The sequence below is a fragment of the Crotalus tigris genome, unplaced genomic scaffold, assembly GCF_016545835.1.
Source record: "Crotalus tigris isolate CLP2741 ecotype Arizona unplaced genomic scaffold, ASM1654583v1 scf7180000017731.4096049, whole genome shotgun sequence".
Lineage (NCBI taxonomy): Eukaryota > Metazoa > Chordata > Lepidosauria > Squamata > Viperidae > Crotalus > Crotalus tigris.
In genome coordinates, this window is record NW_024096599.1 from 2,722,296 (window position 1) to 2,853,077 (window position 130,782).

Genomic DNA, 130,782 nt, shown 5'->3' on the forward strand with positions numbered 1-130,782 from the left:
GGTCAGCAAGTTTCCCTCAATCTATTTTAATGAGGGGTTTATTTTATTTTATGTTATTATTTAAGACTGCCCAAATCCAAATGCTTGGGATCCGTGAAACACAGTGGAAATAAAAGGAGTTCATTCATTGTGAGCCATTTGTGTAGATATGAAAAATAGCTGTAAACCTGAAACAATACCTCAAATGTAGTGACAGGAATGCTTCTGGGGCTTCGTGTTTCTGCCATATATAACCCTGTTGCTTCAAGTGTTTCATTGGTTGCTATTTTATTTTCAAGGACAATTCAGGGTGCTGGCTGTCACCAGTAAAGCCCATAGAGCTTGCAGCTTGAATATCTGCAAAAATGCCTTTCCCAGATAGGCCAAATGAACAGAAAACCATCCTAAGGGAGAGAGAAGTGGACATCCTCTGTGGATGCTCCTCTCCTCTGTGGAAGCTTCTCTCCTCCCACTCAGCAAAACTAATCCCCCCTTCTCTGACCTTCCAGTGACCTTCTAAAGACCTATTTCAGAAGGTTTCTGAAGACAGTTTGATGTCAGTGCCACATGTTATCTTTAGTGAATTGTTCCTAACTGGTATTTGATTGATTGCATATTGTTGCTATATAACAATATTGTATTCTTATCAAAATACAAATTAACACTCTTGTAAATAAACAAAAATCAGGATTAGAGATGGCTTGAAATGACAATGGTGTTTTGAAAGCCATTTCAGTCATATTTAAATGAACTGTTATTATTTTCTGCTGCTATCTGACAAAACCTGTACATCAGACATGTCGAACACAAGGCCCGTGGGCCAGATGCGGCCCGGGGAGGGCCCAGATTTGGCCCCCCCGGGGCTGTCCCGGAAATGTCAAGGGACAGGCCCCTGCTGCCCAGCCCTGGCCCACCACAACCCAACAGGGTGCCTTGGAGCATGTGCAGGAAACAGCGAGCCAAAACAGCGAGAGAGCGCTCCGGGCTGGTGACCTGTAGCAGCAGCAGTTCATTTGCTTTAGTCCGCTCCTCCCCTCCCAGCTTAACCCCATCAGGCCTGGTCAGGAGTGGAAAAGGAGGAGGCGGAGGAAGCCAAGGTGTTACAAAAAAGGAGAGCTTTCCCCATTCTTCCACCCCTTCTCTTTTTTTTTTTAACTTCCTCCCACTTCCTTCAAGTGCAGCTGAGGAAAAGGACGAGGAGGAGAAAACAGGATGTGTGTGTGTGTGTGTGTGTGTGTGTGTGTGTGTGTGTGTAAGAGAGACAGAGACACAGAGAGACCCAGGAGGGGAGGAGGAAGCCGAGGTTTTACAAAAAAGGAGAGCTTCCACCTTTCTCCCCCCTCCTCTTTTTTATTAACCTGTGTGTGTGTGGTGTTTGTGTGTGTGTGTGTGAGAGAGAGAGAGATTGAGCCAGCAGGGAGTTGCAGAGTAAGCAAACTTACAAAAAGGGGATCTCTCTCTCTGTCTCTCATACACATACACAGGAAGGTGGTGTGCAGGCGGCTAGAGAGCAAACTTGCAGATTAGCTTTGTGGTCTATTCTTGCCTCCTCCCCTCCCTAAAATCCAGGCAATAATAAAACTCTTTGGATTGAATGGGAAGTTAGGAATTGGTGTGAGTTGAAATTACAAGGCCGAGTCAACTCTCCCCGTCCCCCAAATTATTTTGTCAGAGACAAAAATACTTCCCTTCATCTGCTCTTTTATAATTTAATCCAGCCTTACCCAAACTAATATATTTTGGGTGTCATGAACCACAGTTCCCATCATCCTGTGGCTATGCTGGCTAGAAATGCAATGCCTTATTTTCTCTGCAGTATGCTCCTAGGAAGCAATAAGTCTGTGGGATTTAGATGTATTTAAACATTTGTTTCTTCTGCCTAATTTATTAAATCAACATCTAATTTGAAATTAAAAGTTTCTGAGAAATCCAGGGTGGTTTACAAGAAAACTCTCAAAGACAGCTATTGTAAAGCATCACTAGCACTGCTTAAAACAATATTAAAAGTATGTATTTTAAGAAAGAAAAATAGTACTAGTAATTTACTTAGTGCTGTTTGACCATAAATGTGTTGTTATTTTACATATGCCTAGCTGAACAGTGTGTTTGAAGTTGCCTCTAAATGGGTGAGGGTTGCACTGTTCATATTTTCCTTGGGAGAAAGTTCTATAATGGGGGTGCTGTCTCTGAGAAGGCTCTGCTTGTGGCCACTGTTCTATAAACCAAACCAGGGGGATCATCTGGTCTAACTGGATGGTAAACATAGATGATTAGGGGGCTGGAGGCTGAAACATATGACAAATGTTTGTGGGAATTGGGTATGTCTAGATTAGTGAAAAGGACTTGGGGTGGTGACATGATAGCAGTGTTCCAATATTTGATGGGCTGCCACAGAGAAGAAGGGGTCAACCTATTTTCCAAAGCATCAGAAGGCAAATAATAGATGGAAACTAATCAAGAAGAAAACCAACCTAGAACTAAGGACTTGTGAAAACAACTAACCAGTGAAAAGGCTTGCCTTCAGAAGTTGTGGATGCTCCATCACTGGAGGCTTTTAGTAGAGATTGGATATTCCGTTGTCTGGAATGGTATACCTCCCCTGCTTGAGCAGGAGCTTGGACTAAAGACCTCAAAGGTCTCTTCCAACTCTTATTCTTTGAGAGAAGTGCTGCCAACCTCTCCCCTCTCCTCGCCCCTTCCTGGGTACAGAGAGAAGGAGGGAAGGAAGGAGGGGAGGGAAACAGGAAAAAAGTAAGGGAAGGAAGGAGATGGGAATGAAAAGGATGGAGGCAGGGAAGAAGGGGAGGGAGGAAGGAAGAAAGAAGGAAAGAGAAGGAAAGAAAGAAGGGAGGGAGGGAGGAAGGAGATTGGAATAAGGGAGGGAGGGAGGGTCTGAAGGAGGTCCTGCTTTAGCACTTGGCCATCAGCAGCCCTGTTGCCCTTTTGCCTTCCTCTGGTGGTCTCCCATCCTATTGCTGAGGATGCTTTGGTTACAAAACCAGGTTTCCTTGCATGGAGAGGGAGTGGGCCTCCCTCTGACCCGTGCACTTTGTCCTCCTGCACCCACCATGAGCAACCTGGCCAAGGAGAGTGAGCACAGCAGCAGCAGCATTGAGGAGGAGATAAGTGCAACTGAGCACCCCCTCGGGGAAGTGCAGCTAGGCTAGGAAGAGCTGTGGAGTCCTGGGCCAGGCTTGACACTTGACCTCTGCTGCCCAGGGCTCTGGGCAGTCAATGCCACTGTCCAGGGGCCCCGTGCACAGCCTGAGGCTCAGTGAGGCTCCTCCAGTGGACCATGCCCTGGCACTCGCCCCCTGTCCCACCCACCCTTCCCCACCCTCGGATGTGCCTCATTCCTGCCCAGGCCCGCACAGTTGCCCGACATGAGTGACATGGAGCTGGCCACACCCACCCAGTAGGCCATGCCCATGCCAGCCACACCCGCCCGGCCCCCCAATGGCAACCACGATGCTGATGCAGCCCTCAATGAAATTGAGTTTGACACCCCTGCTGTAGATCTTTAAAAGCAGCTCTAATGGCTTTAAAATTGTTCAAGTTGCAATAATGATTCAATGTTATGTGTTTCTAATCAGAAATTGAGACATGGTTAGAAAGTCAAAGGCATATGGAGACCTTGCCTTAATATACTCACTTATAAACAAGAACCAGGATACAGATACTCGTGTGTATGTGTGTGTGTGTGTGTGTGTGTGTGTGTGTGTGTTCTAATGAGTTCAGTTTCCAAGATTCTGTAACATAACCTAGTTCTGATTTTAAAAAATCTGACTACTCTGAATTTGTGATAAACTTGCTTTCTTGGTGGGAGCTATTGTAAGAGCTTGACAGATTGGTTTGTGACAGTTGGACTGCCTGGTGTAAAGATTACAGATATCATGTGTCATTTAAATCTGGATAATGCTAGAGAGGAAGCAATAGCAATAAAACTTAAACTTATATATAATCTCATATTGGTTTACAGCACTCTCTGAGCAGTTTACAATGTCAGCATATTGCCCCCAACGATCTGGGTCCTCATTTACCAACCTCAGAAGGATGGAAGACTGAGTCAACCTTAAGACGGTAAGAATCGAATTGCTAACTGCTAGCAGTTGGCAGTCAGCAGAATCAGCCTGCAATACTGCATTCTAACCACTGTGCCACCACAGCTCTAAGCAGCAATCCCAATGAGGGCATTTAGCACCAATGAGATGGGGAATGCAAGAACTCAGAATTAAGCTGGACAGCCATTTATCTAAATTGGTATAGTGGTATCTTCTGCTTGAGCAGGGGGTTGAACTAGAAGACCTCCACGGTCCCTTTCAACTCTATTATTCTATGTTCTATGTTTTAAACTGCTAAATAACAGACTGAAACCCAGGCTGCCAGTGTTTTCAGAAATGCTATTTGTTCCACACAGAGAGACAATCTCAAGGCACCAATGACATGATTATGCCAAAAAGAGGAGTATAGATTTGTTAGGTGCTGGGGGACAAGAGTTGACCTGTCACATATTCTTGACCCCCATCCCATCCAGTTGACTTTATGGTAACTATGAAAAAGGCAAATTCTGGTATCTTTAGGAAAGGTGCTTAACAATAAATTGCAACCACAATAATGCCCTTATAAAAAAATATCTGATATGTCTTTGTCCTTTGTATAATTCTAGTCATCATATTTGAAAAAAAAAGAGCTGGAAGAATTGCAAAAAAGGTGATAATTTTAACAAAACATCCAAACATCTCTCTTATAAGAAAGACCTAAAATATTTGGGAACCTTTAACTTAGAAAAACCATGACCAAGGGGAAACATAACTGAGATAAAATAATGTACAGCACTGATAGAACGAATATTTCTTAAAACATTAGGTTTTTGATTGAGGGGGCATTGCAGTATTTCTAAAACATACTGCAGTACCAAGGCTACAGTACAAAATTTGTTGTTCCAGAAAAATTATATAGTCAGTGAAATCTCCGTAAGCAAGTATTGTTATTATTCCCAGTTAACAATTTTTCTAATAACCATTTCCAACATGAATTAATAAACCACAAAACAAATGTGTATGTGCATTTGAGGGAAAGATTTAAAGGCCAACAGCTCCACCTTAAGGCCCAAACAATTATAGCTTGCCTTTTAATAATATTCAGGGATGTCTATGGAAGTTCTCAGTCATCCAGGTCATGGTTGTCCCAAAGGTACTTTTTCAGGCGGCAACCGGACTTTCTTGTTTTTCTTTCAAGATGCTTTGCTTCTCATCCAAGAAACTTCTTCAGCTCTGACTGGATGGTGGGGAATGGAAAGATTTATATTTCTTGCAGACAGTTGGTCATTTGCATTGAAAGTCGTTGAGGCCCCTTAGAGCAGTGTTTCTCAACCTTGACAATTTTAAGGCATGTGGACTTCAACTCCCAGAATTCCACAGCCAGCAATGCTGGCTGTGGAATTCTGGGAGTTGAAGTCCACATGCCTTAAAATTGTCAAGGTTGAGAAACACTGCCTTAGAGGTTTATCTGTATCCTTAGGATTACCTGGGTAAATGGTGTGGAGTCTTCTTGGGACTGCTGAAAGGACTGTGTTGTAGACTGGAGATAGATGACGTTGTACCCCTCCCCCTCTGTTGAGAGAGGGTTGTTCAATTTTAATATAGATTGCCTCTTTGATCCCTCTTTCAAACCAGAGGTCCTCTCTGTCCAAAATGTGGACTTTGCTGTGTTCAAAAGAGTGACCTTTGTCTTTTAAATGCAGATGGACTGCTGAATCTTGTCCTGATGGGTCTGTTCTCCTATATTGTGCCATGCATTTGCCAATTTAGAGATCTGCATGTCTCACTGCACTGTGCTGCATATACCACGTTGCTCAGTTTGTGTCTGGGTGTTTTATTCTTGGGGTGGACAAGCTTCTGCCTTAGCGTATTCTTGGGTTTAAAGTGTGCACATATGTTGTGTTGGCTGAAGATCTTTCTGAGTTTTTCATGTTCAGGGATCTTAAAACTATTTTAATCTTTGTCTGATGTTACTCTACTTCCTTTTCTCTCAAATTATTTGTTGCTTATGTATATGTGCCTACAAACTGGGATGTTTTTTTAAAAAACAAACAAACAAATAAATAGCAAAACCATGATATGGATAATGCTGTGATAGCTGATTATTTGATGGATACAGATATTACAGTTATAGAGATCCAGATATAAAAGCAATGCACAAACCATGTGAAACATATATCAGAGATGACTCAAAGCAGATAATGTCTTTTCCTGTACTGATGCATGTACCCTTTTGGATCCCAAGAAAATAGGTGTTTGATTTAGGTGTTCCTGACAGGTGCTACATGTACACTCACATATACTGTACTATGAATCACATTTTGCCCTATGAATCTAAATTGTGCAACCAGAAGAGATATAACTTTGCTTTTCCAACAGCACAGAACAGTCAAAACCATTAAGACAGCCCTCCCTTCAACCAAAAACAACCTACCTCTCTGGCTACCTTTGCAAGCATTTTCATTCCAGCCAATTTCAGAAATTGTTATTTAACATATTTGATTGAGTTCTGGAAAAGGCAATGGATCTACATGTCAGATCCTGTAACACATAACTTACAGATGTCCCAGTGAACATTAGGCCATAATTAGCAGAGGTTATGGTTTGAATGATAATAATGGAAAGGTCTAATCAAATAAAGGTGCTGAAGGATTTCCTCACCAATATTTATCTGCTTTTGTTACTTCCACAAAATCTTTCACTGATGGTATTTTCCAAGCAGTTTTAGACATTTTTATCCAGGTCAAAAGATCAGTTAAGTCTTGATAGTACAGAATTACACTTCTCTAGGCTCTTTGTAGATAAAAATTACCACTAACTCATAAGTCACATTTATTGTAATATCAGATTAAAAGTTTCAAGGCCATTATTGTTCCATTTTGCTTAGATAAGCTTCAGTTGTGATGATAGTTCCTTTAAATAATTTGCATCCTTTTTTGAGTCAAGAAATTGTACAGTAGTTCCCATTTACTGACTATTTGTTCAGCTACCATTCGAATTTATGATGTTGCTGAAAATAGAGACTTATAGCCAGTCCTCAAAACTGCAGCCGTTGTAGCACATGTTCACATGATCATGATTTGGCAACTGGCATGCATTTTACAAAGGTTACCTGATTGACATTTGCAACCTTCACAGCTGACTTCCAACAAGCAAAATCAGCAGGGAAGCTGGCAGGAAGTCACATGCTTAATTACCATAGCACTTAGCAACAGATTTGCTGGTCCCTAATGCAGTTGTTAAGTGAGGACTACCTATTCCCAAGAAATCTTTCTTATAATCATGATTTACTTTCAAAAAGCACAAGGCTTAGATCATGCTCTTACAATTTCCATTTTGCTATCCCTGCAGATCCCATTGTTTAGGATTTTCATTTCCAAAACAGCCAAAATATTTCTGTGTCATCGTTCTCTTTGTTTTTGATGTTAAAACATGAGTATTGATACACAACAGCAAAATACCAACAAATTCAAAGAAGTCTTGAGGCTTGTAGATGAACAAAAAGAATCCCAACCATCATAGTTGCCCTAGAAATGCTCATTAACTATAGCTGGGAATGAAATCAGAGTGAATTATTTTGATAGATATCATGATTTATTGAAACATTATTTAAGTGTATATAGTACTGCCTAGCGGTACCATGTGGCAGATCCAATTGCTTCACCCTCATTCTCATAGGAGCCAAGGTGGCGCAGTGGTTAGATTGCAGTATTGCAGGCTAAGTCGTTGCTCGCTGCCAGGAGTTCAGTTCTGACCGGCTCAAAGTTGACTCAGCCTTCCATCCTTCTGAGGTTGGTAAAATAAGGACCCAGATTATTGAGGGTAACAATTTGACTGTAAACCACTTAGAAAGGGCTGTAAAGCACTATGAAGTGGTATATAAGTCTGCTTTTACTATTCTGCAGCTGAAAATTGGGTCCATTCATTCTATTTCAACAGCATGTGAGGAAAGCAGTGGCTGAAACCAAGCCCCCCCCCCCAAAAAATCTCAACAAGTTCCACAACCAACTCTGGAGAAAGACAAATGGAAAAGCAGGGGCTTCCTCAATATTTTATTGCAAGTCTCATTGCAGTGATATATCTATTATGCAAGTTTGATGGTATATACCTGTCACTAAATATTTGAATGGAAAATATGAGAAAATATGCTTCTGACAGACAAGCTATAAATATTAAAAGCACTATTGTCAAGATCATCTCAGTTATTAGGCAACATATTGTGCCTGTCTCCAGTAACTAGATATGAGTATGAATATCCTGGAACAGCAGCAGAGGATTAATCATGTTGCATTAATTATTGCATTTTCATTATCAGGGAAAAGGGGACCTCTTGTAAGATTTCCTGACTGAAGTCAGATGGGCAACAGTGGGGTGGAATCTGAATCTCTGGTATTTATTCACTTTTAATTTTAAAGCAACTTTGCCAACTTGGAAACAGTCTATTTCCCCATTTTCTGGTTATACTGGGAATACCTGATCTGTTTATAGGTTTTGCATGAGGACAATGAGATTTTCTGGGATTCGCATTTTTCTAAGCACATTCCATTGCTTGACATAATCCACATCACTGAAGTTCTTTCTATTATCAACAAAGGACATATGGATTTCAGTTTCTATATTCTTTGGCCAATACCCAGTGTACTTCAGCAATAATGTCTTGTGCTCCTTGGCCTTTTTGAAAGCCAGGTTGAATATTTGTCATCTCCTTTGCCATATACAGCTCCAATTTGCATCAGAGGATCCTAAACATTATTTTGCTAGCTTGTGAAATTAAGGATATTGTATAACACTTTGCACATTCCTTTAAGTATCCTTGTTTGTTAATAAAGTGTAGATTGATCTCTTCCAGTTGATTGGGCATTGGCTTGTGATCCAGGTTTGGAGAAAGTTATTGTATTGTAGCTAAGTACTGTTGTTGCTATACTGCTACTTACTACAAAAACAATGCCATTCTTTGTTTTTCCGTGTCCTGAATAAGAAACAGTGTGATCTTATGACTGAAAGCTATTACATTGTGGCAACTTCATGTATAACTTTCAGCAGAAGTACCCACAAACAATAGCTGTAGAAACCTAAGTCAATGTAGTGACACTGACATACATATTATATAAAAGGCTACAGGAAGATAAATGAACTTGTTAACTCTTTTACTGAACAAATAAGCATACTAATATCAACTTATATAACCAATCAAATAGAATGGTGCAAGGACTAACATTTGGTCAGATAATTTTTGACTAACCACATTAATGTATATGGTTTATTATGTCCAGTTGCTTTCTATCTTAGAATGAATAGAATAGAGCTGGAAGGGACCTTGGAAGTCTTCTAGTCCAGGCCCCTGCTCAAGCAGGAGAACCTATACCATCTCAGACAGGTGAATGTGTAGTCTCTTCTTAAAAATCTCCAGTGAACAACCTAGCCCCCTCTGCCTTGTGGCAGCCCCTCAGATACTGGAATACTGCTATCATGTCTCCCCTATTTCTTCTTTTCTTTAGACTAGCCAAACCCAAGTCCCATAGCCGTTCTTTGTATGTTTTAGTCTCCAGGCCTTTGATCATCTTACTTGCTCTTCTCTGAATTTTCTCCAAACTCTCAACATCTTTTTTGTGATATGGTGACCAAAATTGGCTGTAGTATTCCAGGTGTGGTCTCACTAGGGTTTTATAAAGCAGTACTAATACTTTGCGTGATCTTGATTCTATGCCTCTGATTATACAACCCAGGATTTTTTGGTTACTGCTGCACACTGCTGGCTCATAGTCAAGAGATTGTCCACTAGGACTCCAAGGTCTCTCTCACAGTTGCTGTTTTTAAGCCAGGTCTTGCCCAATCTGTATTTGTACCTTTGGTTTTTCCTGCCTAGATGTAAGACTTTGCTTTTCTCCGCATTGAAACTCATTTTATTGGATAGGGTCCATTGTTCAAGTTTGTCAAGATCTTTTTGGATCCTGAGTTTGTCATCTGGGGTGTTGGCTACTCCTATCAGTTTGGTGTCATCTGCAAATTTAATGAGTTCCCCTTCAATTCTCTCATCTAAGTCATTTATGAAGACATTGAAGAGTACTGGGCCTAAGACAGAACCTTGTGATACCCCACTGCTTACTTCTCTCCAAGTGGATGTAGTGCCATTGAGGACTACTCATTGAGTATGGTTTGTCAGCCAGCTACAGATCCATCTGATGGTGATATTGTCTATTCCACCTTTTTCTAGCTTACCAAGGAGTAGACTATGGTCTACTTTATCAAATGGCTTACTGAAATCTAAGTATACTATGTCCATTGTGTTTCGCTGATCTATTAGTTTAGCCTCTTTATCGAAGAATGAGATAAGATTGGTTTGGCATGATCTGTTTTTAACAAACCCATGTGGGCTACTAGTTATGACTTTGTTTGCTTCTAGTTGTTCGTAGATCTGTTTTTTAATTGTCTTTTCTAGGATCTTCCCAGGTATTGATATTAAACTGATTGGTCTGTAGTTTCCTGGGTCCTTTTATTTCTTTTCTTAAAGATGGGGACCACATCAGCCCTTTTCCAATCCTTGGGTACTTCCCCAGTGCTCCAGGATTTATGAAAGATGTGGTACAACAATTCTGAGATAACATCTGCCAGCTCTTTTAGAACTCTGGGATGTAGTCTGTTGGGTCAGGTGATTTATATTTGTCAAGGTTGGATAGGTGTTCTCTTACCATTTTCTTGCTCATTTTAATTTGTTTTTCTAGTATATCTTTTGCAGTGGTTTTTTGGGTGTATTGGGCTATGCAAAATATGTTAAGCAGCTCTGCTTTCTTCCTGTTGCCTGTAATTTCCTTGCCATCTTCTCTCTTTAGGGGCCTACAGTTTCCTTGACTTTTTTCTTGTTGTTAATATGTTGGGAGAAATTTTTTTTATTGTCCTTGATTTCTGTTGCAAGTCTTTGTTCATTCTGAGCCTTTGCTTTCCTGACTTCATCTTTGCATGTTCTGGCTGTCTGCAGATAATCGGCTTTAGTTATGTGCCCCTCTTTTCATTTTTTGTATTTGTCCTTTTTGTCTTTTAGTTTGTTAAAGAGATTTTTGTGTAGCCATGCTGGTTTCTTCTTGGATTTCTTGTTTTTCTTTCTCAGTGGTATTATGCTGGTCTGGGCTTTTGTAATTGCATTTTTCAGGGTTTCCCATGCTTCTTGGGCTGTTTTCCCCTTTAGGATTTTCATCCATGGGTTCTTTCCTAGGTTCTCTCTGAGTTTGTTAAAGTCATCTCTTTTGAAGTTTAGGACATTGTTTTCTATTACTAGTGTTTGCATTATATTAAATTCCATCCAAGGTTCTGGTAATTTCAATTTCCTCTATCATTTCTTCTCTATTTGTAAGGATTATGTCCAGTGTAGCTTTATGTCTAGTTCCCTCCTGCACCTTTTGGGTGACAAAGTTGTCGGCTAGGTTAGTTAGGAATCTGTTTGATCTCCTGCTTACTGCACAGTTTGTCTCCCAGTTGATATCTGGATAGTTGAAGTCTCCATTACTACTGTGGTATGCTTCCTGCATATATTTGTTAACTGGTTGGCAAAGAGTTCATCTATTTCTTCTGATTGGTTGGGTGGTCTATAATAAACACCTATGGCAATGTCACTTTTTTTTTCTTTTATATTGATCCATATACATTCTGGAGATATTTTATCTTTGATCATGTGCATTTATGTAGATATGTAGTGTTCCCTTATATTTAGTGCAACTCCCCCTCCTCTTTTTGTAGACCTGTTTCTTTTGAACAAATTGTATCCATCCATCAGTCCATTCCATTCATGGATTTCGTCCCACCAGGTTTGTGTTATGTCAACTATGTCATGCCCTCCCTTATGTTCTATTGCTTCTAGTTTGCCCTGTTTGTTCCCCAAGCTTTGAGCATTTGTATATAAGCATTTAAGACTTTTATACCTGTCCATGGGTGTGTTTCCGGTATCTCCTGATTGTTTGAGTTTTTCTTTTTTCATCACTGCCTACCTCATTGTTTGATTTGTTTACTTGTGATTTTTGATTGGTATGGGGTTCTATAGATTCTAGAGATTGGTCACCCTCTCCCCTCAGTTTTAGTTTAGTTTCTATCCAATCATACTTTCCATACATTTTCATGCCTGTAATTCCCCCTCGTAAATCTAAGTATCAATCTTTCATCCCTTGTAAACCAACACCAAAATAAGCATAAGCTCATTGGGGTCTTTGCAATTTGATTATGCTTGCTCATGCTTCCCAACATCAAGGCTTTGCAGAGGATACAGATACAGCCTTACGAGACCTGATGGAGTACTTTACTGGAAAGATACTCTTTCAGTCCAAATACCTGAGCCGCATAGTAGTTTGATGTTGGCTACGTCAAACGTTACCGAGATTAAATAGCAAAAATGTCCGTTATCCAAGATCAAGGATTTTTTCCAGACAAAATAAGTTTAGCAATCTTTTTGTATTTGAGACATCTAAATGACAAAGCATCAAGATAACAAATGCACATTTCTTTCTGATTGCAATGCTATGTTACTGTCTTCTTGAACTGGGGTGATACAGAGACCCAGGTGGCTTCATGCTCATCCCTATTGTAATTGCTGGTGTTTTATAAAGTATAATGGTAAGGAATAGACTGATCTCTGTATGTTGGAGGATTGCCACATTGTAGAAAGATATAAAAGTAATGGGAAGTGTAATAAGCACAGAACTAAATGCTGTTTAATTTTATATATCAACTCCCCTATCTATATTTGGAACTCATTAAGGAGAGTTGTAGTAGAATAATGTTCACTAATCCATAACGGAATTCCCGTGGAATGCTTCCTGTTTTTGTTGGCTCTAGTCCCTGGGTCCTGGTTCTGATCTCACAAAGAATGAGCCATGTGACAAATATAACTAAACTTTTACCAGTAAATAACGGAAGCCAGCCTTCATCTGAGAAAGATGGCCTTCCTGAAACACAAATAATTTACTTCCACCTCCTATACAGTAACAGATACAATAAATCCTCTAAATTGCATTCCCCAATTACAGGAATTGAAACAGAAAAGATAACTGCTAAACAAAGTTATGGAGATATCATTCCTTCCTTAGCTTTGCACAATGCCTTGGTTTTGCAGGCAGCGAGGCTGACATTCACATAGATCTGGATTCCTGAGACAATTACACAGATGCTAGCAGTTTGTTCCAATTATTAATATGAATGGGAATTTTGCATAAGTGCCCTTTTCCCAATTACCCATCATCAAATTCTTATTGCTTTGCTCTAGATGCTATAGAGGATTCTCACATTTTTGGGCTGATGGCCATTCATTGTAAGCCCTCTCGCAAAAAGTCTTCACATGCAAAGACTTCCTTAAGAGTTGGAACCACCGTGTTGTGACAGCGCCGACTCTCATAAAAGCCTTGATGTATATGCAAAGGCTCCCTGCCATGTTTATATTGTATCCATGGAAACTAGCTCTTTGGTGATATGCATGATTTGGAGAAGAGAATGTCTGCTCGTTGTTCTTTCCAATACTTCTCCACCATAACATTACCCCTCTGAGAAGATATGAAAAAGACCTGACTGTGCATAGGTATTTTCTACTTTCTGTCACTTCTACTTTCTACTTCACCACTGCCGAAAGACAAATTTCAATATACTATCATTCCTAATCACTTTTTCAAATATCTCCAATCACTTTTCCTAAAGTCTGCATTGTACCTATGCATGGAAAATCAGTTTTCAGAAGAATGGAACCATTTAAGACAAAAAGAACATGGCCTTGAAATGACTAGCTCACACAACAGAAGGGCAGGAAGTAAGCTGAGATTTACTGTACAGTATTATGAATATGAATATGTATGCATGCTTCATTTTCCCCTCCTTTCTGAAATGTATAAATGACCATATTTGAGCCCAAACTTTCTATTGCTAATCAAGGTAGTTGTTAAGAGAGTTATGCCTCATTTTATAACCTTTTTTGCCATGGTTGTTACATGAATCACTGCAGTTGTTAAATGAATCGTGCAGTTGTTAAGCAAATCTGACTTCTCCCCTTGACCTTGCTTGTTGGAGGCCAGGTGGGAAGGATACAAGGGGTGATCACATGAGCCCAGGACAGTGCAATACATGCCAGTTGCCAAGCACCCCAGTTTTGATCATGTGACCATGGGGAAGCTGCAACACTCCAAACAATTCTTATGGCAGCCATGCCAAGTAATTATCGCTGCCTTCTTCCAGGTTGTTTTTCAATATTTCAGCCTGAGCCTAGAACCAATTACTAACCAGACTCAATTAAGTACTGACATGACTGCAAATAGCTTAATATGCTTTATCTCAAAACCCATTTTTAATATCTGACCTACGTGTAAACTTTATAAGAACAAGCCTGTAAAAGATTTTTAAAAATAATATTTCTGGTCAAGGATAATTCAAAGAAAATGAAGAACCTGTAAAAGCCATGCACTTTAACCATAAAATGATTTATATCGTACTGATTTTGTTTTTGTTTTTGTAATATATTTTATTGATTTTTTAAAAAACATAAATCACTTAATAATTGGTGAACAGTGTGTTGTCTGGGTTACATTTGTAAAACGATCACTAACAATTGATTTCTATAATCCACATAATGGTTTTAGTTGATTTCCTCTTTTCCCAAAATATCCTCTTTTGCAAACATTGAGTTAATACAATTCTTATTGTTTTGATAGATAACAATTAAATTTATACTTTCCCAATATTCCTAAAAATAATAATCACATCAATATAATATTTCTTTTCTATCCAATCATTCTGGTTGCCTTATCATATTACAGTCCTTATTTTAATTTGTTTCTCACATCAAATTCTAGGTATTCTTACTCGTTAAGATTTTCTCAAAAATTAATTACATTTAAAAATTTAATTCTATTTTTCCATATGAACCATCTCACACTTTTACATTTCTTAAGGAATAGATAAAAGAGTGAAAAAAAAAGAAAGGAGAGCAAGAGTAAAGAAACATAAAAAATAATATATTACTTAAAGAATATATCCCTCCTAAGCTAATATATTTATTTCCTAAATTTCTTATTATTTTAATCATAATTAAAAATATGTTTAATCTTTAAACATTCCATTTAATACATCTAGTCATCTAGCCCTTTAACTCTTAGTCAAAACATTTTTATCCATCATAATTTTCTTAAATTCAATCACATTTAAATATCTAAAACATTTACTTTAAGTCATTTCAACTTTTTTATATTACTCATATCAAGAAAGAAAACAAAAAAAGGGAAAAAAGCATACTATATTATTTAGGGAATTTATCCCTCTTAGAATGACATATATTCCAAAAGTTTTCTATTTCTTTAACCATATTCAAACAAATGTTTCTTTTTTAAGTATTCTCTCTGGTAAGTCCGATCATCTATTTTCTTAATTTCCACTTTAGTCTTTTTCTTTTGCCCAGTATCTTTCTTAATCAATGTACTTTGTTGAATCAAAAAGGTTTTCCGTATGTTCGTAAATGTTGCTGTAGATATAAAAAGTAAATCAGGAGAAGTGTCTTTGTACGGGGCTTCTGCCTTTCCATGTTTGTTGAAAATCTTTTTCTTTCTCTCCGCTTCTCTTATCATTTCCTTTCTCCCCGATGTTCCTGACATCTCTACAATCCATTTTATTCAATCTGTTTTCTTATCCTCAGATTTATTTTGTAGTCTTAAGGGATAAGTTGTTTTTTCCAATTCTTGTGAATTTTTTTCCACTAGGATTAAATCATGTTTCCTTGTTTTGTTAAGTTCCATCTTTAAGTCTCTATTCTCAATTCTACATCCATTTATCTGTTTTATTTGCTCCTTCTCTTCTGTTGTTTTCTGGGAATTTTTTTGTTGTAGAGTTAACTTGGAAATAGATTGATTTATATTTTCAAAGTTGTTTTGGATTTCTTTATGGTTTAAAATCATTGTTGTTTGAATTAGTTGCAGTATACTATATATCTTCTCCTGTGAAGTATTTATGTTTTCTTGATATGTTCTTTCTACATATCTCTGATCCATGATGGCCAAGAATTTGAGGTTTTCTCTTCCTTTCTTTTCTCTGCAAATAGCTTTAGAGTCCCAATTAAATAGATATTTGTAATCCAAATAGTTCAAAAAAAATTTTTTTTCCCTGAAATTTATAATTCTTTCTTTGTCTACAGCCCAGATTATTGTCTTTTTTTGTCACAGCTGTTCTTTGTTGTTAAAGCTTTGAAGGTCACAAACACAGATTAGCTTTCCCAGGTTTTGCCAAGTATTATATTAAAGTTATAGCTGTCATTGTCTTCATCAGCCAGTAGGTGTCAGCAACTATTTGTTTTTCAATTTCCAAAATGAACAATTATCTTTAGAATGAGAGTCTTAACCATTCAAACAATTTTAGATTTATCCAGATTTAAGTTTTAAGTTTCAGGTTTTATATTTATTTCACTTCCATATTTTTGATCATAAAAAGATTAATTTGCTGCTTCCATTAATATAAGGGTAGGGCGGAAATCCCCCTTCTTCCCTTTCGGAGGAATTTTGCTTCTTGGTGATCTTTTCTAGGAAATTAAATGTAAAATAGAAAAGAGAAGATTGAATTCCTCACCCAGTTTCAAGCACGCTGTTCACAGTTGTGCTGGTTAGTGCTTTTGGACTTTGGTTGCTAGTAGCTTGGACTGGTCGATGCAATACAGCCAGCCTTTCTCCTGTCGGGTTAGAAGGCTTTCCCCAAGTCGAACGGAATGGCTGCTGCTGGTCCATAATCGCTGGAGCACCCTTCTTTCTTTGTTGCCCGTCCGGAGCAACTTAGACCCATTTAGGATACCCTGGCAGGGCAAAATTATCCACGGGGGTGTGGAGAATCCGCAAGCCCGCAACCGATCGCTACTGCACAAAATCGGAAGTCCCTATATTTTGATAGCTAAGATAGATTTCAAATTTTGGAAGTTCACTAGGTGACAATGGTCTCATCATACTCCCTTTATCAATCCAACGTAATTAATATATAGGAATAAATTGTGAAGAGAAACTGTTTTCTATGCAACATGGAGTTCAATGAAGACATAAATCAAATGAATAAATTAAATATATGATGTTCAATCTGCTAATTTCTTCTGGATTATATTTCTGATTTCTTCGAACAGATCACGTGCATCATAATTTTAAAAAGATCTGTCCAAAATACCTTTATTTGGAATTAAACCTCATATATTTATATATATTTTACAGGGAGTATGTTTCAAATGGAAGTCTAAACAATTAGGAATGTTACTGTACATTGTTAACATTAGTCATTAGTAACTTGTTATAAAAAACTGGGTTATTTTGTAAAAAATATATTCTGATTTTAGGAAGACTAGACAAAAATTCCCAGGAAGTCAAACAAAGATAGTGGGGAACATGCACTTTTTAGCTATAAAATTAGTTGGGCAGTGGAGGGAATCTTGAAAAAACACACCACCCTAAATATGGTGTTAAAGTATTTTATGATTTGTTTAATTATTGTAACCAAATTTGTATATGGTTTATTTGTGTTTAAAAATTTTTCTTTTAAATTTTAATCAAGCCTGTATTCAGCTCTGGGAAGGTTGGGGGAGGGTTGGGGTGGGGTGGGTTGGGAGGGTTCGGGGAAGGGAACTTTTTTGTAAAATTTTAAAAATTTTCAATAAAAAAAAAAAGAAAAAACACGCCACCCTCCATTCAAGTAACTGCAAAAGCATGTAGGTTTTGCAGGTAGTCCTTGACGTACAACCATTCATTTATTGGGAGTGACCATTCAAAGTTACAGTGGCACTGAAAAAAAGTGACTTATGACCTGTTTTCATACTTATGACCATTGCAGCATCCCCATGGTCACATGATCAAAATTTGCTTGGCAATTGGCATATATATTTATGACAAATGCACATTGTCCTGGGATCATGTGATCATCATCTGTAACCTTCCCAGGCAGCTTCCAACAAGCAGAGTCCTTGAGGGAAACCATATTCGCATAACGACTGCAAGATTCACTTAAAAATTGTAGCTGAAAGTCGTAAAATGGGGCAAAACTCACTTAACAATTGCCTTGCTTAGCAATGGAAATTTGGGGTCAATTGTGGCTGTAAGTTGAGGACTACCTGTATTTCTTTACACCTGTTATTAACAACATTGATTTGGCAGCTCCTGCTTAGTTTAATGCTGAATCGCGTCTTAAAAATACTTTTAATATTATTTATTATTTGTGAAACATCACCTGTTAAATGCCCTTTCTCAAATATTTATGTCAGTTACTAATTTCTTATGTTTTCCCTCACTTTTTGTCATTGTTTCCTCAAATGAGCTGCAATTTCTGAAATCTTAACCTTCAAAAGGTTGAATTGGCTCTACTGATTCAGTGAGCAATTGAAAAAGTTGTGGGTATTTTTGTAAAGGTAATAAATGACAAAAATTGACAGAAGAAGTATTTTTATTCACTTGCCTTAACCAATGAACAAGCACAACTTTTAATTAAATCTTTTACAGCTGGATTGTAAAGAATTCATGGAAAACACAGTGTTATAAAATAATAATTAAAACAAGTCAACAACCAAATAATCACTGTTATCATCTGTTAAAGTAATTCCTCTGGGGAAAAAAATCTAGAATTAAATCTTTGAGGGAAATTTTACACCCATCTTTTTTTTTACTGGAGCACACAACAATAATTCCCATGTAAAGAAGAAGCATCTCTATCTGCTTAGAAATATATTTGCTTTACTGGATCAGAATAAATAAATCTGATTCTTCCAGAGAAAAAATATGAGAGGAAATATGTCTTCTCCAAGAAAAATAAATCAAATATAGAATCTGTGTGGGCTTAATGCCAAATTGATACATTCATATGTGTATGCATACCTACAATTCACACAATAGCAAATGAGTGCATTTCATGTATTGTATATAAGAAAAACTTCCATAAATATTCCTTAAATTTGAGATGCCCAAATGTGCCCAGAGATATATGCCTGGATCCCTGCCCCACCTCTTTAAGAAAAGTAGTTTAGAAAAATTGGAAGTTGGTCTGCTACATAGCAAAGTAATAGTGCCAATATGATTTCTTTATTTCTGAGATCATCCAAATGGCCCAGGTGAATTTTGTTAAATAATAGAAATACCAGTGTTTGGAAGTGTGCACATTTGTCCAAAGGGCAAAAATAAACAAAAGAACATTTTAAAGGATGAGTTGGCCTGCAGACTGACATTTTAGTGCAGTGTTTCTCAACCGTGGCAATTTTAAGATGAGTGGACTCCAATTCAAGAACCCCACTCCTCAGCCAATTTAAAATTGCTAAGGTTGAGAAACACTATTCTAGTACATCAGTGCTTCATAACTGGTTATGTCTCAGAGAAGCTTCTAATGAGAAATGTCCTGTGGTTTGGAGGAAACATTTTGGATGAAAAGGAAATTAAATGGTGGATCTGGACCACTGAAAATCTTTCTGGAGAAAGAGAGACCTTGAGATGACTCACACATACACCTGATAGCTATTTTTTTGTCTGAGTATATGGCAGAAACTGATGTTTTTGTAGTCTTTTGCAAATAGCTGGGAATCACAGGATTCCATCAAGTTGATAGCAGTTAATAGAGCCTTTTATGAACTTAAGTTTCAACTAAACCTTGTGTTTTAATCACCATGGAGCTTACTTGCATTTTTTTTCTTTTTTTACTGCTTGTTAAAATTTTCAGTCTGTTCTAGTCATATTTACAGGGTTAGTTTTCCTTCAACTCTTTAAGAAAGAAAATTATGATTTTAAAATTTTTAATAATTTTTCGATATAAAGCAAAAGGAAGATTACAGTGTTGATTTTAGAAAGTTTTAAACAGTGAAAGGGTTTAGATGGACTTCAAATATTTAAATAAGGTCTTTGGAGTTAATTAAAAGAATTAATTCTTAATTTAAATTAAGAATCAAATGATAGCCAATAAGAAATAATAAGAAAGAGATGGAAGTTCCAATAGATTTACAAATGAAACTGGATGATGATTTAATAATTACAAAAGACATACAAATATTAAACCAGAAGAGTGATGTAGATAATTTCTCCACATGAGATTAGGAAAGGATTTGCTGAAGCTTCAAATATTTCAGGAGAAGAAAGAGTGAGAATATGAACAGTGATGTGGATAACTTTTTTTATTGGAATTACAAACGTCCTTATGAAAGATTTCAATGATTCTGAGAGAAAAGACAAACACAGATTGTGAAAGCAAAGTCTTTTGGGGAACTAAATATTATTGGGAGAAAGAATACAAAACCCTATTTTGATAATCTTTAATGGATTTTTGTTGATTAGGATTGCATGATGAAGTGTTAAAGATTTTGCTTATTTGAAGAGAGGAAATAGGGGAGATATGTTTGGACAAAAAGGAAGATATAAATATAAAAGGAAAGATTCAAATTGGGTTTTAGTAGATATAATTTGTAAAACATATGCTGTTATTTCTGATAACTCTTAATGGACATTTGTTAATTAAGATGAAGAGATGGTTTTAATTTTAGAGATAATAATATTTTTTTCATGTTGATTATCCATGATGAGATGGAGAGGTTTCTTTTCTTTTTTTCCCTCCGTTTTCTGCATGTTTTCATTTGTAAGGTTTTCTTTTTTCTTTTTTAATATATTTTTATTTTATGTAGATTGTATTAATTTTATTTGTATAATGTATTCTTTAATAAAAGTATTATTAAAAATAATTGGTTATGTCTCCTTTATTAGACAATTGGTGAATCAGCGAAACCCATAAACTTCCTAAGTGCCCAACCAAACCCAAAATAACAGAGACTATTGTCTTAAGATCTGTCAGGTCTGGCTTTGATTAACACTTGATTATTTGATATTACTTGGATAAGCACTATTAAAAAAGAAGACATAGACGGGAAAGGATGTTATTTGTTTATACACAGTACTGTTGATCAAAACTAGCACAGTTCCTGGGGTTCAGCAGTAAAGGACCTTTACTGAAACATTTAAAAGCTGGCAGCACATGCAAAAATTCACACAAAGTATCTTCATTTTTTACGCTCCTGGAATCTGTGAAAGAAGTATAGTATTGGTAGCTCTAAATCAGTATTAGAATATCCATAAAATGACTGAGAATTCTAGGTGTGCTAATCGTACATACATGGAAGGCAACGGGTGAGGAAATCGCGCGCGCGCATACGTGTGTGTGTGCGCGCGCGTGTGAGAAATACTGACTTTGGGGGGGGGGGATAAGATTGAGCAATTCGCATGTGTCATTTGATAGTAGGAAGCGAAGGGAGAACATTGTAAATCTGTTTATTCTTCCTAAGATTTGTTGGCTGGGAAGGGCCACAAGGATGTGAAGCCTTTTGCACGGCAATGATTGCTTGGGAAAGGAGCCGCACTTAAGCATGGAAGAAAGACAAGGTTGTCCGCCTCTGCGACTAATCTCAAGGAACCAGCTGCTTTCGATAGATAACAGCTCCGTCTCTGTGGGATAACACGATTTGGCCTACTAGTTCTGCGGGCGCGCGCGTGTATGTGAAGGACGACCCCTCCTTGAACGAGAGCTCTGCGCGCGAGTTAACTACTCACACGTGTACACATCAGGTCTCCCCCTCCAATTCTTCTGTAGCTTTTAGTTACGCGGTGGGCTCGCACCGGCGTATTTACGGTAAGGTGGAGTGGACCCGACGGCCAGTCCGTGTCAGGTGATCTGAGGCAAGGAACTATCGCCGCCGCCGCCCAACACCGCCGCAGCTGCTCCAGCTCTTGTCCGGAGGGGAGGAAAATGCAAAATGGCCCAGCAGAAGCTGCAGCGGGCTTATGAGGAGGGGCTGCCAGGCGCCCCCCCCCCCGGCCCTGACGCGCGGGGACAACGCTAAGCGTTGAGTCCCTCCTTTCCCGCCGCCAGCCCAGACGTGCGCCCGCTTCCTTCGCTCTCCGAAGGGCCATCCAGACATGGGGCTCTGCTACAGCCTACGCCCGCGGCTCTTTGGCGAATCCGGCACAACAGCAGGCGGCGGCGGCTCCATCTCCAGCGCTGCAGCCACGACCACCTCGGAGACCGAACAACAGCCATCGCCACCGCCCACGGCAGAACCCTTGGCCCGGGCGCCGCCTCTCCTGCCCGGAGCTCAGGCCGGGAAATCGAGAGGCAGAAGCGCAGGGAAAGGAAGCGGCAGCAACAGCATCAGCGGCGAGAGCGAAGGAGCCGGTGGAAAGCCGCGCGTGGGGGAGGCGGACGGGACCCTGCTGTTCCTGCAGAACGGAGAGGGGAACGGGGCGGCTCCCCGGGAGAAAGAACGGGAATCGCCGCAGGGGCCGCCGGCATCCCAGGCCAAGCCCGCCGCTGGCAAACAGTCTCTGGCGCTGCAGAGACCCTGGGAGAAGGGGCGCTTGGAGGAGCGGGAGGCGGAGAAGGAAGCCAGGCGAGTCAGCAAGAGCATTGACCGGGCGCTAAAGGAGCAGAAGCGGGAATACAAGCAAACGCACCGCCTGCTGCTGTTGGGTACGTACTATCCCGCTTGCCTCGCCTTAGCGCACAGGTGGCGCTGGCTGCTTCCAAAGATGACACACGACAGTGTAAATATATATATATCAGCGGGTGCTTGAGTTGGGGGTGTTGCTTTGTGATAGAATGGTATTTAATCCCCAATTGCCTGCCCTCGTGCGGTTCACGCTTTGAACAAAGCACCTTTCTGTCATGCCTTGTCCAGTCGAAACTGCATTCTCGGTATTCATGCAGTTCTTCAATCATGTCATTCTGCCAGCCTTGTCCCCCCACTTCTGTGTATTATTTCCGGGTCTCCAGTTTCTTTTCTCCTCCAAATGACCTGATGCTTTTATTTCTGTCCAGCTGGAAAAATGGTATTATATGATGAAACTGTAGGTGTCCTAACCCAACAGCACAAGAGAAAAGATGCTCCAGTTTATTATTGTTAGTATAAAAGTATATGATCTATGGCAACCTTATTGATCAGACATGTAAAGAATCCCTGTACTGTCACTTTGAGAATATAAACACACATGAGTGTTGATAAGAATGGGATTTTTTTAGTGTAAATTCTTAAATATGTTTTTCATCACAATTGGTTATGCCCTTTTGAGAAAATATGCATTTATAATGGATAAATGAAGTATGGAAATGTTAGAATATAAATGGAATAAATAAGTGAAATAATAGTCATATTTATTGTGGAAATATGAGGAATTGATGAGCATAAAAAAATTCAAACTAAGATTTAAACCAAATCTGTTCAGCGTTTTGGACCTCATTCCAAAAAAGGACTTTGTACTAGAGGGGATGAAAATGTAACCCCTGTGTGCAACTCATTAAGTCAGCCATATTTTTCTTTCAGGTTGACTTGGCAGCTGTCACATCCTAAAAAGAGAGATACAGTGGTACCTCAGTACTCACTGTTAATTGGTTTTGGGAGGCATGATGAAATACCAAAAGTGATGAGTATGATGAGTACTAAACAGATTTTTCCCATACGGAATAATGTAGTGAGTCACAAGATAGCCAATACTGACAAGTTCTAGCTTGTGCATCAAGTACCAAACAAACGATAAGTACTGGGACAAAATTTTCTCATCAAATTGCACTGAGTACCAAATTTGATGAATTTCAAAGCAGTACCACTGTAGTTGCTTTAAAAAGCTCCATTCTAGAGGTGTTATGCTTGCAATTTTGTGCACTCCAAAGCATCTTTTCCAAATTATTTCCAAAGCACTAAGCAGCCCTAACTTATTGCAGGTTTTTTACATAAAAGTATTTAAAGTATTTTATATAAAGCATTTAAAAGCCTTATTGAGGACTGGAGAATCCATGTACAGCATGTCCAATTGGTTTAATAATATTCAGGTTAAACTATGTAATCAATTCAAATTATTTGGATACTTAGTAGTAGAAAATAGTTTTATAGTACTGTTTTTGAGAGGAATCTTTCAGATAAGTATCAAATACCTATCACTGATTTGCTTCCTATAAGGCAATTTGCAACTCCCAGAAAATTGACAAGAAACATGACCTACTTTGAGATGCTTCCTCTCAACATGTGTTGTAATGGTATCTTTAATAGGCAATGACTTTTTTTAAAAAAACAAGGGCTTTCACCAAAGAAGTAAGGGTAAAAGAGAATTTTTTGAGTATAGAAATCATCCAGTATTTTAAAGTTATAAAAGGTAAACTATTTTTCTATAATTAGCTTGTTGATACATTTTAATTAATAATTAAACTCTCTAGGAAGCTCATTATGCATGCTGCTTTTACAGCATGAATGCTACAGGGACAGTTAAATGAAGCATCTGATTTCCCTGAAGAAATAAATTGCAATCACATGTGTTTGATTTGTTCATTTTAAGTAGTGAATCAGTGGCTGTGTGTTCCAAAGTAAGATCAGATCAGACATTTTTCACACGCATTACTTTATTGAAAAATTGTTAAAATATCATTTTTGTTCTCCAAAATTCCCTCATATGTCTAAAAAAAAGAAAGTTAAAATAATTTGTTATGGTGCCTAGCCATAATTGTTTCTCAGTTATAGTCTCTGTAACTGGCTGGACATAATCGTACATTATTAGGTGGCAGTAAGGGAGCAAATGGAAGCCTTATAGCAGGTCTTGGAGTGATAGTGACAATTTCAAATGCAATTTTCAAGGCAAATGAAATATATTAAAAATGGAGACAATAGCTGCTTTGGATAAATAGGGCAGTATGTGATAGAACTAGCAAGAAGGACTTGAGCTAAAGTAAATAATTGCAGAAGTAGAGAGCTGTTCACTTGTGTAATTAAGAGTTGCCCCAAGGTTACTAACCAAATCTAATTTTAAAAAGCTAATAACTCCTTAAGATTAAGTGGGGGAAGAAGACATCTAAAGTGTGTATTGAAACAAGACTGCAGTCTGTCATCAGTAAAATCCATCTCATAATATGGGGGAAAGGTACATTTTAAACTGTCTCTTTAGAACTCATCTTGTTTATCTGAAGGATGGGTCCAGGGCCATTAGAGACTACTTATTTCTTTTAGAGTGCATTCCTCTTCAACACAGAGATTATGCTATGAAGGCCATCTAAGACCATTAATAGATGTTATTATACTATGCTGGCACCTGCTGCTCTTCATTCCTTGTACCTTGTCATGAGATTTGTGTGGCTGTGGTCAGAAGGACCAGTCATTTTAAAAATGGATGATTTAGAGACAAGAATTGGAAATAATGAGGAGGTTCACTGGGGAATGGATTCAGTTGAATATGGTAATTCTGAGGGGTATGCAGTATTGTAAAATAGATATGAACATATACCATGTTTCCCCGAAAATAAGACTCAATCTTATTTTTTATTACTTTTTTGCCTCCAAAAGAGGCACCAGGTATTATTTTCAGGGGGTGTCTTTTCCACTCATCTAGCGATGGCGGAACCAACAGCCCCGCCCAGCCAGCCCACTTCTTCTGCGGCTGAAGAAGCAGCTTCATTCTGCAGCTGAAAATGGAGCTCCGGCCTGCATTTTGCCATCAGAAGCCTTCTGGAAAGGCCCCTGACTGCGAAATGCAGGCTGGGGGGACGCAGCAGAAGAAGTGGGCCAGTGAGGAGAGGCAGGTGTCAATTCATGGGAGGCCTGGTAAATGGGTGCGGGGTATCTGTGGTGGCTCCACCCCCCCATCCCTGTCCTGGCTTGATTTTTAGGTGTGCACCCCACCCAAAATAGGGCTTATTTGGGGGGGAAGGGCTTATATTAGGCCCACCCCCAAAAATCAAGCTAGGGCTTATTTTCAGGGTAGGTCTTACTTTCAGGGAAACACAGTATTCATGCTTCAAGACTACTACTAACTCTCCTCTCTGGATTCAAATCCTCCAAATCTGGGTCAAAGGATTGAGGGGGCCTCTGGAGGAAGCGTTCAGGGTATGGAAACTTACATGGAGAAAGCTAGATGGTTTCTTGCTCTAGAATGTGAAAATTGCCCTATAATGTGATTGTGTTCCTTTGCTTTATTATTATGAATTGTGTGTATGGGTGGAGCCATTTTAATTTCTTAAGGCAGGTATTTGGAGAACTGAATTCACTATTAGTATAGTTCAGTGGTTCTCAACCTTTTTAATGCCATGACCCCCAACCGGTCGTAAGTCGAGGACTACCCAACTGGTCATAAGTCGAGGACTACCCAACCGGTCATAAGTCAAGGACTTTCCCTGCCCGGGAGCGCTGCACATGCATGGTGCCGCCCCCTGCGCTGGCCGAGGTGTAGCCGGCAAGCGGCGGAGACAGAGCAGCCCGACCACCGTCTGGGCCACCAGCTGGCCCAGCCCAAGGGAGGTAAGGCACCCGCCGGGCCCCACACGTGCCAGCAACCCTCCCTGCGCCCGCCGGCCTCCCACCCCTGGCCTTACATTTTTAGTAGTTGCTCAGCAGGGAGGGGTGGAAACTTCCAGATAGCTCGCCTTCGCTGCAGACAACTTGCAGCACCGTTTGCAGAATGGGATTTTTGGTGGGCTCAGCAGGACAGAGACAGCCTGGACAATTCCTATTGGCTTTTGAAAGCCAATAGAATTAGACTGTATTCAAGAGAGTCTATTCTATTGGCTTTCAAAAGCCAATAGAATAAAAGGGAGTAGCACAGCTAAGGAAAAGGGGGGGAAAATGGCAGACTGCGTTGTTTGGCGACCCCAAATGAGGTCCCGACCCACAGGTTGAGAATCGCTGGTATAGCTGATGACCAGAAGGCATAGTGGTGCATATAGTGTAAAGAATATTTTACATTTTAAATAGCAGAATAAGGATTATTTTATACTTCATCTGAAAAGAGACTGAGGGAGAACGGTATGAGGTATTTAAATCCTCACATCATAAAGTACATTGCCTTGTGATCATGTTTATAGTTAGCAATTCATTTATTGTGTGAATAATATTCTCTCCCTTCACTGGGTGCCTCTGTAAACATTTCTGCCAAAATTGAATCTTGTAAATTTTAATTAAACTTTTCCATGGAGGGAGCTACCTTCTAAAGCCTACCTACAGTTTACTTACATTATTTCATGAATTTTATTTCCATGAATAGATACACATATCTATTTATCTAACAATTTAAATATAAAATAAATGTATTGTATTTTGTCTGTTCACTTGTTGCCTTAAACATATTATTTTGTACAAAATATGTACAGATTCAAAATAATTTCTAAAAATCAGTTCTGAAAAAATGGTTAAACTACAGGCTAATATAAATACTATATTGGACTGGGGCGACAGTGCACGTGCCCACAGAGAGGGCTCTGAGTGCCGCCTCTGGCACCCATGCCATAGGTTCGCCACCACTGAGATAGACCATATGTTTGCATTTTGGCAATGACCCACTGCAGAAAGCTGGGCTTGGAAGTGCATTTTGAATGTTTTGATGCCTTGGTCGAGAGATTGAAATTTTGATGTAGTGTTTAGAGGTATAATTTTCAATTTCACGTTTGTAAGATGATTCATTTGGGGATGGCTAGGATAATTGGCCACTACAAGGAGAATGGACTGTTTCTTCTTCTTCATTTCTCAGTCATTATCTCTTATCCACTCCTCAAATAGCGTACCAGTCATCCATGCAAATTTGTTAGATTTCCAGGTGATGGGAAGGTCTTTGGACTGCAGGTTCTTGAATGAGTGTGACTTTGCTGATTTACCAATCACCAAAAGTTTTAGCTTCTCTCCAGTTAAGCTATCACACAGCAGAAATATGAAACGTTCTATAGAAAGTTTTCCATTCTTATATTTGTCACCCCTCATACCGAGGCTTCTGTCAGACATCATCTTGAAAAAGAGTCCACACTTGTCAGTTAAAGATATTGTCAGTTTTACTGCCCAATCAAAGTAAAAAATATTGTATTATTTGATATTCTTCTTGAAAGAAATTCATTGCTACCAATTCTGGAGTTCACTTTTTTGGCCCTTGGTGCAGACTGGACTCAACTGGTCAAGTTATATACAGTAGACAGTAAATTAATACTGTCTGTCAAGATCCAGCTGGTCAAGATGCAACTTACAGGGATGGTCAATATAAAGAGGTTGGCTTTCTGTTGTGTACATAGTGTATATCCAGTCTACGAAAACTGTCAACTTAGGGAGGTGGTCAATGTAGGGAGGTGGTCAACTATGGAAGTTTTACTGTATACTTTAGGACATAACTAATAAAATAGTATCATTTTAGCTGAATTCTACCTGCCATCACTTATAGTACCGATCCTGAAAGATTATTTCAATTACTCCTTTTTTAGCATTTTATTCCACTTTTTTCTAGGCAAGTGCGTAGACATTAACAGTAAGTTATATTAGCCTTTTTTTTTTCTTTTTTGCATTTTTAAGAATTCTTATGGGGCCATTTAAGAGAAAGATGATGCTGAAAGTTGGCCAAATTTCCCTTTTTAAATTTTGTTTTAATGTAGAAGGTTGTATGGTGTCAAAACCCTGACAAACATTAAGGAAAATGTTTGGGCACCCATCAATCCATTTTCCATATTGTAATGGTAGGTAGAATAATATTTTGACAGAACAATATTTTTTAAAGGAACTTGCCAGTCATGTGATAAATTCATCCATAAGTATGCAATATAGGCAGTCCTCAACGTATGACCACAATTGAGTCCAAAAATTATGTTGTTAAATGATAAATTTGTTAAATGAGTTTTGCCCCATTTTACAACTTTTCAGGTCACATTTGTTAAACAAATCACTGAAATTGTTAAATTAGTAACACAATTGTATTGTGAATCTGGCTTCCCCATTGTCTTTGCTTGTAGGAGGTCACCAAAGGTGATCACATGACTCCGACACACTGCAACCATCATAAAAATGAACTAGTTGTCATGCGTCTGAATGTAAATCATGTGACCACAGGGATGCTGCAACGGTCATAAGTATGAAAAATGGTCATAAGTCACTTTTTTCAGCACTGTTGTAACTTCGAATAGTCACTGAATGAACTGTTGTAACTTGAGGACTACTTTTAACTACTAATCCAAATGCCAAATAATGTTTATTTAAAGAACCTGAAGGTACCAGATAAATTGACATAGCCTTCTTGTTCTAGAATGAAGATAGCCTACTAAGCTTTTTCAGATGACACGTGTAGGTGCCACTGCCTGTATTTCATCATCTCTTGGCAACTCAGCTAGTCTGTGGTTGGCTTTAGGTGCCTGTTTTCGTGTTTTTGGTCTTATCCTGCCTTCAGGTATTATATGTGAACAGTGTAAGATACACTGTTGCATACAATATGATTTGAAATGATGTTATGCAGGCCTGTGGCTCCAGTTGGTTCCAGTGGAACCATTCTTATCTGGTCCCTGAACTGTTCTCTCACCCCTAGTCTTCTGTGAGGGCTACAGTCACTTATGAATTGGTTTATTGGTATCTGATTAACATAAAGCACAATGGTGAACCTATAACATATGTCAAAGTGACACCATGATCCAATCCAAATGCAGCAAGCTATAAGGCTGCATGATTTCCTGCAGGCTTTGGAATAGGAGGGAGCTTAGCAAAGAAACAGCAGCTGTGCCCAGGAAGGTCTTTGCATGGTTTCATCTGGTGTGTCAGTTGCTTTATTTTCTGAATCAGGGGACCCTTCAATATCACGGTCCTCACAATTGCAGTGGAACTGCCCTTGAAAGACTACCCAGAACAGAGGTCCCCAACCTTTGGGGCATCAGGGATCAGTTATGTGGAAAGAGGTTTTTCTTTGGATTGGAGGGGATACGGTTTTGTGTGCTGCCTGCATCCTGCAGATGGGGCTTTGCTTATTTATGCAGACCAATTGCTGGCATGTTGCGGCCCAGTACTGGTCCATGAACTGGGGGTTGGGGACCTCTGACCCAGAAGATTCATACAGAATGCAGCAGTGAGGGCCGAGATGACCATGCCTTAATATGTCCATGCAGTACCTCTGCTTTGCAAACTGTTTGCTAGTTAGCTTCCAGATGTGATTCAAGATCCTGGTCACTACTTATAAAGTTCTACATGGCAATAGAGGTCCACTTACAAGAGTGTCTGACTCCATAGTATTTTCTCCCTATTCAATCTTATAGGGTCAGCATGCTTTTAATTAAATAATTCCATTTATCAGGACCTCAAAATCCAGAGCTCTTCTAGATGGCAGCAGGCTGAGACTGCTGGTATCCAAGAAGGTGACAGCAGCAAGCATGCATGCATGACCTGCATCTAGCAGTAGTCTGAAACTGCTTGAGCTGGCAGCCAGGTAGGCAGTGGGGATATGCATGCATGCATCACTCCTGTCTAGCACCAGGCTAAGACTCTGAAACAGGGTAGGCCAGCCAGGAGCCCAGTGATCAGGATAGTGAAAACTAGGTAGCAGTAGAGAGCCCAGCACCAACCTTGGTGTGGGGTTTGAACCCGTCTGGTGGAAGCCCAGGAGAGGGGAGGCGAGGTGAAAAAGATGAAGGTTACCTGGAATCAGCTGCAGCAGGTATGCAACAGCAGAATAGAGTAGCCTCTTCATCTTGACCATGCTGTCTAGGGTAGCAAAAGGTCACAGTGGTGGGGGAGATGGGTGTGGGTACAGTAGAGACAGTTCATGTAGGTTCGGAAATATGACTGTGAGATGCTGCAATGGTTGTAAAAGTGAGAACTGGTCATAAGTGCATTTTTTGAGTAGTGTCCTAACTTCAAATGGTCACTGAAGAAGCGCTCATAATTTGAGGACTACCTGGATATTAAAAGGTGCTACATAATACTAATATCTGGAGTTAGGCTTTTGGGTGGGGGGTATGAAATAGAATGCATGCTGGATTAATTTAGTGAAAGAGAATGTGAGTGTGGAAAGATGCATATTAGGGAATTCAATGTTGCACAACTGAAGATGAAAGATATTGCACAATGTCTATAATGAGAAAAATATAGCTTCCAAGAGGTAATTTCATCAAGAAAATTATGAAAGAATTTGGGAGGAAACTGAAGTGAAGCAACACTGAATAGAGAGTTTTAAAAATGTGTATGGGAAATATAGTAATATGTCAAAGAACTGAATTAAATAGAACACAAAATCATAGGGCTGGACGGGACTTCAGAGGTCTTCCAATCCAACCCTCTGCTCAAGCAGGAGACCTTCTACCATCCGGTCAAATGGCTGTTTAGTCTATTTTTGAAAACCTCCAGGGATGGAGCAGCAACAACTCCATGAGGCTAGCTATTCCATTGATTAATTGTTCTCAGTGTCAGAAGTTTTCTCCTTAGTTCTAGGCTGGATCTCTTTTTAATAAACCTCCACCTAATACTTCTTGACCTACCTTCTGGTGCTTTGAAGAATAAGTCAATCCCCTCTTCTCTGTGACAGCCCCTCAACTACTGGAAGACAGTTATCATGTTCTCCCTAATCCTTTTCTTTGATAGGCTAGACCAGGGGTCTGCAACTTTGACAACTTTAAGAATTGTGGACTTCAGAGACTTCCAGTTTCGGAACGCGGCGATGCCGATTGTGCCTGGAGACTTGTCTCTGGCCGTCTGGAGTTTCCTTCACCAGTAGACCCCCTAGGGGGTCAAAAGTCACCCTGGAGGGGTGACCACCGAGGAGGAGGCTTGCTGGTAGATAGGGGAGGGCGGCAGCTTCCCCCATGTCTCCAGCTATCTCCTTAGGGCCGACGGAGCAAAGATCGGCCTGGCCGATCACCCTGCTGCACCAGCCAAAAGTCACATCGTCATCTAAGCATTATAGACCCACCGCGGATGATCCGGGTGAGACCCCTTTTGTTCCTCTCCACACCTCATGCTGTTTTTACCTGTAAAAGCTTGTCCTCGGAATTATTTTCCCCGTCTGGAGAAAGCGGCTTTTGTAATTGTGGGAAGAAATGCGTCTTACAAAAGGACAGGAAAAAAATTCATTTAAAGACTATATTTTATCTCTACTTACACTGAGCTATAGAAAAAAATGTTTTTTGTGTTTTTTTGGAGAGGTGTTATTGGCAGAGTATTTCTTTTTCCATTCTTCCTTTAAAAAATAGAAAAAAGGAAAAAATGGTGTTTGAAGAAGTCTTTTTAGCTTACTGAGGACACCTACTGGTCAAAAGTTAATACTGGATTGTTGATTATCTGGAGATGAGACGGTTTTGGCCTTCAGACTGTTTTTCAAGAGAAAAGATAATTTGAGCCAGCTGTGTGATCTGTGGGGGTGGATAATGTTCAATTGTAACCTTCATTAAAAAGGGGGGGAAAAAGAAAAAGGATTTTTCTTTAACTATTGCTAAAATGGAGAAGACTCAATCACATTTAAACTGTAAACTTATACTGGAAAAGATCTATGAGGCTAAAGAAGAAATATATACTACAATAAAAGAGTTTACTACAGAACTAAGAGCCAGAATTTCTACTTTAAACCTTAAAACTGACTCTCAGATTACACTTGACTACTCTACAAAACAGATTATACGAGAAGAGGACTCAACTGACAACAAAGAGAGTTTTACTTTGCCCTACAAGCAAGACCAGGAAAAGCAAAGACTGAATTTTGAATTTCTGAAGCAACAAAGCTTTATGGACAAGAGAAATAGAGGATCAAATCAGAGACCAAGATGGTTTACATCGAATCAAGTGACACTACAAGTAACAAAAAGAGATTCATCGTCTGGAAGGGAAGCCCTGCTATGGAAACCTACCTGGCAAAAGAAGAAAGCTAGAATAAGATTAAAAAATTAAATTTAAAATTTCATAAACTAGATTAAAGGCAACCTTGAATTATAGACTGATGTAAGGACTGAGATTACGAGTTTGAAGTAAAGAGATGCCTCAGATTTGGATTGAATTAATAATTAATTGAATGTTAATTAAATAAGATGACGTTTGTTTTATAACTTGGATGTTTAGCTATGATAATTAACTGGTTGAAATTTAAACTCAACTTAATGGATTGAAAAGATTTAGGTCTGATATTAGTCTGTCAGCCCAAAGAGATTAATTAATTGAAGGATTAGACACATATAGAATAGATTGATAAATACATACATTTAGATGTGTCTAGGATAGATCAATATTTTTGCTTAAAAATGAGATTTTTTTATATAATGGATTAAAGACAATCTAGAATATTAAGAATGTTCCTTTTAGAATGTTAGGTTTATTTCTATGAAAATTATGATGTAATGGAGTGACGAAAACTGAAGAGATGTTTTAGATTTGAATTGAATTATTAATTAATTGAAATTTAATAAGATGATATGATTCTTTGATGATATGGACGTTATCAGTCATGATAATTAACTGGATGAGACTTGAATTCTATTTAATGGATTGACATGATTTAACGTCTGATATTATGACATGATTTAACGTCTGATATTATCTTCTTAGCTTAAAGAGATTGATTAATCGATGGATTTGATAGGTATAGGATAGATTAATATTTTACTCTAAATGGGGGAGATTAGTGGAAGAAGAAATAAATAAGATTATGATAAAATTAAGAAAGTAGAACATACGTGGAAGGAATATCTGAATTGAAAATGTTTTTATTTAAAGTTAATTTGATTATGGTATTGTAAATTAATGAAGCTAAAAAACAGATTCAGATTGAATAAATTTAAGCTAGAATTGGATATTTTAAATATACTATGCTATTTGAGGGGAAAAGAGAGGGAATACTTGATGTATTGACTGTACTATGTATGTTTTGTTCTAGGATATTTGATTGTTAATGTTTTTTAATTTATTAGGAAGCAATAAAATGGGCTGAACAACATTTTGAAATGATCAAAATCAGTTTCTGTACCCATGGTGATAAAGCTTGAATAGTTATCCCCAGTTACTTCTTTTCATTTTTAACAACAACCTCCTGCCATTTCATTATAAAAATGGAAAGAACAAAATTAGAGTACAGTGCAATCATCTGCACACCAAAACAGAATAAGCCTCGCCAAACTCTTGTGTTTTTTACTCCCATGAAAATAAAAATAGAGTTAAAAGAAAATAAATTAATTTAAGTCTCCCCTTGCTGGAACAGCATCTTAATTTTAGGATTATTAAAAGGAGGTACTCATCTGAAATTAATGTTTATTTTCATTGTGTGGCTTCACACTTTGCTTTTCAGAAACAACAAAATGAAGTAAGGACCCTGTCATTAACACTTCTGACAACTTTTGCTAAACATGATGTACTTAATAATGAAAGCTATCCAGAGATAGGGATGGAGAGGATTATTTATTTATTTAACAATTTTCTGTCCTACTGCAATCAAAACCTTCTCGGTGGCTTATATAGAATACAAAATCAATTAAGCTATCCATGGTGCAAACTTCCATCAAAGCCATGAAGTAATAACACCAAAAATGAAAAAAAAATGTAGAGGTGACATGATAAAATCCGCGGAAATGATGTTCACATGTCCAGCTTCCACTTTAGTCCTGCTTGTAGGTAATTGTGAACTCCAGCAGCACTAAAAGTCATCTCTTTTCTGTTATATATATTATACAGGCATTTTTTCTCTTATATTTATTCTATCTTCTTAAATTTGAAACAATAGAAAATACTTGTAGCTCAGGTTTTAGATTTTGGTAGTGGTTTGTTCTCCAGGCTTGTTTCAATATAGTTTCTGAACGTTTTGTTACCAAACTAGGTAACATCATCAACAGGATTTTCTTGTCCTATTCCTCTTTAACTTATAAATGTCTTGTGTGCCAGTATGGTCAGTTGGTGGTGTGATTGGTTGTTCATTTGGAGCTATATTTAAATTCTGAGCAGCTAATTATTTTTTCTTAAGTCTAGAACAGGGGTCTTCAAACTTGGCCCTTTTATGACTTGTTGACTTCAACTCCCAGAATTTCTCAGCCAGGCATGCTGGCTGAGGAATTCTGGGAGTTGAAATCCACAAGTCATAAAAGGGCCAAGTGTGAAGACCCCTGGTCTAGAATAATAATGATTATGCTGTTTTATAATTCTCTTACTTTTCCTTAGTTTTTTCCATTATTAAAATAAAGTATATTAATTTTGTATTGCTGCTATTTGCAAAAAAGCTTTTCTCATTTCAGTATATTAAAAATGTAAGTGCATTCATGTTTTCAATACTACAATATGCGTTAATATATCTGTAAGATGCAGAGACAGCTTACCATTTGTATGTATTACAGGCAAAGCCTTTTTGAAAGCTACCAAATAAAATAGTTTAATCTATGAAATTAAGCTAGTTTGCTTATAGTTTATGCTTTTAGTTTGCCTTATTAATTAGCTCCTGATGGTGGCAGCACTTGTTAAGATATAAAGATCATATAGTCCCACTTGGAGAAATGCTAATGTAATGTTCTATTACTCAGAAATGTAGATAAACTAAAAATTCTTTCTTTTTCTTTCAACAATTACTGTCACCCTGAAGATTTAATTAGAAATTCTAGCTAAGTAGGTATAATGTGAACATTAAAATATGTCATGCAATATTAGCATAACCTTTGAATTTTCATCCATAAAACCATATTCATTTTTGTGTTGTTTTTAAGAATTGTAGATGCAAAGTTAAGCAACCATATTTTCAAATATGAACTAAATAAACATAAGATTAGCTCTGAAAACAGCTAAGAGTCCTATTTTTTTTACCAAGTGTTTGTCAAGAAAAGCTTAAGATACCTCGATAGAGAAGGTCCAGGACAGATACACGTATCCTTTGTGCCAAACAAGCCTTTTGGGCCTCTTCAGAATGGTCTTTCCTTTAATATTCTTTCAGCTTAATAATAATAATGAGTCCCTCATAGAATTAGATCCCGTTAGGAATTTTAAATTTAATTATATTGTATTCAGATAATAGAATTTATTGCCAAGTAATACAGATCTTTTATTACATTGTAGATATCAAATGCCGTTCTTGGGTTTTGTACTATTTAATAGCTTAGCTGCAGTTTTGTGTTAACTACACTTTTCAAAGGGAACCCCCATAAAACATGAAGCAGTGAAGCACTAATTCTTGGAATTAGTTATAGCAAAAGCAATAACACTTAGACTTATATACTGCTTCATAGTGCTTTTACAGTCCTCTGAGTCTAAGCGGTTTACAGAATCAGCATATTGCCCCCAACAATCTGGGTCCTCATTTTACTGACCTCGGAAGGATGGAAGGCTCAGTCAACCTTGACCCTGTCAAGATCGAACTCTTGGCCGTGGGCTGAGCCAGGCTGCGTACTGCAATCTAACCACTATGCCACCACCGCTCTTACAGTTTTATCCTTGTTCAGTTCTTTAATTTGATCTCTTATATTTCAAAATAATTTTTGTTCTGCTTCATATGTCCTATTTCCCTGAAGCTACATGTAGCAAAGCAATTTTTTCCCTTATTATATCATGTAATACTGTTGCTGTAAAAGTTCAGGTAATTCAGGTATTATTTTACCAGTTGCTCCAGTGATTGTCTCAGGATCAGTTCATCTCATCTGGGGCTAGAGATGATTGACTTGGAAATAATTTGGAGTTTCACTTCTCTTTTTCACAAGCTATAAATAAGATTAACTACCTTTGTTTTAATAATTTCCCTTTGCATACATTATTAAAATTGTTTCTTTTTTCAGTTGTACTGTGCAAACATAAGACCAGTGCTTAATGTTCTGCTGTTCCACATTTATGTGGTTCTTTAAAATTGCAACTGCTATTTAAACTTAGATGTTGTATTATAAATAGTTGCATTTTATTAAAACAATACTTGTACTGATGTGGTCTTGTATAGTCTTTAGTATAAACTGATTATGTTTATTAGAAATGTTTCTTATAGATAGGTATTATTATGACTTATCTCCAAGGGGGATGAGTCTGCCTACTGGGATGAGGTGGAGCGGTTGTTCTTGTGGTGCAGAGACAATAATTTGGTTCTCAACACAGCTAAGACCAAGGAGCTTACAGTAGATTACAGGAGGAATAGATCAGACATCCAGCCCCTGATCATCAGTGGAGACTGTGTGGAGCGGGTGGCAAGCTTTAGGTTTCTGGGTAGAACCTTAAAGGAGGACCTGACCTGGAGTGCTCATGTTATAGCATTGGTTTAAAAGGCCCAGCAGAGATTATATTTCTTGAGACTTCTCAGGAAACAACAATTGAATGAAAAACTGCTAGCAACCTTCTACAGTTGCTGTGGTTTGCTTGCTGCACAGTAGCAGATAGGCAAGCGCTCCAGAGGGTCATTACCATCGCCCAGAGGATTATTGGCTGCCCTCCCCCCCCCCGGACGTACTGTACAGTTCCCGTTGTCTTAGGAAAGCTCAAAATATTCTTAGACTCATCTCATCCTGGACATTCTTTTTTTGAACTATTACCATCTGGCAGACAATACAGGATAATAAAAACAAAGACAAATAGGCTGAAAAATAGTTTTTATCCCATATTAAATTCCACAGTATAGTGCAACATTGAAGTGCAATATTAAGGGCAGCGCAATGGTGAATAGAGTGTGCAGGATGTGTATATATAATGTATGTTCTTATTTGTGGTTTTTACTTATGTGTAGTGTACACTGTGAACAGCATTTAATTTGGTTGTGAGTTACACAATGATGATAAAGATATTCTATTCTATTCTATTCTTAATAAAAAGTGGCAAGAATTGGGCTGGATAAAAAGAACACCTGGAGTTTTTCAGTATATTTTAAGTCTCTGTAAACAAATTTCTGATGGTTGATTTCTAAAAAGCATTAATAGTTTAACACGGCTTTTTGATCTAACTTTCCTTATCAACACCATTTTCTCTCATCTAAGTTTGTCTATCCACATGTAAAATTTCAGAATCCAGTCCAAGATCTACATTTGAAATCTACTCAGCTATGGATAAACATATCTTCCTAGCATCACAATATTGTCATAAGACCAAAATTATACAAACACCAGTGTTGTATTATAAGAATTATTATAGGAAAACTATCAATTCTCTCAGAAGGTACAGTTATGATTCACAAAACATTTATTTATTTTGAAATTCTGCTTTTTCCTTCTAGAGGAGATTAAACTATTTAGAATACAATAATTAAAACAATTCTAACAAACATAAAAAGATAAATATCAAAATTAAAAGAAAAATTCATTTTAACAAACCAGAAATGCAAAATAAAACCAATCTAAAACACAGCTAGGATCTGGTATGCTTATTAGCTACAAGTGATCGTGTGAACAAGCAAGTATTTAGTTGTTTTCTGAAGGAAGAGCCAAGCTTCCTTAGAAAGAGAAAGATTCATGTTTGATGTGCTGTCAGAAAAAAAGTCTACTCACCACTGCACCATGATCTCCAACAATAGAAACATAAACTGTGCTTCCCTAGATCAGGGCTTTTCAACCAGTGGTACGGGTACCACCTGTGGTACATTGGCACCTTGCAGGTGGTATATGACCATCCTAGAAAAGTGGTAGCGGGGGATGGAAATGAGCTGAACTGGTGGCAGCACCGCACAAGCCTGAGCAAGAGATGGCTGGAGCTGCAGGGCTGTCAGGGCTCAGCGGAAGCGCCAGGATCAGCGCCAGGCTCCAGCTGGAGTTTGGCGCTGATCCTGCTGCTTCTGCTGAACCCTGAAGAAGCCCTGGTCAGCTGGAATGTTGCAGCATCTCCAGGGTCTTGTGATTTATAGTCAGATGCTTGGCAACTGATTCATATTTATGATGGTCAGTGTCCCAGAGTCATGTGAATTGACCAAAACCTGCTGCAACCACCCATCAGACGGGGGGAATAAAAACCAAACACACCCCACCCCACCCCCGCGGGCAATCCTCAACAGAAATGCTCACAACAATGAAAACCTCAGACAGGAGGAAGAGCGCTGCCGGGTGGGCAGGCAGATGTCTTGCTCGGCTGTGGCTTGGGGGGCACTTTTTTCAGTGCCATTGTAACTTCTAAGAGTCACTAAGCGAACTGTTGTAAGTCAAGGACTATCTGTACTTTATCACTTTTTTCTTTTCTTTTTTTTTTTTTTTTTTTTGGTCATCATTTTGACACCTTGCTAGGCGATTGGTGATACTCGGATGTTGCCATATCCTAAAAGTGGTACAGTGGGTGAAAAGATTGAAAAGCCCTGCCCTAGATAATCTGAGTGCATGAGTTGGATGGTGTCAGGCAAAAGTAATGTTTAAATATAGTAGTTGAGTCCTATATTATATACTAATAAATAGATGTGAATCTTACATTGGGTTTAGTATCTTATAAGCATCTAATACAAAACTTTCAAGATTATTATTAAATTATACCACTTATACTTTCCAAACCATCATCAAAATAGTTCCATATAAGATGCATTGCTGTAATGCAATTGTGAAAGTATTACTAAAATTAGATGGAATCATAGTTTGCACACCAGTTGAACAGTATAATGGCCTAGAGGTGAAGACGCTTGTCTCCCACTTGAAAGGTTGAGGGTTCAATCCTAGGCAGCGGTAGATGTTTTGCTATCAGGACACAAAGAGAAACTATCTACTGCAAACTCTGCGTAGACATCAGGAAGGGCTTCTGGTTAGTAAATGCTCAGGTCCACTTAGTCGCCCTGAAACTACCCTGAAGCAAGGGATTAAAAGGTCGTAAAAAAAGGTTTTTGCACCAATTGAAAATGGTCCTGACATGCTAGTCTACCTATGCATCTAGTGAGAAATGAAAAACAATAAGATACTCCAAGCTCTGGAACTGATACTTCAGGCAGAATGCTACATTTTTAGAACAAATCATCAGGGAGGGAGGGAGGGAGGGAAGGAAGGAAGGAAGGAAGGAAGGAAGGAAGGAAGGAAGGAAGGAAGGAAGGAAACTAACTCATGGGCTTCTGCAACTCGTATCATATGACTGAACAAAAATATCCCACTAAAAGTCTCTGGTGGTGACCCTCTATATGGGAGTAAAAATGCCATAATGCTCATTTCAGTTCAAAATCCACTGAGTCACTTTGGCAATATCCCATCTGTGGTGTCAAAGGATGCTCAGAAATCCAGGAATATCAGCACAGTAGAACTGTCCATTTCTTGTCTTATAGTAGAGGTCAGGGCAACCAAGGCTGATTCTGTGTTAAATCTGGCCTTGGAAATGGTTCAAAATAATAGGTTTATTCTAGTCAGGATTGTAGCTGTATGATTGCCACTCCCTTCTAGCACCTGGTCTATTTTTTTAAAGCACTGCACACCTACCCATAAATAAATATTTCATTCAAAAGGTAAGATCATCAGCATGTGTGAAATCTTTTAAGATTGCTATACATTATTCTCATGAAAAGCCTATGACAGAATGCCAAGATACCTGTGAATCTCATTTATTGGAAGGCGTCTCAACTTTTTAAAAAATGTTTTGGAAATTCCAAAGCTATTGTGCATGTCCTGGCTCTCTCCTTAATCCCTAGACTAGATTAAAGGCATGCTAAATGATAACATTAGCTAATGCAATGTTTTATTTAGAAACACAGATATGTATTGTGCAGTATATTGACTTTTTGTGATCTTTGTCATGTTAATTTCCAGTGCTCTCTGTTGATATTCTTATGATCAATTAAGGTATTTTTAGGTTCATTTTTTGTCCACATTCTCTTTTGTGTATTTGTTTCTGGAATTATTTTCCCAATACTGAATCAGGTATTTTGTAGTAAGCGCAGTATAATACCATCTTTTCTTTATAGAACATTTTAGTTTCAGATTAAACAATGTACTCCATTGTAAAGCTAAGACCTCAAAGTAATGGAACTGCATTGTTGTGCAAGACAGATGCTGCTGCTATTCCGTTGCTGGGTAACAGGTGCTTGGTTACATAGTTGATGATTGTCATACATTCTCTCTCCCCCCCTCCCTCCCTCCCTCTCACCATTTTATTTCTAGTATGTAAGATTTATGAATATAATTGACATGATCTCAGTGGCAATTTGCAGGCCTATAATCATTTTAAAACTCAGACTTTGCTCAGGTTAAATGTAGCTGTAAGTGATAATGGTCTGGGAGCTGTTACAAGAAAGAGAACAATCCTTTTCCCCCTCTTATACCCTGTGTTTCAAATTACAATAAACAGAAAAATAAGATAGTTGAAATACATTTTCATTCATTTTTATTATAGAATATATAGACATTTGTTCTTTAATAACGTTAAAATAAGAATCCCGGGTATACACATAACGTGGCAGTAATAAAAGTATCCGAACACCAGGATAAAAATCTTAAACCAAAGCTGTTTAATCTACAAAAGTACTAAGCTTTCGTCGGCCAAACTACCGACATCGTCAGAGTGTAAAAACGCCGGATCCAGGAGTTCGTTTATATAACTGGCTGCCTCTGCACTCTAACCCTTGAACGGGTCATTGGTCCACTCATTAGTACCGGCCGTGCTGTACTACAAATGCAGACATTTGTTCAAATAAAAAATGCATGCTTTCATTAATTTAACTTTTATTTTCACTCAGTTGCTTTTTAAGGCTTTTCAGAGTAAAGTTAGATGTATTCAGAATTAGAGATGATAGTTTGATAGTTAGGAAGCACATGCCAAGTAGAGTTCCCAAAATAGACCTAGTGTGATTGTTTTCGTTTACTTCAGTTACACTAATACATATCCTAAATATTGATATATCAAATATTTACTGTTATAACAATACTTCCATGTTTCACTGCTTGATCAGCTGGCCAAGAATGTGGCACATTCCTTCGCATGGATGTTTGTTTTTTGTGATATGGAATCAGAATGAGCATGCATTTGTTTTTAATTTTGATGGTTAGTTTGACTATTTTTAATGAGTTTTATAGCTACATCTAGTGTCTGTGCAGTTTTCTGCTTGTGCAGTGACATTTTCCTATCAGTCCTCACCTCCCCCATATTCTCCTGCAGTACTTCACCAATTGGTACTCTTCAGTTAATGGGAAGTTACAATTTGATGTCAGCACACACACACACACACACACAAATTTTTGCATTCTTAACCACACTTTTTACTCTTTCCTCATTGTATCAGTTGATAAACTGACATTCCTTGATAAATTTATTTCCATTTTTAAGTGCATTTAGAATATCTTTTCTTCCAATTTTGCATTTATTTGTTAGAGATTCCTAAGAGAATAAAGGACCCACAGTTTAGAGCAGACATGTCAAACTTGCGACATCACGTGACGTGCAACATATCGGGACGGTTTTGCCATTGCCGGCAATGGGGTGGGCGCGGCTTCCGGATGACGCGTCTGGCCCCTGGGCTGGCAATTTGACACCCCTGATTTAGGGGGTTCTAATTAAAACATCTAATTAAAAGGATAAAAAGGCTTTTCTGATGTCCAGAAATATAACCTATGAGTCTGCCTTTCTGTATGTTGCTCTAGCTTAACTAATCACTAGACCAGGGGTAGGCAACGAGTTGAAGTCACGAGTCACAAAAGAGCCAAGGTTGCCTACCCCTGCACTAGACAAAGCATGGGGTCATTTTTCTTTTCACACATAATATAGGCTTGTGCCATTTCGTCTCTCCTCACAACTCTTGGAGAGCCCCAGTGAAGCTGTCACCTCTTCCTGAACTCAAAACTGCCTGCTACGTTGCTGGAAGAGGGACAACTGAGCAGCAGACCACAAGGAAAACTGTATCCCTGTTCCAGGATGTCCCAAGGGCCCCCTCTCTCCATAGAGGAAAAGGGCTCACCAATTGACTGCTGGAAGCCCCAGCCCAGCCCAGCCCTACCTTGCCAGCAGGCATCTGAGTCACTCCCTTGTTCTGCCCAGGCCAGCCAGCCACCATTAAAAGATTTCAGATTTTGGCCTCTGTTCCAAAGCAACCAATGGCTGGTCACCCACTGAGCCTTGCTGCCAGCCAATTGGGCACAGGAGCCGGAGAGAGGCAGGAAAGAGGATGGGGATATTTCCCCTCTTTCCTTGCACCACATAATCTATAGATTTCTGGGAAGTCTAGCCCGGAAGACGTGGTGCAACAATTTTGCCAAATTTCAATTCCACAGAAATTATGGGTCTTTCATTTGGGATTCATTCAATAAGTTAGGCTATTTGAGGGCAAGTTGATTCAAAAATTGTTGCTCTGTGAAAATCATTTCACCCACTCAAAGGTTACAAAGTATCAAACAGGCACAAATGCTTTAGTGCAGTAGTATATTGATAACAACTGCTTAGCTAAATATTTTACTGTTTTTTTCTTCCATTTGAGGAAAAGCTCTTGCTTTAAGGGTTTGTTCCCAAGGAAAAATAACATTTGAAGGAGATTTGTGTAGTCCACGAGGAGGCGGAAAAGTGTCTGTATCTGTCTTTCATCACACACGACACTGCTCATCTGCGGCCTCTGATTTCCCATGCACTAATTAAATCCCAAAGAAAGATTTTGTGAGGGAAGTCTTCCCACAGAAGTTGCTTCATATAAAGAGCAAGAGCAATCAGGGAAGCCTAGAGAGATGTATAACAAAAAAAGAATATTTCAAGAATTGGAGGACAAATTTAAGATAACATTAATAAGTTCAAAGTTAATCTCAAAGCTTAATTCTCTGAGCACTCCTGTTCTATAAAGAACCTATCTAGACATGCAGGAAAAGTTATAATGAAGATGTCCCATCTTTGTAGACCAGTATTACTTATCTTTTTATTCTTTTTTTAAATAAAAAAAATATTAAAATTTTACAGAACACACATAAAAACTAACACAAACTAATAAAGTGCAGAAGCAGTCATGAAAGAAATAAGAAAAGCAAAAGTGCAAAAAAAAGAATCAAAAAGAAAAATAGAAAGAAGCTTCCAATTGCAGCAAGTATAAATATATTTACAAAATTCTCTCTTATACTGTTCATTAATCAGATTTGTATAGCTGCCCATCCTATAAAAAGTGACTCTGTGTGGTACACGATAATCAAATAAAATGACAGATATAAAAACTACAAATATAAAGATATAAAAATCCATATTTGAAAAATAAATATTATAAAATATTTATCTTTTATACAGACCCTAGACCAGAGCTAGGCAACCTTGGCTCTTTCATAAAAGAGCCAAGGTTGCCTACCCCTGCCCTAGATAAAGAGAGGATAAAATTGGCCACCAATAAAGACATTGAAGCATGTTGGTGATTCCCTGGGAGCCCCAAGCTGGATAATAATAGAACCAGGTCTTGAGGGACTTCTGGAATATCAAAAGGGAGGGGGCGAATCTAATCTTTGGGGGAGGGGAGAAAGAACATTCCAAAAGGTGAGAACCACACAGCAGAGAAGGCACATCTTCTGGGACCTGCCAAATGTAGCTTCCAATCTGATGGTACCTACAGCAGGCCTTCTCTGCCAGATCTAATGGAGTGGACTGGGGAGAGGCAATCCTTCATCCTCTGAAAGGCTTTAAAAGTTCAAAGCAGCACCTTGGTTCGTTTCCAAAAGCAAACCGGCAACCAATGCAGCTTGTATAACGTATTGTTCTGGGAGCGCACATAACTGATTGCGCTACTCCATCCTGTGCCAGCTGAAGATTCCAGATACTCTTCAAGGGCAGCCCCACGTAGAACACATTGCAGTAGTCTAATCTGAAAGTGATTAGGGCCTGAGTGACTGTAAGCACACCCTTGGCCACATGCAGGTGCTAAAGAAGAGAGGAGAAAGCACCTAACCCAGTTGCATATCACATTGTAAAGGTCAAAGGCAGGTATTTTAATACATGTAGGATAAGCTTTTTCTGGGTCACCCTTAAGCTGTTGTGCTCTGTTTGAGGAATCATCCTCAAATAAGTTAAGATTACCATGACAAGGAAGTTAGGGAGCTAGGTAAAGAAAGCTCAAGCTGAGACAACAGTGGGCATGGTAATAGATATGCTCAAACCAAACAGTGGACCCTGATTCAATTGACTCAGACGTCACCAAATATTCAGTTGGATGCAGGCTGGGTATTTCATTTATTCTTTATTTAAGAAAATGCCTGATTGCTGTACAGTGCTGGGACAGTTCTATGTGATGGGCCAATCTTCTGTCCTTGCACCATTTTTTGAATATGAAAACGTCTTTAGACATTTCAACCTTGCCTGACGGTGCTGTTTGCTTGCCTCTTGGACCTTGATTTTCAGTGACAGTTCTGATTTCTTGTAAATGTAGACTTTTTGTAATGGTATGTGGAAATAGGAGTCAGGAGGAAGAGCCACAGACTGGACAATCATCATGTAACAGCCTGATTGTTTTATTATTTGAATTGCTTGATATGCTTCTAGCCTCCAGCTAGAAGGCCAGGTCACAGGATGTGAAGTACATTTCCTTGGTCTGCATTCTGTTTTAAATCTGACTGACAAGATGTTAGGTATTAAATGTTTAATTTCATTGAAATTGTTTTCTGATTTTCATTTTACAGTGTATATTTTAATTATTGTTAGCTATTTTGAAACTTGATTGAGTAGAGAAATAATGAAAATCAAATCTAATAATTTAAAAATAGATTATTATGTGCTCCATGTGAACAGATGTTACATCTTCTCTGTATTACCTAAATATTTGTTTTTCTGTCTTGTTGTGAAAGCTCTGATAGGTCTTCTTATTTTTCAATCAGGTGGGCACATTTGGAATTTTGAGACAGCTACAGTGGATATAGTCAGTCACAAGACTTTCATTTCTCCAAAAAGCGGATCTAATGAGGCTAAGTGACAAGCAGCTTATCTAATTACTTGAATATAAAGCACCATTGGAATCTAAATTCACTCCGTATATCCCAATACGCTCCCAAACACATACTGGAGCAAGCAATATTTCCACTGCACAATGTCCACTTCTCTTATTTCTTCATCTTTTCTAGGTTGATTTTTTTTCCAATGGTTATCTCATTTTCTCTGTCATTTCTCCTTTCCTAGCCATAACCCTTTCTACCACTTCTGTCTTTAACTTTCTCTATGTCATCTTGCTCTCCTCATCCTAGTCTTGGTCTCCCTACTTCCTGTTCCCATTTCTTCAAGTCTGTCCAGGCCCTCAAAATTGGCAGCAGTAATCAATTCTAGGTATCCATTTGTTCTTCCTGTTGATTGAGCCATCCTTTTTTTCAAGCAACTGGGAACAATTCAAAGCAAAATAATGTCAGCAATTATTTTGCATTATCTAAATGTCTGTTGATCCATCTGGAGACCAAAGACAATCCCAAGAATGGAAAGGATGTTTGAGACACGGACTTTACTTTGAAAAGCTCGTTTTAGAATACTTTTTTTAAAAATAAAACCTACAGAGATTAGCAGGGTGCCTCTCAGAAGCAAGGGGGAAATATTTTTGCACCTGCAGCACCATATAGCTCTTAACTATTTAAAGTTGTTATTGTTACATTCTTTTATATTTGTACATCATGCTGGAATCACAAGATGAACAAATAATTATATAGTTTTTTAAAAAAATATTTATTGCATTACTATTAGCAGCAGTAGAATACAAGGAACATTTATATGGTGCAAGTTTACTAATCATTGGATTAGTAGTTGTTTTTCCTGCTACCAAACCTTGTAGTACCAATTAGTGGGAAGGTTGCTAAACATTTCATAAAGAGGTATTGTGCATCCATTTCTTAATCTGCCTCAGAAATCTTTCAATTAGCGAAAGAAAAGCAGCACATTTTAATAAAATCATAATATCTGGGAGGGAGGAAGAGCTTTATGTGCAATGCTGAGTATGTTATAAGAAAAGTGAAGTCCTGGTACTAAAAGCCAAAAAAAACAAACAACAAAAAAAACCCCATGCTTTCACTACTTACATTTTGCTGAGCATGTTGACTCAGAGAGAAAGTCCTCAGACAATTTGTTTGTTGTGCTTCCATCATCACGGGTCTATTAGATCATTTTAATTGAAAAAACCTACTTTGTTATGCTGGCATCTTTCCAGTAATTGTTCATGCTAGTGCCAAAAACCCCTCTTTTCCTGTAACACAAAGGTCTACTGAATTCTATTGTTGGAATGGGTCAAATATAACAGGTTATATCTGTTAACCTTAACCTGTATACTTCCAGGGTTTGATTCTGGAACTGGATCTTTTGCAAGTCAGGAGTAAAGCATACTTTCATATTAAATGAAATCACTATCGTAGTTTTTTAGAACATATACAGGAAGTTTAAATAGTTTCTTCTGAATTGGAGGTAGTTGTTAAAGTCTTCCAATTTAGTTCCTTTCCACTTACTATAGCCAAAGAATTAGGAAATGCTGTTTTGTTAGGATTTTTTTTTAAATTAAGTCAGTATTTTTCTCTTGCATTCATATTAACTAGTTATCGTTTGTTGAAGACTTCTCTAACAGAAACAAATCTCTAAATGATTGGGTTTCTCTCAAGATTAATTTTCCCATTTTGACTACTATTAAAATAGAGCACTAATGTTTTGCAAAGACTTTTATATCATTCTGAAAAATTACATCCTTGTTAGTTATTTTTTAATTCACATTTTATTTAATCACAAGTGGTTTTTTTATTTTAATGGGTAAAAATATATCAGAAATATCATTTATGTATAAATTTCATTTAGTTCCACCCTGACATGATGGAAAATTATTTTTAATTTAACATTTGCAAATATACCAGAAACATAATCATGTGGTACAATCTGGAAATCAAATCATTGAATTACCTATGAGTAATTGCACAGTTTATTCCCTTACTTTCTTTCCCTTCTCTTTATTCCCTATAATACAGTTAAAAAGTTCATGTGGGCCAACTACTTGCTCTGTGCAGGAGTCCAAATTATAACATTCCCAACAAATGCTTGTGTACTCAACATCTTTGTGGATAATTGGCCTGCCAAAATTCCCCCCCCCCAAGATTTTATCAATTAGGTTTGCCCTTTGCTTTCATTTGAGAATCTCATAGACAGAAAGTGCTGTTTGCAGGCTTACAGCTGGCCTCGATTTAACAACCATTAAGTTACTGACCCTTCAAAGTTGCAATGGCATTGAAAGATGTAATTTATGATTGGTTTTCACACTTGCATCCCCATGGTTCATGATCAAAATTTGGGTGCTTGGCAATTGGCATGTATTTATGAGAGTGGCAGTGTCCTGGGGTTATGTGATCGTTATTTGTAATCTTCCCAGCTGGCTTCTGACAAGCAAAATCCATGGAGGAAGCCAGATTCACTTAACAAACATATGATTCACGTAACAACCGCAGTGATTTGCTTAACAACGGTGGCAAAAAAGTCATAAAATTGGGCACAGCTCACTTAACAACTGTCTTGCTTAACAGTGTAAATTTTGGGCTCAATTGTAGTCGAGGACTACTTGTACCATAACAATCATCTGCCCAAGAGGGATTCCACACAAAATTGTTCTTTTCTGTGGTAAAAGACGTATTGGATGGACGGTATGGGGTAAACATAGTGGCCTGTTTCTTTACATTACTGGTGTGCCACACGGATAATGCTGATCTTCGATCAGTTGCACATATGATAAAAGAGCTTATCTAATAATTCCTAAATTAAACATAGTAAATAGCAGACACTCCTCTAAAGTGGCTAAAACCTGTACAAAATGAGGAAGTGGTGACTAATCATTCTTCCGTGAGAACATGGAGAAGGGAAATGAATTGGGAGTAAAGTTGATAATTGTTCCTACTTCCTTTCTTTCCTTTCAAAAGCCTTCATTTCTATAAACAGGGACCTCTGTTCCAAGCAATGAGAATTAAAGAATAAACCTAGCTAAATGTGTTTAAAAAATTCTGCTGGATTTAAAAAAATTAGTTACAAAAGTTAAAATGCTGTAACTTGACATAATGTATACACAATGTATGCAAGTATAGAATGTTAGCATATTTACATAGTTCACAGCCAGCTGCGATACAGTGTAATATATTCCTTTATGCAACTCTATTGTTTGGTATTCAAATAGGAAAATAAGCATATTGTATTTAAGCTATTTGTAATGTATTTACATTTTTTTCATCGCATATACAGTAATTCCTAGGGCCTAGGATATAGAAATACACATGAAGTAGTGGTGGGGAATCATTGCAGCATAATGAAAATGCATATAGACAATGAATCATTTGAACACTATTATCAAAAAAATTCTTTAAAAAATTAAAAATTTTAGGCACTAGCTTAAAAATAAAATAATGCTTCAAAATTAGGTACTCTACTCTGTAGAAGGATGATACGGTATCCTTTTTTGTTTTGAATGCTAGAGATTAGAATATAAAATAGTTGCTTTTAAATACGAACATTTTATGCATACGTTTAGTGATATATTCCAGAAAGAAAAAAATGGTAAGATGGGCGACCAATACATTTTATAAATAAATAAATAAATTTGGGATTTTAAAGGACATTTTAAGTGGTGCTTGGTAAGCAGTTATCAAACTCAGGGCTACTTTTTCAGTAGAGGCATCGTTGTACTTTGAAAGTACTAACTGGCCCATTTTTCACCATTTACAGTTCCAGGCTACTTTTCAAGAATAGTCCCACATAAGAGTGTACTGTTGGGAAATATGGACAGTTCTAATCCATCTCTGGTTAGTCATAGCTGGTGAACTAACAATTTTTCAGATGTGCTCCTTGCCATAACTGCCATCTACAGAACCAGTAACAAGTGAGGATCCAGACTATACAGAGAGACTGCAACCTCATTCAAAGTAGGTTGAAACGCAAGCTGCAAGTCCAGTTGTTTCCCGCCTTTAATTTTCTTGGGTTACATATTCTATATCCTTTTGTGTGTTGTGTAATGTTGCCTATCCAAAAGGCATTGAATGATAGTTTTGTGTGTGAGAGTGAGTAAGTGTGTGTGTGTGTGTAAAATGTCTGCTGAAAGGGATTCTGAAGCTGCTGACCCTTATCTACATGTCAGAAATATGTTTTAACAAGATACCACTATTCTTCACTTTGAGGAAAATTATATTTATATACAGTAGCAGTTACTTAAATAACAAAATTAAATGTTCCTATTATGATTAACAAAAGGATTACCTTGTAATATTCACATTTAGAGTCGTCATATAAAAACATTGCAGGTTGAGGCCAAAAAAAAAATAAATAAAGATAGTGTGCCTTTGGTCCATTTCTTTTTTAGATACATACGATGCATGTATTTGGGTGATGCTGGCCTTTAAATGGGCAAACCTATTCTTCAGAACTCTCCCCTCCCAACCCCCCCTTCACGTTTTAGAAGGATTGAAGTGAAGTGGACATATTATTATATCCAACAGCTAATAGGAAGGGAAATGTTATCCTTTCCAAGGCAGATGGATTCTAACACCCTGTAATTTGTAAAGTGTTCCTGTGTGCTAATTCCAAAATGGTCCTTGAGGACAGTAAATAAGATTTGCCGCTCATTAACAGGACAACCTAGATCTGCCTTATGATGTAAACATAAATCATTGGACTTCATAATAATAGCTGCCTGTGGGTGGGGGAATCTTTAGCTCTGACACACTCCACTTACCAAGGTTAACCATTGGTTTTGTTCTAGACAGTAATGAGTGTAAATCATGCTTTGCTTACTCAGCAGGTCAATCTGAATGCTAGCTTGTTTGGTCTTGCTTTTGCTTTGCCTCTTTATTTGTCCTTTGACATCAGTTCCTCTTTTGTTTTGATCTCTGGTTCTCCTATCTTCCAATTTGTCTTCTGAACCTAACTTTTTTCCAATTCTTGTGAGGGTTAATTCCCACTTCTAGTTTTGACACCATCTTACGTCTTATTTACTGCTCTGAATGCCAAATCCGTAAGAGAAATATGTTTGAAAAAATATTTTTTAAAAAATTATCAGCGGCAAGGGGAACAACTACTTCTCCCAACTATCCTAGGTCAGGAAACAATTGGTTGTTTGTTAGTTTGCTTATCTTAGATGGAGTTTGTTCATTTATTTTAATTTCCTTATCAGACTGATTGGACTTTCACTGTGATGATTGATTGAAAGGAAACAAGTCCAGAATAATCAATAGTATAATTTTCATCATATCTTCCTGGCTCTGTCTTAGCAGAGATCCTCCCTGAGAATGTATCAAGCAAATTCCAAGCCAAATGTATAAGTGAATTGAATCCAGTTAAATCCAGGATAATCAGGTTCAGTGAGAAGGTCTTGGAGTTGTCTGGCAACCACCTGTTCAAGTCTCTTGCCCCCAAAGGGAATATTATCAATCTGGTAATAGTTAGATCTTCTGGGTCGATAAAATGATTCTTCAAAATTATAGATGAAAAGAAAAAGAATTATGCATTCATACAATGCAGGTAACTAATATGCATTTTGTATTACATATATTAGTTATCTAATTTAATAAATTTAAATTTTTAAATTAATTACATGTCCTCATCATTTCTTGATTAGATTCCTAGAGCGTGCTCTACATTGAGTTGATTTTGAACATCTGGAAATTTTGAACATACAAATACAGCAGCCTTGTTACTGATGGGCATTATCAGAAAAGAGCACCCATTTGTGCTTCTGACCTTGCATTGGTTATCAGTAGATTAATAAACATAATTCAGAGTCCTGGTTTTGACATATAAAGTCCAATATAACTTGGTGTTTAAGAACCTTCAGGATTGCCTTCTTCTGTTTGAATCAGCCCATTCAGTAAATTGGCAGAAGGTTTTGAGCTGAACCTAACTTTTGTGAAGTAATAAATTAGAAGCCAGGAGGTGATAAGTTTAGTTGCTGCCTCAGTCCCGTGGAAAACCTCCTTTTAGAATTTTGACTTCCTCCATCATTTCTAATGTTCAGGGTCTTACTGATGTTGGAATATTTCTGAAGAGGGCTTGATTGAATAGTTTGGTCTCATCTTTATTTTACTTCAAGAGTTTTTTTTATTGATTTGTTTGTTTGATATTAGTTTATTTGGTTGTGCTATGATGCTATAATTATTTTTCATTTTCATGAGAAATGATAATGTCCAATTCCAGGCTGAGCAAACATACCAGCTCAATTTTTAAGTGGTTTACTGATGAATAATACTGCAGTCAATTACAAAGGAAGGTAGAGAGCCTTCTGTTGAAATGCATACATGTGTACTTCAGAAAATACAGAGAAATGAAGTCTTGTCTGATAAATGGGCACAACATTGGTAATTTAGACGTTCAGTCCAGAAGCATGTTATAGGAGGCAAATGGAGTATAGGTTCAAAGAAATGGTCACTGCAGCCACAGAGAAGCATAGTCCACAAAAATCCAGGAGTCAAACACCAGAGAGGTTAATCAGCCTGTTGGAATTGAAGGGACAAGAATAAAGGAATACAGTATTACATACTTTCCATGTACACATAGTTCCATTGAGGACTACCTGCTGAGTGCAGTTGGTCAGCCAATTGAGAATCCATCAAATGGTAGTATTAACTATACCATATTGTTCTATCTTACCAAGAAGGAGGTTGCAGTTGACTTTGTCAAATGCCTGCTAAGTCTAATTGTATTATTGTATGTCCACAGCATTCTGATCCACAAATTTATTTACTTTATCAAAACAGGCAATAAGGCTTGTCTGGAATGACTTGTTTCGAACAAAGCCATGCTGGTATCTAGTAATTACCTTGTTTGTTTCTAGGTGCTTATGAATCCTTTGCTTATTTTTTCCATGATTTTCCCAGATATTGATATTATATCAAGCTGATTGGCCTATAATTTCCTCAAAGTTCGGTCTTGGTGCCAGTAATCTTCAACATATTCATAAATGATCTAGACAAGAGGATAGAAAGGGAACTCATCAAATTTGCAGTCAACACCAAGCTGGGGGGAATAGCTAATACTTGGGAAGATAAGCTCAAGATCCATAACGATCTTGACAGGAGCATTGGGCCCTATCCAATAAGATGCAAATCCTGCAGTGAGAAAAATAAGGTCCTGCATTTAAGCAAGAAATGCCAAATGCACAGGTACAGAATAGGTGATCCCTGGCTCTTCAGTAGTTACTGTGAGAGGGATCTAGGTATCCTAGTGGGCCACCATTTAAGTATGACGCAGCAGTGTGCTGCAGCTGCCAAAAAAGCCAATGCAGCCCTAAACTGCATCAACAGAGGGGTAGCATCAAGACAGCTAGAAGTGATTTGAAGTTGCCAGAACCTTGGGCGAGAGTGACCACATCATATTGGAATTCAATATAATGCAAACACAACCACTGTCTTAAACTTTAAAAGAGCTGTTTTTAACAAACTCAGAACTAAGAAAAAATCCCACGGATAAAAATCCTAAAGGGGAAAACAACTCAAGAAGCATGGGAAACACTGAAAAATATGATCAGAAAAGCCCAGTCCAACACAATACCACTGAAAAAGAAAAACAAGAAATCCAAGAAGAAACCAGCATGGTTGCACAAAGATGTCTCTGAAAAACTGAAAGACAAAAAGGATAAATACAAAAAATAGAAAGAGAGACACATAACTAAGGCAGAATATCAACAGATAGCTCAAATCTACAATGATGAAAGCAAAGTTTCAGTATGAACAAAGACCTGCAACAAAAGTCAGAGATAATTAAAAATATATATTTTTTCAAAAGCACGGACATGGAAGACAATTTGGCAAAGAAAAAGCTAGAATAAGACTGAAGAAAATTGGGGTTTTGACTTACTAGTGAGAATTAAAATAGAATATATTTAAATAGATAAGATGTGTATTTGGAATACTAGATATTATGAGTGGAGATAAAGAAAACTTTGGTTATTTAAAACTTGGAAGTAGAAATATTAACAGTTGAATTTGAACCTTGATTTGCTTATAAAAGTTAATTGTAAAGGTAATTAAGATATATATAAGTTAAAAAATTATTGAATGTAATAAATATATTCTTATTTAGCGGCAATAAAAAAATTACTAGCTTAAATATGAGATAGTAAATATTAAGAGAAGAAGAGAGGAAGTATTAAATGTTGAAATAAGAGAAATTTTGGTTACTAAATTTAAGATATTTGGAAATTAAAAGAAAATAAGAATATTATATTGTATTATTAATTGGTTGGTGTAAGATGGTGAGAATTCAAATACATAAGATGTGTATTCTGAACATTAGATCTTGAGATGAATTGTGATAAAAGGAATTGGGATTATTTAAAACTTGGAAATTATAAATACTAAACATTAAATTTAAATATTAATGGGAAACTTAAAATTAGAAAAAACTAACCAGGACATTGAATGTCTAGAAAGATTGAATGTTAAAACAACTAGGATATGTATAAACAAAATTATTGATAAATGTAAGAAAATTATTTTTATTTAATCGATATAATAAGAATTGTATTAATTTAAATATGAGACAGTAAATACCAAGGGGAAAAGAGAGGAAATATTTAATGTAATAGTTTGAGATCTGTACTAAAGATATTTGTATATTATTGACCAACTCAGCTGCCACGTTGCTTTTCAAATATTTAAATGTGAAATTAAAAAATCAATAAAAAAAATTCAAAAAAAAATTTCAGTATATAAGTAAGAAGAAAAAAGTCAAAAAAACTGTTGGTCCACTAAAGAGAGAAGATGGCAAGGAAGTAATAGGCAGTAGAGAGAAAGTAGAGCTGCTTAACTCATTCTTTGCATCAGTCTTTATGCAAAAAGAAACTGTAGCCCAACCTACCAAAAACATAACTGTAAAAGACAGACTAGAAATAAAAATTAAAACAAACAAAATGGTAAGAGAACTCCTTTCTGATCTTGATGAATATAAATCACCGGGACCTGATGGAATACATCTCAGAGTTCTGAAGGAACTGGTAGATGCTATCTCAGAACCATTGTACCTTATCTTTAAAAAATCCTGGAACATGGGGGAACTACCAGAGGATTGAAAAAGAGCTGATGTGGTTCCCATCTTCAAAAAAAGGAGGGAGGGAAACAGACCCAGGAAACTACAGACCAATCAGCCTAACATCAATACCTGGGAAGATACTAGAAAAAAAAATAATTAAAAAAACAGATCTATGAACAGCTAGAAACAAAGTTATAACTAGTAGCCAGCACGGGTTTGTTAAAAACAGATTATGCCAAACCAATCTTATTTCATTCTTTGACAAAGTGACTAAATTAGTAGACCAGTGAAATGCTGTGGACATAATATGATTAGACTTCAGCAAGGCATTCAACAAAATAGACCCCAACCTATTTTTTGGTAAACTAGAAAAATGTGAGATAGACAGCATCACCACCAGATGGATTTGTAACTTGCTGACAAACCGTACTCCTTAATGGTACTATATCTACCTGGAGGGACGTAAACAGTGGGGTACCACAAGGTTCCATCTTAGGCCCAGTACTCTTCAATATCTTCATAAATGAGTTAGATGAGGGAAAAGAAGGGGAACTCATAACATTTGCAGATGACACTAAGCTGGCAGGAATAGCCAACAGAAGACAAGTTCACAATCCAAAAAGATCACGACAGACTTGAACAATGGACCCTATCCAACAACATGAAATTTAATGTGGAGAAAAGCAAGGTTTTACACCTACACAGGAAAAATCCAAGGTACAAGTACAGATTAGATGAAACCTGGCTCAAAAACAATAACTATGAAAAGGACCTTGGAGTCCTAGTGGACAATCACTTAAACATGAGCCAGTAGTGTGCGGCGGCAGCCAAAAAAGCTAACACAATCCCTGGTTGTATAACTAGGCATAGAATCAAAATCACATAAAGTATTAGTACTATTCTATAAATCTTTAGTAAGACCACATCTGGAATACTGCATCTAGTTTTGGTCACCACATTATAAAAAAAGATATTGAGACTTTGGAAAAAGTGCAAAGAAGAGCAACTAAGATGATTAAGTACTGAAGACAAAAACATATGAAGTTGCAGGAATTGGGTATGGCCAGTTTAGAGAAAAGAAGGACTAGGGGTGACATGATAGCAGTATTCCAGTATTTGAGGACCTGCCACAAAGAAGAGGGGGTCAACTTATTTTCCAAAGTACCAGAAAGCGAGGCAAAAAACAATGGATGTAAACTAATTACAGAGACAAGTAACCTGGATTTAAGGAGAAACTTCCTAACAGTGAGTACAATTAACTACTGGAACAGCTTGCCTTCAGAAGTTGTAGGTGCTTCATCACTGGAGGTTTTAAAGAAAAGACTGGACAGCCACCTATCTGAAACGGTATAGGGTCTCCTGCTTGAGCAGGGGATTGGACTTGAAGACCTCCAAGGTGTCCCTTCCAGCTCTATTCTGATTGATTAATAGCACCCTGGTGAGACCACACTTGGAATACTGCATCGGGTTCTAGTCACCACAATCCAGAAAGTGTGCAGAGGAGAGCAAAAAAACAACAACAAAGATAAGGGGTCTGGAGGCTAATTCATATGATGAATGGTTGAGGGACCTTAGTATATCCAGCCTATCGAAAAAAAGAATCAGAGGAGACCTGATAACTGTCTTCCAGTTTTTGAGGGGCTGTTGCAAAAAGAGGGGATTGACTTATTATCTAGGGCAGCGGTCCCCAACCCCTGGTCCGTGGACCAATACCAGGCCGCAGCATGCCAGCAACCAGTCCGCACAAACAAGCAAAGCCCCATCCACTAGATACAGGCAGCACACAAAACCACGGCCCCTCCGGTCCACGGAAAAAACTCTCTCCAGGGAACCAGTCCCTGATGCCAAAAGGTTGGGGACCTTTGATCTACGACACCAGAAGTCAGGACAAAAGGCAACAGGTGAAAGCTTGTTGAGGAGAGATCCAACTAAGAAGTAAGGAGAAATTTTTTGATAGTGAGAGCAATTTATCAATGGAATAGCTTTCCTCCTGGGGTTGTGGGTGCTCCATCACTGGAGGTTTTCAAAAAATAGGCTGCATATCTATTTGGCCAGGATGGTATAGGGCTCCTGCCTTCAGCAGGGTGTTGGACTAGAAGTTCTCCAAGGTCCCTTCCAGCCATATGATTTCTGTGAACATGTACACAAAAATACAAGGTAATTTCCAATTGAGAGGCAATTACTGACAGATGTTCTTGAATAGGCCAGATGCAAGTATGGCTCAGTTATGGGCATTGCATCTTTGCTTCTTGAGGAGCCAAATAGTTTATCTTTGTATGGTTCTCCAAAGGTGCCAATGCATCTTGTATTGGGCACCCTCTTCACTTGACCCTTTCTGCTGCTGATGATGATGATGATCTGCCGAGTCAACTTCCTTTGGTGCATTGACAACCAGTTCCTAAGACTAGCAACTCCTTTGAGATCCAGAGACTGAAGGGCCTGATCCAGCAAATTGCCAGTCTTAGACTCCTTATGAGGGAGAGGAGTTCATAATTTATTAGTATAAATTATAATAAATAATAGTGTTACGGAGTCCATAAAAGTCACTTTTGTTATATATTTATAATATAACCTAAGGTTGTAAAGTGTAAGAGCAGTTAAGATCTATAGCATTGTCTTTATGTGAATTTGTTGTCATATTCTGCAAGATCTTACTACTTGATATTATCACAATCGATGCCTGTATTCTCATTCCCTCCCTCCAAATGGTAAAGAAACAATTACAGTTTTCATTCTGACATTACTAGTAATGAGCTTAAAAATGAAATTATCTTTTTTATTTGGGAATTTACATCCATTGCAGCACATTTACATTTGCCAGTAATCTGTTTAACTTGGGTGTTTAGAAATCTCATGCAGTCACATATCAGCTATTAACACCATCTATCATCTCCTAAAACATGAGAAGACACAGAAAGCAACTATAAAAGTGTCACTGTTTCTACAAAGGCCAACATCTAAAGATTGTAAATCTATAATCTGTGGTTATAGCTGGGTTCATCTTTTGCACCATGGGGAGGATGAATCTAACTAGAACCACATGCCAGAAGCACGTTTTTAAAATAACTATATGCATGATGCAGTATGGATTTTTTAAACAGTAATTCAGCTACAGTCAGTTTTTCTAATTCCCGTTATCCCTTTTAAGGATTTGTTGTAAAGCCCAACCAAAAATCATCAGGAGTTAGAACAGATCACGCAGCTCTCTTCCCTCCTCCTTCCCTTCTTTCTGTCTTCATTTTGCTGTATTGTATTTCCACTATTTCCTGGTCTCACAGAAAGAGGCAGTGCTGAGTTAGAAAGACAAAAATAGACCTTTACAGAGAAATATAGGGATCGTATGTGTGTGTGTGTGCGTGCGTGTGTGCGCGTCGCCGTGTCTTTATGTGTGTGCATGTTTGTGTGTGTGTATGTGTGTGTGTATGTATGTGTGCACGCGCATGCTGGTGAGAGGAAGACAGCATTAGGCTGATTTCCAGGAGGAGCCTTCTCTCTTTTCAGTGTGTGTTAGGCATTTTGTACAGATTTTCGTTCTGTTAAAAAACACTTACCTCTTCCGGAAGTTCTTTATATCTCTTTGGGGGAGGAAAAAGAAACCAACTGTGATCAGAAAACGGCCAGAAACCATTTTATTTGAACAACTGGTGGGAAGAAAAAGGAGAGATACCATCACAGGGATATAAATATCTTTGTGATAAAAATATTTGTTTGAATAGAATTATATATCAGTAGTGCATCCTGACGTCCACCCTGAGGGAGAGCAATGGGGTGTTTGGGCAACAGCAAAACAGAAGATCAGCGTATTGATGAGAAAGCGCAGCGAGAAGCCAACAAAAAAATAGAGAAGCAGTTGCAGAAAGAGCGACTGGCTTATAAAGCCACACACCGTTTGCTTCTGCTGGGTAAGAAGAATGGTTTCTGCAGGGTGGAGGGAGGAAGAACAGGGTGCAGTAGTGCAGTTAGTTTTTCCTGGGAGGCAGCAGATATTATAGACAAACTGCTATTTATGTGTAAGAGAAAATGAGATGGAAATAATAAAGAGTCATGTTTTATTAACCAGAGTGGATTTAAAATGGAGAGATTGACTAAAGTATATGTAACAATATTTTGGGAGAAGAGAGATGCTTTCAACCTGTGTTTCCCATTTTCTCCTCTCCCCAATATATTTACAGCATGCATTTTTCTCTTCTTTTTCAGGGGCTGGTGAATCAGGAAAAAGCACTATTGTCAAGCAGATGAGGATCTTGCATGTAAATGGATTTAATTCAGAGTAAGAATTATTAATACGTACTGGGGTGGGGGGAGATTTAAAGAATCCAAATAGGCCATTTAGAACTCATTATCCCAAAGAGAAGAACTGATATTTGTACACATTTTGTCAGTGTTTCCATTACTCGATAAACATGGACTTTACAATGACGCATATATATTCCAAGAATCATGAATTTGTATTCTCCCCCCCCACACACACACACATACACACACACAAAATCTGATCTTCCTACTGTATTTTATACTGTTGTTACTGCAGTGCTTAATAGGCCCTTGTGTAGCAACAACATGGCGACTACTTACAACAAATACTAAATATTGACTGTATAGATGATTAAAGATATATCATCCATTTGTTTGAAATAACTATTACCGAAAAAATGTAATAATTTTCATATTAAAATAACCATGGTTCATTCTTACTTGTGAGTAATATTTTACAGAGTATTTTAGAATTTAATAATAAGATAATTTAAATACGATTGAACCTCTGGAACGGAAGTCATAGAACAAGCAATCAGATGAACTGTTTCTGTCCTACAAAAATTCTTTCATAATTAATTATTTGGCTTACAATATATCATGTGACATTAATCATTTATTTTAGCTAACTTGTATGCCAATTTTTTTATCAAGAAATGAGTATAGTGATTAGGGAAAATAGTTTTTGGCATGGCAAATTATTACTTGGTGAACATGTCAGAAATAACTGGAGTAACCAATTGATTTTTGCTATTGTATACAGAGAAAAGAAACAAAAAATTCTGGATATTCGGAAAAATGTAAAAGATGCAATTGTGGTAAGAATATATTATTTGTTTTTTTATTATTTTTTATATGCATATTCAGCAATTGGATGGGGAAAAAATTGCCAGATAAGGCTAAATGAACTTCTATCAGTATTTAATATGTCCTGTTCTGATGTTATTTTTTTTCTAGACTATAGTTTCAGCAATGAGCACTTTAATACCTCCAGTTCCATTAGCTAACCAAGAAAACCAATTTCGAGCGGATTACATCAAAAGCATAGCTCCACTTTCTGATTTTGACTACACCCAGGTAACATTTCTTTTTCTTTCTCCTTCCCAATTCTCAAAAAGAGTAGGAGGGCTTATTTTCTATTTGTGAGGCCTGGACTTTGTGATAAAATTATAATTAAATTATTTGGTATTGTAATTAGGAAAAAGAAGTTATTCTGATATAATGCTGCATTTTACTTTCCTAAAATATTTAAAATCAGTATAATGTTAATAACAGGTATGCAAAACTATCAGTTTTCAGTTTTATGGTTTGTAAAATTTGGAATTAGTTCTAACCTAGTGTAGAATTTTGGTGAAAATCAGTACTGTTTTATTATCAGAAAGACTGTATTGCTTGTAGAAACTCCATTTTCATCCTTATGAAAATGTTGATGCAATATATGCAACTTAGTTTGTGCTAGCCATTCTATAAGCCATTGTATAGCTTGTATATAATTCATTTAGAGCAGAGGTTACTTGCATACTGATACACACAAATGTTAAGGTTAAAATTTCTCACTCTACTCCTTTCTTTTAGCCACCTACATCTATCAGTTTCCATCAGGGAGGTCTGCTAATAATTATATATAATGCATGAGCAAGATAAATTGATGATAAAAAGAGCAACATGTAGAATTCAGAGTACCAGATGTCATTTTCGGAAATCAGAGGGAGATCATAGATTTTTAGTAGGGAATGTATCTTCAAAGATTGTTGTTGTTTTTAAGAGTATAGGAAAAGGCAGTATGGTGTAATGGGCATAAGACTGAAGTTTTTCTGGTTCCTATGCCCTGTTCTTCCTCCTGTTGTGTTCTGTAATACCATATACATGATTGTTTCCTTTTCATTTTGCATAATGAAAGGGAATAGAAAGGGACAGCTATTTCCTATTTCCTCATTGATGTCCTGCAGCCAATAAAAGTATTGAATGATTGACAGAAGTTTAAAATTGTTTGATTGTGCTCACAACTGGCAAATAGCAGTAAAATGTCCTTTTCTTTGTTGCACTCATTCTAATAATCCAAATATAACCTGAAAAAAAATACATGCAGGATTACTTCTAGTATTGGCAAAAATGAATTATGAGGATACCTCGGTAATAATGGAGATTTTTATGTGATTGTTTCTTTTCTTCTATATAAGTAACTGATGTTGTCACTAACTATGAATCCTGAACTTTTAGTCTATTTTTTCTGTTTTACTTTTGGGGTAGCGTGGGGTTTATTACTAGTTTTGTTAAGAATCAGAAGTGGAATATGCGTGTATGATTTTTGAAAGACACAAATTTGGTAGAGGATTATCTCTGGTTTAGGTTTGTGATATGGTACAGCTAGTATATTTCCAGATTCAGTATATTTTTTGAAGAAATACAGCTTAGATGTTGTTATTTATTTGCATTAAATACAACTGTTCAGAAAACTGTCCTCATATACCTTGATTATCTGTTACTTGAAATAATTTATTAAGAAAGATAAACTTTAGTTTGTTAGCTAATGTTTAACTACATAACTTTCAAAGCTTCAGTGTTGTGCCAACTTTGAAAAAGCTATCACTGAATTCAATGTGATACTATTTCTGTGGTACCAGTAATGTAAATTGTCTTTTGTGTAATGCAGAACTCTCTTACAAATGTAAATGCCAGAGATACTAATTTGACTTTTAGTTGCAACAATGTTCTTCTCCTGTCCTTTTATTTATTAAAGTTTGGTAAATACTATATGAACTTGATCATGTAATTCTTGTAAAGAGGCAGATTGGGAATGTCCCAATGTCAAACATACGGAGCATTCAAATACTGCTACATCAGAAAATGAGAGATTTGGTTTAGACCTAATAATAGGAATGTTGCCATAAAGTGAACTTGTTGGTTTTCTAACTTGGAAAAATCAAGTGTGCAGATTTAATAGACCTCTTTGAAGAAACATAGAAGACCTTCTCAAGGATATGGCAAAGCATTTCTAAAAACATTCAGGCATAATAATATAGTACCCTGCTATTAAAAGCAGAGGCATCCGCAGGTGATGGCTCAAAAAAGTCAAGATGTGACTGCATCATTAAAGCCCCACCTCTTTTTCCTGTGTGTTATATTCATTGTATACCTAAGAAAAGAGCCAGAGCTTTGATTGCACAGTTATATCTGTTGTCTTGACTTTTTTGACCCATACTGTGGATGGCCTGATTAAAAGTGGGGAAAGACATACTTGTAAGCCCCTTGACTCAACTAACACTCTTAGGTTCTTAACCAGTATATATTACATATAAACACTGGCTGATATTTTTGGGAAGGAATTCCAGAATATCTTAACTTCAGCTTCTAATGCTGAATAACTGTTATGTGATGCTAACCTAGAATGTAGATAGTTGTAATTTAAATGGGATAAATACATTTGTTCTGTTCAACAACATCCTTAGGTTTAAAGCGGGGGTATCATTGATACAATGAACTTCCACCTTGACTCGGTTCCCTTCATTTTAGATCTTCAGTAGTGGAGGTGGTGGTGATACTACATTAATATCCTGCCTCTCCTTAGGGACCAAACAACTTTGATGATGGAGTTACTTCATTTTATTCTTACAACAACAGGCTTACAAAGTAGACTACCTCAAAGCCAGTGCAGCTACACCAAAGTCAAGTGCACGCTGAAACCTGTCCCATTACCTTAATATTATTCAATCCTGGTATTGTGCATAGAAACAGCCTTTTTGTATTTTAAGTGAAATGCTTAACTTAGCTTAACCACATATTTGTATAGGCACCAATATCTGTAAACTATGGGGAGTCAGATCTGAATTTCTATACCAGGAATGCTAATATATATATTTCCTTCTGTTATATAATTGTGCTGTCTGAATGCATGTCCAGGGGAAAAGAGAAAATCTCTGTTTATGGAACCTTCTGAATGCAATTGGATTTTTCCCCTACTAACATTATATAAGTCTACCTCTACATAAATACAGATAGGATTTCAACCCTAATTGAAATTATATCTCATTTAAATCGGTTAAATTTAATTTAGAGTAAAATATAGTAAGGATCCGGCTGTAGGAATAATTATTTGAAAATGAAGCTGTCCTAAATCATCAAAATATATTGGATATAGATTCAGGTTGTGTTACTAAAGAAACATTCATGTTAATATAGAGAGAATTTCTATTCTATATAAACAGTAGTTTATATTAGTAAACTGCAGTAATTCTGACATCAACTGCGGAATTAGCATTTCTTCATTGCTGCTGTGTGTTTACTTTATCAGATTATTATTCTGTTCTTAGATGATGTTCATTGCTTCTTACTTTGGAGTGATTAGTGAAGATATCTGAATATATTGAAAAGATGTTCTAATATGTTTTAATACAGTAATTATAACTTCCAATTACATCTGTATGTGTGTGGCTGTATTTTCTATGTTATAAATCTTTAATTTTGCAAGTAACCATAGTTTTTTATGCTATACACAGCCCAGAGTCACATTGCTTGAATTGGGATGCCTTATCAATCTTATCAATAATTCAGTGTGTTATGATATGAAAAAAATTAACAAAGAAAATTGTATGAGCTATGGATTATAATAGATGAGTCATGATGGACTTGGATGGAGGCTACCATTATTAAAGTCCTAGATTTTTTTGAAGCTTTTGATAGTATTAGCAGCATAGCCTCTGGCCTGCTTGCAAGTGTCGGAAACTGGAGACGTAGTGTTGTGGTGGTTCTACTTCCACCTGAGTGGGCAGGTCCAGATGGTGGTATGGGATAACGAGGTTGAGCCAAAGGTACTTTATTATGGAGTGCCTGAAGATTCTTAATCTTATTCAATAGCCCTTGAAACCACTGAGAAAAGTTCTGTTGGTTTTAGATGGGTGTGATAATTATACTGTATGCAACATTTCATTCATATATCTCCACGCTTAGCCTATTGGGAGATGTGATGGAAGTCATGACCCAATGTTTGAAGGCTATCAAGATCTGAATGGAGGAAAACAGACTCAAATTCAGCTTAAAAGAGCAAAAATGTTATTGATTCCAAGGCTGACTGATTCCAATATTAATCAACCTTGGCTCTTGATAAGATTGTGCTTCCTCAGATAAAGCAGGCCCATAATCTGAGAGTCCTGGACTCAGCTCCCACTCAAAGAGTTGGTAGAGGCTATGACTGGGAAAACTTTTACACAGGTTTTGTTTGTGTACCTGTTTTAGTCTTACAACAGGAACAGATTGCATTTGAGATAGTCATTCATACCCTTGTGATTTAAATATTAAATTACTGTAACTTGTTCCATGTAGGTTGTCCTTGAAGACCACTTGGAAACTTTAAATAGTCTAGAACAGTGGTTCTCAACCTGTGGGTCGGGACCCCATTTGGGGTCGAACGACCATTTCACGGGGGTCGCCAAACAAGGCTGTCCGCCATTTTTTCCCCCTTTTCTTTGGCCACGCCCCTGGCACTTGGTGATGTATAAGTGGTTGGGGGTCACCACAACATGGGAAACTGTATTATGGGGTCGCGGCATTAGAAAGGTTGAGAACCACTGGTCTAGAACATGGCAGCATGTATACCTCATGTGTAAGATCTACAATGATTACCAGTAATTCTCCAAGTGCAATTCAAGGTTCAGGTCATTCAGGGCTGGTTATCTTAGAGACTACCTTTCTCCAAGTGTTCTACCTACCATAAAACACCATACAACATATTGAAAAACTAGGATATCCTGTTAAGGGTCCATAATTGTCAGGACATATGGTATGAATGTGTGTGTGATCGTGAGCATTCTTTGTAGCTAGTCCCCTAATTTGGAATAGCTTCTCCTCTTGGATGAGTGTGGCCCCACCCTCATGGCTTCCAGAAGTAGATAAAAACTTATCTTTTCTAGAATGGTTAATTAAAACTGTAGTGACATGTTAGCAGAAATATTTAAAGTAATAGTAATTATTTTAATATAGTGATCATGTAAAAATAATTAGAAGGGGTTTATAGTTTCAATTAATTATTACATTGATTTATATGGTGTTTTTTATGTAAGTTCTGTAAGTCATCTAGAGTCCATTTGGTTATACTCTGATCTCAAACATAGATTGGAGAAGTGTGCCTCAGCCATAATTACATGCCTCAGCCATAATTAAAACTATGAATATAGTGGCTGAGTTCAGACATAAAGAAATTCAAATTATATATCTTCTGGTATCTACATTACAGAAAGGAAATAGAGGAAGAATATACAAGCCCAACATTTCAACAATATAATGTCGAACGTTGTATAGTGTATCTGCTAATAAGCCTGCAACTCTCTTGTGTGAATATTCCATCAAGCAAATTCAATTGGGATAAGTTTGTATTGCATCTTATTGAGTCACACTTTTAGTAGCATTAGATTTCTATCCCTCTGACTCTTCATAGCTTTGATTGGCAGATTCACCAATGGATGATTCCCCCTTTTCAGTCCCTACCACATTTTTCATTTCTTTCATCTTCCTTTCCCCCCCTAAATTTTCTACTTTTATTCTAAAATCTCTCTTTTTGCAAAGGAGAGCTAAAGCTGTCAACATGTGGAGCATATCTATAATCTTTTGATTTTTGGATAGCCTGAAAACAGTAAAAGTGCACTGGTTTGTTGCCTAGCAGCAGCTATGCATATCCATACACAGGTGCTTCTGCAAGTGGGAGAGGAGTGGGAAGAAGAGAAGGAAAAAGAACCACAAGATCAACTTCCTCTGTTTTTTGTTTCATAATACCAGTCTTTTTCCTAAATGTGCTGCCTTGAATATTTACTTATGAAAAATGGGGAAAGTGGAAACATGAACCTTTCTCTGAGGAATCTCTTAGCAATAACATTTACGGGTCAGGTTTGCTTTCTTAATCTCTGCCTCCATCTCTGGAATCTAGTTCTTCCAGGAAGATGACAGTGCCACAGTCTGTTCTCTGAAACTGGCTCGGGATATTGTTAATTTTTTTTTCAGATGGTGACATTTGGCTCATAAAAATTGCCTCTGGTCAGTTCCTGGTGGGGCCTAGATCTGATTCTTATTCAGATTCTTATTATATGTAGACCACAGAAATCCAGACAACCACTAGATGATAACTTGGAAATATAGAAAATTCAAAGTTTTTGCTGCCATATAGTAGTGGAAATTTTTGTAGTTTTGATTTGATAGTCCTTTCTGAAAAAAATAATGGCTTGTTTTCCATTTAGAGGTACCTTCCAACCTCTTATGTCTGTAAACCATATTCCCAGTTTCTTTGGGTTAACTGAATTGTTGCTTCAAGAATAAAGATAACACTGTTTGAAAGCAGTGAGAGTCACCTAAGAATTATGCCCATCCTCAGTGGTTCAGTTTTCCTAAAAGTTCCCTTCTTTATACCAATAGTAGGTAGATCAAAGTTAATGAATATGTTATATTGGATATAGGTTTGTTTGTTCGTTTGTTTTAAAAAAAGATCATTCTACTAAAGAGAGTCAAGTGCTCTGGAAGAGTGGATCCAGTATACCTGAATTATCTGATTTACCTCCTTTGAAAGCATTCTTCAGCTTCAGGTAACAAATCATTTGCTTTCTAGAGCAATTAACTCACCCCACCATTTTTAAGTCTTACAGGCTGTCACAAAGAAAGCATTCATATCTTGCTCCTGGAGATAGAGAGCAGGGCAATAAAAAAATGAAGAACAAGGTTGGTTGGGGTGTGTGTGTGTGTGTGTGTGTGTGTAAATCTAATGCCAACTAATATAAAGTAAGAAAAAAATCAAAGAAAGCTACAAATGCAAGAAAGAAAATAGTAAAAGAAAAATAGGAAGGAAAAAAAGATACAAAGAAATAGCTTCCAATCTTCTTTACCGTAATATAATTATAAATTCTTACTCAATGGTTATAGTCTAATTTTCTTCTGTCTAATCATCAAAACCGTATTTTTAAAAGTTCTTTTTTGTTGTTTGCTTGTTTTACACACCAAAAATACATAAGTGGTTTCCAGTCAGTAACAAATGTAGATATTGCCTTTTCTCTGATCAAAGAAGTTAATCTAGCCATCTCAGCAACTTCCATCATGTTCACCAACCTTTCCTCCATTGTGGGCAGTGCCAAATTTTTCCATCTTTGTGCTTATAGTAATCACAATAACAAGAGCCAGTTTGCTCTAATAGTTAAGACACCAGGCTAAAAGCAAGCTGTGAATGCTAGTTCTGTGTTAGGCATAAAAGCCACTTGGGTGACTGTGGTTCAGTAACTCTCTCAGCCCAACTCACCTCACAAGGTTGTTGCTGTGGGGAAAATAGGAGGAGCAAGTAGTACTAGATATGTTTGTCACCTTGAGCTATTATAAAAAAATAAAAGTGGGATAACAATCTAATAAATTACATATTCATCTTTAAAACCCTCTGAATCAGTAAATGAATTTGTATCACAATTTTTACTTTTTTATACTTTCACCAAACATGATAAAATATCCCTTCTTGTTGCTCACATTTCCAACATAAATTTGAAGCCCCTTTATATGTTCTAGATAATTTCTCTGTGACATATACCAATAGTACATTATTTTATAAGAAATGGATGAACTAGTGGTCAATAGACAAGAAATATTTATTTTTTAAATGGAAAATAATTATTTCAAATATAAAGTTAATTTTACAAGCAGGAGGAGGGAAGATGCTGAAGATTTAAGAGGTGAAAAAATAATGCACGGTGGGACATTGGTGGCCATAAGGGCAGCTGAGGGAAGAGAGGGAAAGAAAGGTGATGGGGAGCAGGCGACATATACCAGACTGGTACAAATTTTGTTTTATCAAAAGCCAGGAATAACCATATGTTCCCAGTTTCTGTTCTGTTGTTTTAAAGATTTGTATGCATATGGAATGCTTAACATCTATAAGTGCTATATAAAGTTAGTTTAGAATAGAGGGCCCCTACCTTTTGGGCACCAGGGACCGGTGCCACGGAGAAAGGTTTTCCGCAGACCTGAGGGGGTGTGATTTTGAATACTGCTTGTATCCCGAGGACGGAGCTTTGCTTGTTTGTGCGGCCCGCTTGCTGGCATGCTGCGGATTGGTGCCGGTCCATGGACCGAGAGTTGGGGACCTCTGGTTTAGAACACTGGTGAGCTTCATATTTTCTGACTTCCAAACTCATAGGATAGAGGTGTCACACTCAATTTCATTGAGGGCCTCATCAGCATTGGAGTTGCCCTTGGGGGGCCGGGTGGGTGTGGCCAGGTTGGGTGCGGCCTACTGGGTGGGCGTGGAGGGTGTGGCCTACTGGGTGGGCATAGCCAGCTCTACATTGTTCGCGTCAATGGTGCCTGTGGGGGCCTGGGCAGGAATGGGACAGATCTGAGGGTCTCTGGAAGAAGGGAGTGGAACCAGGGCAAGTGCCAAGGCATGGTCCACTGGAGGAGCCTCACTGTTCCTCTCAGGCCATGGAGGGGGGTTGGATGGTGGTGCTGGCTGCCCGGAGCCTTGGGCAGCAGAGGTCAAATGCCCAGCCTGGCCCTCAAGCACCCATGGCACCAATCCCAGCCCCACTTCCCCAAGGGGGCGCCCAGCTGCACTTACCTCCTCCTCAAGGCTGCTGCTGCTGTGCTTTCTCTCCTTAGCCAGGTTGTTCATGATGGGTACCAGGGCAAAGTCAGAGGGAGACTGAATGCGTTTCAGCATAGATAGCCACCACAAAATTGTACATTGGCTCCCAGCCAGCCAGCCGGCCTGGGCCAGGGCCAAGGCAGTGGGGGCTGTTCCCTCACTGTTTCCAGGATGGCTTCACAAGCCACATGAAACCACTTTGCGGGCTGCATCCGGCCCCCGGGTCTTGCGTTTGACATGTCTGTCATAGGACAATAATATGGGCTCTACATCAACAGGGGAATAGTGTCTAAATCATAGGAAATACAAGTAGTGCTCAACGTACAACCTCAATTGAGGCTAAAATTCTGTTGCTAAGTGAGACAGTTGTTAAGTGAATCTTGCCCCATTTTACGATTTTCCCTGCCACAATTGTTAAGTGAATCACCACAGTTGTTAAATTAGTAACACGGTTGTTAAGTGAATCTGGCTTCCCCATTGATTTTGCTTCTCAGAAACATGCAACCGTCATAAATATGAGTCAGTTGACAAGCGTCTGAACTTTGATTACATGACCATGTGGATGCTACGATGGTCATAAGTGTGAAAAATGGTCATAAGTCTTTTTTTCTGTGCCATGATTATAACTTCAAACAGTCACTACCTGTGGTTGTTCCATTTTATTTTTCAGTTTAGATCTCAGCTCCAGTATGGTATCCAGTTGTGGGTACCATTCAGATAGACCAAAACAGGGGTGTCAAACTTGCAATGTCACGTGACGTATTGTGACTTTTTTCCCATTGCTGAAGCAATGGAAAAAATGGGGTGGGTGCGGTTTTGGTAAGATGCATCTGGCTCGTGGGCCAGCAGTTTGACAGCCCTGGACTAGAACAAGAGGGTGCCAAGGATGATCTAGAAGTTAATTTCTATGGAGTCATAGCAAAGAAATTTGAAATGTCTACCCTTCACAAGAGAAAATGCAAGATAGCCGAACTATATTATACAAAAGAAAATCAGAAATGGGTGTTTTCCATACTGATGTGCTGAACATGAAGCAATGAATTGCTAATATAGGAAGCCTGATCCCAGCTGACTGATGGAGGGAAAAATAACAGTAAGAGCAGTTCAGTGGTAAAAATATTCAGAGTAGTTATGGGTATGTTCATTGGTTATATTCAGGCAGAATCACTATATCTCAGGGCTGCTTTAATTTGGATTCATGCACTTAGCAGATGATTGAACTTGATGGTATCTCTAGCCTCTTCTACTTTATGATATCATATCTCATCACTTCTCCATTGGCCTGGAAGGCAAATATTGTTATATCCAATCAGTGTTTGAGAGGTATTGTATGTTGACAGTTTCTCTGCAGCTTCTTGGAAGACTAGGTAGGCAATAAAGATTTAGTTGGCTGGATTTAAGTGTTCCAAAAACATGAGAGTGTGTAATGAATGTAATCTGTACAATTATGAATCTGTTTTGGTTAAATTCAACTATTGGAGATTTGGTTGATTGAGTTAATTAATCCCTTTTTGAGTGTTTCCATAACCCTCTCCCTAATGAAATGTATTTCAGAAATAAATTTACTCTGGAATTTCTTTTGCTAGTTATTTTAACTTTTGGTCCATTATTAGAGCTGTTATAAAAATAATCACAATTGAGATGCACAATACTGGGAAATGTAAAACTTTCAAGTTCTTTTTTTAAGGATATTTATAAACATTCACCTGTAAAGTTAGCAAAAGTGCAGTATGATACTGGATACACAATTAATATTGCTTTGTTAAAATTCTGTAATGCAAAATTTATGTTCCCAATGTTCCTACGAAGCACCTTTTCCATTTTTGCAGTAAGTGCTTTTCTGTGATTTTGTGTGTTGATGGGTAAAGTTATTTTTCAACCTGTTTCTCCATTGGTAGTTGTTGCAAAGCAACTGTTCATGTCAACAACTTGTTCTGGATTTCTTCCTCATGTGCCCTCGGTGCTCTACCATGGTAACATTGTTAGGGCTCTTCCACTTGAATTCTAGTGTAGCAGCTGGGGAGCACTATTGTTTAATAAATGGTGTTCACTAGAGAAACAGTGACGATATCAGCTACTAATACATTTACATGGGAATTTTCAAGTACACAGTGCTCTTTTATTTTAAAGCTAAACAGGTCTCATTATTCCCCAGGCAGAAGATTGCCTATCATCAACCTGTAAAGTTTCCAGAGAAGGGTAAGATAGAAGTGGAATATATAGCACAGGTTGTTTTTTCTATTTAAGCTCAAACTGTATTTATTTATTTATACGATTTATAGCATATTATAACCAATTCTAGGCAGCTTCCAATCTAAAATAAAACATAAAAACCATAATAAAACTATAAAACTAAGCACATCAAAAACATCAAAGGGATAATCATCTACAGCAGGGGTAGTCAACCTTGGCTCTTTTATGACTCGTGGACTTCAACTCCCAGAATTCCTGAGCCAGGAATTCTGGGAGTTGAAGTCCACAAGTCATAAAAGAGCCAAGGTTGACTACCCCTGATCTACAGAGATTCTCAGTCATCCAGGTCATGGTTGCCCCAAAGGTGCTTTTCAAAAGGCAGCTGGACTTCCTTGGGATTTTTTTCTTTGAAAATGTTTTGCTTCCCATCCAAGAAGCTTCCTCAGTTCAAAAAGCATCTTCAAAAGCACATTTGGGACGAAGGGATAATCAGGAACTGAAAGCAAGAAACTTTGATACAATTAACTATGGATTTGATTCAAATGCTGTTCAAAAGTTTTGGAGGTCATTAAAAAAGGTTTCTAGGTTGTCTTTGAAACCCTAACAGTTGGACTATATATAAAACCATTTCTATACAAGTAGTCCTCATTCATTTGTCAACCGTACAAAGTTAACAACAGTGCTGAAAACAGTGACTTCTGGCAAGCAAAGTCAATGGGGGAAACTGATTTTGCTTAACAGTTGTGTAATTCTCCTAACGGCTATGGTGATTCATTTAATGACCATGGCAAAAGAGGTCATGAAATTGGGTGTGACTCACTTAAAAGACCACATCCCTTACCAATGGAAGTTCCAGTCCCAGTTGTTGTAAGTTGAGGACTTCCTGTATTTGCCAGTAATCTTGCAAGATCCCTTTCCTAGTAAATGTTATCTTTAAAATCCAACAAGTTTCCAAAGAGTTTAATTAAAGGGAAGCCTACACCAAGATAGCTCTTTAGACTTTGATGAATTACAACTGTCAACAATTTCAATCAGCCAGAAAATGGCTTAGCAGGGGTCAGCAAACAGATCCAGCCTGCTGCCTGTTTTTGGACAGCCCACAAGCTAGAGTAGATGCAAAGAGTAAGCCTCACCTTTCCTGTTCCTGGATGAAGAGTGGGGCCAAGATGTCCTGGGTGGTAGCCTATCAACAGTCTTCATCTTGGTGGTCCAGTGCACTCCAATGGCTGCCGTGCTACTTAGCCTGCAGACCTGCAAGCTGTCCCATGGAAGTAAAGGAACAGTAGGATCTGGCCCTTTATAGAAATAGTTTGTTGACTCCTAGTAGAATTTCTCACCTAGTAATCATTGAGAATTGAACATGGAAAACAGGATTTTCTTAATCATGCTTGTCTCACTGTGGATTTATTTCTGTAGGACAGGCATGTCAAACTCGGATGCATCACAACGAAACCGCGTCCACTCCAGTGCCAGCAATGGGGGAAAAGTTGCGATCCGTTGTGCGATGTCACGTGATGTCGCGAGTTTGACATGCCTGCTGTAGGAGAATCACTTTTCCTCTTGGTGTATGAATGTGTCTTAGTGACCTGGTTAGCCAAAGCTATCTCAATAAAAGCAACAATTGGGGAGCTCCAAGATTCAAATTTAGTGGCATGCTAGTGATTTAAGATGGATTACAGACAGTCAAGCCACTCTCTATGAAAGGAACAGGATTTCCAAATGATGTACACAAATAACTTCAATTGATGCAAATAGAAACAAGTAATATATAAAAGACCATAAAGTAACTAACTGTTCGAGTAGTCCTTGACAACTGAGCCCCAAATTTCTGTTGCAAAACAAGGCAGTTAAGTGAGTTGCCCCCATTTTATGAGCTTTTTTGCCACAGTTGTTAAGTGAATCACTGCATATGTTAAGTGAATCATGCAATTGTTAAGCAAATCTGGCTTTCCCCATTAACTTTGCTTGTTGGAAGATGGCTGGGGAGATTGCAAATGGTGCTCACATGTTGTCAAAAATAGATGCCAGTTGACAAGCACCCAGATTTTGATCATGTGACCATATGGACGCTGCAATGTTCGTAATTATGAAAACTAGTCATATTTTTCAGTGCCATTGTAACTTCAAACAGTCAATAAACGAATGGTTGTAAGTCGACTCCTTGCATTGAAACTTTGGGATCAGTACAGGAAAAGAATTAGACATGATTTGTCCCCTTTGGCTATACTGTGAAAAGTTTACTTTTATCATAAGAAAGGCACAAAAAAATGTTTAGTGAAAGATCATATAGTTTGTGAGATTTAATATATTAATGAAACAAAAATATTTTGAATCTTCACAATGACTCAGTTCATTCGATTTGAGCATCTTCACATAAATAGTCTAATATTAAAAAAACTGCAGAAACAAGGAAGGATATTTCAAGATTTAATTGAATTTGAAAAATCTTAAAACACTCAGAGGGTTTTCTGAAGCTTATTTGTAATTATAGATGAAGCGAGATTCAGAAACTGAATTAGCTCTATACATCGTAAATGCTGCGAGGATATTTTCTGCCTCCTATTGCAAATAAAGTTTAATCTCTTCAGTGGAAGAATGACTAACCATTGTTGTAGTGTGGTTTTGTGATCAGGATAGTTTTGTATTTTAAAATAAATCTGACAGAATTTAATTGAAATTGGAAACAATTACTAGATTACAATTTAATACAAGTTCATTTTATAATTAACAATTTGATATTTATATTGTGTCTAACTTACAATAATTATGAATTTTTGGATTTTTAAAAAATGATATAATTAGTTATTACAATTAACTAATGATATATTGAAAAACGATAATTTCTATAATACATGTAAAACCCTTGTTTTCTAATCTTGTATTTTTTTGTTATTTTTTTTGTTTATATTTTTTCCTTAAAATTGTCACTAAAAATATATTAGAAATAAAATATAATCTAAGGATATGTGTAAACTATAGTATTTTGTTCATAACTTTGTTTTATCCAAAACCAACCAACTACTATAAGTACTCAACTTATAATCACAATTGGGACCAGGACTGCTGTTGTTAAGCAAAGTGGATGTTGAGTTACCTGATTTTATGATCTTTTTTGCTGTGATTGTTAAGCAAATTATTGTAGTTGTTAAGTGAATTGTGCAGTCATTAAATAAATCTGGGTTTTCCCATTGATTTCATCAGAAGCCAGATGGTAAAGTTGGAAATAGTAATCACATAATCCTGGGACACTGCAATAAACCTACTTTGGTTGCTAAGTGCTTCAAACTTGATCACATGACCAGTGGGGATGCTGCAACAATTGTAAGAGAGAGAAACAACTTCATATTTTTTCCTGTCTGAATTATTGAATAATTTCAATGGAGTATACCAAATTTTACCAAAAAATGGGAATCTAATGTTTTTATCTGATATAATCAAAAAAAAAGCCTGCAGAAAAATCCCTTCTTATTATTAGAACTAGTTTGATAAATTGGGAAAAAATGTACTTTTGCATTGCTTCCTCATTCATTTTTGCTTACGAAGGGTTTATCATACACTTGTAGCTAAATTTTATTTTTGCTATTTATATTTTTATAAAGTAATGAATGGATTGTTGTGTTTTATTAAGATAGAAGGGATACAATATTATTACTTAAACACTGAACCAAAGCAGGATTTTATGAATAGTAACTCCCACAAACAGAAACCTATGTGGTATCACCAGCTCCCAGTCGAAGAGTGATCAGGTGATAGAAAAACTTTCCATCCATGTGGTTAGTGCAGGAGTAGGCAACTTTGGCTCTTTTATGACTCGTGGACCTCAACTCCCAGAATTCCTAAGCCAGCATGGCTGGCTCAGGAATTCTGGGAGTTGAAGTCCACGAGTCATAAAAGAGCCAAGGTTGCCTACCCCTGGGTTAGTGGATACAGTTATTATTGCAACTATGTTGAAAGAAATGTAAAAAGGACAACTCTATTGACTAGGACATAAAATTGACTCCATGTAATTTACCTGTTTCCAGTATTTAGAGTATTGTTACCCACTGATTCTATAATACGAGCATGTTATCTATAATATGCACAGAGAAGAACAAACGTCAGAGTTACAATTGTAAACCCCCTTCCTCGTTTAGTAGAAATTCTCTGTCATTAAGATTTATAATAAACTGTGAATTTGCATGCATGCAGCTTCGGTTTGCACATTTGTTTTTATGGTTTAGGAAAGGTCAGTGTCACATATATTTCTGCATTATGTTGCAAGATCCTGGAAAATAATAAGCTTCATTTTAACATTTCATTAGATGTGACAGTACTTTTCCCCATGGAATAGTTTGTTTTTCAAAACAAGCTCTTCAGGGAAGAAAGTTTAAAGCAGTTGGTAATTGTTCCTGTGGATACCAACGAACTTTGCCCAACACATAATATATTGTACTACTACTTGTTTAGAAACTTTTATTGCACCATGTTTTCATGAAGCTTGATCAGTATACCGGAATGTGGCAGACTGATCATCATTACTATGGTGCTAGCAAATCTGAATTGAATTTGATAAACTACTTTGTATGAGCCTTGAATTATTAATCTAAGTTTAGGCAGAGTGGGAGAAGGGAAAACAATTCATATAATATATGACTTTAAGGGCCTTGAAACATTTTATAATAAAACAGATTATATACATAAATATGGATGTTTTCTAGAACCTAAATTGCAACATTTCTACATTTTCATACGTAGTGGATATGAGTAAACTCAATTATTTGAGTCATGAGCTAAATAACCAACAGTGTTTAAGTGTCCAAAAACTGATGGGGAGCTTTTAGGTCTAAGGTTGAACATGCAGAAAGCTCCACTCAGTTCAGGATTGAGGATTCCATGGCTATAATCCAAGATAAGAGGTTCACCCATCCCTTTCAGGCATTTGTATGACTGCTGCCAGCAGCACCTATATGACATACACAAAGGGAGATGCTTCAAAGTAGACATGTCAAACTCGCGACTGCTTTTTCCCCATTGCCGGCAATGGGGTGGGCGCAGTTTTGTTGTGACACATCTGGCCTGCAGGCCAGCAGTTTGACACCCCTGCTTTAAAGAATCACGTTAAAGTTAAACATCACGTTAAAGTTAAACATGAGACAGGAATGTGATACCACTGTTAAAAAGGCATTTGCTATCTTAGGACATTAACAAAAAAAGTTAATAGAATGCAACTTATGGGAAATAATTGTTCCACTCTATTCTGCTTTGATCAGACCTGCCTGAAATAGTATGTCCAATTCTAGTCACCATAGCTGGAAAGAAAGGATGACACATTAGAGCAAGTTCAGAGGAGGACTTCCAAAATTATGGGAGGACTACAGAATCAAGCCTTGTAAGGAAAGCTGGAAGGATATGAATAAAGATGTCTAAGAGATGATATGGTAGCAGTCTCCAGATACTTGAAGAACTGTCAGCTGGAGAAGGCCAAGATCTGAACCAGTGGGCTAAAAGTACAGAATGATTCAGAGGAGATGTTGGGAGGAGCTTCCTCACTGTTGGAGATATCAAGCAGTGGAACATAAAGTGCTGAGTTTCTCCTTTGCTGGAGATCTTTAAGCAAAGCTTTGATGGTCATTTATGAGAATGCTCAGGTGGATCTTGCACTGAATAAGGGATTGGACTAGAATGACATTTAAAGCCCTTTGCAACTCTCTGACATTATTACTCTGTTAAGTTCCCAACTTTCTTATTGAATTTACCCATTTCCATAATACCATAATTGAGCTGCAACTGGTTGCATATTCCAGTGTACTATGTGAGAACCTAGAATTTAATCCTCTAAAATAACAGATTTTAACTCAAAGATCTTCAGTTATGTTAGCATTGACAATCTTGTGCAACATTTAATCTTTGGACTTTACTGCTCTCACTGAATTTATAGCTTTCTAGTTAAATGCCTAAGTGAAGTGAAAAAAATACTTTCTGGAAAATATTGGGGGGAAATAGTAGGAATGATTGAAGCTACTTGTTCTATTGCCTTAGATTCTTATTGGGTGAACAAAAAATGCTAAAAAAGCAGATCAGGGTTTTAGTCCATCTATTAAAACATTAATAGGCTAACTAAAGCAGATAAAACAAAGAATAATTTCCCTGGATTATAGGAAGCATAGCAACTGGTTGTCAATATATCACCACTTCAGTGTTATGTCCCCTATAGGCCTGGAAATTACATAAAACTACCTCTGATACTAATACTGAGTATACAATTAGCACATTTTCAGTCAACTCCTGTAATAAAATACAATCTTTTATATGCTGAGATCACAATCTTATTGGAAAGCATTTTATGGTAGTAAAAGGAGTTGTAATTTGAAATTCAACCAAAGGTAAACAATTATGAATGAAATGGATTTTTATAAGAATGTTATAAAAACAAGCATTATAACATGAGATAATATAACTTCTTACCTCCGGCTAAAATTTGCACAATATTTATTTAGATAGTAGTATCTGGGAAAGATTTGAAAACATGTAAACCACTAACACCCAAAATTTTATTAAAATTTTCCTTACCATATTTTGAAGTTTGTAATGAGTAGTATGAAAACAAGTAGAATGTAATTGTAAATGATCAGTTAAATAACTGTCCTGGCATTAGCCTCAGTCAAGATGAACAAGTTTATAGCTGGTTAGTGATATGTTATGTCTAAAAACAATGAGGCGGAATGCTTATACATATTCAGATTTTATTCAGTAAGGCAATAGACAAAATTAGGCGTACATCCTGATAAACTATCTTTGTGGTAATTTTTTGTTAAGCTTTGGGGTTTTCAATGTGCAGTTTTTAATAAACTAACTGATTGGATTATCTGGGATTCTCTTTAGCAAATGGACTCCAATTAAGTGGATGGGATGGTTTCTAGTAGGACTTCTGCCATGTATAGGTATATTTCATGTCCCTCCTTGCTCTAATATGGGGCCTGGGTGCATGTGATGACCTGGATTGGGACAAAGCCATTGTCCCAAAGGTGCTTTTCAAAAAGCAACTGGACTTTCTTAGTTTTTTTTTCCTTGAAAACATTTCGCTTCTCAATCCAAGAAGCTTCTTCTTTGCTTCTTTCCTCGCTTCTCTTTAAGATGGGGTGACGCTGTTAGCCTTGAAAGAGATTGTGGTATGTCTCCTCCTTAAGGAGTTCTCTTCAGTGTTTAATAATGATTGCACAGTCCCCACACTGTGTCTTATAGTCTCTGCTCAACCCACCAGGGAAGACATAGACATAGAAGTTCATTTTGTAAAACAATGTCATTTAATCGGATCCAGCAGACTCTAGTAAGGTGTCTGACCTAGGGAACAGCCTCATTTGAAATCTGGATGGTTTCAACCCTATCTGCCTTCTGGAAAGCTGCAAAGGCCTGGCTTTTTCCCATATGTTAGGGTCAGGTTGCTAATGGAACCTTATGTGTGTATTAGTGTTGTGATGTTATCTTTGAATTGCATTTTTTGGCCTTGTTTCATATTTGTTTTATAATATGGTTGTTGTGAGTACTGTTAACCACCCAAAATCATTTGTTTAAGATGGATGCCTATAAATATAAATATAAATAAGATCTTCCCTAATGGGGATTCAGCTGAAGAATACTCTAAAATCAAGTTTCAGGTTTGTGCATGAATGGAGGCAGCTGGCTGGTCTTATGAATTACTTTTGCAGGACCTTGTTAAAGTTAGAACACAACTCTTGGCCCTGTTCAATCCTGTCCAATAGATCCAGTTGGAGATTCTTCCTGTCTTGCTATCGAGGGACTGTTGGGATTTGAATCAGATGAAGCAAGCTGAAAATGAACACCAGGAAGATGGAGTTACTATTCATTCACTGTGGTTTTCTCTCAATCTCCACTTTTGCTCTTAAGTGAATGGCATAGCACCTGAAGGAGCAGGCCAGGTAACTACTCCATAATTATTGCTAGAAACCAAGTGGATGTCTTGGCCAGGAAGGCCTTTATCCAGTTTTGATTAGTGTCATAGTTGTAAGCATACTTAGAATTACTGTATAAGCTACAATGACTCACAGTTATTACCCCATGGTTTAACTTTTGCAATGTGCTGTACATGAAACTATCTTTGAAGACTACTCAGACATTACATTGGTAATGGCCTTTAGATGGATTGGTTACTATGGTCATATTACACCTGTTATGTAGTCCCTACTTTGATGCCAGTCGAATTTGGAATAACATTCAAAGTACTAGTTTTTACTAAAAAGCACCTAGGCATGTTTAGGACTGTTGCTCCAATAGAGTTGACCCCTCTGAGATCTTTCAGGAGAAAAGTACCAAAATTTCAGAAAGTGGGAGAATGGTGGACTGAACCTAAGAAATACCGTTTTTCCATAATGGCACCTATATTCTGGAATAGGATCCCTTCACAAGCTAAGCTATTATCCTTGATAATGGCCTTCTGGAAAATAGTGAAAATTGAAGTCCTCCTTCAAGGAATGATTATGTGTCATCTGAAATTAAATTTTATTAGTGTATTGGCCTTGTGTATTACTTATGTACTACTAAAACTGTTATGTCTATAATCTTTTAACTAAGCAAAACAGTGCATTGTAGGGTAGCAGTTTTTAAACCAAGGTACCTCAAGTGGGTCTCCTGTGGAATTGACATTTGGTAAATTGTTATGACACAGATATTATCATAAAGAATTTATGGTAGCATACAAAATGTCATAAACATTTCCTGTAGTCAACTTCTGATATTTGACTGCTATGCAGTTCAACATAGACTACTTTCAAGGCAGTTACATCTGTGAATATCTTCCTGAATGTTTAAGAACGTTTCATTAGAAGCTCTGCCATTGTTGAAGCCATTGAGGAATCTGATCAGGAACTATCTCCTCAACAATGACCCAAGGGGTCATGGGCCATCAAGTTTATTATAATTTTTTTTATTCTGAAATTGTAAACAGTATAGTGTAGTGTACTATTCTGTAGTGTAGCATAGTGTAGTGTTTTGTATTATTTATATTGTAAGTAAATACTTAGTATTTTGCTTCCATTTTGCATTCAATAGGCTGTTATTGGTCTTTACACTTTCCCAGAATGCTGAGGGTAGATTGCTGATACCCTAGATACATCATTCATTGTGAACAAAGCTAATCCCATCCATCTCAATTTGGACTTTAATGTTAGGGCAGGATATGGTGATGTATCCTTGATAATCAGTTTTTTTGTTCTTTGGGTTCAGCTTGTGAATCTTGAAAATAATTATAGGATGTCTGGAAAGTGAGGAGTACTAGCTGTTTGTTTGATATTTCCCCCTCCTGGCTTATCCAATAGTGCAGACATGTCAAACACAAGGCCCGAGGGCCGGATGCGGCCCGCGAAGTGGTTTCATGTGGCCCACGAAGCCATCCTGGAAACAGTGAGGGAACGGTCCCCACTGCCTTGGCCCTGGCCCAGGCCATCCGGGAGCCAATGTACAATTTTGTGGTGGCTAAATGCTAAAATGCATTTAGTCTTAGCTCCACAAGGCTGTCCAGAAACAGCGAGGAACCAGCCCCTGCCGTATTGCCCCCGCCCCCTGGGTACATGCTGGGGAGGTGTCACCCTTTGTGAGGAGTGAAGAAATGCACCATGCCTTGGCGCTTGCCCTGGTCCCATCCCCTTCTGCCAGAGACCCTCAGATCTGTCCCACTCTTGCCCAGGCCCCCACAGGCACCCTTGACGCGAATGATGTAGAGCTGGCCATGCCCACGCAGTAGGCCACACTCATTCCATCCACGCCCACCCAGTAGGCTGCACCCACCCTGGCCGCACCCACCTGGCCCCCCAAGGGCAACCGCAATGCTGATGCAGCCCTTAATGAAATTGAGTTTGACACCTCTGCAATAGTGACTGTTTTTTGTTCTTGAGAAAGGATTGCTTTTATTTCTGCTTTAAGTCCATTATTAAAGAAACCTTTTTCTTGCTCAAAAAGGTTGGGAAATTATCAGTCAGTGTCAAAATATATAATTTCTGGTTATGATAATCTGGAAAGCAGCAATTTTATATTTTTTCCTGAATTTGAATTCTGTAAGAAAGCACCACCAACCTTTTGCTACTTTCTGGTGCTCTCCAATTTCTAGTGAGAATTTTCATTGACTTGACATTCTGGGAGTAGAGTCCAGCACATTTGGAGGACACCAAGTTAATCTAGACATAGATTAACAGAGTTTTCAGTCAGGAAATGGGACTGCTAGGTGTTCCTTTGCTGGAATTGAATAGAGGAGTCCATGCTACAATATACATACTTCTGTCAGACCTCAAGATGCAGGTACATGTAATGAAATGTCTAACCATCTGTGGAATAACAGGAAAAAGAATTGTTACAAAAGATAGGAGTTTGATCATGTGACCATGGAAGTGCTGTGACAACGGTTGTAAATACAAGGACTGGTTGTAAGTAATTTGTCTCAGTACTGTTGTAATTTGAATCATCCTAAATGAATGGTTGTAAATCAATAACTACCTGCATATGACATGAGACAATTAAACACATATTTCTGCTCATTTAAATGCCTATTTACTATTTATGTGAAGTTGTTTCCAAATTCAAAATAAGGAAAAAGATGCAGTGGTTCGAACATCCTTTCTTAAGTCACTAATAACACTTCCTCTGGCAGAAATAAATAATAAAACTTGCAAAATGTGTCTTGTAATTAGCTAAGGGCTTTTCTATTCTTGCTCTTGGAAATTTTTTGTCACTCATCCTTGAATAACTTTTTACTTCAGAAATATTTTTGGTTGAATTGACATGCCCTGCATGTTTGAAATGTCCTAATGGATTTTTAATAATATTCATAATTGGCTACCCTGAAAGCCATTCCAAAATATTTATTTTTCTTTTCTGTAGAACACCAGTCACCTAGCAAGGTGTCAAAAACTTGATGACCCCCCCCAAAAGGAAAAAAGTGATGAAGTACAGGTAGTCCTCGACTTACAACAGTTTACTTAATGACTGTTCAAAGTTACAATGGCACTGAAAAAAGTGCCCGCCCCCCAAGCCACAGCCGAGCAAGACACCTGCCTGCCCGCCCGGCGGCGCTCTTCCTCCTGTCCGAGGTTTTCATTGTTGTGAGCATTTCTGTTGAGAATTGGCAGCAGGGGTGAAGTGAGGGGGTGTTTGGTTTTTATCCCTCCCCCTGTCTGCTGGATGGTTGCAGCAGGTTTTGGTCACTTCACATGACCTTGAAACACTGTGACCGTCATAAATATGAATCAGTTGCCAAGCATCTGAATGTAAATCACAAAACCCTGGAGATGCTGCAACATTCCAACTGATCGGCACTTCTTCTGGGCTCAGCGGAAGCACCAGGATCAGCGCCGAGCTCCAGCTGAGCCCTGACAGCCCTGAAGAAGTTCTGATCCTGGCGCTTCTGCTGAGTCCTGACAGCCCTGCAGCTCCAGCCATCTCTTGTTCAGGCTTGTGCGGTGCTGCCACTGGTTCAGCTCATTCCCCTCCCCCGCTACCACTTTTCTAGGATGGTCGCATACCACCTGCCAGGTGCCAATGTACCACAGGTGGTACCCGTACCACTGGTTGAAAAGCCCTGACTTAGCAGACCATCTTGGAGCCAACTATAACTCAAGTATGAAAAACACACTAGCACTAATTTGTTGAGGTAGGTAGGAGTGTATTGTGTACATATATTAAAATATAAACCAATGCATGGAAAAAGACTTTCTAAATAGGCTGATACAAATTATTTTAACTGTTCTTCACAGGATTTAGTCACCAAGCACTTCACAATCCTTGTTTTTTCTTCTCTGCCATCATTCCACTTTTTCAGGGCCATTTTTGTATTATGGTGATTAAACTGGATACAGTATTCCAGGTATGGCATGGCCAGTACATCATGAAGCAGTCCTATCATTTTTAGTAATGTTGACACTATATCTCTGTTGATGCACACCAAAACTGCATTGACTCTTGGCAACTGTGATAGATTGCTGGCTCATGTTTAACCTGACAGTCTTTTCACAAGTACTGTTGCGAACCAGGTACTATCTCTTTGTACCTGTGCATTTGGTTTCTCCTGCTCAAGTACATAATCTTATATTTCTTACAACTGAACAATATTTTGTTGGGTAAGACCCAATGTTCTACATTAGGGGTGTCAAACTGCTGGCCCGTGGGCCAGATGCATCATGGCAAAACCACGGCCACCCCATTGCTGGCAATGGAAAAAAAGTCACGATACATCACGACACGTCACGTGACATTGTGAGTTTGACACCCCTGTTCTAGATTATCATAATCTTTTTGAGCCTACCTTTTGGATGATAGCAAGCCCCACCTCTGTATTATCCACAAATTTTATGAGCATCCCTCATTTATGAAGGTGTTGAAGAATAATGGATCCAAGATAGAATCCTGGCACCCCACTTTATACTCCCTCCATGTGGATATAGACCTATTAAGGTTCACATATTGGCTATTTTTATTCAGCCAGGTGTGATAATGGGACTATCTATCCCACGCTGTTCTAGTTTATCAAAAATGAGAGTATAGTGTGCTTTATCAAATGCCTCACTAACGTCTACTGCATGCATAGCATTCCTTGGTCCAGTAAGCTAATAATTTTGTCAAAGAAAGCAATAAGATTTGTCTGGCCCAACCTGATCTTAACAAAATCATGCTGGTTCCTGGTAATAATCATGTTAGTTTCTCAGTGCTCACAAGTCCAGTACTTGATTATCTTTTCCAAGATTTTCCCAGAATTGATGTGAACTCATTGATCTGTAGTTTCCCGTGTCCACTTTTTTCCTTTTTAAAAAAACATTGATACTGACTCTTCTACACTCTTCTGGCACATCTCCAGTGCTCTAGGATTTCTCAAAGACTTTGGAGAATTTCCCTGACACCTGCTAGTTCCTTTAACACCCTGAGATGTAATCCATCCAATCCAGGATGTCTCCATATAATGATGGAAACATTTTGGATTACTTTGTAATTTTGCCAAATTGTTTGGAAAGGTACACGTATTGTGGTGCTGCTGGATCTTTGGAAGGTCCTTGATCACAGTAAAGACCTACTGATAAGCTTGGTCAATTTCAAATCACTTTCTGGTTCTGTGGAAACCCAACTCTACAAAAATTATTTTTACTTATAATCCTGCTAGTCTGGGTGTGTCTGAATTTACAGGATGATTAAAATTTTCCAGCATACTTTTGAGATCATATTGTTATTATTTCTAAAAGAACAGTGTGCAAATAAATAATTCATAAGAATGAATTGATTATGCAGAATTATATAAACCAAACATATAAAAGTTTAGAATAGTTTGTCATCTACATTAGGTAAAGGAGGCATGATCAGTATTGTTTCCCTGTTTCCCTTTTTATAGTTCATTTACTACCTAGTATTGTTTGGTGATTGCTATGTTGAATTAAGTGGTTTCATGTAGGCAGAAGAATTGGAGAAGTAGCAAAAATTTAGAAATGCTAATCATAGCTGGTGACCACAGAGAACTTGGCCATTAATTGAAATGTTAAATTAAATGCTTTATTTAAATAATATTATCTACTGAAAAACAGTACCCTTTTATTGAACTATTGTGTATGAAATATTGTTGAAAATGTAGTTGTTCTTAAATCTTACTAAGCAAATATTAAATGGCTTGCATCAGTATCTTCACTAATATGAATACTTTTACGTGAATGCTAGCTGTATTTTATCTAGAAAATAAAATGAAGTCCCAATCAAATCTGCTTGTTGGAAAAAGAATGTAAAAGGTCTTAAATGGAGTGTAATGAAATCAGCAAAAATGTTCTGAGTATTGTTTCTGAAAAATTATTTAGTATCTAGAAAATAGTTTTATTGTGCACTTGTGTCATGGTGTAGAAAAATATTTTGTTAACTTTATAAAAGATTACATCATACAATTCTCTAGGAGCTGTGGAATATATCTGAAAGAGGAGGAAGTGATGTTTACTAATTCTCTATGTTAAACAATGTGTTTTGCTACATGAATAGTACAATTACATCCCCCGAAATCAGTGATGAATAATCAAATAAAATTGGAAAAATGTTTTCCCTTTTTTTGAAAATAGGAAAAAATGCTCCTATGAAAGTAAATAACTGTTAGTAATTAGCAAAGTAATTGGATGCTTATTGCATACTTAGAAATTATAGTAGAAAAAATATCTGGCTGGTGACAAATATTATTTTCTCCCAAGGGTTACTGTCTTAATTAAGTATACACTAAAGCAGGTGTACAGTGAGACTTTGAACATAATACTAAGCATGTCCCATGGCTGCTACTGTTGGCTATTCCTAAATGGATTTTAATGACTGTTATGCCTTAGGCTTCGTGCTAATGAAGCTTTTGTTGTAAGTTAGAGAGAGAGAGAGAGAGAGACTCTACCCTTGTGAGAGATTTATTTGTGTATTAGAGTCCTCTTTGTCTTTGTTGTTAGTTTAGCACAACAAGCTGCTGTTCCCAATAGCAAAATAATCTCCTTCTTTGAATAAATCCATGTACACAGCATGGAGAGATGCAAGTGTTAGAGCCATAAGGGTATATCCAGTCCCCTCGACAAAACGTGATTATCATGGAACTAAAGTTGCTTATTTGAGCTTCAAGTGTACAGATTTTTATTTTAGATTATGTTTAATTTAGTGTTAAGTAAATAATCTTAACAGTTAGAATGATTGTGTATTTTTCTGATGAGAATGCCTAAATCGATACCAATATTACTCGCAAGTTGTTATATTCCTGTTTTAATGTTCATTCCATTCTGTTCATGTTGTCATATAATTTAGTCAAATTCCTCTCCACATTAATACTGCATATGTTTGAGACAATTGAATAAACTTGATAAGTTAAAGTAGTTTTTTTTTATTTCAAGCTATTTTCAGCTAAATAGCTGCTAAAGCAAAAAATGAAGAAAAAAATAACACAAAATACTTGCATGATTCCACTTTTCTTAAAGCTATCAGTGATAGTTTTACTTTTGAAATTATTTCATAATTATTAAAATAAGTTTTGCTATTTTTAAGAGTAAGTTTCTACATTTATCCTCTCTTCATTAATGTCAGAGCAAGAGAGAAAAACTCCTACAGGAATAACAACAATCTGACTCTTTTGGATTATGGCACTTTTAAATAAAAAACAAAGTTAATTCCTGTGAATCACATGTAATGCTGTTCGTTTTAGAAAGCTGATACAAACAGTCACACAAAGATACCAGCTTAATCAATTTTCCAGTCAGAGAGAAGAATATGATACTGTATAGCCAAAAATAGACTGCTAAAGAAAACCCTAGAGAAGATTAGAAAGACAGGGTTCAAAATACAAATTTGACAAAGTGCATTCAAATATTCTGCAAAATTGAACTTTAGGGTAATTTCTTAAATTATTAAAGAGAGTTAGAATATATTTCATGTGTCATTTTTTTAATTTTGAACCAACTTTCTCCTAGTTATGAGAAGGAGCTGTACTAGAGATATTTATAAACTACATCACTTACAAAATTCCTGAATATATTCATTACTCAAGGATTCTACTTGAGAATGAAAAAGTTTAGTGGCAGTACTAAAATATCTTTTGTAGCAAGTCTATATTAGGAGAATTCATGGTTCCATTTCCTCCACTGTATTTATCAAACCTCTCAGTCCAGAGATATAATAAATAGTAGAGTGGTTGCCATTATCTACATGATTTGAGATAGTTTGTTGCATGAACTTAAGCTTATGAGAGTCAGTTAAAGAGCTGTTTCCAAACATTTGGTTATCTCTTAAATGATGGAACAAATGACTTATAAGAAAAAAAAAAGATTTAAGACTAATCACTAGGAAGAATTTCCTGAGGTTATGAGCTGTTCAGTAGTGGATAAGAATTTCTTGAAAGGAAGTAAATAGTGATTAGAGGTTTTTAAGTAGAAACTAGATGACTATCTATCAATTCTTGCCTAATAATGGATTTCCTTTAATGAAAAGGTGTTAGATTAAGTGACTTCCAGTGTGATCATAAAATGTTATCCTGTTGATTTCAGAAATGTACATTTCTGAATAAAAAATAGACAGCATGCATCTTTCCTGATGGATCTTCATGAGTTTTAAAAAATAAAAAAAGAAAAAGCATTTCTAGAATTGCATTCCTTGATTCTAATACCAGTTTTCTTGTCAACACTGCATAGATTGTATTTCAAATATTGAGGGTTTCCCCATCTCTCCCTATGAATCTTTTTGATCAGTTCCACCCATTTATATAGTTTTTGTTGGGACATTCTTCTTTTCTGAATATTTTTAGCTGCATTAAGTATTGATAACTTTCATAGAACTAAAAGCTTTTTGCTCAAGCCTACTTCTGTATAATATATATTCTGTATATTCCTTTCAGACACATTAAAAGTGATATTTTTGTGACAAATTGGAAATAGTTCTACCCCAAGACTTTTGAAAGCAGTGTTTAGGAAATCTCATGCTGTGCTTCCTAATTTTACCTATTCTTCTCACATCAACATATGGGACATGGTGGCTCAGCAGTTAGGACTCAGCCACTCAGCGGTCCTCAGTTAGGACACTGAGTCTTAGACAGTTAAAGATGTCCAACTTGGCAGTTTGAGACCCAAGTGCCAGGAGACAGAGTGAGCTCCTATCACTTGTCCCAGCTCCTGCCAACCTAGCAGTTTGAAATATGCAAATGCAAGTAGATGAATAGGTATTGCATATGAGCATGGGGAAATGTAACAGTCTTCTGTGTTTCACATATGCTTCGTGTTGTGGCATGAAGTTATGCTGGCCACATGATCACAAAAACATCTCTGGACAACGATAGCTCTTTGACTTAAGAAACGGAGATGAGAACGCCCCCCTAAAGTCGGTCACAACTAAAACCTGCAGGGAGACCTTTTCTTACATCAGCTGCTAGAGTGTGTGGTGGAATTTTTTTACATTCTTCATCTAATATTTTTGTTCATTTCTCATTTTATAACCAGTTTTAAAGCAATTACTGTCTCCTGTTCCCTCAATAAGCTATGTTTCCTATTTTCATTTGTTGACCTTTAACTTTCAACTTTTGCTGTTTGTCTCAAAATTTTTCTTCTGTACTTCGATTTATAGGTAGACCTTGAAAAAACAGAGAATGTGCATTTCATGTAATTAGTTTATATAATTTATCATCATCAAATCTTTATTTGGTCAAAAACCAGCATGTTATGTAATTTATGACTTTGTGATTTTATTCTAGTTCATTTTCATAATTGCATAATTGACATTTATAGGTCTTTGGTGTCAGTTTACATAATTTGCATAAATAAATTGACATAGATGGCATAAAATGTAAATTATGTAATTATACAAATTACATCTATGTAAATTCAAAGATATTTGTATTGAATGAATAAACATTCCCCCATTGTCTATTAAATCAAGACTGAGAACAAGTATACAGTCTTGTCCCATTGATCAGAGATTTGTAAAATAAGCTGGCGGAAAGAACTTCTATCTTCAAGCTAAATTGTGGGGAAGAATCCTTTGTAGTTGCTTTGAAACCTTAAAATTGATAATGTCTTCTTGGAAAGTCTCAAGACTATGCTTTAGAATTCTGCTATAAACATAGGATACATTTTATTTTCTTTGCATCTGTACTGCCTGGCAGCTAAACTGATTGAAGGTTCATTATTTTAGATGCTCTACAAATTCAGGAAAATATAATTCCTGGACTTGTTCACCTGTGTGATACATCCTTACCCATCTTGTATTATAAGCCCACTCCTGAGAATGTTGCCTCATAAATGCTAAGTGTGACCTCAGAGAACAAAATATTGCCCATCCTTATGTTAATTTTCAAGCCTACCTTTATTTCTTGTTTCGTTTCTTGTTGTGTTTTACTTGTAGATTTTCATTTGCAAACATTCTATGCAGTTTAGCTAAAAGCTAACCTTTTTAATTTCCCAGACAGTTTAGTTGTTTTTGTTTTATTTTGTAAGTCTTTTCTGATGTTGGCTCTACTCTAGTATAATACACACACACATACACACACACACACATACACATAATACATACATGTGTGTGTGTGTGTGTGTCTGAATATATATATATATATTTCAAGATTTTTTACCTTTTAAATTGCTTATATCCCTTTTTATTATTGCTATATTACATAAGTATTCAAAATTAAATTTAAAGGAATTAACTTAAACCCAAAGGTGCTTTTCAAAAGGCAAGTAGACTTTCTTGGTTTTTTTTTTCCTTGAAGATGTTTCACTTTTCATCTAAGAAGCTTCTTCAATTCTGGTGAACAGTGGAGAATGGAAGAATTTATATTCCTTAGCAGTCCTGTGTTACGAGCACTCTGAAGGTCAATGGTTACCTCTCTGAAAGTTGTTGAAGCCATTTTGGGATTTATTTATACCCTCAGGGTCACCTGAATAAGAGTGCAAATGGTGTGCAACCTTCTTGGAACTGCTGGAAGGACTGCCTTGGCACACAAAACATATATAAGCTAAAGATGAATAAGACAAGAAAATTCTGCTGATGATGTTACCTAGTCTGGTAACAAAATATTCAGAAACTAAATTGAAACAAGCTTGGAGAGCAGACCACTGCCAAAATGCTGAAAGGACTGTATTGTAGACAGGGGATAGGTGATGTCATATCCCTCCCCCTTTGTTGAGAGAGGGCTGTTCAGTTTTAATACAGATTGCCTCTTTGACCCCTCTTTCAAACTTTTGGTCCTCTCTGTTCAGAATATGGACTTTGCTGTCTTCAAAAGAATGACCTTTGTCTTTCAGATGCCAGATGGACTGCTAAGTCTTGTCCTGATGGGTTTATTCTCCTATGTTGTGCCATGTGTTTGTGAAGTTGTTGTTTGTTCCACAATATACAAATCTGCACATGTCTCACTGCATTCCACAGCATATACCACATCGCTCAATTTGTGTTTTATCCTTGGGGTGGACAGGCTTCTGCCTTTATATATTATTGGGTTTAAAATGTGTACATATGTTGTGTTGAAAATCCTCCTGAGCTTTTCAGATATTCCTGCAACGTATGGAATGACAACGTTGCTTCGTTTGTTGTTTTCTTCTTTCCTTCCATTCCCCACTATTCAGCCAGAACTGAAGAAGCTTCTTGGGTGAGAAGCAAAACGTCTTCAAGGAAAAAAAACAAGAAAGTCCAGTTGCCTTTTGAAAAGCACCTTTGGGACAACCATGACCTGGATGATTGAGAACCTCCATAGGCAGAATTAAACTTAAGTTAGTAAGAATTTGGGATTAAAGTTTCAAAGCAAATATATCATGGCATGTGGCAAACTTTTAGAACTTTATTTTTTAAAAAAAATCTGATACTGGAAATAAATAATTCCCTGAAATGTAACTGCAATGGTAAAGGGTTTAAAAACATTGGTCTAAAATTGTCACTTTATGCTGCTGAAATGAGCACTATATAAATCAAATAAATAAACAAAATTCTATTAAATAAAGATAACTTCAATTGCAAACTAATTAAGTACTTTAGATTTTCCTTAGAGTATTTTTTTAACTCAATTTTCCTCAGTTAAATACTCTGATTTATTTTAATTGAGGCTTATTTGGAAATATAACTGTAACTTACATTAAGGTAGAGCTGTCATTGTAATTAAGATTAGTATACAATAAACCAGGAGTAGGCAACCTTGGCTCTTTTATGACTCGTGGACTTCAACTCCCAGAATTCCTGAGTCAGCATGGCTGACTCAGGAATTCTAGGAGTTGAAGTCCACGAGTCATAAAAGAGCCAAAGTTGCCTACCCCTGCAATAAACTAACATTTGTAGCAGAATTCTGTGCTGGAAAAAGGCACATTGTATTTTTACATAAAACTTTATAATATTTGTAAAAACTACATTGTCATCCAGACATTCTGTTACTATTATGCGCTTTTGAATAGAATGTTTCACTGCTATTTTCATTTTCTGTACATTTTAAAAAATATAGGCTAGCTTCGTAGATCATGTCATAAAAAACTAATTTCAGTCTTTTAGAGTATTTTTAATAGCAACATTTATATGTACTTCCTATTTTCATTTTCATAGCTTTGAGGTAGGCAAAGTAATTTTGGAAGTGATAATATTATATTACATTCTTGGACCCCCTGAACCAATGAATATGAAAATAACATTTCCTTTTTTTTTAAATGAGCATTTTTTTCTCCCTTTTCCAACAACATTACATTTAAAATAGCATCTTACATTCTAATACCCATTCGTGACTCAAGGAGAAGTTACATTCTAAATGGAAATTGTGATATATAAAATCTATCATAAAACAGTCTTTATCCAAATTGAACTATCAAAATCATCATCAAGTACATTACATACTAAAGATTATACCTGAAATTCATAAAATAATATATCAGCAATTTACAGTATCTCTATTTAAAACATAGATACACCTAACATCTTTTAATAGAAATTTTAATAAAAATCTTTTCTTTTTTGAAATAAAAGTTAAAATAACATTTGAGAGGTAACATCCTACAAGGTTCCTTTTGAGTGTTAAAGATGCTACATGCTTGTTTGCATAGAGTGCTAATGAAGTTTCCTCCTTAAATATTTTATAATAGTGGAATGAGTATTTAAATACTTTATAAAATATATTATTAAATTTCCAATTTTCAGGAATTCTTTGAACATGCAAAAAAGCTCTGGGATGATGAAGGAGTAAAGGCATGCTTTGAGAGATCAAATGAATATCAACTTATTGACTGTGCACAATAGTAAGTAGCACTTCTAGGAAAATCTTTCTAAAATTGTGTTCTGTGTTTTATTACTGGAAGCCAGTGGAAATATGCATAAAGTGTTTCTGTGTCTGGGATTCTGTCTTGAAAGGCAAAAGAAAATAATTTACATTGTAATTTTGTCTGAATCATTCATTTAACTAAAAAGTCCATTAATTCCCTTTGTTAATAATTACTGTTATTGATACTAGCAGTACAGTATATAAATTGTAATATGTTTTTATTTACATAACATAGATTAAGTTTTCAGTTATATACCACTATTCAAAGTCTCTGAGTTTAAATAAGATTGCATATGTATGTGTAATAGGTTTGGTTTCTTTTCTTTCAGCTGATTTGAAATTTTAATTTGTATAGGAAGGTATGTTAGTATATAATAGAGGATTCATGATGGATGGAAAAAACCTGCAGTCCACCAAGATACTTTATTATATGTGCTTTAGATACACATCTAATAAAAATATGACACACTTTTTCCTTCTAAATAAGACAATTAGGCAGTTTGATTTTATTGAACACTGGAAAATATCCAGTGATGGGATTCAAATAACCTGAGCAACCAGTTCTCTGTTTGGACACCACTTCCGGAAGTCCATTCTGAGCCTCGGAAGCCTGGGGGAAGCCTCCCAGGCTCAGAACGGACTTCTGGAAGTGGCATCCACGCACTTCCGGTGGGCTGTTCTGGCCTGGGAGGCCTCCCCAACTCAGAACAGGTTTCTGGAAGTGGCGTCAATGCACTTCCAGTGGTCCGTTCTGGGTCTTGCGAAAAAGGGCTACGGCATCAGCCAGTTCGCCAAAGTCAACAAAAAATTAGCTACTGGTTCTACTGAACCAGTGCGAACTGGCTGAATCCCACCACTGAAAATATCTAATACAACATATAAGCTGTAAAATATACTGAAATCTTTTAAGGGGAAAAATAACGAAAAACATACAATAATGTGGTTGCTTGAAGATACACATCCTTAAACTAATACTTTGTTGAAGTTTTAGTTTCCCTTGTTTCAGAGATGAAAAACAAATATAAATTTCTGATTAAAAAATAATTTTTCCATAATATTATTGTCATCACTTCTGTTGTTGCTAATTACTGCAAGAACTATCTGATACGGTTTAAACTAAAATAAGCATAAACTAGTGGTTTATCTTATTTAGGTCTCATTGTAGTGACTAAATAATGGATTGTTTGCATAGCTGGAAGAGTACCTTTTAAGATATATTATCCCCTACTACTAATATTACTGTAAAGTAGTATGCTTTCTTAAAATGTTACGTGTGTTATGAACATGCAGTTTTGTTACTGTTGTGAATACCAGAGATTTCAAATTGATCGTAGTTGCAATTCTCATTTGTTGCTTAATTGTTCATTTAACAATCTATAGATATACTGTAGGGATTAAAAATATATAAGTATTTTAACACTTTCCATTTCCCTGCGTAATGGTAAAAAACATTGTTTTGGTTTGGTTCTACCAATTTTCAGGAACATTAACATTACCTTTAAAAAAAAAAGTTTTCTCACTTCCCAGTCTAAACTACAGCTCTGGAATTCATGTGAACCTTTATCAACTCTGCTTATATTTCAGAGCATCCAACTTTGGCCCGCCCATTATCCAGAAACTCATGTAACAAGATACGGTTCATAAAACTGAAATAAAACAATATAACCACAATTATTCTGATTGAGCAGCCACAATAGAGAGAGAAAGTGATAAAAAGCATGATGAAGCTGTGGTCACTGGGTTCTAAATATGATTTTAAAAAAAAAATCTTCCCCAGTGCGAAAAAGCAAAATGTCAGAGCCAACCTGGCCTCAAGGAGAGGTCATCTGAAAGTTAGATGACAAAGAAGACTTTTGCCACTCCCCAACAAAGCACATGTCTCACAGTCATAGAGTGATGACACAGCCTCTGAATACTTGGGCACATTATAGTGGGAACGAAGCTGTCTGAAATATTAAGGTTTAAACTTTTAAGGGTTTTAAATATTAGTAAAAGCCCAACGAGTAGTACAGGTAGTCCTTGATATACAACAGTTCATTTAGTGGCTGTTTGAAGTTATAACGGCACTGAAAAAAGTGACTTATGACCATTTTTCACACTTATGACCGTTGCAGCATCCCCAAGGTCATGTGATCAAAATTAAAATGCCTGGCAACTGACTCATATTTAGGATGGCTGCAGTGCCTTGGGGTCATGTGATCAGCTTCTGTGACCTTCTGACAAGCAAAGTCAATGGGGAAACCAGATTCACGTTAACAACTGTCTTACTAACTTAACAACTGCAACAATTCACTTAACAACAGTGGCAAGAAAGGTCATAAAATGGGGCAAAATTCACAACAAATATTTCACTTAGCAACATAAATTTTGGGCTCAGTTGTTGACGTAAATTGAGGACTGCCTGTATATAAGACGTGAGTACAATTTATTTAGGACAGGTGCTCCTTAAATGGAGTTTGGGATAGCCCTCCCATTGTTGCATTCTACAGTACCGTTCTCCATGTTGTGCTCCTTCAATTTCCTTCTTATCTTCAAGGACAGACCCTCTTACAATATGTTGCAGTAATGCACCCAGAAGGATACCAGAGTATGAGTTATGTAAGCAGGCCATCCCATTCATGAAGATCCACAGCTGCCATACCAAACACAAATGTCTCAATGTTGTCTGGCATACCCACTTGAATTTCAAGCGATAGAGATTAATCTTGGAGTGCACCAAGTGTATGAAATTCAGTTTTAGAGTAAATTCTCAATCTCTTTGAAATTATAATCCACCTGAAAAGATGAATTTATGACCTGATCCAAAATTCCGATGATGACTGCAGTTCGGGCAGTCGGCAACATAGCCACATTTATGGCCATTTGCAGCATCCTGTGGTCACATGACTATGTTTTTACAATGGTTTTGCCAAAAACCTGCACTTCTGTTTTTGGACAAAACCAGACCATGGTGAACAATAGGTTCACTTAATGACCACAGCATTCACATGCCTTCCATGAACACTTAAAAACCACCACTAAGTAACCCATTTTGTGATTGTTAATGACTTATGACTGTAACAGGCAGGTCTGTTACAGCCCTAACTGGAAGAATACCTCTTCCAGTTAGGATAACCCAAATAGCAGCTGGAACTGAATGTCTATTAAATACTGAGATTACACATCAGTAGAATATGCATAAACTCTTCATAATGTAGACACTGGGCAAAACCTGTATAAAATGTACATTATGTATAAAAATGTATCTTAAGTATAAAATGTACAAACATTGTCCAGACTAATTCACCAAGTGAATTGAAACAAAGTCTATTATTGTCTGAAATTCAGATTTTTTTCCCTATAACATTCAAAATCCACTGATTCAAGATCCATATAATTGAAGGTTTACTGTGTATTCAATTGGAGATTTCACATTAAAGGTCCCTTTGCTCTTGTTTATTCTATACACCTTATACTAATACTAATAATTGTCCATTAGATAATGAGGTGACACCATCTTGATTTTAGCCATTAATTAAAGATGGTGATCTCAACTTTGTTTATGCTTTCTAAAGCATGTATGATTTTGAAGATAGCATTCACCTTGAACAGCGTCCTTAAGTATTTAAATTGAACAGAAAATAGCAAAATGAATATATGGACGGAATTAAACTCACTATGCATATAAATTCATAAATTGCTTGATTGTTTAATTATTAAATAGTAGGTTGTTTGTTTGTTTGGTTGTGTGCCATCTTGCAATTGAATCACCTTGCTGTGGTCCATCCTCTTCATCTTTCACCTTCTACTTTTGTATTTGCTATAGGACAACTCAATTTCCAGGTCCATTCTTAAACAGCCAGATAATATTTTCCAGTATCTGAAAACTAGATGCTAGTTTCATTTTAGACTATTCATTATAATGCTCATGCCAGGATCCTTGGACTGCTGGCATGACACATAGCAAAGTACACATTTAAGTACTTGTACATCTGTATTTAAAAGTTACTAATGAAGACCAGATTCCATTGTCATTACATGTTCATTGTATTCTTGCATTGAATATTCAGTAAGCATATTTTAGAAAGCACCCACACAGCCACCCTTTTGATAGTGGAAAGGAGGAGAACGATAACCAGGCTGTATGCCTTCTGCCATGAGAGCTAAAATCCAGTTTTGATTGAAAAACTGAACAGCAACCTAATTTTTTCTGAAAAACTGCTGGTTTAGATTTGGATGACAAAACATTTGCAGTTTTTTGCATGGGCTGTCTATTTATTAACTTTTGAATTTCTGCTTTAAAGAAAGTTGTATTTTCTTCATTTCTTATACTGTCTATATAATTTGTATTTTAGCTAGCAATAAAGCATAACAGCTACAGGTTATGTTATTGTGATAACTGCATGTTGTGTTTTAGTACAACTTTGCTGTGGTATTATAAGGCTGATTTGCACTATATGTGATTGATTTTGTGTTCCCAGTATACAGACTTTTATCAGCTTTAATATCCTACATCCTCCCCATTTAAATTCAGTTTAAGCAGCAGAAAAGGGCATTGCAGGAAAAGGGAAGCTGGTTTATGGGTCCCATTTATTTATTCCTCACTTTACGTACTTTATAAGTTACTTCTGCTCTAGAATTGTGCAGAAACAAGGTAGAGAAAAGGTTGTGAGACATGTAGAGATCTCCTATTGCTTGCAGTACCAGTGCCCCTTCATGCTGCTGAGATGGAAGTAAAGAAAACCAGTCCTTAAGCCCTGCAGCAGAATGGCTAGTCTGCATAGCCACTGCATTAAAAGCCTCAAGCAGTTTAATTTTATAGCATTCAGTGTATTACAATAGTACAGTGTTGGTTCTATTTTTATATGCATTCTGAATAATGAGATAAGAATTAAACAATTTAAGAACCTAAGGAATCATTTCAGAAGAGAGACAGAGAAAATCTGTTTAAATGTATATTAGAGATATCTTTAATGATTCTTGCTTTTGTGCCATAATCAGCTGCATTGCATCAACTAGCACAAACTTATGTTTACCTTCTAGTATTACAAACTGGGCTTTTTTCTCTTCCCTTGCATGTGAACATATGCCAGAAAATTTTGCAGTAGGAACATCAGAATACCAAAATATTCCATGTGAACAGATATGTATTTTAAACTTAATACCGTGGGAGTCTGCTAAATTTGTTTTTATGTGGCAGTACTGCAGATATAAATCTTAATATTGTTTGCACTAGAACAAGGGTTAATTATTTGACTTAGAAGCCAAAAATATCTCGTCAACTAAAATATGGTTCATACACTACTGTATTTACCTGGCACGAAGACAACCCTGAATGAAGACAGTTTCTACCAAAACAAATTTATGTTGCCTGGTCCTTAATAAATCCAAGAAGGTTTTCTCATTTCTAAGTTAAATTATTTAAAAAATAAACCCTCATCTTCCTTTCACGTAAATATAGTTAAGAAAACTAATTTTCCTCAAAATCTAGACTGCTTATCGATGACACACTTCACTTCTTAAGAGCATAATTTAATCTTCTGGATGCGGTCTTAATTATATTCCCTCAAACCTGTGGGAAATTTATAGCTTGGGATACATATTAACTCTTCTGTCTTGTGTCTGTAAATATTTTGTATATTATCTAATACTTAGAGAATGTCAAGCAACTGATAAATATGCATCAAAATATACATCTGGCTACCATTTATATTCACATGATTTCTAACCCTTCAAGACAAGCTGAACATATAAATCATTTTGGTGCAAATTGTGTTCATTGCTTAAATAGCTTTAAAATCAGAATACGTTTGACTAATAACTGCTGAAATTACCAAAGGACAAGGAAATATTGCTCTTGTTGTAATAGTTCCTATACCAGTGATACGAACCTTTTAGAGACCGAGTGCCCAAAAATTGGCCCCGTCCCCACTCCACCCCCTGCTCTGCCCCCATCCCCCACCCCGCCTGCCCACAGGTTCACTCACCGCCTCCAGGGTCCGCCACAGATTGCCCAGGCAGCCCAGCAGCACTATGGCGGCCACACCCTCTGCCCATGCCCTGCAGCATCAACTGCATGATGGGGTGTGAGGGCAGAGTCTTGTCTACGCTGCCTGACTGCCATGTCCTTGGCTGCGCTGCTCTGTGTGGGCCATGCTCAAGGACGACTTTCCTTCAGGGGGGCTGGTGGAGAGGAAGGGGTCACCGGGGGAGGCAAGGCTGGGGCAACGGCATGTGTGCCCACAGAGAGGGCTCCAAGTACCACCTCTGGCACCCATGCCATAGGTTCGCCACCAGTGTCCTATACAGATCGGCCATTTAAGCGTTGGAAGTACAGGTATGAAGTATTCAAATGTGAAGTGGAGAAGGATGCTTCAGAGCTGGTGTGAGCACCCTCACTATACCTACTGGCTGCTGTTTAAAGGAGCCACACATTTTCCTGGGCTTATGTGATTATTATGAGAATTCGGGAACATACAAAATTGAGTTAAGGAGGTAGCAACAGAGTGCAATCTTGTGTCACCAAGATCTTAAACTGTAACATATATTTCCTAATTCTGTGCAGCTACTATGTTAGCCCAGAAAAAAACATGGCTCCTTTAAGGAGCAGCTAATCCAGTGTCTATGCCTTTTATATCTATATCTATAAAATCTTTTTTTGTTTTGAATCTAGATACTGCATACCACATATATGAATTTGGGGGTCCTCCTGGACTTGCAGATACTGCTTAGAGAACAGGAGGTAGTCATGGCCTGGAGAGCCTTAACACAGTTGTGCATTTTCGTCAACAACAAAAGAAGCCCTTCAGATAGCCACTCATGCCCTAGTCATCTGATAATGAACTCTACATAGGGCTGCCCTCTAAGACATTCACTTAACAGCCATAGTAATTAGCTGAACGAATGCCGCAAAAAAAGGACATAAAATCAACTCAGTCAATTGATAGCCCACTTTATGACTAACTTACATGACTTACAATTGTAATGGGGATAAGTCAAAGACTACCTGTAATTCAATTCAGTTGCCTACAAAATAAGGTACTGGTTTAATAAAAATTGCCTCTCATTTGCATATATCACACATTTTCTCTCTCATGTATATATACGGTATGTCCCCTTTCCCCTTAGAAATGCACACACTTACATACTCCTTTGAGCAGAAACAGCCAGAATAAGAATTAAAAAACAAGCTAAGGATGGAATTTAAAATAATATGAGAGGGGTAGTAAATAAGGAAAACAAAACCTGGAAAAAAATAGGAGAAGGGAAGAAAAAAAGAGACAAAAGTTATGTTTAGGCATCACAAAATAGTTGAATTTAACCATGGAAGCAATAGAGATTAGTCACCTCATAAATTGGATGGCAACAGCTAATAGCATTCTTAGATGCTTATTTTCAAAAGCATCTGTGCTATAGTTGTTTACAGCCATTTGTTCCTTTTCAGCAGTAATTATTTGAAGAAAATCCTCATCTTTCTAGCAGGTAAATAGGATAATGCCAACCAACTGGCATTTCTAAGTCTGATGTTTATGTCTGTGGATAAAAATTCATGACAGTTTTCATGACTGCTCTTAAGCTGGTCTTTCAAATGTCTTAGCACTATCTCCAAGCACATGCATCAAGTTCCTATTTTGTTCAAATTACAAGCAGGAAAATACACAGGAGAAGAAGCTGCTTAGAACACTTTCCCCAAATTTAGTAGCCTCACTATTGACTAGGAATTATACAGTTTGTAGCCCAACACATTTCCCCTGGTTGGGGGAAGACTACAAGCAGTCTTCAATTAAGAATGATAATTGGAACTGGCAACTCTGTCACTAAGCGATGTGGTTGCAAAACGCAACATTATGTGATTGCACTTCATTACAGCATCATTTGCAGCAGTTCCACTGCCATCATTGGGGAAATCCTGCACAGTCACAATGTTTCCATTGACTTTGCTTGTCAGAAACCAGCATTGAAGGTCACGAAAACTAATCATGTCATCACAGGACAATTGGAAGCTGGTCACCAGTGCCCATATTGTGTTCACATGCCTCCAGGGATGCTGCAATGCCGCAACTATAAGGATCCATCACAATTTCCGCATATTCAGCAGGAACCTAACTACAAACAGTTGCTGAAGGAGTGGTCATTCATCCAGGACTACCTGTACTTTAGTACCTCTGCAGTAAGTCCAGAAAGTACAGGCTTTCCTTGTTACCGGTACCAAACTGGGGCCATGTCCTCGTAGACATGACTTAATAGGCTGGAAATTTTGGTGCAGTAAGTAGCACCGAAGGGAACCAAGAAAAGACTCTGAAAATCAGGCATGTTGAGGCGAATATCATGCCTGGGCAAGATGATCGACAGCAGATTTGTAGAAAGATGGGGGGGGGGAAACTGCATACTTTTACATGAAGCAAATAATGGGCAGATTTAACAGACATTCATGTAAGGAGGTTGATGTCTTCTAAAAAAAATTAAAAACATAAATTAAAAACATGTATAATAGGAAAATTACCCTGTCTGAACGAAAATATCAAAGTTCCCTTAAATAGCTTTCACAATTTCCTTATGTCCTTTGCACAAGTCCCGTTTTTCAACAATTGAAATTTCTTTTTAATATAGATTTTCTTTCAGCATTCCACAAATTTCTAGGTTTCCCCACATTTCTAAATAAATAACTACATAGGTTTGTATACAATACCTGTCAGTTAACGTAATCAAGTGATAGATACGGCATCACTTTCAAAAGCCAAGGCCATGACTGAATTTCAAAATGACAGTTTTTTTCTCAATTCATGGATCAAAACTCATGAAATATATAAACTTTGGGTCACTTGCATACATTGCTTCGAAACAAAAAAAAAACTTTCAACAAAATGGGTTAATTTTTAAACAGTTGTTGGAAAGTAAAATCCCTTTAAGGCCTCTGTTAATCTTGCCATTCCATGTGAACTGTTTGGAATACTGAATGATTCTTAATCATTTGCCCACAGATTATGTCATCTATTATAGTACATGCAGTGTTCTCTGCCCTCTGCAGGCTGTTTCAGTCATATTGAAAAGGCAGTTAACAAAAGATGCAAAGCATTTTTCTGGCAAGGCAAGTTTCAAAAAAAAAAAAAAAAGGTCTGCCACTTAAAACAGAGTGTTGCTTATACAAATCACTGTTCTTGAACTGTAATTTGAAAGTTATTGAACAGCATGATAATCTGCTGATAATGCTGGAAATACCATATTAAAAACTAATAATTATGTGCCATGAAATGAAATCATGATTAATGCCAATAGATTGTATTGATCACACAGGTTAACCGAAATAAATAAATAAAATTAATTAATTTAGAAGAATACTGAAGATGGCCATAAAATGCTTATTTTTTTTCCTAAAATATCCAAAGTTATTTTTAAAAACTACTAATCAAAGGCCAAAGCTAAGGCTGGCTTAAGCTCTACAAAGCTAGGAAATGATGTTAACATTAGTGCTCCATGATCAGTAAACATCAGTAAGCAGAGTCGCAAATTGTACTTGCTTACAATTTCCCTTGCTCCTATTTTTGTCTTGGCCTTTAAGACTAAAATATAAGTAGAGAAAAGTTGATATTTGGTCCTATATGAAGAATCTGAGCATTTTGAGTAATCAACATTATTTTAGGATGCAAATCATCAGTCTTGGTTTTCATTTTCCTTTCTTCTTAGAATTTGAATCAACACTAAGTAACCTTAATTAACTATGGATCAACAAGCTTTTTAAGCAATACATTTGTAAAACTCCTGATGTTACGGGTTTTCACTCTACAAAGACTTACATTGCATTCATCTTGCACTCAGTAGTTTTCAGGTTAATGTGAATCCCACATTTATCAAGATATTGGTTTATATGAAATAATATTTCAAGAAAGTATACTAATGAGTGGATAAAACAGTTTTGTCCTGGCAGCAGAAAAAGTGGTCTTAGGTTTGCTTTTTTGGTTTACACAACATTATTGTTCAAAAGCAATCAAGCAGTTAACATTTTGTAATCAATTTGTGTTCAGTTTTAAAAAATAGAACAAGGAAGAGGAAAAACATAGAAGACTAAGAAGCATCTTCTAGCCTATACCAAATCCTTCATATTATTATATAATGAGTTTCATAACAAAGGTTGTAGTCACTGCAGGACATGGTTCTGCTGAGAACTTCCTTTAAAAATAATCTTTAAAAAGCACTAAGAATCTGAAGATAATTTGATGTATTTACTAGCATTTGAATGTTGTGGTATATCTAATTACCAAAGAAGCAGTTGTTTAATAGTTCTTTTTTAAAAAAAAATTGAGTATGAAAAAAGTTGCTGACATAAATATATTGAGTTATACTCAGCAACAGCATTTCTATGAACCTTCCAAGAAAAAAAAATGGCACAAAGACATCAAAGAATATTCAGTACCTGCCTGGCTTCCTGTGAAAAAGTGTATTTCACAGCAGAGATCCAGATTGCTGGGCTTTGCAAAAAGGTGTCAGAAAGATCAGTTAAAATAGTTGGACATTTTGATTGCTGTTGAGTCTCAGTGTGGCATGAAAGATGGTGTTTCTTATTAGTGGATTTTTTTTCCTAGAATTTTTCCCACAAGTGCACTATTTGCACTTGGAATCTCTAGGAGCTGCAAGGATCAGCACACGCCCTTTGCAGTCGTCCTCCTACAACGTGCAGCCTCTCCCTATAATCAATCTGGCTCACCCAGGGTCAGGTTGGCTGTCGTGGGAGGTTCATCCTGCATGTACGGCAGAGCTGGAGGATGGGGATGGGCCACGCCTCCCACAATGGCCAATCTGACCCTGGGCGAGATTGCTTCAGCTGCGAGGAGCCTGGCCTAAGGTTTCCATTGCCCAGGCTTCCTGAAGGTGATGGGAACTGTGGCGCACTGCAGCTGAAGAGTTTAGCTGAGCCACAAAGTTGAACGCACCTGTAAATCAGTGGTGTACCCCGAGCAGGAAGCGTGAGCTTTGAGAATGCGAGTGTTTGTATTTCCAGGGCTCATGCATAGAATTCACACCATGCCTTCCCATTGACGTTCAAGGAGGCTAATCGTGGTAAATACAAATCATTTTTTTGAAAAATAAAGGAACAGATTACAATATTGATGAATGTAAATGAAAAGGCAGTTTCCAAAGCCTTCCTGCCCCACAGAAGGAAATCTGAATCACCTGGGGGGCGCACCAGCTGGGCTGGGCCTTGTGATGAAAAAATAAGACATCCCCCAAAAATAAGCCCTATTTTGGTGGACCAAAAATAAATATAAGACCCGGGCTTATTTTCAGGGAAACATGGTACGAGAGCACTCTTTCCTGCTCAATGCCCTACAGTTCGTTAAGTCTTGTTTTCCATCTTATTGCCATGGAAATAGCTTTTGCATACTTAGGTAAATCAGATTCACAGCTGATTCTACTGGTTCTTACATCTCCTCTAAGAATTTATCACGGTACCATTTCCCTAATGGATCTATATACAGTATTTTAGATTAGAAAATAAGCATGAGCAAAACCTTGTGAGAGTCAATTATTCCTAATATTTTGTCTGAACAGTGTTTAAAAGAGAACATTGGCTCCCTGGAAGATATTGATTGGTTGCATCAACATAGATACATAATCTGTCAATGTAAAAAAACTCTTTAGTATATAATGTATGTCAAGTAGAACGGCGCTTTTGTGATTTATTGTGTTTGTCCATTTTAGCTGCAACCTTAATGTAATTCATAAAACTGCTCTTAATCTATAAAAATATGAATGGAGATGGAACTGCAGTTTTTGACAGTTTTCAGTGTTGGGTTTGTTATGGTTAAAATTGTATGCTTTCTTTCAGCTTCCTAGAAAGAATAGACAGTGTCGGTCTTCCTGATTACACGCCCACAGATCAGGTGAGTAAAATGGCGTAACAAATGTGAATTAGTGTGATAGTCACCTTTAATAAATTATATGAATTCAAGCAGGCTTAAATTGGGAAATATGTTGAATTCAATAATGCTTTCATTCATTTATCCCACCGACAGTTTTTTTTTATTATAATTTTTACAATTTTACAATAAAAACCCCTTTCCCAATCCCTCCCAACCCTCCCCCAAACCCTCCCCCATTCTTCCCAGAGCTAGATACAGAGTTAACTAAAACTTAATAGAAAAAGCTTATAAACTCAAATAAACCACAAACAATTATGATTATATTCGATGAACAAATTGTTAAATACATTAACTCCATTATATATAAAAAAACAAAGAGAAAAAGAAGAAAAGAAAGAAAATTAAAAATAATAATAAAAGAAGAAAAAAGAGAAAAACTAAACTATTCTACACTTCTAAATAATATCTTAAACTTTAAATATAAATTATTCAAAAGCTAAATAATATTTTCTAATATCATACCTATATTGTATAAAATTTATCCATCTTTTCCACACCAAGAGATACTTCTCTTGCGATTGATCTTTCAAAAAAGCCGAAATTTTTGCCATTTCAGATAAGTAAGAAACTTTAAAAAACCATTCCTGCAACGTAGGCAAAAATTCCTTCTTCCAATACTGTCCTATTAACAACCTTGCCGCTGTAATTAAGTTTAACATTAAAATAATTTCTTTGTTATCACAATCAGAGACAATACCCAACAAAAACAATTGTGGAGTAAATTTTATCCTTCTTTTGAAAATTCTTTGTATATTCCACCATATCTTAATCCAAAAAGCTTTTATGCTTTTACATGACCACCAGATATGAAAATAAGTGGTATCCAAACAACCACATCTCCAACATTTAGGCTGCAAGTTTGAATACATACGAGACACTTTTTGTGGATCAAGGTGCCATCTATAAAACATTTTATAGAAATTTTCCCGTAAATTTTGGGCTTGTGTAAATTTAACATTCCTCACCCAAATAGTCTCCCATATATGTAATGAAATTGGTTCATCAAAATTTTGAGCCCATTTAACCATACAATCTTTAACTAATTCTGCTTCTGAATCCAATTCCACTAACACACCATAAATTCTTTTAATATGGGTTCGGCTTTGATCTCTAATTTGTTTTAACAAATTCTCATCCTCTCTAAACAAGCCCATATTATAATCTATCTTCCACCTTTCCAATAATTGTCTATACTGAAACCATGAATAAATAATATTTTCTTGTACTAGTTCATCCATAGATTTTAATTGCCAATTTTTACCATCCCACTTAAGTAATTGTGTATAAGAAATACTATCCATCTTAACTCCTCTCCTTATTCCTTCTATTGCATGCCATGGAATAGCCCATAATGGAATTCTTAAATCAATTCTATAATATTTCTTCCAAACCCGAAATAAAGAAGTTCTTAAGATATGAGACTTAAAAACCCTATCAACCTTTTTATTATAAATTAAATAGGCATACCATCCAAAAAGTAAATCCCACCCCTCCAAAAGGAGTATATCTACATTTGTTAAGTTAACCCAATCACTAATTAATGTTAAAACCACAACATCATAATACAATTTCAGATTCGGTACCTTGAGTCCACCTCTCTCTCGTATATCTTGTATAATTTTAAGTTTTACTCTTGGTTTTTTCCCTGCCCAGATAAATTTATTGATACCTTTCTGCCATTCATCTAAATTTGCTTCTTTCTTTAGAATAGATATCATTTGAAATAAGAAAAGAAACTTTGGCAAAACATTCATTTTAATCGCTGCTATTCTCCCCAATAGGGACAATTGCAGCTTTTTCCAATTGTCCAAGTCCTTTTGTATTTTAACCCACAGCCTTTGTAATTATTTTTATACAGTTTTGCATTGGAAGCAGATAAAATAACTCCCAAATATTTTACCTTATTAACAACTTTGAAACCTGTCAATCTAACCAAGGTCTCCTTATCCAAGTTGGTCATGTTTTTAGGCAATATTTTAGTCTTATTATTATTAATTTTGAAACCTGAAACTTGTCCATACTGATTTATCAATTGTAACAACTCCATTACAGAGTGAATTGGTTGAGATAAAGTAACAACCAGATCATCTGCAAAAGCCCTTAATTTATATTCTTTTTTATTAATTTCTATTCCTTTTATTTTCGATGATTCCCGAATTTTGATCAGCAAAATTTCCAGGGTTAAAACAAACAGCAATGGCGACAATGGACAACCCTGTCTGGTCCCCTTTTCAATTGGAAATACCTCTGATAAACCTCCATTAACTATAAGTTGTGCCGTTTGTTTTTGATAAATGGCTCGAAGGGCCTGTAAAATTTTATCTCCAAAGTTCATTTCCTCGACCAATCTTAACATAAATTGCCAGTTTAACTGATCAAAAGCTTTTTCAGCATCTAAAAATATCAATCCTGCAGAGATTTGGTTGTTCTTATCCAAATATTCTATTAAGTTAATAATTTGTCTAACGTTATTTTTCATGTACCTTCTGATCTTCTGTTAACTTAGGAAAATGAGCATCTTGCAAATATTTATCTATATCTGAAACCTGTACTTTCCTACCCATATATAATTTTGTATAATAATCTAAAAAAGATTTCTTAATCAATTCCTTCTGATATACCAGTTTACCATTATAATTTATTTTATCTATAGTTCTCTGCTTCTGTTTCTTTCGCAATTGATAAGCAAGCCATCTCCCTGGCTTATTAGCGTTACAAAATATATTATGTTTCATATAAAGTAAATTGGTTGCAGTCTGATCCGCCATTAACATATTAAATTGTGATTTAAGCAATTTTATAGAGTCTTTAACCTTCTCATCTATAGGATTCAAAATTAAAACTTTTTCTTTTAATTTAATCTCATCTTCCAACTCCTTACATTTTTGCACCTGTTTCTGTCTATAAGCCTTATTCATTTGTATCAAGACCCCATGCATATAAGCTTTACTTGCATCCCATACCATTGCCATTGAAGTTCCCTTATGCATATTTAAAATAAAATATTCCTTTAAATACTCTTTAAGTTTCTGAACATTCATTTCTTGTCTAAATAAATTTTCATTCAACATCCAAGATCTCCTCTCCTCTTTTTCAGTAGCCAATTCCATCCACACTGGGCTGTGATCTGTCAATGTCCTTGGAAATATCTTTGCATTCTTTACCCTAAAATATAAGTCCATTGTAATAAAAAAAAAAGTCAATTCTTGAAAAAGATTGATGTCTATCCGAAAAAAAGGTGAAGTCTCTCTCTTCCATATTATGTTCTCGCCAGTAATCTCGCAACTCCCAGTCCTCTTTCAAGTCAAAAAAGGCCTTAGGTAATTTAGCTTGTTTAAAAGAAGTAGAAAATCCTTTTTTGTCTCTGTAAGTATCTAAAACTCCATTCCAATCTCCCATTAATATAACAGATCTGTAATCCAATAAAGTCAATTTTTGATGTAACAACCTATAAAATTGTTCCTGTTGTTGATTTGGTGCATACAAACCTACTATAAGTACCGTATATGCCAGCATATTAGGCGACCCGGCGTATAAGACGACCCCCGTCTTTATAGCCGGGCCACATTCCTAGAACGTCATCTTATACGCCGGAAACTACCAGTATTTCTGACGTATAAGACGACTCGGCGTATAAGACGACCCCCGTCTTTGGCACCGATTTCAGCACTTGCGGAAGTCGTCTTATACGCCGGCATTTACGGTATTTTCTTGCCATACAAACCCAGTTCAATCATTACATATCTCCCTTGAGGATCAGAATCTATTAAACAAACTAATAGATTTTGCTTAACATAAATAACTACACCCCCTTTTTTTCCAAGAGCAAAGGATACAAAATGAGATCCCAATCGAGCATTAACTAAATATTTTTGATCTTTAGCTTTAATATGCGTTTCCTGCAAACAAATAATGTCATTATTATGTTGGTTCAAATAGTGGAATATTTTTTTCTCTTCTGAGGGGAATTAAGGCCGTTCACATTCCATGTCAGAAACTTTACCATCTCCATCTTCCAATAACCTAGAGAAGACTGCTTGAAGATCTACCATTGAAGATTGCACTGAAGATCTCTTAGGTCTTGCTCCTCCCACAGGCTCAGAAACAAACTCTTGTGAAGCTTCTTTAACTCTTTCTTTTGTTGTTCCTTTTCCTTACGTCTATGTGCAGCTCGGGTCATTCTCTGCTCTTTCATCTCAGCTTGTTGAAACCACTCAGCCTGTGGTTTCCCAGCTTTCATCAATACAACTTCTTCAGACTGCTGTTCTACCTCCTTTTCATCCAAAACTTTGAACATTATAGGTGGTGATGAGCGTGCTCCCAGGACCGAAGTATAAAACTCCTTTGCTTTAAAAACAGTGTTTAGTCTATAACGTGTCCCCGCACAGCTCACCACAATTCCAGTCGGAATATCCCATCTGAATGGCATCTGCCTCTTTTTAAGTTCATCTGCTAAAAAAGCAAACTCTTTTCTTCTTCTTAAAATTTTGGATGGGATCTCCTTTAGAATTATAACATCTTGTGCAGCAATCTGAAACCTCTTATTATAAAAGGCTTGTATAATTTCATTACGCAGAGATCTTTTCCCAAAGTAAATTACCACAACTCTTGGCAGATTTCTTTGCTTTGCAACCAGGAATTGACTCTAAATATTTTTTCAATTTCTCTAAGTATTTCCTCTTTTTCTCTGTCCAGAATCACAGCAAAATCATTTGCTACCATCTCTCTCAAATCTTGTTGCATATCCTCTTTCAGACCCCTGATTCTTAAAGCATACTCCATCTCTCTATATTGAGACATAACAATCTCATCTTGTGAGTTTTCCATCTTTTTTTCCATACCTTCAAATTTTTCCTCCAACACCTCCACTTTATCTGCAACTTCTTCAACACGAGAATCCAATTTTTCAACCACAGAAGCAAGTCCTTTTAAAGCCATAACTATATCTTGCCTCAAAATATTGTTATTCTCCCCTAAGATCTCTTTAATTTCTCCTCTAATTTGAGATATAACATTTCCCATTACATCTTGCAGGTCTTTTACCATTAGTGGTTGTACAGGAGGAGAAGATGGTGGTATAGGTTTAGGTTGTTGTGCTTGTAATATCGCTGGAGAAGAAGCCACCTTTGGTACTGTAGAAGTTGCTTGGCGCTTTGAAGCCATCTTTTTTTTTAAAAAAAAAAAATTTTTTCTTCTTTCCTCCTTCTTAAAAAGTACAAAAAAAAAATCCCATATGGAAAATAAAAAAAAATAAACAAAAGAGAGGGAAAAAGATCCTCCTAAAACTCAAATCCACCTTCAAAAAATCATTATAGTAAGAGGGAAAAAAAAATAGAAAAAGTAATTAAATGACCAAAGCCGTTCCGTCTCCCTAAAAAAAAAAAAAAAATCCTCAAATCACCATTTTACTTTCCCTCTCAACAAAGAAAAAAAAAGAAAGTAAAAGTAATTCTTAAAATTAAAGTCCAAAAAAATCAAAAAGTAAAAAACCTCTGATCAGCTCTGTCCGCTTTTTAAATAACTCACCAGTTCTCTTTAATCGCGGAGGTGGGAGCGGCGTCTTGCTTTGTCCCAAACAGCGAGAGACAAAAACAGCTGAGAAGCGGAGACACCCTGAACTCCGTGGAAACACTCCTTTCAGCCCCCCAAAAAATTCTTTGGGGGATTTCAGAGGCTCTACCACTATTCAGGGAGATACTCCCCTCCCCCCTTTTGCCCAGGAGGGAGGTTTTAAACCGCTGAACAGCTGATGCCTGCTGTTCTCAGCGGTTTTAACACTTTCTCAGGAGGACGGCTACAAAGTAGCCACCAGCGCCAGCGCTACACCACCGGAAGTCCCCACCCACAGTTTTAACAAGTCATATATGTTGTTCTTGTTAAAAATACTCTTTCTGGTTCCAGTAGAAAAGTAATTTTGAGAGTAGCTTTCCATATTGTGTGTCAAGTTGTTTTTGAAATTGAGGAAAGGTTTAAGAGGTTTGTGCAGTGGGAAAGAAAATCAGCTATTATGTGAACAAAAAGTGAAATAATTCTGCTGTCCCATTATAATTTTTCTAATATTTAAATAATTGTTCAGAATTACATTTTACATTGTCTGATTTGAATACATACAGTAGCATGTGCTCACTCCATTCGTTATATGAAATTGTTGATATATCATTTTTTTTGCAGGCCAAATTTGCTGCATTAAAATGGAAAATTTCACAGGTGCAATTGTTTTTCATTTCCAGGATCTCTTAAGATGCCGGGTTTTGACTTCTGGGATTTTTGAGACAAGATTCCAAGTAGACAAAGTAAATTTTCAGTAAGTACAGTAATAATGACCTTTAATTTGTGTCATATTTTATAAAACTGGAAACAATTAAATGCAGACATAATTAACTTTTTTAATTATGAGGTTTTCTAAAATGTTTGCTCATTTATCACATAAGGGGTAATGGATCAAGACATATACAGTATATATTAGTCTATGCTGTCCAGGATGTTTCTAACATAAGATATTATCTGATAAGTATTTTTGTTTGATGTATTAGTCTGTGGGCCTTAAATTTAGTATAGAACATTAGTATAGTACAGAACATTAATATAGAAACTAATGTTTCTATTAGTTTATATATAATGAGTTAAGGAGTATTAGTTATTAGAACTAATTTAATGGACAACTTTAAAATTTTACTAAATAAGAAAGCTCTTTCATAAATAATATAGTGCACACAGAATATTGTTACTAATATTTTTATCTTTTGGCTTACCTAATAATTTTAATATATAAGCTGCTTATTAGTTTTAGTGTAGAATACTCTCAAGGACAGTCACCTCTGAGGATTATATTATTATATATTACAATTATTGCTTATATCATCCTAATTAGACTGAATACATGGCAAAAATTGCTAAAATTGTTGCTGAAATTGAAAAGCTCATCCATCCTTCCTTACACATGGAATTCCCTTCTCTATAAGTTGGTTTGCCCAATTCTTTTTGTTTAGCTTTGTATATAGCTAAATTGCTAATTGTAAGTTGCTGTTACATTTGTACTCAGCCACACTATTCCCCCTATTTTCAGCTGAGCTTAGCAACACTAAACGGCTACCTAGTTTTTTAGTCTGCCCTTTCCTAAATTTGACCAAAACATAGCCATAGCTACATTTTGATCAAATGAGATTTAACTAAAGTTTGACAGCAATATTGCAAAAGAATGTTCCAGTTTGCTTTCATGCAGTATTTATTGCATTTTCATTTCCATTTGCAAAAGTAAGTGCACATTAGGCAAATATGACATTCACAAAGAATAATAGCCTCTGGCTTTTCAACAGCATGTTTGATGTAGGTGGTCAGAGAGATGAAAGAAGAAAATGGATCCAATGCTTTAATGGTAAGAAATATTTTCACGTTCTGTATTTGGTCTGAATGCTCGTTGTTTGTTTCTTATTGTAAATATGCATTATTTTGATTTATCGGGGCTTATTGTTTCATCCTTTATAAAATCTCATAATTTTGTTTATATGTGTAATTACATTGCATTTATCATCATACATGGGACACATAGTGTTTCTGATTAAGTCTTACTCTTTATGTTCTATCTATGATATGTTCTTAGATGTCACAGCTATTATCTTCGTTGTGGCCTGTAGCAGCTACAATATGGTCATAAGAGAAGACAACAACACAAACAGATTGCGGGAGTCCTTAGATCTCTTCAAAAGCATCTGGAACAATAGGCAAGATATCCGTGCATAAATCAGCTGCATTAGTTTGGTAAAAATGTATCTGGGATGGGCGGAGGATTTTTGTGAAAAATCTGTTAGAACAAATCAAGATTCCTATTCTGATTTTAATGATTATTGCAATCTTCAGATAAGTACCTAGTTTTCTTAGCATCATTATAAACAGGCTGATGAGGTGCAGTAAAACCTTGACTTAATGGACTTCTTATTCTAAAGTAGTTTGGACAAATAACTCAATGTACAGCGATTGCATCAGTTTATATTGTTTTTATGCCAATGAGCTTATCTCAAAGAACATCAATTCAGATTAAATAGATATTTGGTTTCAGTGGATATCTCGTAACTCCTAGTTGGTCTGATAAAAGATTTGCCTCCTTAGATGGCTGTTTTCTCTTAGAGAATATAAAAGTTAGCAGGTATGTAGCAGGTATGTGTCCAACTATGTTGGACTCTGAATTATTTTTTGGGTCTTCACAGGTGGTTACGGACAATTTCTATCATTTTGTTCTTGAACAAACAAGATATGCTTGCTGAAAAAGTCTTGGCAGGGAAGTCTAAAATCGAAGATTATTTTCCTGAATTTATACGTTACACTGTACCTGAAGATGGTAAGTTTCTTAACTAAAGTCTCTTATGATTAAATAATTTGAATGTTTATGAGATCGATTACTTTTGTGCCATCAAGTTGGTATCATAGTGATTAGATAAATTTTTCGACATGATGTTCTGTCCTTAAGCTGGTCTTTCAGGTCTTCCATTGATACATTCATTGACACTACCCACCTTGCGGGTTGTCTTTCTCTTCTCTTTCCTTCCATTTCCTAGCATTAGAGTGTTCTCTAGAGCACTACATCTTCCCATAATTTATGCCTTATTTGTTCAATAATCAATGTATTGCTTGTTCATAATATTCTTAGGCGTGTAGTCCAACATCAAAGTTCAAAAGTTTCCAGAGTCTGTCCTGCTTTTTCAAAGCCCAACTTCTGTTTCCGTTCACAGGGAATACCAATTGCTCTTCTGCTGTTTTGCATATCAGAGTAATACCATCCACATAGCATGGATTATTGATCTTTCTTTCTTTAATATTACAATCACATTCATCTTCTTTGTATCCAGCTTTCCTTAATATAGATGGCAGCAAATAGATTGAATAAATAAGAGGAGGGTATTGTTTCACTTTTTTGCCAGTCTGCTTCACTATATTCTGTCCATATTGTGGCTTCCCGATGTATATATTGGTTTTGCATGACAATAAGATGCTATGCACGCATTTTTTAAAATTTATATTGCATAGATTTGAATAGGTCTATGTTCATTACAGCAACACCAGATGCAGGAGAAGATCCCAAAGTTACAAGAGCAAAATTTTTTATTCGGGATGAATTTTTAGTAAGTATTGATGATTTTTGAGGCATTGTATTAACTTATAAATTTATTTGAATACCAATATGTTTGATTTTTATGTAAGCTTTAATTGTTATAAAAGCAATTCTATCTTGAAACCTTTCTTTATTTAAATTACAAATTATAGTCCATTTTTAAAAAAATTATCACCTCTCTTTATAAGCTGTGCGAAGCATGCAAAAAAAAAAAAAAGCACCATGCCATCATAAAACCCTACTTTTCTTACCCTCAACATCTTGATTGTGGCCATATGTGAAACATTAACTGCTCGTGTAGTTTTCTGTGTGTTTTTTTAGCTGTGAGTTTTAATAAGCTGCAATGAAAGAAACCTGTAATACTATATCACTTTTTAGTGGAAAATCAGGCTAAGCTTACTTGGTGAGTAGGTTCCAAAGTTAATATATTCAACTTACTGTCTGGTTATTTATTCAGTTTTACACAAGACTCTTGGGGGATTTATCTTTGGAACATCCAGGTATTCCTTGAATAAACAGGTTTAATGCATAATTTTTTGACATTAGTTTGAGATGGTGCTAGACTGACCAGTCTTCCCACATCTTGTTGTCATTTCCCAGAAGTGCTTTTATTCAACTCTGTTTTCAGCTACTTTTTCATTATCTCTTACAGCGATTAAGTACGGCAACCGGAGATGGAAAGCATTATTGCTATCCACATTTCACATGTGCAATTGACACAGAAAATATTCGGAGAGTGTTCAATGATTGTAGAGACATCATTCAGAGAATGCATCTTCGCCAGTATGAACTATTGTAATTAAGGACACCATGGAGTCCGTGGTTTTAAGCATCTTTCTTTCTTGGCTTCCTCGGATGAAGTAGAGGAAGAGATATTAGATCCATCTGCCTCCTCAGTTCGTTTGCTTTTATTAGCTTTTCTAGCCCAGCCCATGCTTTAGGGACAATATGTGTGCTTTATTTTTATATGCCACTTCTTTGTCATTCCACTGAAGTCTTTGGCTACCTCTGTTTCCTTTGGTTCGGTTGTAAATTTTTGTTTATGTTTAATTAATTGGACGTAGTCTGCTAATTTTTTTTCAGCAGACTTGTTAGTTCAAGCTGGTATCTGCTAGTTAGATGACACTGTGTCATACCTAGAATGTTTGTGGAGGGTTCCTTTTGTATCATGACACTGAAGAGTACTTGATAGACAGAAAGGGAATAATGCACTTTGCTTCAGAATTAGAAAATACTGTTGGACATGTATACATGCATGATGTAGCAGCACTATGATATTTATTACACTGAGTTTTTTAACGAACTGAGTTGCAGGTCAACTGATGAAGTGACCTCCTCTTCTAAGCCATTGCTGGCCCAGGAATAGAGTAGGTAAGCAATTTTGGGAGGTTTGGAGCTAAGAGTCTCTTTACACCTCAGGCTTTTGAATTTAGAGCTACTTTTTCAGCCTATTGCATTTAGGCAGAAAATTCACCTTCACATACCATATTTCTTCTGTCCACAAATGATTCAATTAATTTAGATCATTTTGGGGCATCAGTCTTCTATGAAAATATAAATATATATATATATAATATATAATATATATATAATATATATTTTTTTTGTTTTACTGCTGGTTTATTATATTGTACAGACTGTAAAGTGTAATATTATTTTGTACAATTTTATTGAAGAAAATACTTGTAGAAGATCTTTGTGCCTTGATTATGGCTGTACCTGTAAAATGAGCTAAGATGTAAGTATGTTTTTGATTGCGCTGTACAGCTTGATGTCAACTCTACCTACAGCAGTGACTGGAGGTTTAAAAAAAAACTCCGTAGAGTTTAAGGTTTTTTTTCTGATTTATATAAAATGTTCTTTAGTATAAAAAGTATAAATTATGCAAATTTTAGTCATATTACCTTTCCAAGTAAGTAATTGCTGCTACTATGGCAGCAATAGCCTTTCAGACTCAGCTTTAAAAATTGATTTAAGTGTCCAAATTGCAACCTGGTATTAGTTTTCTGGGAATATCTTGTTTTACCTTTAAAACTATGTTCAGTAGTTCTTTGGTCATTCATAAACCGTTCACAGTTGCAAATTGTGAATGTGTAAAGGCACCATTAGAAAAAGGTTGGTTTTTTTTTTCAGTCTTTGTTGCAACAGCTGCTTTTATTGTGCAAATTGCAAGAAAGAAAAAAAGGTGTAATCTTTGTGTTTGGCCTAAGAGAATTACAAAATGACGTATTTATTTCTCTTAATAAACAGATCTTAGAAAATGGTTTTATTTTAAATACTGTACAAGCATAATGTTTTTCAAACTTGAATAATTTATGCAAATGACATTCACAAAATAAGTTGTGGTACAGTTCAGCATAAAAGCAAGAATTGGTGTAGCAATAAGGCATGCCTTTCTCGGTAACTATGAGATTGTTTTATATTTTATACATAGGCATTATGTCAGAGTACAGTTTCCAGTGCCTGAGAAAATCTGTACAAATATTTAAAATTTGTAGATGCAATAACAAATTCAGAACTTCATAAATTATAACACTTGGATTATCTCTGCCTTTTGCTATGAAGATAAATTACTCTTAAAATATTTTGATGGCATAATGTGAAACTATTTTTAAATTAGGAAGGCATGTTTATTGCATATATTATCCCAGATCACTTTTGGAAACTGAGAAACAATTGTATCTCTGCAAAAGAATCAGGCTAGTAATCTGTCAAGATATTCTGATTTTGAAGCATTTTAGATCTACTCTGAAACTGGTATTTTGACATACTGTATTCAGTCAAACCTTGTTATGTTTCCAAGATGATTGAAAGAAACTAATGTTGATATGATGAAGACATACCAGTCTAAAGATTCATATTTCCTCTAAAACCGTAGCAGTGAAAATGTAAACTACTACCTGTTAAAAAAAAGTGGATGGTTCTGTTATTGAAAAGAATGGGGTAGAGTTATTGTAATTCTGTCCCCTCTTTTTTGTTTGCTGCAAATGTCACAGATTATATTCTGTCATTCAGACAATTTTAATCTAATGCCCTCCAAATGGATTTTTGTTTACAACTTTCAGAACTCTTTCCAGCATGCCTGGAAATGTTGGGATCTGTTGTCTTCACACTTAGGTGGCCATCAGGATGAGGAAGGCTAACCTAACTAGAACTTTACTGAATAAAATTCTCTTTAAAATTTATATAAGTAGATGAAGAAAACCAACTCTATAAATTTCTGCAGCTTAATTTATAATGCCTTTTTAAGTTGCATACAAGCACTTTTTAATGCTATTAATCAGATAGGACTTAAACATGTAGGAATGGAATGCCAAGTTTTTGGGTAAGGTTTTATCTCTCTTGGGGGGGAAATAGTCATGCAAACTGAGTCATACCATAAAAACTCTGTGTGAATCTAATAGTAGTTGTTTACATCTTATTCCAGGGGAAATGTTCAACCAAGCTTCAGTCCATGTGTTCATGGATACAGAGTGCACACCCTAATTTTGAACGTGCAAGGGGCTTCTCAGTTTTCTACCTGGCTTGCCAATACTCTGCAAACTTATTAGCAAAGGTTTTTGTTGATGCTGTCACACGACTACCATCTAAAACTATTTACATCTAATTTAAAAGTGACTCGTGAGAGTAGAAAATTATGTCACCTATTATAGTTACATTTTGCTTCTGTTTTGGTAATACCTTGCTGTAAAATAACTACATCTTGTATTGCTGGTATCAAGGAAATGAACTACCACTTCAGATGGTCACGCAGCAATAACACTTTAAAATTCTTTTTCTATTACAAAGACTGAGCCTCTGACAGCGTAGGGCACTAGTGCAGACACAAAAAGAGGCTTGTAGAACTTAGTGTACAGTTACAAACTTTTAATAGACATATTTGATACAAAAAACTTTAGCAAGAAAACCATTCATTTGATTGTAGATTACAATATTTTTGTACAGCATGAAGCAGTTACTTTATCCTGTAGAAAAAAAAAAGTCCTATCAACTGTCTAGAGCTTTCTGTCTGTTAAGAGCAGTTTGCTTTTGGGCTAGCAATTCAAGTATGCATTTGCTGGCATGAATGTAGTCTGATGGATTATTCTTTAGCTTTGGTGTGTCAGTGACTGATTCCAAGTGTCTGACTTCTCATAGTGCTTTATACTTAGTGATTAAACGCTGAATAAAATGGTAAGGGGAAAGAAGGGGCTGAAAGTGAGCCAGAATGAGGACCACCAGCACAGATCCTGCTGTACAGTAAATGGTTATTACCGTGTTCTCATATGGAAGAAAGCACTTGTAGAGCGAGGCCTCTGTTGATGTTATGCTGCCCTGAAAAATGAAAGCAAGAGTTTAGAAGGTCTGAGGCAAATGGCTGTAGATATTGAAGATTCTATTAAGGGAGAGGGAAGCTGAGTTCTTAAAGTAGCATTATTTTCAATTGTTCATGGTTCAAGAGATGCAGACAACTCTGAAACTTCTAATGGAGTTATTTTGCAATTAAGCACTGAACTGCCCTGTATGAACATTTTGTGCCATGTGAAAAAGGACCTTCCAGAACACAACAGCTGTTGTTTGACCGGACAAGGGAAGACTTATATAGTTAACAGCTTAAAACCCTTAATTATACTAATGGTTGCTATATAATTGGGGGAACTAAGCATTTGAAATTGCATGAAATAAAATACAACATAGCTCTCTGTTCTTATAGAATTGGGAAGGGATTGGGATTATGGATAATCTAGCCCCATAGATAAGCATCCACATGTCAAGAGTGCTAAATAAGTTAAATAAGGACTTTGTTAAATAAGGACTTGTTAAATAAGGACTTTAAACAAAATATAGGTGAAACTATGCTTCTCAAGGAGAACAATTTAAAATCACCTAAAATGAGACAGATCTATGAATTAAAAAGTACAATAGAACTATAATTGTTTTGCCTTTCCTGAAGCTCAAGGAACTGAAAAAGTAAAGTTAGCATAGAACCAGTTTTGAAGATAGCATCATTTAAAACAAGGCTTAGAACCAAGAAATTTTTTGTGCTCTGGGTTTATTAAGAATTGTAATCTAGTATACCCCAAGTAAACTGTGAATTAGATTCCTCTGAATAGAATTTTGCTGCCCTTTGATATAATTTGCACTTTTGAAAGACAAAGAATCCCAGAGGGAAAAGGTGGTCTTGTGAATAAATCAGTCAAGCAAAAACAAGTCTCAATACTGTTTGTTGCAGACTACTGACAATTGTAGTCAGATTGTTTACACTGCATCCTCTTTATAGAAACGTACTAAATATGCTTGCATTTAGAATTGTAAATCATAAACCTTACTTTGCACTCTACAAGCTAGATGGCTCTCCGTGTATGTGCTTTATAAAGCGGGTGCTTTGTATTCAACTTAAGTGTACTTTTGGAGAGGATGGAAGAAGCTGTTCTGTTTTGCTTTTTTTTTACAGGTAGCATCAGTCTGAGAAAATAGCTGATTGCTATGTTGATTTATATTATGAAAAAATATCTGATAAAATAAACATTTAAATTTACCATTATGAAACTAGGATTGTTTCTGTTCCTCCAACTGAATGATGGAACACTGATTTCATGAATGTTACCATTATGAAGCACTTCACAGGCACTGTGGGTATGACCACTCAGAATCAGCCGAGGATGAAACCACCATAGCAGCTATAAAGTGGAATAAAACATCACTGTTACCATTTCTGATTTAAGAAATAACTCCTCCACACAGCACATCTTGCTTTCAGTTTCCCCTCAGTCATTTTAATCAGTGCTAATTTATTAGAGTTGTTATCCATCCATCCCTAAAGTACTATCAAATCATCCCAGTAAATACTAGAAGTAACTCAGTTTTGATGCAGAGCTGATTCCAAAACTCCTGTCCACCACATCTTTGGGAGAAGTGTGGTTCAGCATTACCCAGAAATCTCTGACTTAATAGGGCTCAGGGAACCACTACATAATGCTTGAATTCACTGTGATATATCATTAACAAATAAGCATGCTAGAGGTGATGTGCTTGATGATTTCCACTGCCAAGCTAAAATACCTTTTGCTTTATGGCATTCCTCAAATATATTGGATCTCAGATTGCAAACTTTCCCGCCCAGCAGGGCTTTGAGCCACAAAGACTGAGACCGAACTGCAAAACAGGTACATCGCCTGCAATCCAACTCAGAACAGAGGTGTACAATTTTGACTCCTAGTATACTTGATTGCAAAGTAGGTTCCACACTGCACCTAGGTCTTCTTTACAACAGATTTATATCACTGAAAACTGGTGAATTTATTGTAAGCAAATACAGTAAAAGGCGAAACTTCCCACATATGGTACTGCTTCTTTCTTTAACAATGCAACAATATGCTGTCATTTTTCATAAGAGAAAGAATGTCTCCCGAACTCCAGATGTCTTGAAGACGAAGGAAAGTTCCTCTTGCATTGGTTACTTTGTCACTGCATTTATAGCACTGTATGCTATAAATATTGTGCGTAAATATTTCCTAAAAGAAATAAGATCCACTGTGCAACTTTTAAGAATAAAAAATTCACACTTTTTCTTTATTAATACAACTCCACAGTTCAGACTTAAGTAATGTAAAGCCTCTGGTCAAAACAAAAATACCTTCTGGGAAGCTTCTTGAGAAAGCACATCGTATTTCTCTCTAAAGAGATCATTCTTTTTCTCCAGGGGAGCAGAATCTTCCCCTGTACATTCTGAGTCACTTCTTCTATAAAGAGGATAATGCTGAGAAGAATTAAAAGCACAAAATAGTTCCAAATAAAGTTTCTCACTATGCCCATGCTAAATAAAATGCAGAGATCTCATTCTATCATAGTCTTCCAACTTACCTGCAACAGAATTGGAGCTGAGGCTGGGAGCTTATCCACATTACTGCAGCTTTTCTTATATTGATTTTGTTCCTATCAACAAAAATAAGAAATGATTTAATATATACCTTACACAGAGCAACAAATAGAAAAGTCATCATGGTTTTTAAGGAAAACTTCTAGTATTTCATTAGAATTGAGGGAATGGTGCAGCTAGATAAAACTGGATTTTCTAAAAGATACCACTCTCATGTTCAAAGAATGGATGAGTCAGTTTTTAGGCACCACTTGAGTTAGAAAGAGGCAAAAAATGTCTGCAAGATATATTAGCATATTTTAGCAGAACCTCCCAGGATTGTTTTAGAACAATGTCTATGCACACAATGCACAAAAAAGAAAACAGTCATAAGTACTGAGGGTGCCAGTCCTTCAAGATGGATCAGACTAGGAACCAAATTTTTGAATGCTAATTCTACTTTTATTATGAGGTTACAATAATAGAATCTGCAAGTGTGAATATGTTTCCCCTCCTCTCCCTTTATCATCAAGGGAACTGGGGAAGGGGGTCAAGCCTGAGGTGCTTTCTTAAATTACAATTCTGCCTCTAACTCAGTGGTTCTCAACCTTTTTAATGCCGTGACCCCCCAACCGGTCGTAAGTCGAGGACTACTCAACCGGTCGTAAGTCGAGGACTACTCAACTGGTGCAGCACCGTTTGCAGAATGGGACTTTTGGCAGGCTCAGCAGGGCAGAGACAGCCTGGACAATTCCTATTGGCTTTTGAAAGCCAATAGAATTAAGACTCTATTCAGTTACTGCTTTTCCTTCTGCTCAAAGTTATTGTCTCAACTCATTACAGAGGAAGGAGCACTAAGTATGCCACCTTTAGTTTTTATATGTGGTATAAATCTAACAAATATCAAACTATCAGATTTAATTAATTTAAAGAGCAGGTAAGCCCTGCTATATCAAGAGTTTATAAGTGCTGTAGGATTGAGGAATCCATAAATAAATTACTATAGTTTAAAAGGACTCTTTCTTCATTTACTAAATTCAGACACAAAAGATGTATTGTAATCATCTGAAGATGATTACAATACTAAAAAGAACATATTTGATAGTGCTGCTGCTTTATTCATATCCACAATTTCATCCTGGTTTTCCCAATGCCCAAGGGCAGAAACCTTCACCCCATAAGGGCTTTCTCATTCATTTTAATGAAGAGAACATATAATTTTTAGAGGAAAAGACAGATTGCTGAAAGATTGGGTGCACCAGAATAATAATTTGGGAAGGGCTTAGTTTGAAATAATTCTGGAGAAGAGTTATTCTTTACGTTGATAAGCTTTCCCAAAAAACATTATATGCCTACCTTCCGTGAGCAATTCAGTTGGTGGGAAAGTTCAATTAGTTTGGCTTCTGCTGTTCTGCAAATCATACAGTTGTCACCTTCAAGAGCAATACTGTTCACTATAAGAAAGCTAAGAATATAAGAAGAAAATATGCAAGTTACAGCCAATAAATTAGAAGATCCCATATTCTTAACTTGGAAATAAAACTCAACAAAGTAAACCCACATAGCATAAAAAGACTTCCCCACTGAATATACTTCTAATGTGCTGAAGATTACAACAGACAAAGAGGGCCATGTCACAAATAAGTGGACAATTCTCCCTGGGTTTGCACAGAATCTGCCCAAGGTAATAAATGATCAAGGAAGAAAAATAATCCTTATAGTGGATATATAATCATAAATATTGATCTTAACACTGTCATAATATGATTCTCTGTCTTAAATGTTAACTTGGCAAAAACCAATCAATGTATCATTGGTTACTAGATATTAACACTGATATAAAAATGGAGTTTAAACAATGCAGAATCTTAAGATATTGTTTATAGTATCAGGAAATGAATACATGTTTCTATATAATGGGCTGTAGTTAAATTAAAATGCAAATGTTAAAAGCAGAATTAGAACAAATTTAATATTATTTTTTTTATGTGGCTAATACCAAATAGAAAAAAAAAACAGATCACAAGCAACAATCCTTATCCTTTCAGCAGAAATATATTAAAAAGTATTTTCTAGAGAGCCAAAAATTAATCTTAAAAAATCTATTTATAATTTATTTTTTAATAAAATGTAATGTGATGCCATCGTTGTGAAACTAATATTTTGCTGTAAATGCCAAAGTACAAAGACTAGCTACAATAATAAAAACCCCAGTAAATGGAAAAAAAAAAAAGTTATACTCACTTTATCCCTTTCCGAGTTATTACTTTTTCAGAAGACAAATTGAAACTTTTAGAGAAACGTTCCAATTTGAATGATGTCATCCTAGGAGCATATAATAAAAAACACAGCATTTTGTTATACCGTTAATAAACAACGTAACTCCCAGCATGGAGAAAACATAACTGAATTAGAGCATCTTCACTACAACACCAATATTTCAATCTATATTCCACAATTTTAAAACAATGCTCACTCATAATGAAAGCCGATGTCATGATTGCCAACAATACCAAATACTTCTGTGTGGTCCGGATGCCAAAATATTTTATGATAGCGTCTTACATCATCTGACCAAGCCTGCAGAAAAATATATTTAAAAATTTAAGAGCTAGAAATCTTGTTTAAATAAAACTAAATACTATTAGTTTTAAGCTTTTCTGTTTTGATTATCCTTGCCTTTGCCTAGAATAAATGGTCAGCAGACAATACATTGAGTTAAAGCAGGGGTAGGCAACCTTGGCTCTTTTATGAGTCATAAAAGAGCCAAGGTTGCCTACCCCTGAGCTAAGGCAATCAACTGCATAATATTTATATTAAAATTCATTTTTATATATTAAAAATGAAAACAAACTATTTTCTACATTATATTCAGAAAAAAAAAATCTTAAAAAGAAGATAAAGGGCACCAGTGCATTTCTTTAAACACAGCAGCTTGCATTATGTTATTTTTCCCCACCTAGGGCTGTTGAGTGTTTAGATACTAATATATTAGAGTTATTCTTAGAATCATAAAAAACCTTTACAAACCAACACAGATTTCTACATATTTTATTTTTATTTATCAGCCCTATTTGTCCATAATGTGTCCAATTTACCCCAACCCACAGTTCATTTTTGTAAGAGTGTTCTGAATATAAATTTGGCTTTAATACCATAGAAATAATCTACCCAAGACATCTACTGAATTTTACACTAATCACTGGGGGAAAACTGCAGACTGTTTCATTTTAGAAGACACTTGGGTAACCTCTTGCTAACTGATGAATTTAATCACTACTACCCTGGTAGGAACTGCAAATCTGTCAAATTCAATTTCATACAGTTGCTCTTTTTTCACATTTTTCATTCTGCTCTATTTCTTCATCAATTTGTTTTTTTCTTCTCACAAGCCTACACAAACAATCTGCATTTTTCTTTGTCCACATTTTCCTAACACACACACACATATTTGTAAACGAATTTTCTGAATACTTTAGCAAACTGGTTAATTTAGAAAAAACATTTCAGCTGCATTTTAGTCGGTGTATAAGACCAGAAAATGGGAATTGTTAAGGTTCATTTTAAAATGCAACTTATAGGAACGTACAGGAACTAGCAACAATACCCAAAAGTTATCTGTGCTAAAAGGTCTGCTGCCAACACTGTCAATATTGTTTCAGTTGGCATATCTGTTGTGCAAAGTACCATCTATAAATACAAACTTAAATTCTAACAATGCTGTAATATTCATAAAACAGCTTCCATTTAATAATTAAGATTCCAAGAACTGGAACTACTCCTGGCCTTGGACTTCTATTCACTTACTAAAAGCATCTCTCTTGCTCGGAGACCCGTTCAAGGAACACAAACCTGGGAAGAGCTCCATTTTCCTTCATCAAAGATATCGCCCAGGATGAAGACTATTTCCGGCTGCAGAAGCCACAGGACAGTTTGGAAGGCCCTCTCCATTTGCCATTCCCTAGCAGGGGGAAAAGTACAAAAACATATTTCAATTAACATTACAAATATTATGAAGCAATTATAAAATCTGGATTAAAAATAGCTGGATACAGAGTGGCCTTCTCTTAACAGTGTGTGGAATATCATGTTTAATAATCTGGAGCAAACATCTACATTTTACAACTGCCAGGGCTGTACAAAAGAGCCACCATTAGAAATCCTTATCACCCAGGAACCAATATAGGTGGTTTCACTAGATTTTAGCCTAATTTTGAAGCTTTTCCGACTCTTCAACTATTTAGAATTATCCACTAGCAAAAATCAGCTCAAGGAAAGGATGAACTGAATAAACTGTTTAGAGCAGTGTTTCCCAAACTTGACAATTTTAAGTCATGAGGACTTCAACTCCCAGAATTCCACAGCCAGCAATGCTGGCTGTGGAATTCTGGGAGTTGAAGTCCACATGCCTTAAAATTGTCAAGGTTGAGAAACACTGGTTTAGAGTTACAATCAACTATCACAAAGCCTTGACTATGTAACATTACTCCAAACTACACATGCAGTACAAAGAGCAGGCTAAGCTTCATTTTCCACCTGAATGATCAAAATGCTGGTGGCATAGATTAAGGGAAGAAGAAAATCAAGAATAGTCTCAGAATGTAAGAAGTGGAACTATCTTCTTACATTCTTTGTTTAATATGCATATTAAACAAAGAATTTCCTGGTGGGCATCTATCCCTCCGATTATAATTAAGACCAGGAGGGCAAAATAAAGCAGCAAACACTTGCTGTTCAGCAGCAGCCTCAAGGTTGTTGGCCACCATCTCTCCATCCTCCATAGTTGCAATAAACTGGTTTTACTATTCCCTCTCCCTTTTGTTTTTTCTTTCTCTTCAAAGAAACTTCAGTAAAGGAAGAACAAAGAAATTGGTAAAGTACCAATTCATTGCCGTTTTTACTGCTCCCCATCTGCTATCAGCAAGAAGACCTGGTTGGCAAAGGAGGAGAAAATGAAGACAATTGCTATCCTTGGCAACAACAGAAATGGTGCTTACATTGGAGGAGAACAACAAGGGCCACTCAAAAATTGCTGTTCTGAATGTTATAACAGAAGGTTGGGAAAATCGCATTTGCCAAATAAGAAATAGAAGAAGGTACTTTGGAAATGACATGGTACATCCAAAGACCGGTTAAATTGCTAAGCTATAAAGGTGGAATGTATATATATTGTAGAGAAAAGAAATAATCAGAGCGTAAATTATTATAATCCCAAAGTAAAAAAGAATTATCCTTGATTAGTCAGAGAGCAGAAAAAAATACTGTGACTGAAAGTTACATAAAAATTTCCATTATTACGACACAAATTGAACAGAGAGCAAACATTCTGAAGTCACTCGTGAATTCCTGACATTATCCAAAAACAGCAGGCCACCCATTTAGACTCTGTGACTTACAGCAAGAATGAGAAGACTGAAGAAAAGTTTATTAGAGAAAACTTCAGCATATGAAATGGAAACAACTTTTTTGGACCTTGAAGACACCAGAGAAATTAACAGTGTAATAAAAAGATTGAGGACAGCCAAAATTATGTATCTTGGTGACAGGATACTGTAACAACAACAACAACAATAATAGATTGGAAAGGACCTTGGAGGTCTTCTAATCCAACCCCCTGCTCAGGCAGGAAACTCTATACTGTTTCAGACAAATGTTTGTCCAGTCTCTTCTTAAAAACTTCCAATGTTGGAGGTAGGTTGCTCCACTGATTAATTGTTCTAACTGTCAGGAAATTTCTCCTTAATTCCAGGTTGCCTCTCCCCTTGATTAGTTTCCATCTATTGCTTCTTGTCCTGCCTTCAGGTGCTCTGGAAAGTAGCTTGACTCTCTTTTCCATGTGGTAGCCCGTGAGATATTAGAACACTGCTATCATGTCACCCCCAGCCCCCCCTTCATTAAGCTAGAAATACCCATTTCCAGCAACCGTTCCCCACATGTTCTAACCCAGTGGTTCTCAACCTTTCTAATGCCGCGACCCCATAATACAGTTCCCCATGTTGTGGTGACCCCCAACCACTTATACATCACTGGGTGCCAGGGGCGTGGCCAAAGAAAAGGGGGGAAAATGGTGGACAGCCTTGTTTGGCGATCCCCGTGAAATGGTCGTTCGACCCCAAATGGGGTCCCGACCCACAGGTTGAGAACCACTGTTCTAACCTCTAGTCCCCCAATCATTTGTTCTTTAGGAAAATATATAACAACATGACAACATGCTGGTAAATATAGTCCTTGATATACAACAATTGGGACTGGAAATTTGATCATTAAGTGAAGCATGTGATTGCTTTGCTTGTTAAACCCATGTAACTGTTTTACTCAACAACCACAGTTTCTAACTGTGGGCTCTGATTACGAGGCTGAGCACAAGGAATTGGAAGACAATTTTGATACTAAACCTCAAGGCTTTCCCAGAGAACAGCTGCCTTTGCCTCCTGCATAACTCTTATCTCCTTCCTTTCAACTTTTATAGAACAAGAAAAAATTCTGCATATATAAACTATTGTAAAATTAAGATAAACAACAGTATTTTATTATGCAACATGTATTTTAAATATTTTCTTGGCTGTACTGAGGGCTTTTTTATGAAGCTGCTATGTGTTTCATATGTATATAAATCTTTGTTTTAATGTGAGCTGCTCAGAGACATGTTCTGAGATGGGTGACTATACTGTATAAATCAACTAAATAAATAATTTTTTAAATCACAGTATTAAGCTGATTCAAACATTGCAGAACACTTGTACTCTTGAACACTATTTTGGTTTTAATGTGTTAAACCAACATGCAATGAATAAGATGATTGTTCCTTCAAATAATGAGTGGGAAATTTTGCTCAATGAATTATAAGATTCATTATTCCTTTCTTATGAGAGGCAACTACACTGAGATTTTAGCAATGTTAAACATCAACATTCAATAAGTTAGAAAGTAGACGCTCAGTTTATAAATTTTTAGATTTGTAACTTTAATTCTTCAACATGCAACAAATGCTTCCACAAATCAAGAGCAACAATTCATTGATACTTTGGCACCTACCTTCTTAACTTGTCCAACCAATGTCCATTGATTCTACCAAGCAAATGAGGATCTGATAAAAAGATGGTTTTCAAGACAGAATGTGAATTCTGTGTGTTAGTCCCCAGACTCTGATTTTTCAATTCCGGCCAATGACACTGAATTATAACTACATAATAAATTAAAAATTCACAGAAAATGAATACAGTCAGAGTAAAACAAATAAGTTTCAGTGTAAAAATGCCTCTTTTTCTCAAAGAATAATAGTTCATAGGTCTTAAGCCTAGAATCGCCATCTCAGCCTACAGCAGCACTTTTTCCATAGAAGTATCACCAATGTCTCTTTTTTCATACCCTGAATCAAATGTACATTACTGTGTATTTCATGTGGTTCTTCTCATCAGCTAAAAGACCTATAAAAGAAACAGAAATAAATGTTATAGGGCCTGTACTGGATACAAACTACATTATCAGCCTCATTCACGTATATACCCCAATTCAACAATGTGATAAATAAGAATGAATGGCAGTTGCTTAAAAGTGATTTGGTTATAACAGTGGTTCTCAACCTGTGGGTCGGGACCCCATTTGGGGTCGAACGACCATTTCACGGGGGTCGCCAAACAAGGTTGCCCGCCATTTTTTTTCCCTTTTCTTTGGCCACGCCCCTGGCACCCGGTGATGTATAAGTGGTTGGGGGTCACCACAACATGGGGAACTGTATTATGGGGTCGCGGCATTAGAAAGGTTGAGAACCACTGGGTTATAAGCTCCACTGAACTCTTACAGCTTCATTCTTCTAACTAAACTGCATGGCATTGCTCTAACATTTTATAGTGACAGATTTTAAAAATTTACCAAATAAAATAACTGAATTGTAATAAAAGACAAATCTATCTCCAACATGTGTATTTAAAAAAAAATATTGTATGAGAAGTAGTAATATTTGTGATAGCTATTTTTTTTTTTTTTGAAACTGACATTTTTGGCTTCAGAATAACTATTTTGAATTGATCACAAGCTGATCAACTTCAAACCAGGGCATTCTGACCTCAAAATTGTTGACTATAAATTGCTTTACATATCAGACATTTTCTGATTCTGTGCTGTAAACCTCCATCATGGGACCTCTTACTCTAGCTATATGTCCATTTCTCTACCCAAAAGAGCCATCATTCATTTCACATTTAAAGAGATTTTCACTGAAGGACCTTTCAATGGTTTACCTACTCATCAATAGAACTGAAAGAGTAATATTTACTATTTCTGTATCTATCAAAAGAACACTTGTAAATCATTTAATATTTAAATTAATACAACACTGCATTTAATACAATTAACCATTTAATCTCTGTTCATTACTATAGCGTGGCACATTACATTTCCTTTCCTTTCATTTTGTGCTTTTTATGTAGGTTGCAAGGATTTCAAGAGTCCAGCAAGTTGATAGTTATTTTCAGCTATAGTTATTTCCAGAGACCATCAAAAACTCACCTTATTTTTCTAAGGCCATTCTTGCCCCATAATAATTAATCAAGATTAATAATGTAGCTTGGATGGAGGGCCAACAGAAAATGCCTTCCTCCTTTCTGAGCAGACTCACCTCCTTGATGCAAAACTATGCCCATTGCTTTGAACATTCATGTGTGTGTGTGTGTGTGAGTGTGCTTTTAATACAGTGCTTTCCCTTTTCAGACAGCAGCATTCATGCCTGGAAGCCAGCTCTGCAGAGGGAATTGCAACAGAGGGGGAAGGGATTGATAAGCACCAAGCCAGACTGGCAGGAAATTGGCTGCAACTGTCACCCTCAGTGCAGCTACTCTGGGAATACTCCAAAAGCAGTTTAGATCGCGCCAGTGTTTTGCAAGCTGCAGCAGTTTAAGAGAACTGCTGATTCAAAGCAAACATCTTTTGCATGACCTTGGTGAATGAGAAGGGCTCTCCTGAGGGGAAACAAAACAAAACAAAATGAGAGATTTCAGGGAATTAAGCAAAACTCAACAAATCGATTTAAAAAAAAAAATGGGAACTTTCGTTGAAATTATTTTCTAAAATTTATACCTTTATAGTGTATACATATTAAGATGTAATTATTAAAAGTAAACAGCACGGTTTCTTTCCCAAGTGTAAGCTCATGAAACCCACTGTTTTACGGGTGGGGGGGGGGGTGTTAGGTTACTGTATCATATTGAGAGATCCTGTGGGTCCTAGTTCAATATTACCATAATTTTCATTAGGACCAGCTAAACCAATGATTCTCAACCTGTGGGTCGGGACCCCATTTGGGGTCGAATGACCATTTCACGAGGGGTCGCCAAACAACGCAGTCCGCCATTTTTTTCCCCCTTTTCCTTAGCTGTGCTACTCCCTTTTATTCTATTGGCTTTTGAAAGCCAACAGAATAGACACTCTTGAATAGAGTTTAATTCTATTGGCTTTCAAAAGCCAATAGGAATTGTCCAGGCTGTCTCTGCCCTGCTGAGCCTGCCAAAAGTCCCATTCTGCAAACGGCGCTGCACCAGTTGAGTAGTCCTCAACTTATGACCGATTGAGTAGTCCTCGACTTACGACCGGTTGAGGGTCCCGGCATTAAAAAGGTTGAGAACCACTGAGCTAAACAAAGGCGGGGGGGTCCATGCTTGCCAACTTTAAGACCTGTGGACTTCAACTCCCAGAATTCTCCAAGTCCACAGATCTTAAAGTTGCCAAGGTTGGATACCTCTCAACTAAACCCTCACAAAGTAGAGAGCACACTTTGGGGCTAAACACAATTGTCTTCACAAAGGAAGGTCAAGGAGCACGAAGCGATTGCTGGGCACAATTTCCAAGACTTCAAAAGAGCAACAACTCCTCATTTTGCCCCGCCTCACTTCGGGTGGACGAACCGTCCCATCGAAAGCATTTTGCTAGACGCCAAAGCTTTCTCGTTTGTGACTTTTCGGATGGTCGAAATCAAACGTGACAAAGAACACCCGTCTTTAATCCCGGAAGCCCAAAAATGATTTGTTCCGCCGTGATGAACTGTGGCAAAGGCTTGGCAGTGCAAAATGCGTGACACCGACCCACGCAAATCACACCTCAGCGCAATGCACGAACCCGACCCATTTCTCGCTCGGAGGAGCAGCAGCAATAGGCTTCCTTCAGTTCTCCCAGCGCGGAAAGCTCGGAAGACAAAACAGAAATCCTTTCGAATCGAAAGTCAAATCTATTTCAGCCAGCAAGAATTTCTCTATTTTCCTTCCTTCCGACCCTGCAAACAAGGCAACCTTTCAGCGCTATTATTATTATTATTATTGCTATGTCCAATCTCTTTGCGTCCATCTCACTCTGCAAGACGACTCAGAGCGCTGCTGCAACTCACCGAGGAGGGGTGGGCGATGGGGGAAGATCTTCCGCTCCAAAAACGAAACACGCCAGTGGGGAAGCTTCGCCTCCGCGTCTATGGGAGGCCGCCGGGAGCAGCTGACGCAGGAGCCGCACCTCCGCCAAACCCCGGAAGAAAAAAGAGGCAGCAATGAAGGAAGGCAGGGTCACCCGCCAGGCACGTGTGTGCACTCGCCGCGTCTACGACGAAGTCCTCGTTTTGCGGAAGGTATACAACCTCGGCTAGGGATGGAATCGAAGGGAGCCCTTTCGCTCCTTTCCGCGTCTCTCCTTCGCCCTCTTGAGGAGATGGTGGGTCTGAGCGGGCATCGCCACCTGCTTTGCTCCTGGATCGCGCTGGCCTCGCGGGAAGTTGCGGCGGGATGTTCGGATGAGTAATTATTGCTGCCTCCTCACATCCGCGTTGTGCTCAGGTGCTGCTCGGCAAGGTTCCTATCAGCAAAGCGTTTCCAAGGTGACCGTGACTTGTTGGACGATAATGGCATCCGGATGCAATCGATACAGCAATGTCGCGTTGGTCCAAAGAATCGTTCCAAAACCAGGCGGTACCGAGCACAACACTCACAGAAACGATACTGTTTAAAATTAGCCTAAAGTACCGGAGGAGGAGGTGGACCATAACCTTATTTAGGGTGGAGAAAACCAGAGATCGATAGGCTTGCTTTCTGAGCAAAATCTTGTTTATTAAAGCAGGCCATGGTGGACCTCCATCAGCTGCAACCAAACCGTCATTTTTAATATAATACACAGGATATTATTAGGTTCACAGGGGAAAAACTGTTTTAAATGTGTATAAAAAAACAGAGCTTCAGTTTGCAGATCTTTGTCCAGTGGCAGCTGCACATTTGCAGTGAGCTTTCCTCAAGCACACTTTATTCCTAAATATTTGAAACCTGTCACCTGCTCTTTCTTACGATCATTTCTATGAGTGAGCCTCAGCTTCTTGAATCAAGAGCAGGAGTCATACACACCCTTATCTAGGACTTAACCCAGTCATGAATGACATGTGTGGTTTCTGCCCTGTGCTTGGACCTGAAATCCAAAAGAAAGAAATCTACTTCCTCTAGAATAGTCTGCAACTGTAATGGAAGAACTGTCTTCACTAATTTAGATCAGCAATTCATTTATTTTGAAATATACTTTTAAGAGCGTATATCTATAGAATATATGTATCAAAAAATAAAAGCTGTATCATTTACATTTTTAAAAAAG

At 36.9% G+C, this 130,782-nt stretch overlaps 2 protein-coding genes across 12 annotated transcripts; one reads left to right on the forward strand and one right to left on the reverse strand.

Moving 5' to 3' along the window:
* The first annotated feature begins 21,287 nt into the window (after positions 1-21,287).
* On the forward strand, positions 21,288-114,595 carry GNAL (G protein subunit alpha L). 5 transcript variants are annotated; one of them, XM_039339227.1, is made up of 12 exons: positions 21,288-22,484; positions 58,741-58,813; positions 59,561-59,615; positions 59,755-59,874; positions 91,211-91,308; positions 103,135-103,189; positions 109,459-109,532; positions 110,545-110,603; positions 110,829-110,949; positions 111,433-111,563; positions 112,277-112,344; positions 112,987-114,595. In XM_039339227.1, the coding sequence occupies exons 1-12, from the start codon at positions 21,935-21,937 to the stop codon at positions 113,131-113,133; spliced, it is 1,551 nt and encodes a 516-aa protein (XP_039195161.1). In that variant the 5' UTR covers positions 21,288-21,934; the 3' UTR covers positions 113,134-114,595. The 5 variants fall into 5 exon arrangements, with proteins under 5 accessions (XP_039195161.1, XP_039195162.1, XP_039195163.1 ...); XM_039339228.1 differs by lacking the exon at positions 21,288-22,484 and adding an exon at positions 57,954-58,445; XM_039339229.1 differs by lacking the exon at positions 21,288-22,484 and adding an exon at positions 58,491-58,553.
* Positions 114,596-116,091: 1,496 nt separating this feature from the next.
* On the reverse strand, positions 116,092-129,985 carry MPPE1 (metallophosphoesterase 1). 7 transcript variants are annotated; one of them, XM_039339232.1, is made up of 11 exons: positions 129,548-129,985; positions 127,790-128,129; positions 126,208-126,599; positions 123,025-123,133; positions 121,649-121,752; positions 121,417-121,497; positions 120,529-120,637; positions 119,178-119,249; positions 118,951-119,073; positions 117,854-117,994; positions 116,092-116,648 (listed from the first exon to the last, which is right to left on the reverse strand). In XM_039339232.1, the coding sequence occupies exons 3-11, from the start codon at positions 126,480-126,482 to the stop codon at positions 116,466-116,468; spliced, it is 1,197 nt and encodes a 398-aa protein (XP_039195166.1). In that variant the 5' UTR covers positions 126,483-126,599; positions 127,790-128,129; positions 129,548-129,985; the 3' UTR covers positions 116,092-116,465. The 7 variants fall into 7 exon arrangements, with proteins under 7 accessions (XP_039195166.1, XP_039195170.1, XP_039195168.1 ...); XM_039339236.1 differs by having other exon boundaries at positions 127,681-128,129; XM_039339234.1 differs by adding an exon at positions 129,264-129,436 and having other exon boundaries at positions 126,208-128,129.
* Between the last annotated feature and the right edge of the window lie 797 nt (positions 129,986-130,782).

Bases quoted from the DNA above. Each gene is read 5' to 3' on its own strand.
- GNAL (XM_039339227.1), top strand. From the start codon at position 21,935: ATGGGGCTCTGCTACAGCCTACGCCCGCGGCTCTTTGGCGAATCCGGC. The intron at 59,875-91,210 runs GTAACATTTCTT...TCCAATTTTCAG, and splicing joins CTGATTTTGACTACACCCAG to GAATTCTTTGAACATGCAAA. The intron at 103,190-109,458 runs GTGAGTAAAATG...TTTCATTTCCAG, and splicing joins ATTACACGCCCACAGATCAG to GATCTCTTAAGATGCCGGGT.
- MPPE1 (XM_039339232.1), bottom strand. From the start codon at position 126,482: ATGGCGATTCTAGGCTTAAGACCTATGAACTATTATTCTTTGAGAAAA. The intron at 123,134-126,207 runs GTAGGTGCCAAA...TCCCCCTGCTAG, and splicing joins TGGTTGGACAAGTTAAGAAG to GGAATGGCAAATGGAGAGGG. The intron at 119,074-119,177 runs GTAAGTTGGAAG...AATTCTTCTCAG, and splicing joins CAGCTCCAATTCTGTTGCAG to CATTATCCTCTTTATAGAAG.